At 44.6% G+C, this 144,179-nt stretch overlaps 1 protein-coding gene across 1 annotated transcript; it reads right to left on the minus strand.

The window, feature by feature from the left end:
- Window positions 1–29,247: 29,247 nt before the first annotated feature.
- On the minus strand, window positions 29,248–98,580 carry TACR3 (tachykinin receptor 3). The gene is made up of 5 exons (XM_084860242.1): window positions 98,086–98,580; window positions 70,078–70,266; window positions 66,465–66,615; window positions 39,296–39,492; window positions 29,248–32,050 (listed from the first exon to the last, which is right to left on the minus strand). The coding sequence occupies exons 1-5, from the start codon at window positions 98,517–98,519 to the stop codon at window positions 31,735–31,737; spliced, it is 1,287 nt and encodes a 428-aa protein (XP_084716368.1). The 5' UTR covers window positions 98,520–98,580; the 3' UTR covers window positions 29,248–31,734.
- Between the last annotated feature and the right edge of the window lie 45,599 nt (window positions 98,581–144,179).

A 144,179-nucleotide genomic window follows, 5' to 3' on the forward strand; every position in this document is an offset into this window, starting at 1 on the left:
ATAGCTGGGGGTGGGTAGCTGCATGGGAATAGAACCAAGCTGCTTTGCTTTGCAAGAGATGGCTCTGACATACACAGAACTAAGCTGCATGCCATTGCTTGCTCATGCCTACTTCAGAGTAAACATGTGCTCCTGAGAGCTCCAGTTGAATTGAAGGGGCATGGCCTGACGACTCCCAGCAGCTGTGTGGGTGGGAAGTTTCAGTCTGCTTCCTGTCTCCTAGCTGAGCAGAACAGAGGAAGCTGCTCCAGCTGGTCTAGGGGCTATAGAAGCAAGCAAGCTCCCAGAGAGCGAGAGATCAGAGTGAGCAAACAGGGCGAGCAAACAGGAGTTTTCCAGGGGAGTTGCAGTGGAAGAGCAGACAAAGGCAAAGCAGGACTCTGTTGTTAACCTCCAGTAAATAGAGGGCAAAGCACAGGCTATCCCAGTACAATCAGACAGCTAGAAACATAAAGGGAGTAGAGACTATGGAAGGAAAAGACTCTCCAGTGGTGACCTGCAAGGTCTGTGCCAAGTTTGTTTTCTTGCCTGAGATCAGCATGGCCTACATGTGCAACAAGTGCAAGGTGAATACACTGCTGGAAGAAAAAGTAAGAGGACTGGAGCAGTGAGTTTTGACCCTCCAGGGAATAAGAGAACATGAAAGGTTCTTAGAATGGTGGAACTACAGCAGCAAAGTGAAGAGCAGAAGCTAGAAGAGCAACAGCAAGCTGAGGCAGAAGTGGAAAATGCTGGGGCAGGGGCAAATGAAGTAGAGAATACTCCTTGGAAAAGGGTGACAGTTAGGAGCAAAAGAGCTAGAAGCCACTCTGCACCAGTGGAAGCATTGGAACTATGGAACCATTTTCAGGTACTTGAGGATGAGACTGGAGGACAGCCTGCAGTGGAAGAATTACAGGGGAACCTGCATGAGAGCGAGCAAGTGGCTGAAGGTCAGTCAAGAAGAGGTGATGAAACCAAGGCCTACAACAACAAGAAGAGAAACTCAAGTATGTCGCGAAGACCCATGGACTCGCCAGGTATGCTGTCTCCCAGGAGGATGGATTAGAGATGTGACTGAAGGGTTGCCTACACTCATAAAGCCCACTGACAGGTATCCCTTTCTTCTCATCCATGTGGGAACAAATGATACCACCAAGCAGAGCTACGAAGCAATCACATCAGAATTTGAAGCTTGGGAAAGGAAACTCAAGAACTTTGGGGCCCAAATAGTTTTCTCATCCATCCTTCCAGCAGTTAGAAGAGGGATAGAAAGGAAAAGAAAAATACGCGGGGTGAATGACTGTCTACGAAGGTGGTGCTGATGTGAGAGATTTGGATCCTGGGACCACGGGCTATACTTCCTGGAAGATGAACTATTGGCAAGGGATGGGTTGCACCTCACAAAGGCTGGGAAGAATGTGTTTGGCCACAGCATGAAGAACTTCATCAGGAGGGCTTTAAGCTAGGGATGTCAGAGAATTCTGCCACGGATCTCGGTGAGGCCAAATGCACCGAATTCCCCCGAAATCTGTGGCTGAACGGCCTGCCACCCTGCCCCCACGGATCCCCCCCAGGACGAGACTTACCTGGGGCGGATGTTCCGGGCTCTGGCGGCTCTGGCGGCTGCTGTCACCATTTGCAGTCTGAAGGGGTTTTTTTTTTTTTTACAGAGACGTGATAGGCTACGTAAAGATTTACGTAGCCTATCACAGCTGGGTTAAAAAAAAACCCATGCGTACGCAAATGGCGGCTATGGCCGCCGCCATTTGCGTTCCTTATTTTTGGCCATCTTAGTCTACGTAAATATTTACGTAGACTATTACGGCGAAAATAAAGGGGAATGCAAATAGTGTAGTGGGCGCTATTTGCGTTCTCCTTTATTTTCGCCGTAATAGTCTGCGTAAATATTTACGTAGACTAAGACGTCCAAAAATAAGGAACGCAAATGGCGGCGGCCATAGCCACCGCCTTTTGCGTACGCGGTTCCCCCCCCCCCCACCCAGAGCCCTCCATGGCCGGAAATCCGGCTGCGGACGGCTCTAGCCTGGGCCTGGCCAGCTGCTCCGTTGAGCTGCCACAGAGCACAGCTGGCCGTTCGAGGATTCCGGGGGGAGGAACGGAACGCCTCCCCCCCACCATAAACATAATCCACAGAAAGGTAAGTGACTTTCGTACTTCCCTACTTTAAGCTGAATCCTACGGGGGGGGGGGGAGAAAAAGTTGGGGGTAACAATGGATGATTGTTAAAGGCTCATGCACCACAATGCAGAGAACAGCTCTAATAGCGCCCAATAATAGTCTTCACAAACATGTAGGAAGAAAGTCAGGCCATGAAGCACATGGTCTTCGATGTCTATATACTAATGCCCAGAGTATAGGAAACAAACAGAATGAACTTGAACTCTTAATACAGGAGGGAAATTACGACTTGATAGGTGTAACTGAAACTTGGTGGGAAGACTCCCATGACTGGAATACAGCAATTGAAGGATATAACTTGTTCAAAAAGAACAGAAGGTACAGAAAGGGAGGTGGAGTTGCACTATAAGTTAAAAATACATATCTCTGTGCAGAAATACAGGAGGAGGAGCTTGGTAGCACCATTGAGTGCATCTGGATTAAAATAAATGTAACAAAGAATAAACTTTTGAAAAGCAAATAGCCAATGTTTCAAGGAATCATGATGTAGTAGTAAAGGGGGACTTCAATTTCCCCAATATTTGTTGGGAGACAAATTCTGCAAAACATGGCCCCTCCAGGAAATTCCTGACTTGTGTGGTGGATAACTTCCTCCTACAGAAAGTAGAGGAAGGAACTAGAGGATTGGCTATCCATGACTTGATCCTAACCAACAGAGATGACTTAATGGATAAAGTAGCAGTTACAGGGACTCTGGGCAAAAGTGACCATGTTATACTTGAGTTCTTGGTTCTAAGGGAAGCAAAAGCCAAATGTAGCCAAACGTGTACCCCGGATATTAGGAAAGCCGATTTTAATAAACTCAGAATAATAAGTAAGGTCCCATGGCAAATGACTCTAATGAGAAAAAGAGTCCAAGATGGGTGGGAGCTTTTAAAAAAGGGAGTTCTCAAGGCACAATTACAAACAATTCCAACAAGAAGAAACAGTGGAAGACAGCAGAAGAAGCCAATGTGGCTTCACAAAAAGCTTAGAGATGACCTGAAAACAAAAAAGGACACAAACAGGAAGTGGAAGGAAGGCCAAGATACAAAGGAAGAGTACAGGCAGGTAGCACAGAATTGCGGGGATGGCGTCAGGAAGGCTAAAGCTGAGAATGAGCTGAGGTTAGCGAGGGATGCTAAAAGCAACAAAAAGGATTCTTCAGATACATGCATAGTAGAAGACAGAGGAAAGAAATGGTGGTTCAACTATTAAATAAGGATGGCAAAATGATAACAGATGACAAAGAAAAGGCAGAGGTGCTCAATTCCTACCTAGGCTCAGTCCCCTGGCAAAGGTGAAGTACAGGCTGAAGGGGCAGGATTGCAGCTTGAGATCAATAGGCTGGTCAAGGTATACCTAATTACTTTGAATGAGTTCATATCTCCAGGACCAGATGAACTGCACCCTAGAGTAATAAAGGAACTGGCAGAAGAACTCAGAACCACTGTCTATTCTCTTTGAGAAATCATGGAGGACGGGTAAAGTGTCAGATGACTGGAGGAGGCCTAATGTTGTCCCTATCTTCAAAAAGGGCAAAAAGGAGGAACCTGGGAACTACAGACCAGTCAGTCTGACATCAATCCCTGGGAAAATTCTGGAGCAGATGATCAAGCAATCCATTTGTAAACACCTTGAAAACAATGCAGTGATTACTTGAAGCCAGCATGGATTGGTCAAGAACAAATCCTGCCAGACTAATCTGATCTCAATTTTTGATCAGGTAACCTCCCTTGTGGACCATGGGAATGCTGTGGACATAATATACCTCGACTTCAGCAAAGCTTTCAACAATGTGCCTCATGATATCCTGATGAGCAAACTGGCTAAAAGTGGGCTAGATGAAACAATGAACAGGTGAATCCACAGTTGGCTACAGAATCGGACCCAAAGAGCGCTTATCAATGGGATCTTCTCAAACTGGGGAGAGGTAATGAGCGGGGTACCGCAGGGCTCAGTCCTGGGCCCAGTGCTCTTCAACATTTTTATTAATGACTTGGAGGAGGAGGTGCAGGGAATGCTTATCAGGTTTGCAGATGACACAAAGTTGGGCGGGATAGCTAATACTTTGGAAGACAGAAACAAAATTCAAAGTGATCTTGATAGGCTAGAGTGCTGGGCAGAAAACAACAGAATGACATTAAATAGGGATAAATGCCAAGTTCTGCACCTAGCAAAAAGAAACCAAATGCACAATTACAAGATGGGGGATACTTGGCTCAATAATACTATAAGCGAGAAGGTTCTTGGACTTGTTGTAGATCACAAGCTGAATATGAGCCAACAATGTGGTGTGGCTGCAAAAAAGGCAAATCCTATGTTGGGCTTTAATAATAGAAGTATAGTTTCCAAAGCAAGTGAAGTTCTAGTTCCCCCCCTACTGGTTAGGCCTCATTTGGAGTACTTTGCCCAGTTCTGGGCAGCACACTTGAAGAAGGATGCAGACAAACTGGAGAGGGTTCAAAGGAGGGCAACGAAGACAATCAGGGGACTGGAAACAAAGCCCTATGAGGAGAGACTGAAAGAACTGGGCATGTTTAGCCTTGACAAGAGAAGACTGAGGGGAGATAGGATAGCGCTCTTCAAGGACTTGAAAGGTTGTCACAGAGAGGAAGGCCAGGATCTCCTCTTGGTCATCCCAGAGTGCAGGACACGGAATAATGGGCTCAAGTTACAGGAAGCCAGATTCCGGCTGAACATCAGGAAAAACTTTCTGACTGTTAGAGCAATACGACAATGGAACCAATTACCTAGGGAGGTGGTGGGCTCTCCCACACTGGAGGTGTTTAAGACGAGGCTGGACAGCCATCTATCAGGGATGCTCTGACTTGGATTCCTGCATTGAGTAGGGGGTTGGACTCGATGGTCTTACAGGCCCCTTCCAACCCTACTGTTCTATGATTCTATGCACAGAACTGAGCTGCACCCTGCTGCTTTTTGGTAAATTTTCCTCTGGTAGAGGGTCATTGAGATTTGAGATCACAGCCACTTGCTGCTTTGGCATGCTCAATGTGTGTGTGTGTGTGTGTGTGTGTGTGCGCGCGCGCGCGCATGTTCATGTGTGTGTGTAAACTAGGGCTGTGCACTGCTTTGGCCCGAGGCCTGAACCCTGAATCGAAGCGGGCTGCTTTGGGCCATTTCAGGCCCCTCCCGAGGTGAAGCAGAGAGGGCACAAAGTGACTCGAAGAGGGTTGGGGGCTCTCCAAAGTGCACTGAGTGCTTCGGAGATCCGGCACTCCAGCCCAGCCATGCCAGTGTCTCCAGCAATTTATTTGACTTACAGGAGTTGCCGCCATCACCTCCACTGCTGCTGCTGTTGCTGCCACCATCGCCGCTATTGCCGCCACTGCTATCGCTGCTGACGGTATTGCTGCCACCACTGGCATCATAGCTGCCTGCTGCCGCCAGCTCCTGAGCCCTGGGTGCACGTTGGCTCTTTCTGGCATGCTTTTGGGCTCTTCCCTGCAACAAGAGCCAGCGCATGTCCGGGTCTCAGGAGCTGGCGGCAGGGGGTGGGGATGATGGTGGTGGAGGTGGCAATAGTGGCAGCAGTGATAGTGGCAGAGGCAGTGACAGCAGTGGGGGCAGCACTGGAGGAGGAGGAGGTAGTAACCCAGATAAGGAGCTGGGGGTTTGTGCAGGGGCGTCAGAGGGGGCTGAAGTGGGATTCGGATGGGTGAATCCTGCTTCGGGTTCGGGGCTGAGTCAGGTCAGCCCCCCCGAATCAGCCCGAGCTGAATCAGGCCCACCTCCGAAGCCACGAAGCGGCTTCCGAGTCAGATCGGGGGGGTCCCTGCACAGCCCTAGTGCAGACATGAACACAAGGGTGTTTCATGTGTGCTGCTTGCTCTGCTTCTTCAGAGGAGAAGTTGTGGCTGCCTCAAGTTAATTTATACTGTAGAGGGTTTCCTCATGTGGATTGTGTCTATCACAGGGAGAGTTTACATGCTGCTGCCGGAGGCGTATAACTGAGCAGCGTGGGAACTCTCCATGGGCAGTATCCACCAGGGCCGCTCCATCTTCACTGGTTCCATTGCGCTCATGGGACCCACCGCTCGCACAGTGGGGCTTTTGCATTTCTAAAAATAACGCTGGAAATGAGTGGGGTTATGGAGGGCTGACCTGCCTCGCTCTGGAAACAAGCGTTTCCACTCACTTCAGGTTATTCATAGAACTGCAAAAGCCCCGTTTTGCAAGAGGTGGGTCCTGTGAGTGCATGGGCACAATAGGAGACTACCCCATGTGAGGAGCAGCAGTGATGACATAAAGCTTATGATATAATATAAGCCATCCTGAACTCTTTTGTTGCTGCTTTAATGTTTCAGGGAAAGGGGAAGGGGAAGAAGCCATTTCCACGACACAAGCAAGCAGATGGCAAAGGAGAAACTGTTGAGAAGGGATGGAGCCCACTGAGGGTGTCTTGCCCAAGGGCCTTCAAAAATCTGGAGCTGACACTGAGTCAGGCCATCCAAGCCCAGTACTGTATTATCTGACCGGCAGTAGCTTCTCAGAGTCTCAGGCAGGAATCTTTCCCAGCCTTGCTAGCAGAATTTTTGTTTTTTTTTAAACTGGAGATGCCAGGGATTGAACCTGGGGTCTTCTGCATACCAAGCACGGTCCCTCCCAGTCTGATCCATGTTTAAGCCCTGTAACCTGTCTTAATTCCTTGGGACAGATATACAGTTGAGAAGTCAGAATGCACAATCCAGCAATGATTCAGATAGGAGGAGTGGCGAGGGAGACAGACCTCCTTGGTCGCTGCTGAGAGATGAAACTAAGCCCATCACACAGAACCCCTCCAACTGGGATGAATGAATCAGTCAGTTTTGATTTGTCTCAGTTTCTCATTTTTCCAGTTTTAAATTCTGGTTCATCCTGATCATCATCATAATCGTCATCTTCATCATAATTTTACTTTTGCTTGAAAATTTTATAAGCATTTTGGTGCACATTTCCTCTAATACATACATTCTGTATGCATTTTCCTTAATATACACATTTTTGCAAGCAAGTTTCCTAATATAATGAATTTTTGAATGTTATCTCCCTAATATACACATTTTTGTAGGCTTTTTTGATTGGAGAACTCTATTGCAAAATTCATAGAAGTGTGAATCTGTAAGGATAACCAAGTTTCCATTCGCAAAGTGGTTTGAAAGTGTGAAATAAGGTAAGTTTGCATTAAAATGCGAACTTAACAAATTTCTCCCCCATCCCTTTTCTCCAATCTTTTTGAAATGAAACTATTTCTTATATCCCCACAATAGTTCTAATACTATCACCGCATTTCATTTTTCCAACACCTGGAAATTGATCTCTAACCTAAATTAATTCATGAACAGTTTTTACTACCCAGTTCATCTCTTTTAATGTAAATATAGCAATGCAATGAAAGCTGCACAGCAGATGTCAAAGGCTGGTTATTATTTGAAGCTGTTTGCATTGCCTTCAGGTCTGTTGTATGTTAATGAATTTGACTTGCTGAGATTGTCAGTGGCTGTAAATTGGGATAAGCATGCAGTGAACGAACATTTTGATGGATACATTTTTTCCCAGCTCTTTTAAAATTGGGGGGAAGAGATACTCCAGCCTCCCAGATTTGGGTCATGAAGAGCTATTAGCTTTCCCCCAGGCTCAGATGTGACAAGTTCCATGTCAAATTTGCCTCTGCTCCACTACACCTTTCAGAGAAGTCATGTTCAATTAACCACCTTATTAAAAGCTTAGGCAAAGTAGCTTATTGGATGTATACCCACACTTCAATATTTGTCAGGATCAGGTCCTCAACAGGAACCAGTTCAGGAAAAAATCAAGAACACAATCCTATACATGCACTACTCTGGCTTAGCAGCCTTAGGGAGCGGCGTGAGTGCTGCTCTGCCAGCAGAATCACACTTATGCCAGCAGAAAATTCCACCAGCGAAGTTACACAAGCAGTGGTGTAGTGGAGCCTGGGCTCACAGGGATGCAACACTGGTACCTTTTGACTAACAGGGATGCTGACCTCATCTCCCCCCCCCCCCGGAATCCCCTGTTCCTTCCACTGACAATCTTCCCAGTAGCTTGGGGAAAATGTATTTTTTCACCGACAATATATTTTAATTATTATTACATTTATATCCCACCTTTTTTCCTCCAAGAAACATAAGGCAGCATACGTAATCCTTCTCCTCCCTATTTTATCTTCACAACAAGGCTGTGAGATAGGCTAGGCTGAGTGTCAGTGACTGGCCCAAAGTCACCCAGTGAGCTCCATGGCCAAGCGGGGACAAGAACCCAGATCTCCGAAGCCCCAGTCCAACACTCTATGCCACACAGGCTCTCTATCTTGTGCCCTGTTGTAATCCAAAGTATTTTGGGTGACTCGGTCTTGAATGGGCAATTAAGACCCATTTGCTTGAAGACCTGATTCTAGCAGATGAAAACTCCTAGAAACCGTTTGTTGATATGGATCAACACAGCTGTCTGCATTTTTGCTTCTCCTTGAGGGTGTGCTACGGGGGCTGTCAGGATGGGTGCCTGCATTTCAACATTTACCACTGTACAGAAGCAGAGCAGGCAAAAACAGGCCATGGATGTGGGTGTGTGGTGGTCATGGTAGAGTTGCACTTACACTACATCCTAAGTCCCTTCATTTCAACAGCAACGCGGTGGCACAACTTTACCCCATGTCAAGGGCTGGTGAAAGGATTTGGGAGACACTTTTGTTCTGTCAGTAATTGCAACATGGCAGGTTTGGAGGGGTGTTAATTTTTGGCAGGAGCACAGTGTGGGAGGGAATTGTTCAATCTCACATGACACTGCAGGCAATGCATTTAACATTATGTGTAGTTAGGCACTTAGTTTCACTTTTCTCACACAATGGCTTTCTTGCAATGCGTAAAACAGCCCTTCTGTAAGAGGAAAAACCCTTCCTTGAACAGGAGGCCCATTGCAGATCCAACCTATTGATTCTACGTACCATATCCCGTTTTATTTTATCACTGTCAATAGTACTGTTGATATATAACATTACTCCTTCTGCCTCACTGTTAACAGTACATTCCCTGTAGTGCAATATACTTATCAATCCATGTATTCCTCACATGTCTATTACTCTACAAGGTTACTGTTATCAAAAAAACCATCTACTTCTGTTTTTCACCTACTAAATGGACTGCTTACGTTTCACCTAACAATGGAGATAGATCTGGGTAACAGGCTAACAGCTGGATTTTATTTTTAAAAAACATTTGCTACCTCCTCCCACATTCCATTTTAAGACTGTGATGAAGCGTACTTCCAGACCAACCAAAAGACATTGTGCAGTTTTTCTGGCTTTTCCTCCTTAATGGGTTTTTTTGTGGAAAGAAAAAGGATGGAAGAAGCGGTGGGAAAACATGGGAGGGTTACAAGGGGAAAACAATGACATCTGGACCCCCTGTAAATTCCATGAACAAGGCATAATACGGTACAATTGCATAATAAAAGCCTGGTCTGGAAGCACCCAATGATTAAATGTAGACTCCATGGCTTCATAACAGCCAGCCTCCCCCCCGCCCCGCACTGTTTACTGTCTAGCCTGATGAAGAGTTCTGGAGGGCTTGAAAGCTTGCACATACTATCTCGTGAAATTTTGGTTGGCCTAATAAATGCATTGCCTTCATATAGAATGTTGATGGGGGTGGTGGGGGTGGTCTTAGAGCCAATATGGCTACCATTGTTTTTTGACTTCCTTCATTTTCTTATCCATAAAACCAGAGGTGGCTCTATATTTAGGGCAAATGGGGTGTGAACAGTTTGCTTCTTCCCCACCCACTTGTAGCAGAGAAATCCCACCACAACCAGGTACATTTGCTCCAATGCATGGCATGCAGCTGCTGATGGTCATGCATGATCCTCAAACAATCTCAGTAGAATATTGAGTATCTGTCCTGCCCTCTACCCCACCAGCCCCAATGGGTACCAGCCGCCACTGCATAAAACAAAGGGACTGGTTCTATAGATCAGAGAGAAGCTGGGTTTTTTTGGTGCTGGTGCTGGTGGTGATGCTATTTCAGGTTAATGTTGGCAATAGCCTCAGTGACAGCAAGCAATAAGAAGCTGTCTTCTCTAAGGTCAACGTATTTCTCCATCACACCCACTATTGTCAACTCTAGCTGGCAGTGGCTTCCATTGGGTTTTCTCAACTCCTGCTCCATGACATGCTTCTAACAGGAGACACCAGGGATTAGATCCAGATTTAAAATGGATTAACTGGATTGGTGGAAGCAGGCTTCCCTGTCCCTTCCTTCCCATGGCAGCCCCTCTAGCCCCCTGAAAATGCTACACAGAGAGTTAGGAGAACCTGCTGAATGGGGTGAGCTGGGTACAGGATGGGGCAGGGAATCCCCCCAAATCTGGCAGAAGGACCTTCCTCTTGAGGAAGGCAGATCCTGGTTCTAATCCTAGGGATTGAATTTGCTACCTTCTGCTTGTGAATTACATGCTCTACCACTGAGGTATGATTCTTCCTCAATGTGCTATGCATCTATAATAATAAAAGAGGATGTGTGTCTGCCCATCTGTCTTTCAGCACCGTAGCTCCAGCACCATAGCTCCAAGACACCAGAAACTTGGCATGCATACTGAGAGGACTGTAGGGGTGTGCACCTTGGGGATATTTTGTTTTTAAAACTCATTAGTTTTAATTAATTTAAATGTGTCCATGTGGTTGAAACCTGCAATAACGTTTTCAGTCACTAGAGGAAGACCTCCCTAACCAATGCATAGCTTTGCAGTCAATGCAGATTGAAGCCAGGGGAAATTAGTAGGCCAAGGGACAGCTGCACCCTTCCCTTCTGTTGGCCAGCCTCCCCTCAGGGGAATGGAGTGGATAGACCCTCCTGGGGACTACGGATGTGTGTGTGTGAACCATGGGAGGGGCAGTGCCTAGGGGTACCAGCAGGCGTGAATTCACTCAGATGGGGAAGGGCACAATGTGTCTGACTCTGACAGCTGTGTAAGTTTGGTTGAAGGCTTTGCTATTTCAACCCGTACAAAGCCAGGTCCTTCTTCTAGTTTTAAATAAACGGTTTATTTTATTTATTATTTATTTGAGAACGTTTATATGCTGCTTCCCATTTTGAAGCAGCATATAAATGTAAAGGGGCCTTGGTGGCTTAGTGGTTAAGACGCTGAACTGCAGACCGGAAGGTCGGCAGGACAGCAGTTCGAGACCCGAGTGCCACGTGACGGAGTGAGCTCCCGTCTTCAGTCCCAGCTCCTGCAAACCTAGCAGTTCGAAAGCAAGAAATTGCAAGTAGATAAATAGGTACTGCTTTGGCGGGAAAGGTAACAGCGTTCCGTGCACCTCGGTGTTCAGTCATGCCGGCCACATGACCACGGAAGTGTCTTTGGACAGCGCTGGCTCTTGGGCTTAGAAATGGAGATGAGCACCACACCCTAGATTCGGACACGACTGGTTGGGGACACCCTTACCTTCCCTCCCCCCATTTTGAAAATCCTAAAGTGGTTCATAACATATTACAAAACAATATATCATTAAAAGAATAACAGCATTTAGATAAGTTAATAGTTGGGAAAAGCTGGGGTAAACGATCTAGTTTTTAGTAATCGTCAGAAGCACATGATCAGTGGTGCTGGATCTATTGTAGAGGGGAGGTCATTCCAGGGGATGGGTGCCACCACAGAGAAGGCCTGTTGCCCTATTGCTGACAGATGGGACTCTAGGGTGTGGTACAGACAGCAAAGCCTCCCCTGAAGATCTAACAGGTCTATCTATATAGGGTTGTCAAAGGCCATAAAATTGGCATGCTATTTTGCAAGCTAAGAATGGCTTATGGATTGATCTAACCTTCTGTGAAACTACTTAAAAGGAAAAATTGTTATAGTCACAAATGGAGAGCTTCTTACTGACTAGGAAAGAGATAATTGGGAAGATTAATTTCCTGCATGAACATATGTAACAAAGACCTTGACTTTAACTAGTTTGAATGCTAAAATAAAAATAGACACAGTACATCTTGACACAATAGAAAGGGTTTTGATAGTACATTCTGGACAAGATGTTATGTTCTCATACAAATAGATGTTCACAAAACACAGATATATTCTTGTTCTTTGGAAACATGAGTTTGAAACCCCATAGGGGAGTGTTTGGGTTGTGTGTGTACATGATTCAGGGAAGAAGCATCTGGACAAAGGATTAAGCCCCTATGTTCTTCTCTGCTCTGCTTTGCTCATCCATTCCCAATGCCGTTTCTCTTTGAAAATAGCAGCATCAGGGCCTTGTTACCCACAGTTGCATGTAACATTTAGTTAGGGCCATAAAGATTTCCCCATCCCTCTGCTTTAGTTCTTCAAGTTGCAATTGCTTGAGGTTAGATGGATTTGATGGAGTTCATGTTTTCAAGATGCTTCCATGTAATGCTTTATGAGTTAGTAGCTTTATGGGATATCACTTGTGTCTTCTGGCTCAATATTAGACTTCACTAGAGACATACTGCCACAACACTGAGGCTGCCTTGTTATCAGTGACTACTTAGCATCCAGGCATCTGTGTGTCAAATGTCTAGCCTGTTCAACAGACCAGCTGGGCCTGAATGGAATGTGGTAGGGAAAGAACACTCAAGCTGCAAACCTATACCCACTTACTGGGAGTAAGCCCCATTGAACTCAGTGGGACTTATTTCTGAGTAGGCATGTATAGAATTGCAGTGTAAGGCTTCCAGATCTGGGCAATTGAAGTCCTGTTGTCCTAAGGTTCACAAAGGCCAACCTTCCTGGTCCAATGGTGTTGTTGGAATTGCGGATGGTGTAGTAGACACATCTGTGGCTGCTTCTGTTGGGACAGAATGTATTGCAAATAAATAAATACATCAAAATATCATTCATAATAAGACCATAGCACTGTTTTTAATATTCTGTTTTTGAAATAGCCTTGGCTAGCTGCTGCTTGTGTTTTGTAAGGTGTCTGAATAATGCTGTCTGCCCATTTATCTTGTTTTCATAGTTTACTGGTCAGGGGAAATGTCGAGTTATCAAACTATTCAATAAAGAGGGTTTGAGAGAGAATATTAAGGGTTTATTTCTCTAACTAGACTCTCTTCATTATTTTCCAGATCAGTTCCTAGGTGCAGAAGTCAGCTGAGGCCTTTTTTGATGAAATGCAGGTACAATATTTGTGCCACAGTTTCTGATGCCAAATGTCCCTTTAACAAGCAAACAGTCTGAGCATTATTCTAAAACATGATTGCAGAACACAAGGTGGGCACAATCCACCATGACATTCTGTTTAAGCCCCAGGAAACTGAGTGAAAGTTGCACTAGAGAAGGATAGTGCTCTTGCTCAGACCCCATTCATTTAAATGGATCATGGCCTTTGTGTCTTATTTTAGAACAAGCTTCCCAGCCTGGTGTCCTCCAGGTGTTTTGGACTTCACCTTCCATCAGCCCCATCAAGCACGGCCAATGGTCAGGAATGCTGGAGTAGAGGTCCAAAACATTTGGAGGGCACTGTCAAGGGCTCCTTGGAGGGCTCTCTCAGTCTAATCCAGTAGTCAAGTCCAGACACAGACAAAGGGATTCTTTTCAAAGCTTTATTCTTCTTTTACAACTTAATAACTCTACAGGTAGCAACTAGATCTGAGCAGCAGCATCCCTATGCCCTAAGTTGGAACAGTTGGTCCCCGTTTGAAAGGCAGTTACTGGCAGACCCCTGAATATAAGGACTAGGGAGAATCCCTCCCCTTTTCCCTTGGATCCTCTGGGCGCAACCGTTCTTTGAGCGCAAACCATTTGGCGCCGCTCTCTGCATCTGCGCCGCGCATCCCTCCCAGTCTGCTATCTGTGCTGAGTCACTCCCTGGACTGCTTTCTAAACTAGGAATGTGGGTGGGAGGAATCTCCGTCAGCTGTTGGTCCTGGGAAAAAAGGAGCGCGCTCCTCTCCCGAAGGAGCGACTGCTCTTCCTCAGCATCAGAACTACTCTGGGATTCTATGGGCTCAGTGTCCACCCTGACAGGCACCAGGTTGGGGAAGGCTGTTTTAGAACATGCAGCTTCAGAAAACTCCATCAAAGAGATAGGATAACTTGAGTGATGCCGTGTTTCTGAATTCTGGATACTGCAGTCCTCCTGAAGTTATCACTATTGTATGGAGCTTCTGAGCTATATATTCATATTGAGCTATGGGCATGTATGCAACTATCCAACTTTAGCAAAATGTGAACATTGTTTGTATGCCTCTAGAATCAGCCAAATGCTCAGAAATGCCCCTGACAATAGGTTTGCAGTAGGTTCCCTTTCTGCATAATACAATATGGTACAATATGGCTGATGCCCAGTTGTTGTTGTTCAGTTGTTCAGTCATGTCTGACTCTTTGTGACCCCATAGCATGCCAGGCCTTCCTGTCCTGCGCTCCCTCCTGGAGCATGCTCAAGTTCATATTCATTGCATCAGTGATGCTGTCTAGCCATCTCATCCTCTGTTGTCCCCTTCTCCTTTTGCCTTCAGTCTTTTCCAGCATCAGGGTCTTTTCCAGAGAGTTTTCTCTTCGCATTGGCCAAAATATTTGAGCTTCAGCTTCAATATCTGTCCTTCCAAGGTTGATTTCCTTTAGGATTGACTGATTTGACCTTGCAGTCCAGGGGACGCGTAAGAGTCTTCTCCAGCACCACAGTTCGAAAGCATCAATTCTTTGGTGCTCAGCCTTCCTCATAGTCCAGCTCTCACAGCCATACGTTACTACTGGGAAAACCATAGCTTTGATTAGACAGACCTTTGTCGGCAAGGTGATGTCTCTGCTTCTTACTATGCTGTCTAGGTTTGCCATAGCTTTCCTCCCAAGGAGCAAGCCTCTTTTAATTTCATGGCTACAGTCACCATCTGCGGTGATATTGGAGCCCAAGAAAATAAAATCTGTCACTGCTTCCATTTCTTCCCCTTCCATATGCCAGGAAGTGATGGGGCCAGATGCCATAATCTTCATTTTTTTAATGTTGCGTTTCAAACCAGCTTTTGCACTCTCCTCTTTCACCCTCAACAAGAGGCTCTTTAGATCCTCTTCGCTTTCTGCCATTAGGGTGGTATCATCTGCGTATCTGAGGTTGTTGATAATTCTCCCGGCAATCTTAATTCCGACCTGTGATTCATCCAACCCGGCGTTCCTCATGATGTACTCTGCATATAAGTTAAATAAGCAGGGCGACAATATGCAGCCTTGTCATACTCCTTTCCCAATTTTGAACCAATCCGTTGTTCCATGTCTGGTTCTTACTGTTGCTTCTTGACCCTCGTACAGGTTTCTCAGGAGACAGGTAAGGTGGTCTGGTACCCCCATCTCTTTCAGAATTTGCCACAGTTTGTTGTGATCTACACAATCAAAGGCTTTAGTGTAGTCAATGAAGCAGAAATAGATGTTTTTCTGGAATTCTCTTGCTTTCTCCATGATCCAGCGAAAGTTGGCGATTTGATCTCTAGTTCCTCTGCCTCTTCGAAACCCAGCTTGTACTTCTGGTCGTTCTCGGTTCGCATACTGCTGAAGCCTAGCTTGTAGGACTTTGAGCATAACCTTGCTGGCATGTGAAATGAGCACAATTGTACGGTAGTTTGAACACTTGTTGGCGTTGCCCTTCTTTGGAATTGGAATGTAAACTGACCTTTTCCAGTCTTGTGGCCACTGTTGAGTGTTCCAAATTTGTTGGCATATTGAGTGCAGCACTTTAACAGCATCATCTTTTAGGATTTTAAATAGCTCAGCTGGAAGACTGTCACCTCTGCTAGCTTTGTTGTTAGTAATGCTTCCTAAGGCCCACTTGACTTCACTCTCTAGGATGTCCGGCTCAAGTTCAGTGACCGCACTATCATGGTTATCAGGTACATTCAGATCTTTCCTGTATAGTTCTTCTGTGTATTCTTTCCACCTCTTCTTAATCTCATCTGCTTCTGTGAGGTCCCTGCCTTCTTTGTCCTTTATCATGCCCGTCTTTGCACAAAATGTTCCCTTGAGATCTCCAATTTTCTTGAAGAGATCTCTAGTCTTTCCCATTCTGTTGTTTCCCTCAATTTCTTTGCATTGTTCATTTAAGAAGGCCTTCTTGTCTCTCCTTGCTATCCTCTGGAACTCTGTATTCAGTTGGATATATCTTCCCCTTTCTCCTTTGCTTTTTGCTTCCCTTCTTTCCTCAGCTACTAGTAAAGCCTCATCAGACAGCCACTTGGCTTTCTTGCATTTCTTTTTCTTTGGGATGGATTTCGTTGCTGCCTCCTGAACAATGTTACGGACCTCCATCCATAGTTCCTCAGGCACTCTGTCTATCAGGTTTAATCCCTTAAATCTATTCCTCACCTCCACTGTATATTCATAAGGGATATGATTTAGGTCATACCTGAATGGTTTAGTGGTTTTCCCTACGTTCTTCAATTTAAGCCGGAATCTTGCAAGAATCAGCTCATGATCTGAGCCACAGTCAGCTCCAGGTCTTGTTTTTTCTGACTGTATAGAGCTTCTCCATCTTTGACTGCAAAGGACATAATCCATCTGATTTCGATATTGACCATCTGGTGATGTCCATGTGTAGAGTCGCCTCTTGTGCTGTTGGAAAAGAGTGTTTGCTATGATCAGCGTGTTCTCTTGGCAGCACTCTATTAGCCTTTGTCCTGCTTCATTTTGTACACCAAGGCCATGCTTGCCTGTTATCCCTGTGATTTCTTGACTTCCTACTTTAGCATTCCAATCCCCTATGAGGAAGAGGACATCTTTTTTTTTGGTGTTAGTTCTAGAAGGTGTTGTAGGTCTTCATAGAATCGATCAACCTCAGCTTCTTCGGCATCAGTGGTTGGGGCATAGACTTGAATTACTGTGATATTGAATGGTTTGCCTTGGATTCATACTGAGAGTATTCTATCGTTTTTAAGATTATACCCCAGTACTGCTTTTCCCACCCCTTTGTTGACTATGAGTGCTACTCCATTTCTTCTAAGGGATTCTTGCCCACAGTAGTAGATATGATAGTCACCTGAATTAAATTCATTCATGCTTGTCCATTTTAGTTCGCTGATTCCCAAGATGTCGATGTTCAATCTTGCCATCTCATGTTTGACCACCTCCAACTTACCTTGATTCATTGATCTTACATTCCAGGTTCCTAAACGATATTGTTTTTTACAGCATCAGATTTTCTTTTCACCACCAGACACATCCACAGCTGAATGTCCTTTCGCTTTGGTCCAGCCACTTCACTCTTTCTGGCGCTACTTGGAAATACCTTCTGCTCTTCCCCAGTAGTATATTGGACACCTTCTGACCTGAGGGGCTCATCTTCCGGTGTCATATCTTTTAGCCTTGTGATACGTTCCATGGGGTTTTCTTGGCAAGAAAACTGGAGTGGGTTGCCATTTCCTTCTCCAGAGGACCACATTTTGTCAGAACTCTCTGCCATGACCTGTCCATCTTGGGTGGCCCTGCACAGCATAGCTTATGGCTTCACTGAGTTATGCAAGCCCCTTTGCCACAACAAGGCAGTGATCCATGAAGGGGGATGCCCAGTTAAACAAATGTAATTTGTGAAAACACAGCGGGGCTAGGCTGCTTACTGGGACTGGCTACAGAGAACACATCTGGCCAGTACATAAACAGCTACAGTTAGTAGGGCACTTAGGCAATATTCGACTCTGGACTTAACGGTCTTAAGGAAGAGTTTCTCTCATAATGCTAGAACCTGGGGTCATCCCATGAAGCTGATTGGTGAGTGGGAGATTCAGGACAGATAAAAGGAAGTACTTCTTCACACAGTGCAAAGTTAAACTATGGAATTCACTACCACAAGACATAGTCATGGCCTCCAATTTGGATGGCTTGAAAAGGGGTTTAGACAAATTCCTGGAGGAGAAAGCTATCAATGGCCACTAGTCCTGGTGGCTCTATGCTACCTCCAGTATCAGAGGCAATATGCCTATGTACACCAGTTGCTGCAGAACCTGGGTGGGAGAGTGCTGTTGCAATTGTGTCCCGCTTGTGGGTTTCCCGTGGGCAGCTGGTTGGCCACTGTGAGGACTAGATGGAATGCTGGACCCTTGGTCTGATCCAGCATGGCTCTTCTTACATTCTTAAGACCTTTGTCTGGGCTTAATAGTCTTATAGCTGTCCCCCTCTTTGGATGGTAATGTGTATTAATGTGGTAAGCCAGTCCTGCTGTTCCTTGGAGGCCCTCCTGGCCATTCTGCTAAGTAGGGCCCTAGTATTCTGCCCCAATGTCCTGTCCTGATGGCACTGCTGGCTACACTGGCTGCTTGTCTGCTCAATTCAACATGCTGGCTGCTACTTATAAAGCCCTAAACAGCTTGGGCCTTGGACACTTGAAGGATCTCGGTCTTCTACATGAGCCTGTCCGACTCTTCCATTCATCATCAGATGCCTTCCTCTGCACTTAACCACCATCTGGGGTAAGGTCCTGTCCATGGAATGCTTTTCCCAGGGAAGCTCATCTGACACAAACCCTTTTGTCACTCCTTTTGCCTCTAGTTAATGACTTCAAAAAAAAAAAAAATGCCCAAGACTTCCGCATGTTTTATAATTGATTTTAGTTTTATGGTCTAGCTTTTATGGCAGCCTTCCCCAATCTGCGATTCCTCCAGATGTATTGGCCTGCAACTCTCATAGTATGTATGTATGTATGTATGTATGTATGACATTCCTATACCACCCAATAGCCAAAGCTCTCTAATTCCCAGCTAGCATGGTCATCTGGAGGGCATCACTGGAAAAGGTTCAGAGGAGGGCAACGAAGATGATCAGGGGACTGGTAACAAAGCCCTATGAGGAGAGAATGAAAGAACTGGGCGTGCTTAGCCTTGAGAAGAGAATACTGAGGGGAGATATGATAGTGCTGTTCAAGTACTTGAAAGGTTGTACTTGAACAACCTTCCAAAGAGGAAGGCCAGCATCTCTTCTCAATCATCCCAGAGTGCAGGACACGGAATAATGGGCTCAAGTTACAGGAAGCCAGATTCCGGCTGAACATCAGGAAAAACTTCCTGACTGTTGGAGCAATATGACAATGGAACCAGTTACCTAGGGAGGTAGTGTCTGATAGAATCTGGTAGAATGCCACACTGGAGGCATTCAAGATGAAGCTGGACAACCATGTCGGGATGCTTTGACTGGGATTCCTGCATTGAGCAGGGGGTTGGACTCAATGGCCTTATAGGCACCTTCCAATCCTACTATTCTATAATTCTATGATTCTATGCTGGGGAAGGCTGTTTTATGGCATCAGGAGAAGAAGATGCATGATCTTAGTGCATGGGAAGGGGTGGTTTAAACCTCCCCATTCCTGTGTGCAGAGATGGTGGGGAAGAGAGCGAGAGATAAAGAATGTGCATGTGGTGTGTGTGCATGCATGCATGCACACAGGGGAGACACCTGTCATAGAAATAACCACCATTCTGTTTTGGAGCACAATATCTTCAGATACTTTATTTTGGCCAAAATCAAACAAACTCAACAGCTGTTGAGGAGGAAACTAACACAACACCGAAGGTCCGGGTTGCAGTACAAGACTCCTCCCACACAAGTCACAAACAGCACATTATATAGTCTTTCAAACTAACATATGAAGTAACTGAATAATTAGGAAAAATAAGGAGGGGCCGGCAAGTTATAGGATGGATTGAAGAAACAGTCATGGAAGAAAATGTTTATCAGTCCCAGACAGCTTTTTCCCAACTGGTCTGTCTCCCGACTACTAAAAACCACAATTTCTACTTCCTTCTTTCTAAAAATATATTTAACATACAGCATATTTCTTCCACCCTGGCCCCTTTTATTGCAAACTGCTTTTCCAGAAACAAGGTCTAGCAGCCCTTAAAGCCTGAACTAAAGCCCTGAAGCTTGAACCACTATCGCTTTATCTCTTGCCTTTTATTTTTTCTTCTACACCTCCCCACCACCCATCACCCCATGTGACCCTTGGGGTCTGATCTAAAGAGATAAATGATTTTGAGATATACGCATTTCTCAAGGCCTTTTGGACATTATGCATAATGCCCAGAGAATGTACAAAATCCTGTTGAAATATGCATATTCCCCAAGGCCTGTTGGGGATTATGCATAATGGCTGGAGAATGCACACAATTCCCTGTTAGTGAACAGATTATATGCACATTCTCCATGAGGTGTGGTGAGTATGTACAGTGGCCAGTTGTTATGCACATTAGCTGTTCAACTCACATTAACCCTAACAAATACATGCTTCATCTAGAGAAAGGATTTCTATGACGATCTGATGTAATAACCTCCAAACACAATATGTTATTCAACAACAACACCCCAATCTGTTTTGTTGAATGCATTCTTCACATTCACAGTGTTAGGATTAGTTGTATGGTTAGTAGAACCTGTAAACAATTCAGTGAACCGTTAGTGTGAAACTGATAAATGCCACTGCCTGAACAACAGTGTGAAAGAAACAGAAAGAGGATTACATTTGCACTCGAGTCACATCGGAAATGTGCATACTTTCCTTTTGCATGGTAACATTTGAAAATTTAGGAAACACAATCTTGTCATAGAACACAATTAAGGATAAAATGGAGGACATTTCAAAGCAAAGCAGCTCTTGTAGATCTGATCAGTCTCAAAAACTTGCAAAGAGAAAAGCTCTGCATTTCTGAGGAAAACTGCAGGATTTTTCTTGTTGGTGAATGTCACCATTTTAGTTATACATGGAACAACTTAGCAAGTGTCATTTTGGACTGAATGACAATATTAAGCCATTTATATAACCCAGGTTTTCTTGAGCCTCTCATTCTTCTAACCTTGGGGTGGATAATAAATGAAATGTTTTTGTTTCCTTTACAGAAGAGCAGCAGCACTTATGGATGGACAAATCTATCAGTTTGACTTTCTCCTACATTTGAATTTTTTAAATTTCAAGTTCTTTTTCTTCCCTTCATGAAGAAATTTGCAAATTTTGGTAGGTACTTATAAAAAATGAACCATAGAATCATAGAATAGTAGGGTTGGAAGGGGCCTACAAGGCCATCGAGTCCAACCCCCTGCTCAGTGCAGGAATCCAAATGACATTCTCACCCATCTGCACCGGCTGTTGCTCCATTGAACTCAGTAGGACTTACTTTTGAGTAAACGTTCATCAGATTGGGCTGCATGTCCCCCAAATTGCGATTATATTGATCTGGAGTGCGATCCATTCCGGAAGACGATTGTGATCCCAAGGAGGTCGCAGTGGTGTATGACAATAGTTCCCCCATGTTTGAATCTTCATGCCTGAATCTCCCCTCTGTGAGGCCTCTGGGCCTGAACATCTCTCATAAGATAATTTAGGGAGGATGTTCTAGGCAGGGTAGACAGGTGGACAAATAAATTAATCAGAGATACCAGTTGTACGATGTGGTAGCAAATCATTCATGAATAATGCATGTAATTTTGAAAATATGTATTTGCTAGACAGGTTGCCAATTCACAGGTGTAGATGATGATTGGTTAGTCATGTAGGCATGAGACAGACAGTATAAAAAGCTCCAAAGAGCTCATAACGATGGACCTCTCCATGGGTAAGGATCATGCCATGTGCCACAACTAACCAGCTCTGGAGCACACCTTTTACTGTAGTGGTGTCCCTAGTAACTGAAGGGATGTAAGTACTCTGTATTTGCCTATTCCTTTCCATGTTCTAATATCTTACTTCTCCCTCTCAATAAAATCTGGGAAAGGAACCAAGCTGGTATGTTTATTGCCTTGTTCAAATCCTAAAGAACCTCTGCCCCTGGCAGAACAGGATCTCACACCATCACTAGCGTAAGTCAGTTTGAAAACGTCAGTGAAATTACCCTGAAAAGTAAGTGCAAACAAATCCAGTTCCCCAAGGAAAAAATGTGCAGAACTAAGTAATTCATGATTTTGTGTTCAAGGCTGGGTGGGTGAGAGTTCTGTTCAGTTTGGTTTTGGATAAGGACCTACAAAAATTTGGAAATTCATAAATGGGATGGAAATAATTTGAGATTTCTTTAAAAAATCAAATGTAGGAGAAAGCAAAAGTGACAGATTTGTCCATCCAGGCAGAGCGCTTTGAGCACTTAGCTCTTAAAAGTCTGGTTTGCATCCTGTGTGTTCAGCCATGTTTGTGGTGCTGAATTATTATTGCCATTGCCACCTCTTTATTCTGACAGGCTCCTCCTGGCCCTCTTCATGGTGGTGGACCTTTACCCAGTGGAGGCTGGTGGCTCCGATATCAGTGGGGCAGATTCACCAGGCTCCACTGGCTGTAACTATTGAATATGGCCAGTGCAGATTGGTGAGAATTTAGTTTGGTTCTCTTTTGGATCAGAACTTATCAAAATCCCCCCCCATAAATGGGTCTGAAAGAATTTGAGGTTTTAAAAGCTTGAATTTAAGAAAAAGCAAAACTGATAGATTTTTCCATCTCTAGCAAGGACAGTCTGAAATGGGGTGTGTTTCGAATTATGGATGATGGAGAAATTTGCAACAGATTCAAAAGCAATCAGATTTCTGTGGCTTTGACCTGCAGAGGACTGGCTTTGTTTGAGTTGCTTGGATTCTGCATACTTGTGGATTTGGGGGGGGCAGGGGTTTTGCACAAATGATCAATTGTGCTAACGCTAGTTTTCAAACGAATGAAATTCTCCTACAAAAAATCCAATTCTGTCAATGAGCAGACAATGGTACAAAAGACATTCCACAAAAACACAGATGGAATGGATTTAACGCAATCCATACATCCCTGGTTTCAATAGGTGAGCAGTTGCTACGGCAAAAGCCAGTCATTTCCTTCATATACTCTTCAGATTTACAAGGCTCTGGGTGTCTTTGCCAAGACACTTTTCACAAAATCCTGTTTGTCCACTGATGTAGCTCATTGGACATTCTCTGAAGAGATTAGCTGCTCCACCTAGTACACCTGAGACCCTTCTTAGGGCCTAAGAAGTTATATTTGGAAGGGCTTAACTTTCAAGCCAGCGTGACTGCAGCCAGCCAGCTGAGCACAGTCTTCAGGCAATTTCAACATCTTTAGTCTCTTTTTCCTGTGAAAAAATAACACCATCCAGATATATTAGACACGAGGACTGCTGTGTCCTTATGTTGTGAAAGGTGCCAAAGGGTACTATATTGAGTTCATACGGGAAGTCTAGAAAGTGACAAATCTTGCCAAGGAAACAAATGTTATCTGCCAAGGGAAAACACAAATAATCAAGATGAAGCTTAAGTTTACAATACAAGTGCAGAAAGTAGATGGTTCTGCGACAAAATTTACCACGAGTCTTGTTTCTTCACTGAAAACACTATTCAGACATGTGTTACATTATCCCAGGGACAGGCAAAGAGGTGCCTACAGGCACCGATGTGCACCCAGACCCCTTTCTTGGTGTCCCCCAAGGTGCCCTATCCCTCTCACTTAAAAAAATAACAACACATCTTCTTACTGGCAGCTGGGATCACATCTAAGCAAGGTGAGGGCCTCCACCTGCTGCCATCTTCATTTCCCAGGAATGTCTCTGGGCTACATGATGGGTTCAGAGGCATTCTTAAGAAATGAAGATGGTGGGTGGCTGCAGACCAGTGGTTTCCTCCGCAGCACACCCAGCCACCAAGAAAAAGAAGGGAAAAAGAAGAGAAAAAGGTGCTGAAAATGGTGGGTTCAAAGGACTTGTTTAGTGATTTGTGGCTCAGATACCACCTCTGCCTTGTACACCATTGTTTGGGCAGTTCACATATTCTTTGTGACTTGCTATGCCTCCCATGGCAGCCATTTTGTGGTGGTTTTTCAAATTGCCAGATGTGTCCATGGGCCCCAAAAGTTTGCCTAACCCTGCCTTATCCAGACTGAATGCTCAGATAATGTGATCTTCTTACCAAGGAATAAGTGGCTAGTGTGCAAAATACTGGTCCTCTGGAATGGTCCTTATTTTCCTTCATGGGCTATTTTAGCTATACTATGCACCATGGCTCTCTTTGAAATAGGCAATAACAGTTGCCAAGAATCAGAGGGGAGAAGAAAGAAAGGGAGATGTCTGTTGCCTACAGTTGCCCTCAGACTGGAGAGCAGAAGGGAAACACACACCAGCTTTTGCCACCAGGAAGGCCTGGCGTGCTATGGTCCATGGGGTCACGAAGAGTCGGACACGACTGAACGACTGAACAACAACAAGAGGGCTAGGGCCACTGGGAGGGTACACTCCTTGCTTCCCATGGATAACATCAAAACAAGGGGAGACCTGGCTGTTTTTGCATCATGTTCTGGCTTAATTTTTTTGCACTCAAGTATACCTTAGATACACTTCTCCATGGGATGCTGAACCCCCCTTTTGTCCATAGGTGGCCCAAATTTGTTTACAAAATGATTGGCACGGGGCTACCAAGTTCAGCATTAGAAGGAATTATATAGGTCATACAGAAGTGATAGTGACTGGGAATCCCCACAGCCTGAAGAAGGCCAGATTGCCCAGGATCCACAGTGTCTCTCTGTCCCTTGTAAATAAGGTTCACAGTTTGAGAGATTTTGTAGACCTTCTTCTGCAGTTAGAGGAGTAACCAAAAAGTTTCATTTTAATCTGTTTTATTGTTAGTTGCCCTGAGCACCATTTTTTTTTTGGTGGAATACCAGGTAATCAATCAATCAATCAATCAAAGATCAGACATGCTTTCTATCAGTTCCATCTTCTTCGTAAACTGCACACCGTTCTGTAAAGTGAGGATTTCACAACTGCTGTAGCAGTTCTTATAACCTCAAAGATAGACTACTGCAACTCACTGTATGTGGGGCTGCTTTTGAAAATGCTTCAGAAACTTCAGGTGCTGCAGAATATGGTAGTCCCAACTCCTGAGCACATATAAGCAAAGCTCCTCACACCCTGCCAGTTGGTTTCTGCGCCCATTTCAGGGTGCTGATTCTTACCTACATGTCCTTATGTGGCCACCAGCAAACAGCGTAGAAAGCATCTTTCCCGTATCACCCCTCCTGCTCTTTAATGTCATCAATTCCATCTGCTAGATCATCAGTGGGCAGAACATAGACTGAGATCTGCTAGTAGATCAGAGTTTTCTGCTAGTAGTCAGAGTTTTGTGACTCACAGTCAATAACGATAACAATTAACAATAGCAACAAAAAAAGCTTTTTTGGGGGTGGGGTGTGTGTCCTAAATTAGGCTGCTGAAACTAGGGAAGCTAGGAGGAGCTAGGAATGGATTTTTGGGTGAATGGACTGTGAGATCAGTTCTGGTACAGAAAACCAATTCCTTGGCTGAGCATGGACTCAAAGGCACCCTGTTCCTTAATTCTAAACGTATGTCTTTTCCCACCACCCGCACCAGTATTTTGCACCCAGCTTTGGTTGGATTTGGGGGTTCTAGTAAAAAAACAGCAAAAAACAAAAGCAAAGTAGATCTCAGAAGTATAAACTCTGCCTACCTCTGTGGTAGAAAGGTGACATCAGTGGCAGAATGAACAGCAAACAACGTCACGGTATTGGCCCCTATTTTGTGGAATGTACTTCCTAAAGCAGTCCATCACAGCCAGGGCTTCTATTCCTTTAGAAAAAGGGTGCTGAATCTCTTTCAGGCCAAGCACTAAATTCCACCTTGGAGAAGCACTTGAGAGCCACATTCCAGATGTGGGCGGGCCTGGTCAAAAAGGGCGGAGCCCCAAATCCCCAACATATTTGATCCTAAAGCTCTTACTCCCAGCAACTAAGCCTTAAGAGTGACATTTCAACCTTTTATAATGGGGGAGGGGGAAACTGCACAGAGGAGAGGGGAACCACCAAATGATTGGTGGTTGGGGTATGGGGATGGGGACAGGAGAAAGGGGTGAGGCCATCGGGGGAATCCCAAAAGGTCAGATTGGCCCTCTGCCCCAGATATACACCTTGTGTCATATCGATACCATCCCATCGTGGTGACTCTATATCCCTCTTGCACATTTATGCCTCGTAGCGCACACACCGACATCTGATGGAGTATTTTGGATAATACGGAATAAAAAAATGGGAAATAACTGTAGAAAAGGAGTATATGGAATGTGTAATGTGCCCCAACAGTTATCAGTGTACTTCAATACTGATAAAAAGCCCTAGTGTATGACTAACCCTGGTCTGTGCTTCTGTATCCCTGCTTGAGAACACAGCGTGTCACTTTCCTGTTTAGAAAGGGGTTTGAAGGACCTTGGATGAAGCTGCAGTTTGCTTTGAGTTTGCACAGCATTGACTGTTCTTGGGCTTTAATGTCCTAACATATCGCAGAGCTTATTTCAACTGCTTTGTCATTTTAAATGGTTTCCCTATTGCTGTATCTGAAAGTTGCATGTGCTGCTTTGAGCCATTAAGGAAAGCAGGGAGATCAAATTAATATGAATGCTAATAACAGCTTCCTGTGAGTCTAGCTCTGCCTTTCCTGTGGACTTTCCTGCAGTGGCCACGTCATCAGAGGCATCAATCCTGCCTGCAGATGCGCCAAATGTAATTCCTGCTCAGTGTTGTATTCTCAGTGGAGCATTCAGCCCAAGACCTTTTGCTGCCTAATGTGAGAAACAACATGGCACCCACCCATTCCACGCACAGAGGCTGACCAGACTGGTAGCTGAATCTTACTTCAACACTGGTGATGGGACATCCTCTGCTGAACTTGAGGGCAGCAGGCTAGCTTAGTGGGAGCTGGACAGGGCGTGTGACACACCTCACCACCCCTGCGCATCTGCTGACTACGGCAGCCACCTCATTCTGCCTCATGGTAGGGCTGGCCCCACTGTGGATCAACTCCTGTCCTGTCTGACTAGCTTTTGCTGCATGAACTCATATATGGCTCACTGGAGATGTTGTTTCATTGTTATTGGGGAATACTTTCCAGAAAGCTCCGAGTCGAAGTTTGTGTCTCCCTTTTGTTGTGCTGCAAACCTGACTTTTTAATCAAGCCCTCCCTGATGTGGTTTGACAGTAGCAAGGGACCTCACTTCCAAGCGTCCAGCATGATGATTTTATTGTGACATCTTATCTAGCCGGTGATTACAGAAATTGCTCCTAATGAGTGCATGTATGTTCTGACAATTGTCAGCGGGGTGAGGGCAAATAACCTTCACATTCCATCTTTGATATGTTGGACAAAACAATAAAGAGTAATCTCTGAAGGAAGACAGAGGACTGATTCTGGTTTCCCATGTATCTTTTCCAACCCTTTTATAAATAGATTAATTAACCTTGTCCCTCAGGCACATTGTATTCAAACTGCTTTACTGTGTATGTTTTTCAGCTCTAAAAGAGTGGGGGGGGATACCATTTTTCAGGGGAACAAAAGGGTGTGAGCTTTAGTTGCATAATACCTTAGTGCTGGCTTATGACATTTACATGCTCCCCCTGCTGTAAAATAAATGCATGAATTCAAAATCCAAATAATCAGTCTTTCTCTATTTCAACGATTCCCAGAATGTGCTGCCTTAAGGAGTAGTTGGCTCTCTCCACCCAACCCTAGCAGTATCCCCTTGGAGCCTGATACAGTCTCCTGGGACACAGTTGTGCACTACATGGCAGTGGAAGCTGGTGATGTTTTCAATGCCTTGTGATGATCACCTTCCATTTTAAAAGAAAGAGAGCAGATTTCTAGTCCTTAAATTTACATTTTTAAAAGAAGTCCATTTGTTTCTTTTACAAAACAGAGGGTGGCTCAGTGATGGTTATGATGATCTGGATATGCAATTTTTCATAGCACATACCTGTTCCCCCATATCTTGTCTCCTACTCCATATATCCACAGGCTCTCAAAATTCCATGATTCCATCTCTCATTCGCCTTCTTTGCCCTAGTGCTAGACCATAATGTTTAAATACTGCAACCCCCTCATTAAAAAGTGTCTGATAGTAAAATATACACACGTTTTAATAAAATTCGCGCTATTTTAGTGCAGAATTTTAAACCCAACAATATAATCTGTGATTGTTCCAAGTAGATGAAACAAACACAAAAGTAGCAAGACAATAAAAGACAAAATCGAGAGGGGAACATAGAGACAGTCCCTCTACCAAGGTCTTAACCAAACATGTTCCTCTAGGATGGAGCATGATTTTTTTTTAAAATTAAAAAGTTTTTTAACTGGCATGCTGCCAGCTGAAGTCCTGCCCTCTAGCACCATCTTTCTGGGAGTTCAAAAGAGAGGTTTTGTGTTTTGGAGTTCAGACCCAACTTAGTACTTGTACTTAGTAGCCTTGTACTTAGTAAGGCCTGGTACTTAGTAGCTCGGGCAAATTACTTTTCTTTTCATCTCGCCAGTTTGCCTTCTGGAAAATTAGTGTTTTGTGACTGGCCATGCCCACCATGGCAGCCATTTTATGAATGGGCAAGCTCCCCCCATGGCAGCCATTTTGTGAGAGCACCCATGACACTGTATCAACATTCCAAATGTGTCACCGACCCAAAAGGATTAGGGCCACTGTCCTATGTGGATAAGGATGAAGATGAATCCAGACAAAGTTAGGATGCAATCCTATGCATGTTTTCTGTTTAAACATACATAGGATTGCGCCTTTAAGAATCTTGAAGACCCACTGATTTCAGTGGGAGTTAAACATGCCAAAGGGACTTACAGTGCAATTCTAGACATGTCTACTCAGAAGTAGGTCCACAGAGTTCAATGGGACTTACTCCCTGGTAAGTGTGCATAACATTGCAGCCTTAAATGTGCCTACCTTTTGCTAAATTGTCCCTCCATGGTCCTCTCCAGCTTGACTATGCATCTTCATAACTGTTAGGGACAGAGCAGTAGAACACATTGTACAACAGCTTCCCCAACCTGGTCCCCTCCAGATGTGTTCGCCATTGGCCATGCTGGCTGGGGATGCTGGGAGTTGTAGTCCAAAACCTCTGGAGGGCACCTGATTGATGAGGCTGCCATGCAAAAACATGACAACATTGTAAAGAAGTAACAAATAACGAGTGTGATCAATGACCTCCATGGTTACCAGAACATCTGGGATTATGGGTCTTTCAAGCAAGGCAGAAACATTGTACCATGAAATGTTAGAATACAGCACATGTAAAAGCAGACGATTGTATCATATTTCAGTAGCAAAAAAAGAGAAGTTTTTGGACACAGACCTCTCTCTCCTTTTTTTTTTTTTTAACATTTGCACATTTGTAAAGATACCTACTTCACAAAAAATTACAATAACCCAAACCTGTACAAACAAAACTGGTTTAAATTAAGTGGGAACAACGCCCTTGCAATGTTCGCATGTGCTCGTGTTCTTTGCCTGTCTTCGGTTTCTTTTAACGCGGTGTTGTCCCTCGGCCACTGAGTGCGACTGCTGAGTTGTACTGTGTTGGCTGGAAGAAATTGCCTTAATATAGCAACTCAAAAGTTTGTCTTTGCAGAGCCTGTTAACTGAGTGGCCAGGACTGACACTCTTGGCACAAACATTTGTGTTTTGTTGATCCGCTTAAAAGCTTGGGAGGACCGATAATATAAAAACACTTAAAAACCAATGGAGAGAAGTGATGTGCTATTGGAGTGGAAAGCAGCCCGAATAATGCTGAATTACACCATAATGATCCAAACATTAGATCAAAGCAACTACTTAGGTTTTTCTGCCACCTAGATCAAGGTGGAGTACCACGGTCAACCTCTATTAGCCCTTGGGACAAATTTGGCCTACAGAACTCTGCCATCTGGAACGTGAATGTCTTCAGTCCTCCTTCATCACTGATGTTCTTTGCTCCCTCCCCTAGTCAATGCTCCCATTTGAAAGATAATTGCAGCAGAATGTGCTGTTTGAAACCTGTCTAGGGTTGGTAAAAAGCAAGAGTGTGCACCGGAGGATCACAGGACAGCACAAGTACTTGGCGGAATTCAGTTTGTGCCATTCTTCTGTACAACCATTAAGAGTGCAGGAGTCGGGTTGCCACAATGCAACTCAGAAATGACTTGTATGTCTTTAAAAGTAAGGATGAAGGGGGAGAGACCATTACGGTCCTTCCTTCTACCCCCCACCATCTGATGTACCAAGCAGGACTCCAGACCTGCTGTGCAACATGTGGGGAAGGAACTCAAATCACAGGACCAGGGAAGGAGTGGGCAAGGAAAGCCACTGCTGCTGTGTCTCATGCTTGTTTGGTAGTTTTAACACAGCCTCCCCCAAGCTGGTGCCCTCCAGATGTGCTGGATGATGGGACTGCAGCTCCCATCATCCATAACAGCATGATCATGCCACCCAGGGATGATGGATGTTGTAGTCCAATACATCTGGAGGGCACCAGGTTGGGGAAGGCTGTTTTAAAGCGATGCAGCAAATCTCAGGGTTGGAACCTAGCAACCCTATACACAGCAGCCCCCGTGCAGACTGGTTGGCTGATCCTCACCTAGACAGTGAAGACTTGATCCAGCTGTGCTTTATTATAGTGAAGATTAGCAAAATCTGATACTCAAAGGATTTGAACCATTTTTAAAAACATTCTCACTGGTAAAATTAAAGTTTTTTTTTTAAAAAAATAAAGCTAATGCTGGTAATATTGTTGTGCCATTCTAGTTGATAACGTTTCCAATTCAGCATGTCAGGAAAGGGCCGTTGATCATCCCAATTCCAAGTAAAAGGTTCACCATATATAATGTGGTTTCATTGGGTTGGATCCAGAGCAAGTAAATTACATTTAGGTCCATTGAAATCAATGAGACTTAACAAGTACTAGATGGCAGCCATGTTAGGCTCCTTAAAGCACAGTCCTGTGACTTTCACCCTCGATGCTCATAAGCCTCTGAACCTGGAGGCTTACAAGCTTCCAGTGCAGAGCGGGAGAAATGGAGGAGGTGATCTCTGCTGCTTCTCCCACACTGCATTTTCGCTAGATGGGCTTTTTTGCCTGTCTAGCTGGGGCATTCCGGAGGGGGTGGGTAGCAGGATGGAGAAGCCTCAGGATTGCTCAAATCCCAGCCTCTCCCCTCCCCATGGAATGCCTCATTTACCCTCACTCTGAGGTCGAGTTCCTGACCTCGACCTCAGGCAGCTGGTGTGGTTCTTTCCGCGCCAGCTGTGAAGGAGAGGGGGAGGCAGGTGGAGCACAGATTCCCAGATCCGAGGTTGGAGTGCTATCTCCAACCTCAGATCCAGGGACCTGAAGTAGTCTAGGCCCATAGGATTGCTCCCTTAAAGACTAAGAATTTTTCTGGCATATGTACTGTATATAAATCTGAAACTCTCCATAATACTCCATGCATCTGATGAAGTGGGCTACAGTCCATGAATAAATCAGACAGAAGTTAGCTTTTCACGTTGCTTTCACTGGGCTCTAACTTGTTTTGCATCCCACCCATTTTGTATAAGTTCACGTAAACATTCCAATTTACAGCATGACACGATGTCATTATACTGATGTAAACAGGGCTTGGTCCTCGTCTTTCAAAAGCACAAAGAAGGCTTAGGATGACATAAATAGATATATACACATGCAATCAGTGCTCAGGATTTGATGCCTGGTTGCCTTCTGGAAGCTTGGATGTTTGGTTCTAAGGCAGAATAGCATTGTCTTAATAATTAGCAATACTGCTTTCTCCCACATCCATCATACATTCATGTAAGGCTTTAGGAATATTCATCCACTGACGTATATGGAGAGTTGATGTAACTTGACACAGTTGACGTGGCTTTGGAACTCCTGCGTGAGCAGCCATTAAAGCTGGCTTCCTGTGAAGGAGCCCTTTTCTTGCGGCTGGCCTTGGTGCTTTCTCCATCACTGTGGTCAAATACTACAGACATGCTGGATTCCATTCTGGACACTGTGTATAAACTACTTTGCCTGGTTGGATTGAACCTGGTCGTCTTGAGCTCCAGTTCATCGTAACTAGAAACTTCAATGAAAGGACACCACCGGAAAGCTCTCTTAAAACCAGCTCGGAACCTGAAATAAAGACATCCAGGGACAGTGGATTTATTTTACTTGAAATCTGACCCGTTTTGTAAGAATATTTTAGTGCAGGACAGTTCATCAAACGGTATGCATCTGGACAGAGCATTTAAGAAGGATGTAGACTAGCCTTCCCCAACCTGGTGTCCTCCAGATGTGTTGGAGTACAACTGCCATCATTCATAAGGATGATGGGAGATGTAGTCCAACACATCTGGAGAGCACCAGGTTGGGGAAGACTGGTGTAGATAAACTGGAATGTGTCCAGAGGAGATCAGCCAGGATGGTGAGGGGATCTGGAAACCAAGCCCCATGAGGAACAGTTGTATGGCTAACCTGGAGAAGATTAAGGGGAGACACAATAGTAGCACTCAAATATCTGAAAGGCTGTCATGGAGCAGAGTTGTCCTTTGTTGCTTTTGAGGGCAGGACTAGAACCAATGGGTCGAAATTGCAAGGAAGCAGATTTTGGCTTAACATTAGGAGACATGTCCTAAGTGATTGCTGTACAGCAGTGGAACAGATTGCCTGGGCAAGTGGCGAAATTTCCTTTACTGGAGGCTGGATTTAAGCAGAGGCTGGATGGCTATCTGATGGGGATGCTGTAGTGGCATCCTGCATGGTAAAGCCCACATTGAGCAGGGCTTTTGACTAGATGACCTCCAAAGTCTCTTCCAGCTCTAAAATTCTATGATACTCTGTTACTAACAAATTGGCCTTCTTAGCTCCACATTTTTATCCCTTTTGTTTGAGTGACTTCTGAAGATCCTGCTTAAGTTCTACATGGCGTAAACTGGCATGGAGCCTTAATAAATCCTACTTCTCAAAATCTTGTGGCCTTTGGATGCATGCAAAGCCTCCTGTTGTTTGTGTGCGTGCGTGTGTTTATGTGACCTTTTAATCTAGCTACAAAGGCTCAGGCTAGGTATCTGCCTCTGTAAAATCATGCTAGATAAATATTCAGATTATAAAACAACCAGCAATAGAGATGGAAGAACCAGCAGCGTTCAAGCTCAATGGAATTCTCTGTATTTCACTTTGAAGCTCAGTTCCGCTCACTCCTGTTTTTGTTTGTGATCTGTTTTTCAGTTTGTTCAAATGGGAAAAGTGTGCATTTCAAATGGAAAAAGTTCATATTGCTGTGTGTATTTTTCAAAGGTGTGCACTCCCCCCCCCAACTAAAGCATAAAAATGAGCATTTTTTAAAATGCGCATTTCAAAGTGTGTATTTTTTTTTAAGTGTAGTTTTTGAACGCGATAGCAAGTTCGGGACCGTACAAACGTTTTTCCAAAAGATGCGCTCCCAGTCGTATTTGCATTCAGGTTGCAAATGGGGCAAGTTCGGATGATCTGAGAACTGAAACAAAATTCTTGTACATCCCTAGCCAGCCATCACAAGGGTCTGTGTTTACTCAGTAGGAAAGGAAAGATACTCTGCACACGGACAGATACAATATTTTCTTTACTAGTCATACATATGTTCCGAGGCTAAATCCTGGCACTGAAAAGCAAGGAGAGAGATGTGGTTTGGCTGGAATATTCTGATGGACATGTTTTAAAAGTGGCTGTGTCAAAATCAGAGGAAAATTAAAAGGCAGCTCACTGGCTAATCTAGAGATTTCAAAATTATTTCACATGCCAGGGAACAACTAATGAGGCTGCAGGAAGCAGAAGGGCCAGGAATAATTTCTTATAATATAATTCCAATCATTTTGTACTTTTGAGTCCAAAATTCACAAGTCTTGCATCAGTTCTGAAGGCAAATTCCAGTAGAAGGGGAAATTGTCTAAGTCTGTTACAGTAAACACAAAGAAGAATCTTGTGCAGCACCATAAAGACAAACAGATTTATTGCAGCATATGCTTGTGCTACAATAAATCTGGTAGTCTTTAAAGTGTCATCTGACTCAGTAACGAAGGGTTGCTGTGTCTATAATTCAAAATAATTTCAAATGGTACACTTGACAGTATTGCTGAAGGGAAAGGCTGGCCCGGTAGCTTTAATGACTCCTAGCATTTGTTAGAGGAGCATTTTAACTTCACAACTACCCTAAAATGTAGGTCAGGCTGAGGGATAGTGACTTGCCTGATGCCTTTCAACATACTTTACAATGGAGGAAGAATTTGCTGCTTCCCAAACTGAAGCCCATTGCTCCAGCCACTGTATTGTGAGGAAACCTTCACCTGTTGAATTCCAAATTGTCAAAGGCCAAAAAACAAGAAAAAAAAAGAAAGCAACCCCAATGACATTCTATGTCTGATTTCAAGGAAATCGGCATACAATTCTGTACAGCCATCAGGAAACTGGGGCCCATTCATGGTTCTTCAACCCCAAGTGTCATTGTGTAGGCAGAAAGGGTGGTGATGACAGCATGAAATGTGATAAAATATATTTTTTAATCTGTTTTGTCAGATAGACTTGGGGCCAGTATATACATTCAGTAGAGTGAAATAATATATTTTCCTAGACTGTATCATATCACGCTGAAAGTGGGGCGCTGTTTTTTTAAAAAACACCTTTCCATGGATTAAACTCCCTGCCTGTAGAAAATGAGTATGTCATGGCCGTACTCAGAAAATCTTCCGAATTTTTCTCACTAACATGTCATCTCTCTCTCTCTCTCTCTCTCTCTCTCTCTGTGTGTGTTTTGGGAGGGGAAGCATTCCAAAATATAATCCCCTGCTCTTACCTCCACCTTGAAGTAGTACAGTCTAGGAAAAGCTTTTTTAGTTAGTTCTGCTGAAGATATAAAACGGCCCTCAATCAGTAGAGCAGTTAGGTAATTTTAGACTCTTACAGGGTCCCCCTCTTTAGATGGCAATGTGTATTACTTCACTTACTTCAAAATGTGGTAAGCGAGCCCTGCTGCATTTGAGGGCCCTCCTGTTCATTCTGCTGAGTGGAGCCATGGACAGCTGTCCCAAACTCCTGCCCTGATGGCACCACTAGGAATGCTGGATAATTTTGATTGGTCCACATCTTTAAGAAAGCAATCCTATAGTCCCTGGGCAAACATCCCAGGGACTATTCAGATCCCCCCTTCCAAGGTTGGAGACAGTACTTCGACCTTGGAAGGGGGAGTCAGAGATCTGAACCACCTCCCCTGCCCCCTCGCAGTCAGCATGGAAAGAACCGCACTGGCTGTCCTCTGAGGTTGGCAAAGTGATCTTGGGGGAGGAGGAAAGGGGGCATTCTGGTGGATGGGAAGGGGAGGAGACCGTAGAGGACTGGATACAAGTTATCCTGAGCTTTCTCCAGCCTTCTTCCCTCCCCCTCTGAAGTGCCCTAGCTAGATGGGCAAAAAAGCTTGTCTAGCAAAGTAAAAAAGCTTGTCTAGCAAACCTCTGTCTCTCCTCCTGCCCTGCATTGGATGATCAGAGGCTTCCGAGTTCAGGGGCATCTGATCACCAAAGGGTGAAATTGACAGGATTGCACCCAAATTGAACCAACCTTGCACTTCCCAGACTAATACACAGATCAGAACACAGTTATCTTTCGGACTGTGCACTTCTCTGAATTTTGTGATGAGTACAAAAATACATATTTTAGGGGGGAAATGCATATAAAAATACCTATTTCAGCATAAAATGCATACAAATGTGTCGTTCAGGGGGAAATGCATGCCATTTAAATCTAATTGTGTATGTGCCATTTTTAAAAATTCACAGAAAACAGGATGGAATGGACATATGAAGCTGACATGGACTGGAAACAGGTGGATCTGTTCATCCCTGGGTACCAGTGGCCTCACTTAGCTCCATGCTGACAGTACAGCTGGTTAAATGCTTCTCTTTCGAACAGAGGTTGTCCCATTCATGCCTAAGATTATCTTGAGTGCACATAGCACTGATATAAGAAAAAATGCTGTGAATAAAAGTACAGGGAATTGAAGCTCACTGTGAAAATTAATTACTAAATAGCTTCATCATGAATGTTTCAGATACCGGTATTAAAAATGCATTGGCCCATATTCTGTTCTGATGAGGAGGTATGGGGAACAAGACATCAGTGTTTCTATACCAGATGCAAATCCTGGTGTATATTAAATGAGATTGCAACAGACAGGTGTTTTATCAAGATGCTGAAAGAAGGTGGAATATGTGTTCTGCAATCATCTTAAAGTATTTGCATGCATACCATAGCAATCAGAATGTGCTATTCAGGACTCTTCTCAAACAGATTTCAAAACAAATTCTGCAACAGTTACTCAATATTGAATTATGTGCTGATTCCATTTGTGAATTAATGCTTTTTCTCTTGGTAGATTTGCAACTTGATCCAATGCATACTTACTTGAAAGGACATTCTACTGTGTTCAGGGTGTTTGGTTTTTGCTGTCTTCCACATAGGATAGGAAGGATTGCATAGGATTGCAGCTTCAGTTTGGGAACGTTCAAAGAAATGTCAGATGACGCTAGAGGCAATGCCATGGCATACGTCGGGGATAGGCAGAAGGTAAACTGGGATGTACTAGTAGATCTCTGGTAATTTCCAGTAGATAGGCAAGGGTTCTGAGTCCCAGTTGTTTAACACTAGAAATAAATGAAAAAGGGCCCTCCACCCCGAAACAGGCTGCAAAATGAGAGGGATATTTGTATGAAAGGGACAGTGAGCTCAGTGCTGGTACTGAAAATAAATTCCTGGGCTGAGCATGTGCTCAGGGGTAATCTGTCCCTTAATTCTAAGTGTATGCCTGGTCCCCAAGCCAATATTTTCCCTTGGGACTGGTTAGTAGATCTTGAGGTTCTAGCAAAAAAACAAAACTGATCCTGACGTCTGCCCATTCCTGGCATAGACACAAAATTGGTTTGGCACATACATTGATGTTAATGTATTTGGGTCCTTACCCTGCAGTCTAATACGCACAAGTGAATACACGAGCCTGCCCATATTAAGTATCATCAAATACCTACCATTTCTGCCAATGATAAAAGAAGCTCCAAATATTAATGCATTTCAGGTGTACCAACAAACCAACTAGCCACTGGCTTCCAAAAAAAAGTGGGCTTGGTAGGTGGGTAGGTAGAATTAAGGTAGTACAGTGCAGTGGCTGAGGGAGGCTCGGAAGGTGGCAACAAGGGAGGGGGCCTTCTCGGTGGTGGCCCCCCAATTATAGAATGATCTCCCCAGTGAGGCCTCCCTGGTGCTAACATTATCTTTTCAGTGCCAGGTTAAGATTTTTCTCTCCACTCAGGCATTCAGCAGCATATAATGAGTTTTAATCAGTTCCTGGATTTGTCTTATGGTTGATAGTTTAAAAGTGTTTTTAGATATATGTTGTCTCTGTGTGTGCTGTCTGTTTATATGTTTTTATGTTAAGCCCCCTCCCCCCCCCGAGGGAGGCTTGGAAAGTGGCAACAAGGGAGAGGGCCTTCTCAGTGGTGGCCCCCCAATTATGGAACAATCTCCTGATGAGGCCCACCTGGAGCCAACATTGCTATCTTTTCGGTGCCAGGTTAAGACCTTCCTCTTCTCTCAGGCATTTGGCAGCATATGATGAGGTTTTAATCAGGTTCTAGATTTTTCTTATTGATTAAAAATGGTTCAGGTATGTGTGTGTCTGTTTTATATGTTTGTACGTAAATAGGTTTTTATATTATGTATAATACATTTTTAATGGTTTTTAATATTTGTAAACCGTCAGAGAGCTTCGGCTATTGGGTGGTATAGAAATGTAATCAGTGGGATTAAATGGGGTGGGGTTGGGGGTGGGTGGGGAGCAAAGCTGGGTTTGGCTTTGCTCTCTGCTTGCCTTTCCCAGTGTGTGTGAATGGTAGGTGTGTATGTATGTGTTAGAGAGAATGTGTGTGTGTGTATGTGTATCTTATGCCTTCAGTGTCCCTGCCCAGTTTGCTGGGATGTGGCCCTTGATGTCCGTGCCCAGGGCCAAATTACCCTCATGCTGAAAAGGCTCCCCCATCCCAGCTTTATGCAGGTCTAGCCTGCTCCCTGGCAGGTTAATTTTCTGGAGGATTTTTTTGTTGTGGTGGTTGAGCATTCATAACACATGATATTCAGCTTGTGGCCTGAGGTTATATAGCCCAGGAAAGGCTGCACCATATGACACTGCTGAATTGGTAGATCAGCTCAGAAGCCTTCTTCAGTCATTCCTCAATCCATGCATATACTAAAAAGAATGGAAGGGTGGGATCACATCCTGCTACCCCTGCCTTGACATCACCCTGACCTGTTGACCCACCCCCACCCCCACATGCTGAACAGGGAGTCCTGTTCAATGTGCAGACACCAATGGCAAAGCCCCTGGGATGCCATCCCATATCTTGCATGTATTTCATGTATCTGTGTAGGAACTAATAGCCTCCTGGTTCCACACACCACACTCTGCACATTGCAATGGACTAAGCCTTGTGTGAAAGTGACAAGGCAACAGAAACAAATTATTACAGATGGATGATCCGGGCAGAAGTGTATGTTTCGGTGAGTTCGCTCTGAGATACCCAAGGCTTTATATAATGGATATCCAAGGCTTTATAGAATGGGGGAAAATACAGTAGGGAAAAAAAAAAGTTCAGTAAAGGGCAACTAAAATGATCAAGGGGCTGGAGCAACTCCCCTATGAAGGAAGGTTACAACAGCTGAGATTGTTTAGCTTGGGAAAAAGTCAGTAAGCGGAGACATGATAGAGGTGTACAAATTTATGCATGGTGTGGAGAATGTGGATAGGGAGACATTATTCTCCCTCTCTCAAACTATTAGAATCCGGGGTCATCCTATGAAGCTGATTGGTGGGAGATTCAGGACAGATAAAAGGAAGTCCTTCTTCACACAGTGCATAGTTAAACTATAGAATTTGCTACCACAGAATGTATTGATGGCCACCAGTTTGGATAGTTTTAAAAGAGAGTTGGACAAATTCCTGGAGGAAAAGGCTATCAATGGCTACTAGTCCTGACGGTTATGTGCTACCTCCAGTGCCAGAGGCAGTGAGCCTATGTACACCAGTTGCTGGGGAACATGGGTGGGAGGGTGCTGCTGCACTCATGTCCTGCTTGTGGGTTTCCCATGAGCAGCTGTTTGGCCACTGTGTGAACAGAATGCTGGACTAGGTGGACCCTTGGTCTGATCCAGCAGGGCTCTTCTCTTCTTATATCTTTCCTCTTTTCTTGATTTTCCTCTTCTTGATTTGACAAATTGATGAGTAAAAAGAAAATGCCCAGGATCCCCCACAATCTGACAGGTGATTCTTAAATGCTTAATAAATTTAGAAGTTATCCTTACCTTTTATTGAGACAGCAGTAGATAATGGGATTGTACATGGTAGAACTCATGGCAAGCCAAAAGGTGGCCAGGTAGATTTGCTGTATATATTTCCACCGGTTCAAATTCTCATAGATACCAGTCACTATAAAGTAAATGTGGTATGGTAGCCAGCAGACTGCAAATGTCAGCACAACGACGATCATCATTTTGACCACCTGGAGAAAAAGAAGTGCCATTTTTTACAACCATGAGTGCATTTTTATTTCTTGCAATGCCATACTGTTAATGTTGCCAACTTAGAGCTGCCAGAATTCTAGAGAAATCAGCATTCTGAACATATGGATGATAATGGGAAGAGGCAAAACAGAATGCCAAAAAGGGACAAACGTTTGCCAGTTTTTGTTTTGTTTTGCTCAGATATAAAGAGCATTTTGATATGTAACTGGGCCAAGGGATGGAGAATGAATGAGTCACCAATATTTTTTCCTCCAAGGCTTAGTATGAGCAACTGCTTGTTTGCAGTATACTTTCTCTATGCTTGGGGCACATCGTAACCTGAATTGGTAAGGCTGACTTATGGGGTACTCATGAATAGATGGGCCTACTTTGTATCAGGGCCAAACTAGATACAGTAAATAACCTTTTGAACTTCCCCAGTCTTACCACTCTGTGAGTTATATCTAGGGCTAGGGTGTGTGTCTCATGAAAAAAAGTGACACCCCTCCACTCCAGTGATAATTTGTCAGGGGGAGCCCTGTAAATTAGGATGAAAATGTTCTCTCATTCATTTTTTAAATTAATTTTTAAATCGTAAAATTTCAACAAAACCAAACCATGAAGAGGAAAATAAAAAAAAATTGTAGTTACATAGATTTGAATATATCAATTCCAATACATGCATATGAAATGCCTGCACGCGCGCGCGCACACACACACACACACACACATTATGAGCCTACCCCACACTCCAACCAGGGCTGGTGTCAAGGGGGCAGGCATGGTTGGCTACCTGCCAAGGGCCCACACCCTGGAAGGGCCCCCCAATAAGAGCCCTCAGGAGTCATTCCTCCACTTCAGCCCTGCAACCTGCTCGATCGCTTGCCTCTCGCTCCGGCCCAGACAATGGTGGTGGTGAAGAGCAGTAGATGCCATGGCCTGCTTGCACACTGCCTGTCGAGCAAGCAAGTGGTAGCAATGATGAGAAAGGTGAGAGGAGCAAGAGCAGCTGGGGAAAATGGTGGTGAGAAGGCAGGCTCACTGGGTGAGGGCACATTGAGGGTGTCTTGCTGAAGGGCCCTCAAAACCCTGGACCTGGCACTGATCCTAACCTACACAAAATTAACATGTGAATCTCATGGCAGGTGATCTACTTGCCCTGGTGATATAGGAAAGAGCAACCATCTGAGCTTGGTTTTCCTGATGGTTTGTGAAGGTAGATCTCTGCCACGAGCACAGAATGAAGAGCACCGCAATTGAAGAAGGATGCAGACAAGCTGGAGAGGGTTCAGAGGAGGGCAACAAAGATGATCAGGGGACTGGAAAACAAGCCCTATGAAGAGAGACTGGAAGAACTGGGCATGTTTAGCCTTGAGAAGAGAAGACTGAGGGGAGATATGATAGCGCTCTTCAAGTACTTGAAAGGTTGTCATGGAGAGGAAGGCCGCATCTCTTCTCGATCATCCCAGAGTGCAAGACACGGAATAATGGGCTCAAGTTACAGGAAGCCAGATTCCAGCTGAACATCAGGAGAAACTTCCTGACTGTTAGAGCAATATGACAATGGAACCAATTACCTGGGGAGGTGGTGGGCACTCCCACATTGGAGGCGTTCAGGACGAGGCTGGACAGCCATCTGTCGGGGATGCTTTGACTTGGATTCCTGCATTGAGGAGGGGGTTGGCCACGATGGTCTTGTAGGTCCCTTCCAACCCTACTATTCTATTATTCTATGAAAGCTATCCCCCTCATTTAAATTATTTCATTTCTAACCTTAATATATGATCAGTCCATGCAATGGAGGGAGGTAAACAGAGAGCTTCCCCAAGGATCTGTACTGGGAATGGGGATTTTAAATTTGTTCATAAACCATCTGGAGTTAGGGGTGTACAGTGAGGTGGCCAACACAAAATTATGTGGGGTGGTTAAAACAAAAAGGAATTACAAAGATCTCCAAAAGGATCTGTCTAAACTGGGGGAATGGACAATAAAATGGCAATTGCGGTTCAATGTCAGCAAGTGTAAAGTGCAAGACTCCCTAACTTGGTCAAGACTCCCTAACTTCATGTATATGCTAATGGAATTTCAGCTGGTGGTGACTGACCAAGAAAGAGATCATGGGGTTATGGTGGATAGCTTGATGAAAATGTTGACCCATTGTGTGTCTGCTGTAAAAAAAGGCAAATTCCATGGTGGGGATCATTAGGAAAGAATCAGAAATAAAATGGTCAATATATTAATGCCTTTCTACAAATCACAGAATCATAGAATAGTAGAGTTGGAAGGGGCCTATAAGACCATTGAGTCCAACCTCTTGCTCAATGCAGGAATCCCAGGCAAAGCATCCCTGACACGGTTGTCCACCTTCATCTTGAATGCCTCCAGTGTGGGAGAGCCCACCACCTCCCTAAGTAATTGGTTCCATTGTCGTATTGCTCTAACAGTCAGGAAGTTTTTCCTGATGTTCAGCTGGAATTTGTTATTCCATGTCCTGCACTCTGGGATGATCGAGAAGAGATTCTGGCCTTCCTCTCTGTGACAACCTTTCAAGTACTTGAACAGCGCTAGCATATCTCCCCTCAGTCTTCTCTTCTCAAGGCTAAACATGCCCAGTTCTTTCAGTCTCTCCTCATAGGGCTTTGTTTCCAGTCCCCTGATTATCTTCATTGCCCTGCTCTGAACCTTTTCCAGTTTGTCTGCATCCTTCTTAAAGTGTGGGGCCCAGAATCTATGGTGCAACAACACTTGGAATACTGTGTTACAGTTTTGGTCACCGCACCTAAAAAAGGATATTGTAGTGTTAAGATGTAGAAATGGGCAACGAAAATGATGGATGGACTGGAGCAACTCCCCTATGAGGAAAGGTCACAACAGCTAGTGCTTTTAGTTTAGGAAAAAGGCAAGTAATGGGGGGACATGATCCAGATGTATACAATTATTCATGGTGAGGAAAAAGTGAATACAGATAAGTTTTCCTCCCTCTCTCCTAATACTAGAACTCAGGGTCATCCCATGAAGTTGACTGGCAGGAGATTCAGGGCAGATAAAAGAAAGATAATTTCATACAGTGCATTGTTCAGTTATGGAATTCACTACCACAAGATGTAGTGATGGTCACCAACTTGGATGGCTTTAAAGGGGGATTAGTCACATTCATGGAGGATAAGGCTATCAAAGGTTACTTGTAATAATGGCTACATATTACCTCCAATATCAGAGGTAGTATGCCACAGTATATCCTTTGCTAGGGAACTTTAGCAGGAGGGTGCTATTGTACTCATGTCCTGTTGTGAGTTTTCCACAGGCATCTGGTTGACCACTGTGCTAACAAAATGCTGGACTACATAAGCCTTTGGTCTGATCCTTCTTATGTGCGTATTGTTTTAATTTAAAATGGATTTTTAAATTTTTAAACATCCTGTCTAGCCACTTTGGGGATGACTTGGTTGAAAAGCCAGATATAAAGTCAGTGAGTGAATGAATGGATGAATAAAATAGCCAGCTTGATTCATGAAGCAACAAACTGCCCCCTCTTGAGAATGCTTAAATTGATTGGGACCTCTTAACTTCATTCCTTTCCTCTGCTTCAAATGCAATTATCATAAAGAGAATATGGAATTCAGTGTCCAAAGGCTCTCGAGGGAACAGAGTATGGCTATGAGAGGAAAGCTCTGGGTTATTATGTAATGAATAGGAAGACAAAATTATGGTTTTCTTTGATGCAAGACCTAGAGTTGTTGTTGTTTTAAAAAAAGATGGGCACCAGAAGAAACACTAACATAAGATGCTGTGGGCTGACTGCAAGTGCAATCTCGTTCTTCCCCAGTGGTTAGAGATGTTTCTAGGAGTGGAGGATGCCGGGATGTGGCCATGGGCATCGTTTGGAGCAGGCCTGAGTAACCCGGGGCCCTCAGTCTAATTTTAAATCTTCTACAAGCTATCAGTTTAGACCTCTGGCAACAGCAATCTGACCCTTCCCCCATCAACAGGCTGTGTGGGGAGAAGGAGGGAGGAAGAACATGAAAGAAAAAAATAGGGTGGCAGAAAGAGCGAGCGAGAGAGCTCTTTGATTCTGTCTCTGCCCACCACTCAATTTGGTCCAGACCACTGGTGGCATGCACCCCCTGACAGATTACCTCTGAGGGAATGTGGCCCTCAGCAGAAAAAAAAACTTTTCCTATGTTTTGGAGGAACTTATTTTTGCCTTTGGCCCATGGGACTGTAAAAGGGTTTAAAATGTCACAAATCTTTGTGCTCTCCTCTCTCTCTCTGGATGATGCCTGGTAGTAAAGGAGCCACAAAGTCATGACTCTCAACATTAAAAATGGGTTTGCTCATGTCTTGGTTTTCCTGTGGGCCTTATCCATTTGCACCTTATGTAGTATGATGGAAGGCTTTTAATAACTGCTATTTGAGCCTCTCCAAAAAATGTTTTCTCAGAGCTGCAACCTGCCTGCTCTGTGTCACTGCACACTTAGTGTTCTGCTTCTGTCATGCTTGCTAAGTGTAACAGAACTAACAAAAGATACCCCTCTACCAAATACTGGAGTTGGTATCGAGAAACCCAAGAATAAAGACTGCATCTGTTCAGATTATTGTTACGATGTTTAAGTTCTCTGTGAACATCAAAGGCAGGACACCAGCAACTGAAGGGCACTGGGGCAAATCCAATCCCTTGAGTGAGGTCATCAGTGGAGGCGGGTGACTCCAATGTCAACGGGGTGTGTGTGCATCCACTCTGGGTTTTGTGGATGGGGTTCAGCACCTTGAACAGTTCCTTCAGGGTTCTGGCTGGTTCTGATTGAAATACTGCCCCGTTACATCTGAGCCACCAGACTCCACTGGATGTCACTGCCCCATTTCCAGCCACGGGGGGAAAGAGGGATGTTGATGTATGTGATCTATGACAGGGTTGTCAACCCCCCAGCTTGCATACCTGTTCTGGCCCACCAGGGGTTCTGGTCTGGTTTTCTCCCATGCCCCCCCCCTCCAGGCCCTGCCTACTCTGCAGGAGAGGACTATCCAACGTGATTCTGAAACCCCATAGGGACAGCACGCCGTGCACTAAGGAGACACCCAACTTGGCTGGTGCACAGACACTTCTCCCTGCGCCAGTTGAGACCCTGGAGACCAGTGGTGTAATGGAGTCAGGGCTCCCTGGGATGCAGCAGCGGCACTTTTTTATTGGCAGGGATTACAGATGGGCAACCCCTCCCCTCCCCAAGTCCATTCTGGGGGGAGGGTTGCAATAGGAAAATCTGGTCCACTTGGCCGAACTGGATTTCCCCAGAGCCCTGCGCACACCCACCAGATTTCACAGGATGTCTTTCCAGTTTTAAAAGGGCAAGAGCCATGAATGGTGGCTGCCATTCACGGACCTTGGGAAAATTACGGCCGTAAATTGCATATTTAAGCCATTTGTGGCCATAAAGCATTTACATCTCAATAAATTACAGTTGTAAAAGCACTTTTATGGTTCCAGTTTACATAGATGTAAGTGCTTTATGGCTGCAAATGGCGTAAAATATGCAATTTACAGCCATGATTTCCCCAAGGTCTGTGAATGGCAGCCGCCATTTGCAGACTGCGTCTTTTTAAAACCTGGAAGCCATCCTGTGCAGAGTTTGGTGGGTGCAGAGGTAAGGGGAGCCAGTCCACGGCAGACCCCGCTGGTTGGATTTGTGGGAATTCAGCCTTATTTGGATTTCTCTAGCAGGGATGCTAATGTCATCTGCCACCCCTCTTATGATCCCCTGTTCCGTCTGAGCTTAGCTGCAATCCTCACAGTAGCTGGGGGGGCAGGGGGGGGAGGAAATGAATTTTCCCAACAACAATATTTTGTTCCCTCTTGCAAGGCAAAGTATTTTGGGGTAGCCTGGCCTTGAATGGGCAACTAAGACCCATTAGCTTTACAAAAGACCTGCTCCTGGTAAACGGTTCTAGAACTGGTTTATTGATATAGATCAATGCAGCTGCCTGAATATTTGGACTCTCCTTGGGGGCATGGTGATGGGGACTGCCACTTCGACATTTACCACTCCACCATCACTGAAGACACTGGGATCAGATGATGTTACATTTCTATACTGCCCCACAGCCGAAGCTCTCTGGGTGGTTTACAAAAGTTAAAACATTAAATATAATATGAAAAGTTTAAAAGCCATTTACATAAAAGCACACAGACAATATACACAAACAACATATAACTAAAAACAACTTTGAACTGTCAGACATAGCTAAAGACACATCCAGGACCGATTAAATCTCATGTGCTGCCAAATGCTTGGGAAAAGAGATACGCCTTAACCTGGCACCGAAAAGATAATAATGTTGGTGCTAGGCGGACTTCATCAGGGAGCTTCTTCCACAGATGGGGGCCCAACACTGAGAAGGCCATCTCCCTCGTTGCTGCCTTCCAAGCTTCCCTTGGAGGAGGCACGCGGAGGAGGGCCTTAGATGCTGAATGTAGCATATGGGTAAATTCATTTCAGGTGAAGTGTTCTGTCAGGTATTGAGGTCCCAAGCTGTGTAGGGCTATATAGGTTAAAACCAGCACCTTGAATTGAGCTTGGAAGCATACAGGCAGCCAGTGCAAATGGGCCAGAGTTGGTCTTATATGATTGGACCTTCTGATCCCCGTTATCGATCTGGCCACTGCATTTTGCACGAGCTGCAGCTTCTGAACCATCTTCAAATGGTATTGAAAACTGCCGAGAGATCAAGTAGAATCAACAGGGTCATGTTTTCCCTGTCTTTCTCCTCACTTAGGTAATTATACAGGGCGACCAAGGCTGTTTCTGTGCCAAAACCTGGCTGGAACCCCAACTGAAATGGATCCAGATAATCAGTCTCATCCAAGAGTGCTTGGAGCTGGTTGGCAACTACTTGCTCAAGGACCTTGCCCAGGAATGGAACATTTGCTACTGGCCTATAATTAATAAGGTTTTCTGGGTCTAGGGAAGATTTCTTCAGGAGTGGTCTCACCACCCCCTCTTTTACATGTCCTGGGACCACTCCCTCTTGCAAGGAGGCATTAATCACCTCCCTAGACCCAGCCGGCTGTTCTCTCCCTGCTAGTTTTTATTAGCCAAGAGGGGCAAGAATCCAATATGGAAGTGGTTGCACGAACCTGTCCAAGCACCTTGTCCACGTCCTCGAGCTGTACCATTAATATGTTCTGATAGGCAAACATGAAGTGGTCATGAAAACATCCACACTCAAATATATCTGGGCTATAATTGTTCATCCTAACCCTTCCCAGCCATTAGGGCCTCCTCCATTGTTTTGATTTTAAATCCAGTCTTGCAATGGCTATGGTTTGTTTTAATTCATTCTCATGCAAGGATTTTCAAAGTAGCACATGTTAAATTATGGCTTCACAGCTAGATATTTGGAGGATTGGGAGCCTGAGCCTTGATAGGAGTATGAGAGGTTCTGATCCACCTGCTGGTGCCCTACCTGAAGATGATAGTGTTCCAGAAATGAGGATGGGTGGGATGCCAGGGTCAAGGAGTGAGTCCAAGCCACAGAGCCTGTTATATAAAACGGAGTGGGAGAGCAAGAGCTGGCGGTCCAACTTGTGGAGATTGATGAGGACCAAAGCAAGCATGGTTTCCTGGGGATTAGTGGAGGTTTCAGTGATAAGAGAGAGATTTATTGAGCTGGGGAGGTGGTGTAGTAGAAGAGTTGACTTCCATGATGAGTTAGCTCTCTCTAGGCCAAGGTTGAGGCTGGAAGATGTTTAGCTCTCTCAAGGCTTGCAGAGGTGCTAAATTGGCTCTGAGGGTGTCTTGTCGCAGAAATAATGCTACTGCTTTTATTCAGTGCTTCTTTAGCTCCATAAATAACCACTGGATCTCATATTCCAAAATGCTTCTGCCATTACCACATTAACAGTGTGCATTTCTCTATTTAACACATTTTCTACCAACAAGAACATTGTATTTCCCCTGAAAGCATAGGCAGCATATTCTCAGAGAAAATATTTAGCTTTTGTTCATGGATAACCTGCTTTCCCATCATTGATATCTGCTTCCGATCAAAGCCGCAAAACCATAAAAGAGATGATGGAAACATAATGGTACCCACTGATTGAGCGAAAACAAGTTATTCCTTTAGGGCAGAACTGGACATTACAGATAATGGGTGACTGCTCACAAAAGCAGTGCCCCCATGTCACATTTTCCTCCGCTCTGCCCGGGTCACATCCTTTACATTACTAAACATTGTGGCATCCCATTATTACTTTCCCCACCCCTGCTCCACTTCACTGGCCACCCCTTATGGGGGTGAGTGGATCAGGGGTGTTGTTGGTGACGACCCCCCCCCAAAAAAAAACAGGTCAAGATGACAGATGGAAGGGAAAATACCAGGGCTGTGTGATGCTATTACATATAAATTCATCCGAAATACTTTCATAATTGCAAACCAATGGACAAAATGTTGAAATGCCACCCAGAGCCAGTGTGGTGTAGTGGTTAGAGTGTTGGACTGGGACTCGGGAGATCTGGGTTCTAGTCCCCATTCAGCAATGAAGCTCACTGGGTGACTTTGGGCCACTCACTGACTCTCAGCCAGGTCAGGATGGGTCAGGAGAGGAGGAGGAGGGCCATGTAAGCTGCCTTGCAAGTGGAGAAAAGGCAGGATGTACATATAATAATGAATAGATAAATAAAAATTCTTAAAAGAAGCCTTTCATATAATTTCCTTTCTTACTGTCTTTCTTTCTACTACATTTATGTAGCTGACCGGGTGGAATGGAAACTGAAGGAGAGAGTTCTGGGTGGGAAGTCAAGGTACAGGGTCCTGTAGCCTAAGAGGCCCCCAGATGACTGACCAAAGAACAGCAGATGTAGGGGGCAGCAACGAACAGTCCTGGCATCACAAACCGGGCCGGCATGGGCACACCAGTCCACAAGGGGTGACGTTGGTTGTTGCAGTATCCTTATTTTTAGAAATATTTTATAGTCACTAGGTGGCCAGGTGGGCATGCACATGGCTACAGATGCTCATTTCATTGTTTTAATCTTATATTATACCTTTCTATTAAAAATCACCCTTATTCCCAAGTAAATGTGATTAGGGCAACAGATGCAAGCTCCATTTATGTAGTCATTGTGATGCTACAATTTAAGTGCGTTTAGTCTGTAAAACTGCACATGCACAGAGTATTATTATTTTTTAATCAGGTTTCACAAGCTGTCTTTTGTTTTTACTCTAAAATACCAGGAATGTAGAAGCAGTTGTAAAGCATGGAATTCAGATGTGTGTGTGTGTGTGTGTGTGAGAAATGTTACATGTCTACTTCACAACTGAAGTAATACACATGGCCATCTAAAGGGACCCCCTGTAAGACCATTCAGTCCAGGATCTAACGTTGCCCAGCTGCTCCAGTGGAGGGGAGAAGCCACATGGCGGTTGGTCCGACTTCCAGCTAAGCCAATTAAGAGTGGTCCTTGATATCTCACCTCACTCTAAGATGCAGCAAGTTATGCAGACACTACAGTACCACACACATTAACAGGCAAAATGACAGCAAGAACAATACAGCCTAAGTCCTGGTAGAGTCTGAAATAGTACTAAAATTGTGAAAATTGCCTTGAAAACAAATGTACAAGACCTAACAGATGCATATTTACCAGTGGCTGATAACTGTATGATGATGTTTGATAAAGTCTCAATTGTCTCAACATCAAGAAATGCTGTCACCAGTCCTAGTGAGTTGGAGACAGTGAATATTTAATGGCATTTAATGGTGTATGATGGGACACTTATGTCAGCAGTCTTGATCAGGTCTGTTATTGAAATTGTGTCCTGAAATTGTTTTTAGCTATTTAATGGTTTTAAATTTTGTACCTTAATTTTTTTTAGACCATGTTTTATTATAATGTTGTATTATAATGTTTATAATGTTGTAGTTTTGCATTTATTTGTGAATTGTTGCGAACCGCCCAGAGGATATTGGCTATTGGGCAGTATAGAAATAAATAAAAAAAATAATTCAATATGGTAATAGTGAACGTTAAGCAGTTGTAATGGTAGATTTGCATATGCTAATGTATATGTATAGAAGCACATTTAGAATTAATTATAATTTAACTAGAAATACAGTACATCTCATCATAGTGTGGAAGACCGAGACCAGGTGCCCTGTGTGCCTGCCTGTTCAGTCTGGTGCTAACTGTTGATGTGTGCCGATATTATGGTTCTTTATCTTTAAACAAGAATTCGACAAGACAGTCCTTCAAAGCGAGGATGTCTTCGAACAGAGGATGATCCTCTGGAACTCTTCAAATAGAGGAGTGTCCTCTGTAAAAGTTGATACATGGCCACTCTATGTATATATGTTCATATAAATTAGCATATGCACATTTTATGCATATCTGTCTCCCCTTTTGTTCTCTTTTTTGGTGATACATTCTCTCTCTCTCTCTTTTGGTGATGCATAAGTGGCCATCTTTGGTCCAAATGTTGTCCTTGTTTCAGCTCATCTCCAGAATTCAGGGATGAACATGCACTCCAGGTCTCATTCTATGCCCAGTCTTGATTACATCATGTCTTTTAAAAATCTTGTCTGTGACTCAAGTTTCAGAAGTGCTGAGTTGTCTGTCTACAGTATGTCATCTTTAGTGGACTGAAAAGCAATGCCTAGCGCTACTGGAAATTATCATTATTTTGTCATAAATCATATCATAATTTTCATGACAAATTGCATTTCTGCACTCCATTACCCCTGTTACCAATGGGATGGGTTGTTCCTTGCATTGAGCTGGCAGACATATGGCCTCATCAATCAGAATGATCAAGCTTTAGGTGATAAGACAAAATTGTTTCACTGCAGCTCTTGGAACACTTTCCCCAGAGTGACTTTCCCGAACGAATGAGCAGATACGTTTTTGATCTGACATCAGATTAAAAATGCAAAGTATGTCAATGCACCATTCTGTGTGTAAATGTACTTCTGCACCATTTCCCCTGCCCTGCCTCTAGGATGTTTGTATTGATGTTATTTATTTGAAACTATCCCTGTCCAGTCCTAGCAGGTCCAAACTGGCAACAGCTCACCCAACAGGCAGAATCCAAATGTAATCTGGAGCCAGAGAGTAGTCATGAAGCAAGGAACAAGAGCAAGGTCAGTGTGGTGTAGTGCTTAGAGCGTTTGCTGAGGTGTGGGGAAGTTCAAATCCCGCCCCAGCCATGAAGTTCACTAGGCGAGTGTGAAAGAGAGACACTCAAAAGGATTGGAGTGCCAAATTCTGCACTCAGTAGATATTAAGGGCCCTTCAATTGTTCTTCATTGCAAAATGTTCACATTGTTATTTATTTTAGACATTTTTAAACCACCTTCAAACAAAATTCCAAAGACAGTGTACATTTTTATACACACACACACACACACACACACAGCGCAACATTTAACATTACAAATATTTATAACACATAAAGACTCAAAAGTAGCATTAAAAGAGCAGATTTCAAAATAGCTTAGACAGAGTGACCAGCAGAATCCAAAGGCTAAAAGCATGGGAAAATAAAATGGTCTCTGTCTGGAGATGAAAAGACAAAAGAACAGGCAACAGGTAAATCTGTCTAGAGAGAGGATCCCACAACCATTACACGGCATGGCACAGCACGGTTCTTTGCTACATTCTCCTAGACCAGGGGTGTTGAACCTCTTTCAACTCAAGGGCCAAACTACATTTCAGAGAGGTTCTCGGGGAGCTGCATTCCAGTGGTGGGTGGGACCAAAGGCAAAAGGGACAGCCAAAATTACCAGAATATTTGAGCTGGAGGAGCAATCTTATGGCCCCTAGACAGTGTCTGAGGGGCCATAGGATAGTTCAGATACACTCCTCTGAGGTCGGAGACAGATCTCCGATCTTGGAGGGGCGAACTGCGCCGGCTGGCTTCCAAGGTAGGGAATTCGACCTCAGAGAGGGGAAAAGGGGGGCTTTCAGTGTGTGGAGAGAGGAGGAGACCGAAGGGGCCAGGATATGAGTTAGCCTGAGCCTCTGCCAGCCTCCTTCTTCCCCATCTGAAACAAAAAGAAGCCCATCTAGCAAAAATGCAAGGCGGGAGGGTGGAGAGGTGAAGATTGGCTCCGCTGTTCCTCCCACCCTGCATAGGATGATCGTAAGCCCCGAGTTCAGGGGCTTATGATCACTGAGGGTACAATCGATAGGGTTGTGCTTTAAAGGTCTTACTGCCAGTAGCCAAGTCTTAGGAGAGGCATTTCAACCTTTTTGAATAGGTAAAAAGCTTCACAAAAACTTGGAAAGCACCAAATGATTGATGGTCAGGGGAAAGGGGATGGGGCCATGGGAAAGGGGCATGGCATTCTGGGGACCCCCAGAAGGCCAGGCTGGGAATCCCAGAGGGCTGGATTTGGCCTCTAGGCCTGAGGCTCTGCACTCCTGCTCTATTCTGTGAATAAAGCAACAGGATTCTCTGTTCTTTAGTCTGATCACTAGCGAAAGTAACAACAAACAAATGCTGAGCGAGCTATTATATCATCAAAGAGATATTTATCTGAAAAGAATGTTGAAACCAAATTGCAAAGCTTTAATCTTTTCAGATCGCCCCAAAGATAAACTGTTCCTTTGACCTTTGAAGTAGCTATTGACTTTTTATAGCCTCAGTAAACTTAGTGCAGAAATGGGAATTGATGTACCAAATAAAATACAGAATGCTTGTGAAGCCTAAAAAGTAAGAACCACATATCTTCTCTGATTTGAAAATAATGTCCATGAAGGAGTACTGGTGAACAGGCTTCCACTGCTACATTTACAGTCTGCCGTGACATGATTGTTGCGATGGATTCCCTTTCTCTAACTTTGGCCATTTTTTGAATGTTGACATGAGATTGGTGAATTACAAAGTGCAGGCGGCAGTAACGCAACAGAAACTCTCCCCACGACCTGAGTTCGATCCCAGCGGAAGCTGGGTCTCGGGTAGCCGGCTCAGGTCGACTCAGCCCTCCATCCTTCCGAGCCCGGTAAAATGAGTACCCAGCTTGCTGGGGGAAAGGTAGTTAGGACTGGGGAAGGCGATGGCAAACCACCCCGCTATAGTCTGCCACGAAAACGTCAAAGAAAAACGGCGTCCCCTTAGGGGTCAGTAATGACTCGGTGCTTGCACAAGAGGAACCTTTCCTTTTTTCCCAGTATACAAAAAGTGCAGGGAATGATCAGGCTGAGGTGTGAATGCAAAGATTCTTTAGAATCTTTACTGGCAATAAGAGCTTTAAGTTAAAATATGCCAGGATTGTTGGTACTTCAGTTCCACCCAGGGCCGGCCCTACCATTAGGCTGGGTGAAGCAATCACCCCAGGCAGCAGATGCTGGGAGGTGGCAGCAAGGTGTAGGAGGAGAGAGCCGTGGGCCACATGGCCTGCCCTGCACCCCCTAAGTTCGCCTGCTGCTCTCTGGTGGAGGATGCTGTCCCATTGCCAGTGTTGAAGAAAGATTCAGTGATCAGTCCAGTCAGCTTGTGTATATGGAATGTGAGAGGGCGCCATCTTGTCCTTCTCCTCAGGCAGCAAAATGTCTTGGGCTGGACCTGGCTCCACCCCATTTGCCTCTGGCCCACTCCCTTCTGCCCCTCCCACCACTGGAATGAGGCCCCCAAAGCTTCTCCAAAATAGAATTCAGTCCTTGGCTGAAAGACGTTCTGCATTCCTTACCTCAGAGTAAGCCCCATTGAACTCAGTGGGGCTCACTTCTGAGCAGACATGCATAGGATTGCACCATAAATGTTTTAACCTCTCACACAGAAAGACTAATACGAAAGAAAGGAAGCCAGTTCTAGTTCTGGAGCAGGTTCTTGGAGAAGTTGGACTGGAAACACTGAAGTCTTAAAACATAGATTCTTGAAAATTAAAAGAGATTTAACTAGAAATTAAGGGAGGAACCACACGTTATGAGGCAAACGTGGGACAATGCCAGCTCCAGGTTTCAGAGGAACCTTCATAGGATGCCCTCAGTGGGTCACCCTCTTTGAGTGGGCTCACCTCCTCACCACTGATCACTCCAGCTGTTTCTGTGCTCTCCTTCCTTTGGGCACAATACGCACCGCGACCCAGAGGGAGAGGGGAAGGAAAATCTGGGAGTCTGGGAGTCCTCCTGGACTCTGAGCTAACTGGGGAAGCCCAGGTGGCTACAGTGTCCAGGAGTGCATTTTACCAGCTTAGGCTGGTACGCCAACTGCGGCCCTATCTGGAGAGGATGGACCTTGCCTCAGTTATCCATGCACTAATCATGTCCAGGCTGGACTACTGTAATGCACTATATGTGGGGCTGCCCTTGAAGACGGTTCAGAAACTCCAGTTTGTGCAGAATGCGGCCACCCAAATATTGGTGGGGGCAAACCAATTCATTCATATAATGCCTACACTGCGCCAGCTGCACTGGTTCCCGGCATGTTTCCAAGCCTGCTTTAATGTGCTGGTTTTGACCTTTAAAGCCTTAAGTTACTAGAAGGACCGCCTTCACCCATATCAGCCTGCCTGTACTTTCAGATCAGAAAGAGGCCTTTCTCATTTTCCCACTTGTGAAAGCAGTTAGGTGGGTGACCATATGTAAGAGGGCCTTTTCTGCAATGGCCCCACACCTTGGGAACAAGTTGCCATTGGAGGTCCGCCATGCTCCATGTTTGTAGGCTTTTAAGAAAGCCTTGAAAACATTATTTTACCATGGCCTTCTCTTGATACGACTGCTGTTGTTGCTGTTATTGTTGCTGTTGCTGGTTTTATTGTTGACTTTTATTGTTGGTTTTATTGCTATTTTATTGTGTTTATGTTTTTATTGCTTTTAATATTTTAACTGCTTTTATGAATTGTACTACTGTAAGCCGCCTTGGGAGGGCTTCAGCTGTGAAAGGTGGCCAAGAAATATTTTAAATAAATAAATTAGACGCCAACATACTACGAAATGAATGAAACCTAACAGAGAAATCCTAATCCGCACCAACCATATGAAATACAGTACCACAGAAGCATAGAGAGGGTTGGGACTAGGGTGCCTATGTGTCCTTCTTCACAGAGGACAGTCTTATATTGGAAGGGCTGTCAGCCCAAGTCCGGTTTAAAGATAAAGAACCATAAAAAGGGAGAGAGCAGGAGCCCTGAAATTGCCCTCAACGGCTAGGATGTGGGCAGCCGACTGAGCGAGGCACACAAGTATTCTGGTCACGGTCTTACGCACCATGGTGAGATGTACTCTAGTTCTACTCAAATTAAAGTAATTATGTCTTCTTTTCTCTCTCTCTCTCTTTAGAAAGGTGTAAGTGGCTACCCTACCTTGGACTTACCAAAGATGATTTCATGGGGGCCACTGGCTATATGAAGCAACTGTTAAAATTGATACGCAATACTCTCATTTTTTTCTTCTTCTAATAGGAGTTTAGCATACCATTTAATGGAACCAAAAAAATCCACCAGTTTCATTGACAATGCCACTACAGTCCAACACTGAAAAGATTGCACTCATCTGACACAAGATTCTCATTTATTTGGAATATGGAATAAATATGAAGGCAAAATCCATCCAGTCTCTTCTGCTTTGTCCTCTTTTATTTGGCAGATGTAATTTAGTTTGGATAAACCAACAGGAAATGTTGTATGGGATCACATCTCCATTTCTATTCTTAAAATCCATTCATTAGCAAGTTATACATCAATGGCACTTTATCCCACGCATGGTGGAAATTTAATAAATTGCTATTTTGTTAGAAGTGGTAAATGTACAAGGAAATATGATTCATTGCCTTTGTTAGTGGAGCAAGTGGCGTGCAGTTGCAGGAATGGAGGAGTTAACAAGCTTAATTCAAATTGGAGATGGCAATGAGAATACAAATGAGATTTCTGAAAAATGCTCTCTCTCTTTTCAGATCCTTGGAATGAGAAACACAGAGGGGGAATAGTTAGACATCCTTGCCCTGTGCTAGATAGGAAGTTAAGTGAGAAAACCCAGGTTCTGTTATAGTTCTCCTCTACTGCCAGCATGAAAATCATGCTGCACCCAGAACATTGGGGTGTGCACAGTCCAAGGGCTACAAAACACTGCTAAGCATTTGATAAATGTCGACAGCACCACTGATCATTTACTGAGGGGGTAACTTTTGTAAACCTTAGACTGAATCCAGAAATGTCTAATGGGTTTCAGTCATTATGTACTTTCCTTTAAAAATTTCTTCTTGCTTAAAATACAGAAATGACCGTGTGGTACTGGGAAGTTCCTTGCTCTCATAACTGTAGGACAGTGCCTAATTATGCTGCTAACTTGCTAATTAGTTCATGTTAAAAAAAAACTATGTGGGGCTGCCTTCAAAAACTGTTCAGAAACTTCAGCTGGTCCAGAATGCTGTGGCCAGACTGTTGACTCGGGCTGGTTACAGGGAGCACATGACTCCCTTGTTACAACAGCTTCACTGGCTGCCTGTCTGTTTCTGGGCAGAATTCAAAGTGCTGGTTATGACCTATAAAGGCCTATATGGCTTGGGACCAGGCTACCTGAAAGACTGCCTTCTCCCATATGATCCTGCCTGGGTCTTAAGATCCTAAGGAGAGGAGAGGATCCTTCTTTCGAGCCTGCCATCTTCAGAAGTCCATTTGGTGGCAACATGAAAGAGGGCCTTCTCGGTGGCAGCTCCCAGGCTGTGGAACTCCCTTTCAAGGGAGGCTGGGTTCGCTCCCTCTCTGCTGTCCTTCTGCCAGCAGGCAAAGACGGTTTTATTCAAACAGGCCTTTGGCATGTAAGCAGGTCTGCTGAGTTGGATGTTGTTTTTATTCTGTTATTCTTATGTTTTTCATTGTGTTTTAATGCATTAGTTTTATTATTTTGATCAAGTTTTATTTATGATGCCATTTCTTTATGGTGCCATTTTTCTTGGTAGAAGGGTGGGGTACAAATCAAATCAATAAATAGATAGCCAGATGGGAAGAATCCTTAGCCCATAGGAAGATGGCAAGCCACAATGTGTTCACTGTCTGTCATCCAGGTTCCCAGAAGACTGGTTATGAAGAATGGTTATAGTAGTGGCAGCAATACTAGGCAGCGCCTTCTCCCCTACGGCCCAGTCTGCCACCTAAGGTCCTCTGAGGGCTCTCTGCTGTGGCTGCCTACTGTGAGATTGGCAGCCACACGCAAGAGCACCTTTGCCACCCCTCAGTTGTGGAATGACCTGCCGGTTGAAATGCGCCTGCTGACCTCGTTGAAGGTTTTTAATTTTATTGTTGGATTTTAAAAAACTGTTCTTAGTTCAAAGTTGTTTTAGTTATATGTTGTTTGTCCATATGTTTTTATGTAAATGGTTTTTAAACTTTGTCTATTGTATTTTAATGTTTTAACTTTTGTAAACCGCCCAGAGAGCTTTGGCTATGGGGGGCGGGGGGGCGGGGGCGGGGCAGGATACAAATGTAATAAAAAATAATATCTTAGGAACATAGAAAACTGCCTTATACCTTGTCAGACCATTGGTCCATCTAGCCCAGTACTGTTGACACTGACTGGCGGCGGTTCTCCAGGCAGTTTTGAGCAGGATTCTTTCCTAGCCCTATTTGAAGATGCTGGATATTGGACCTGGGACCTTCTACATGCAAAGTATGTGCTCTACCACTGAGCTACAACCCCTCCCATCTTATAAGAAAAGTCTTGCTGGATCAGACCAAAGGTCCATCTAGTTCAGCATCCTGTTTCCCAGAGTGGCCAAACAGATGCCTCAGGGAAACCCACAAGCAGAGTATGCACACAACAGCCCTTTCCCTGTTTGCCTCTCAGCAACTGAAGTAACAGTACTGCTCTATTCTTCTTTGGTTGGACCTCACCTGGCCTACCATGTTCAGTTCTGGGCACTTCAGTTTAAGAAGGATATCGGCAAACTGGAATGTGTCCAGAGGAGGCAGCAAGGATGATTAAGTCTGGAGACTAAGTCTGGCCTGGAGAAGAGATGATTAAGGGGAGACCTGAAAGCCACCTTCAGATATTTGAAAGGCCGTTGTATAGATGATGGAACAAATTTGTTTTTTCTTGATCTGGAGGACAGGACCTGAACCAATGAGTTAAAGTGATAAGAAAAAGGATTCAGATTAAGTATTAGGAAGAACTTCCTGATGGTACAAGTTGTACAAGAGTGGGACCGACTGCCTTAAAAGGTGGTGGACTTTCCTTCATTAGAGGTTTTTAAGGAGATGCTGGATGGCCACCTGTCAGGGGTGCTAAAGCAGTGGATGTCCTGTATCAGCAGAGGGTTGGACTAGATGATCTTTGAGGTCCTTTCCAAGTCTATAATTCCATGACATTGAGAAGCATACTGCCTATGAGCACTAGAGGTTCCATTTTGCTATCATAGCTAATGGCCATTGATAGACCTATCCTCCATGAATCTATTTGACCCCATTCAAAGCCATCTAAGCTGGTGGCCATCACAACATCCACAAGATGCTGGCTAGTCATAAGCAAAGATTTTCAGTTAGGATGTCCTACAGTAGTTTATTTTCTTCTGCAACATTCTACACATCCCATGGTGATTTGATGCATCATAGCATTGCTTGGAGTTAGGTGATCTGTCTAAATGCTGCTGCTGCCGCCGTTGTTGTTGTTGTTGTCATCATCATCATCATTGGGGTTATATGAGGTTCCTTGTTGTTTGTCTCTGAGGCACTGATCAGTTCCACACCTGCTTCAACCACGCTACAGCATCTGTGTTGCTAGGCCAGGAGTGGGCAGAAAGTAGATGTCCAAATGCTTTGGACTTCAACTCCCAGCATTCCTGACCACTGGCCATGCTGGCAAGGGCTTCTGGGAGTTGAAATCCAAAATATTTGGAGATCTACTTTCTGACCATCCCTGGCCTAGGTGGCTCACAGAGCTACATAGTTGCTACTAGCGAATGGAAATATCAGAGGAATGGATCTGGGAACATAACTTGTCCACAATCTATGGCAGCTTTTCCCAAACTGCTACCCTCCAAATGGGTTAGACTAAAACGCCCAGCATTCCTGGCAAATAGTCATACACCTAGGGCTGATGGGAGTTGAAGTCCAAAACACCTGGATGACTGATCTATGAGGATATGGTAACTGGATTTAAATTATATCAACAAAGAAAAATGTTTCCCCTGCATTCTATACAATCCCAAAGATCTTTTTTGCCATGCTCCACCTAAAATAGTACTGGGGGTGGCTTCACAACAGCAGGCCTGTTCCACTCTTAGCTGCCATTCACTTGGCAAAGTTTCTCATGCCTTAAAAAGGGCCTTACATGAATTGTTCACAGGCTTCTGTTGATTAATAAGGATTAGCCACCGTTCCAGATAATTTGTGCTTTCAGGCTTTACCTCAGCACATCGTGTCTTACTTATAGTGCCACTGTGTATTTCTTCATAACCAAATGCAGAACCACATGGCCCCCTGTGCATTTGGCTAATTGCATGCTAAATAGCATGCAAAATACCATTCATTCACATAAAAGGATAGTTGTGGCTTATTACAGGAAAAAGGAACAATAAACTAATCTGAAGACCAGGCCATAAAAGGAACCAACTGAGTGACCGCTTACAAATGGTCCCTCCCCACAAACGCCAGCTAAGTTCACTATGTGAAAAGTAAAGAGGGAGAGAGGTAGGTGGAACTTATAAACAGCATTGTTGGAGAACATTCTGGGTGTTGCGTACTGCCTCTTTAAGAAGTAAGTCCAGAAGGCCTCAGTGTTAGCAGGCCATGTGAAAGGAATAGGAAGAAATGCTTTCACTTTTAGAAGTCACTAGGACTAGCTGGCCTGCTTAATCTTCTGAGAGGCCAGGATAATCCTATATAACTGTACTAGTTACCAAGGGCAATGGTTGTTTATGTAAGTTATAATAAATAACTGTTGAATTTGAAGACATCTAGTGTGTTTTGCTTCCCATACACATAACTGGGGAAGCTTACTTTTCTTTTGCTGATATCATTTAACCCCATGCCAATGGTGTAGCGGTAAATTTTGAAGTATAGGCGCTCATCACGATAGTCCCCATAGCCACGCCCTGAAGGGAAGTCCAAAAAGGCAGGGAGCCGTGTTCTTGTTTTTATTGTTTGAAAGGGTCATACACTGCCATGATGGCCTTTTAGCAGATAAAGTAGCATATCAATGCTAAAAAAGCAATGTAACTGAAATAGTGATACTGGCCCTTTTGGGATCGAAGATCTGGAGTATTTTTATTTATTTATTTATTGCATTTATATCCCGCCTTTTTTCCTCTTGCAAGGAATCCAAGGCGGCTTACGTTATCCTCCTCCTGTCCATTTTATCCTCACAACAACAACTCTGTGAGGTAGGTTGGGCCGAGAGTCTGTGACAGGCCCAAAGTCACCCAGTGAGCTTCCATGGCTGAGCGGGGACTAGAACCCAGATCTCCTGGCTCCCAGTCCAGCACTCTCACCACTATACCACATTGGTAATATCAGTGTCTTTTAGCGTGGTTTCTAGGTATTCTAGTATTCTTGATATTTTGTGAATTAGATGTGTTATGTGCTTTGTTTTGTATTTTTGTGTTAATCTGTATGGTTCTTCTTGTGACAGATGCATAGAATCATAGAGTTGGAGAGGGGTCTTGTCCATCTAGTCCAAGCTGTTGCTTGATGCAGGAAATCCATTGCTACAGCATCCCCACTGGATGGTTGTCTGGTCTCTGCTTGAGAACTTCCAGTGACGGAGAGCTCACTTTCTTTCTTGGCAATTGGTTCAATTGTTGAATTGCTTTTTAAGCAGGTAAGAGAGCAATCTTATGTCTTCTAGACCAGGGGTCCCCAACCCCCGGGCCACGGACAGGTACCGGTCCATGGCCTGTTAGCAACCAGGCCGCAGTAGGGGTGTGCAAAACCCCCTTACCTTGGGTCCACGGGGGTGGGGAGGCGATCCGTCCCCCCCCCCCCGGAATCCTCGCTGGCCCTGGCCGGCTCCGCGACAAGTCTGCGGAGCTGCCAGCTGGCTCCAGCTGCTGGTGGACTTCTGGCTGCTTGGACGCAAATGGCGTCCGCTTAGCGGACGCCATTTGCATCCCTGTTCTTCAAGTAATAGGCTACGTAAATCTTTATGTAGCCGATTACTGCAAAGAATAGGGACGCAAATGGCGTCCACTATGCAGACGCCATTTGCGTCCCAGCGGCCGGAAGTCCACCAGTGAAGCCATCCCCCCCGGTCCATGGAAAAATTGTCTTCCATGAGACCGGTCCCTGGTGCCAAAAAGGTTGGGGACCGCTGTTCTTGACAACATCTGGTGGGTCACAGGATAGTTCGGATTCCTGGGTCTGAAGTTGGAGTCAGTGCTCTGACCTCAGGCCCAAAAATCCGAACTCCCTGCCCCTCCTCCTCACAGCCGGCATGGAAAGAATTGCGACCTTGGAGGGAAGGTACAGGGGGTGTTCCCATGGGTGGGGTGGGTATGGGGGAGGCTGGGTTATGAGGAATCCCCCAAGCTTCGATGTCTCAGTTCGATGGAAAAGCCTGTCTGGCTGAAATGCAGAGTGGGAGAAGCGCTGAGGCGAAGACCGCCTCTGCTGCTCCTCCCACTCTGCATTGGCTGGCTGTAAGCCACCGAATTTGGAGGCTTATGGCCATCCCCAAAAGGGTGCACCCTAAGACAAACAAGAAATCTGAGTACACAGTGAAGAGTCAGGTGTGGGAAAAGAGGATTCCATAGCTAACAGGTCTTGAAAACCTTACCAGCTAGAGATTGGGGGGCGGGGATTAGTTCTGTTTGCATTTTAATGTGAAACTTACCTAATGTCACACTTTTGAAACAGTGCACGAAACAGAGTTATCCTTAGATAAATTCTCTAAATTGTGCAGTGCTCAAATGAAAAAATGCATACAAAAATGTGTAGATTAGGGGAAAGAGCACACAAAAATATGTGTATTGGTACAAAATACATTAAATGCATTATATTAGGAAATGTACTTGCAAAAATTAGATTATATTAGGCAAAATTGGTCCAAAATGTACACATTTGTACAGGTTTTCATGCAAACCTTAAAAAAACCCCAATGTTTGGAACAAACCGAACTTAATACTGAAAGAATGAGAAACTGAGAGAAATTGAAGATGGTAGATTCATCTATCACTAGTACCATTACAGATGTGTGAATCAGCAAAATGCGAGCTTGCTGAAGTTCTCTGAATTCCATCTCAGAGCTTGTTCCAATTTGAGTCTGTATCAGATTGTGAACTTCGTTTTTTTGCTTTTCACATGAAAATCTCTGCATGTTTTTATGAATATTTTTCCAAACGTATGCATCAGTTGTGTGCATCTTTGAAATGTATGTATTCTTCTCCCATGGATTAAAGTGTATTTATGCACATTTTTCAAAACTACACATTTTTTCATGTGCATTTTTCAGATGTACGCATGCTGTCTAATGCAATTTTTTTTGGTCCACAAATCACATTCCAAGCTCAGAAATGTACAGACTTTGACCACAGATTGAATCCAAGTCCGTCTTCAATCTGGGAGGTGTGAACTGGGTAAATCCTCATCAAAAATGAACTGAAACAAATTTCTCATACATTCCTAACTAGCAGCTATATTCTTCTAACAAAAATATAAATTTGTTTTAAAATCTTTGACACAGAATTCCTTCATTGTCTGATTCTTAGCAGAGGGACAGATTTGGGCTGCTTATTTAGCAACTGACAGTGATGCCAGTTTTCCATTTCGTGGCTCTCAAACTATGCTAGCATCTGTATCGCATTCATTTCACTATCAAATGTGGCTATCCTGCCTTTCCAAATGTGAGAAGAAGAGCGTTCTTTGTTCCGAGTTTGCTTTCAGATAAATTTTCTTCTGCAGTTGCTCTCCGCAAACAGCATGTGTCACAGCGAGTGATTTCTCTCTTTATCATTACAATCATACCACTGGCAAATCCTTAGCAGGAGTAGGTCTTTTTCTAACAGAAAAGGAGCTGGTGGAAATAACCCAGAAAATTGCCTTGTAAAGAATTTGTCTGGCTTTTGTTTCATTGTAATATTTATCTTATAAGCTGAAGACAGCAAGAAACATTTTAACGGTGGTACGGTACATGACGTTCCCATTTCCACTAGTTCAAGCTAATGCTAATGACCCAAACATGGCACTCCTGAATGATATATTCACCATATATTAATTCTAGTGATTACATATTAAGCATGATGTCAGATCTATCTGACAAATGTCAGTTCTCCTAATGTTACCATCACTGACAGTCTCCCTGATTAGCAAACGTTATGTTGCATGTGGATGCTGCAACTGAATTTTCGCATTCAAATGCATTTCAAATTTGTATATTTGACTTTAACCTTGTGAGTCAAGCTTAGGTTTTTGGAGATGGGTTCCAACTTTTAATATTTTTTGTTATCATTGCAGTTCCGCTAGCTTTGAGGGCCAGTTACCCAAGTTGATTCCTGTCAGTCAAATGTCACATTTGTCTGCTCTTAGGCACCAGAAGGCTGCAGTTAGGGTGGTGACTTGCTCATCACCAAAACAGAGGAAATGCTTCACCCCAAAATGACAACATTGTGGATGCTAATTTATATGTATACATGCAATTGTTTTTAAAGAATTGGTATAATTTAAATAGAAACATGGTACAGTGGGAAGACTGTGGTCAGGTGACCTCATTCTGCCATCCAGCTGCTAATTGTTGAGGTATGAATCCAAGGCCCCAACTCACCCTTTTAGGGTTCTTTATCTTTAAAGTTAAGCTATTTAAATGCCATTGGAATCAATAGCATTTAGGGTGCAATCCTATGAACTGCACCCTCACTGCTTGGAAGCCCCCGAACTCAGAGGCTTCCGAGATTCCTATGACCTGCTTGGCTGAAGCTGACAGGGCGGGAGGAGCGGTGGAGGTGATCTTTGTCTATCCGTCCTCCATTCTTTGATTTTTTTTGCTAGTGGGAGCACTTTGGAGGTGGAGGGAAGGAGGAGGCTCAGGATAAATTGTATCCTGACCTCTCTGGTCTCTCCCCCTCCAAACACCCCCTTTTCCTCCTCTTCGAGGAAGCCAGTGCAGTTCTCTCTGCGCCAGCTGCCAGGGATCCGGGTCAGGGGGTCAGATCTCCAACTCCTCCTTCTGAGGTCAGAGCACTGTCCCTGACTTGGGGGGGGGGGCGGAATCTGAACTATCCTATGGTCCCTGGGATGCTTGCCGAGGGACCCTAAGATTGCTCTCTAGGCAGCTTAAACATGAGGGGAATTTCTGCTCATATAGCTCCAGAATAATGAAACTGGAGAGAGACAAACTTTTTGCATGAGGTGCTAGATGGTCCAGTAATCTCACTAACTAGGGTAGAATTAATTTTGCAGGAAAAGTTACAGTCAGTCAAATTCTGTCCACTCCTCCCATCACATGGTCCTTTATCAAAGCTGCAGAGACAGCTGCAACATAGGGAATACAGCCTGGAGCACTCGACCGGCCCTCTCTCCTTGCTTGCCTTGCTGTGAGGGCACGTTCACAGACTGTGGGGTGTTTGGAGAAGGGGAAGCCCTCTACCTTTATTCCTCCTACTGCTGTTGCTGCTGGTGCCTTGAGGAAGAGGTGAAGCCACAGTTTCCATGAACTGCTCTGCATTGTGGTGATGATAGTGGCTTATGCCACAGACTGTGGGGCTGTGGGAAGTTGTGGGTGAGTGGTAGAGCACCTGCTTTACATGCAGAAGGTCCCAAGTTTGATCCCCGGCATCTCCAGGTGGGGCAGGAAAAACGCCTGCCTGAAACCCTGGAGAGCTGCTGCCAGGCAGTGCAGAAAATACTGGGCTAGATGGACCAACAGTCTGACTCAGGATGAGGCCGCTTCCTATGTTCCTACCAGTGGATGCTGGTGGCTCCGATTTCTGTGGGGCTGTAAATCCATTCCGGGTTTCAGTCAGAACCAATCAGAACTCCAAAGGAGCTATCCAGGGTGTCGAACCAATTCTGGGGGTGGGGTTCAGCACCTTGGATAGCTTCTATACAGGTTTGGTTGGTTCTGACTGAAACCCAGAATGGATTTTTAGCCCCACTGAAACTAGAGCCACCAGCCTACACTGTTTCCCACCCATTAGTAGCCAGTCAGGTGTTACATAAAATTAACATTTTTTTTTTATTTTTTAGGCAAACCTGCCTAAACTCCTCTTGTCTCCTCTCTCTTGGCTCTTTTTGTTTCGCTGCTGAACTGACTCACTTCCTGGTTGTGCTGAGACACTGCCCAGTTAGCTTTTCCAGCAATCTGTGAATTGCCTGTGTCACTGAATATTCCTCCAGTTTGCATTCCAACTGTCTTATATAGTTCCACCTACACGGCCATAAGGACAGGGAGGTAGTGGGAAGATCCCTTCCTTCTCCACTCTCCCTGCCACAATCTGTTGGGCTTCAGGAACCCTGATGGGGCACAATTCCTCTCTGTGAGCTCTGCAGAGAAGCTGGGAACTCAGATATATCCAATATAGACCCCCCCTCAGCTTTTATTTATGTATGCTTATATTCTGCCCTCTCTCAGAAACTTGCAGCTGCAAAGAGTATTTTAATTAAAAGAGGATGAGAAGGAGACAGGCACTATACATTTAAATTGCATCACTCCAGAACAGGCACACGGTACGCTCCAGCCAGCCATTGAATACATGTACAAACAGAAAGGTTTTAATACTGCTTCTGAAATTGGAGGCGTTTCGGTGTTGGAGAGAAATGAGGGGGAGACCTGTCACTCAAGCATTTCGTCCCATGCATTATGCAAAAGGCAGTACATGCTCAGTCTGGGAGAAATAGGACTTCATTAAAGTCATGGACAGAAGTGAGACTGATAAATGGGGCCATCATTTTAACCAAGGCCTTTGAGAGCGCTTTCATCAGAGCATTTTTGAGTCTGAAGCTCATAGAGGACTGGAGACCAAGATCTCATATCATAGTGGTTTTATTCTAGCTGAGCTGCAAGTTCAATTCTAAGTGTAAATGGGGAATGGGTTGCTTGGGCTGGAAATAGAGCATTCTGGGAATTAATGCATGCTGCAGCCCTGTGTGTCTTCCATTTTGTATTACTAAAGCCCTGTTTGTCTTGCATTTTGTATTACTGTTCCATTTTGTATTACCGAAAGCAGGAGCCCTGTGCATCTTCCATGTTGTATTACTAGCTATTGTATTACTAGCGAGGAAGACGTGACATCAGTACACTGAATTTCCCATCCCTGCAGCATAACAGCCGTGCATTCTCCATGACATCAAGTTTTGGCCTCATGCTCACCAGGATCAAAGTGGGAAGATGTATTTAATGCAAAGGTGGACAACTTCCAGGGGTTGGGGGGCTGCATATCCTACTTTGGCATACATCACCCCCACTGGCACTGCCAAAATTGTGTGGTAGGGGCAAAAAAAGCAGTGATCTTGCAAGCAAAGATGATGAGCTCTCACTACATGCCTTGTTTGCTGTTCAAATTGCGCTAGTTTTTGCTGCCGCAGCAGATTCACTTATGGCAGCCCCTCTCCTGCCAAATGGCCAAGGAGGGCCACAGGAGGCCCACGGGTTGTATGTTGCCCGCCCCTTATTTAATTTTAATGGCATGAAACGTGGCAGTCTAGGGGTTTGATTGGGCAGCCATCATAGATAGTTGCACTAGAATTTAGTTACCGTTCATAACATTTGCATCACCCAGTATTCCCACATGCTTGGGGATCACTTTAGCCTTTATACCTAAGTGCTCACCAGCATCACTAACTTCTGGAAACCACACCAAACTTTGTAAGGTCAAAATGCTAAAGAACATGATAGCTAGATAACAAATGAAAATGAGAAGTAGGCAGTGTCAATCGTCTATTCAAATCAAATTTTAACCATCTTGTTTAGATGCAGAAAAATGTGGCTGGGGAAGGAATGGGCATGATCCAGCTATGCCGAAGAAGCCAGTATTGTTTAAATGAAAAGTTGGCAACCATAACTATGAAGCTACACAAATTACTAAGTTAATTAAGCAAGATTCAGTTGAACAGTACCTTCCTCTTTGCTTTCAGCTGCTCATGATATTTGTCAGATGTATCACCTGGGATCTCTCCACCCCATAGGGTAATTCCAACAATTGTATAAGTGATCCCCATGACAAGCAATGGAAAGCAATAGACCAGTGCGATCACAATGATGTGATACCTGTAAGAGAAGAACATTGAACTAACACATTCTTTGAGAAGAACCACTCAGAACAGAAGTTCTGTTTGTACTGTTAAAAGCAATTGCTTTCCTTCATGTGAAGGATGGGGACACAAGGCGAAATGTTGTATGACCATTCAGCATTAGCAAAATTGGAGCATTTTTCCCCATTCCCTGACCCATTCCTTTCTAACATCCCTGCACCTAGTGGGGAGGGGTGGGGGACAAGAAATGATATGCATAAAGAGAAAGGAGTTCTCTCCTAGAATTAGCATCTTCAGAGTGAATGACATCTCTCTCTGTCTCTCTCTCTCTCAATATAAAGGCATAAATTACAGAATTAGTAACATATGGGAGGGGTCAGCAACTTTTTTGCCACATGCAATGATGGGCCATGGGGTGGAGGGCACGTGCTGGGCATGGCCATGGCCATAGGCAGTGATGCACATGGCCAGGGCCCCTCTCATCTCCCCCCACTCCCCCTCCCTGTCCTTCCCTCCTCCCCTCTCTCACACACAATCACTCCTTCCCAGCACCCCGAAAGACACCCAGATACTCATCTCTCCCCTATCTCAGAGTGTAGGTATGGAGTAGGTTAAAACTTCTTCCCATGTGCTGTGATCCCATTACGCATCCTCCTCCCTCTTGTCCAGCTGATTGGTACTTTTCCCAGCACCAATTGGCTGGGCAGGGAGGGGAAGGCGCATGATTTAAATGTCATGCAGGGATGACTCTCCCTGTGTGCCTTCCTTCTAATCCCAGTTGAGTTCCAGACAACCTGCCAAACAGCTGTTTGGTGGGCTGGCTGGAACTTGATTTAGCCAGGGAGGTTAATGCATGGGGGCAATCCTTCATATGTGCCTTACTCACATCCAGTCGTGCTCCCCAGCTTGCTGTTTGGCAGGCTGATCAGAGTGTGATTGGGATGGGGAAGAAGCTGCACAAGAACAGTCATTCCTGTGTGCCTCCTCCCCATCTCAACCATGCTCCCTCCAATCTCCCAAACAACTGAGCAGTGGGCTTGCAGGGCCGGGATTCAGAGACTTGGGCACTGGTGGCAGGCCACACTCAAGGCCTCCATGGGATGCAGTCACCCCCCCCCCCGCCCCATCCAATATCCCTCATGGCTAAATCATGCTCCAACCACCCTGCCAGGCAGCTGTTTGGCAGGCTAGCCAGAGTGCAATCAGCATTAGTAGGAAGGCACCTGGCACCATCCCTACATGCAGTCCACAGGTTGCCACCTGTGGCATACGGGATGCCTTTTTGGAGTGCCTTGCATACAACAATATTGCCCCAAATGGTAACTGCTGTGACCTTGTACCCTGCACAGCTGTCACAAAAAACCCTATCCTGTCTTCCCATCGCCTTTCCCCCCTTGTTTTCCTACTTATTTGCTTGGAAACAGTTTCAGTAATTCCACAAGAGGCTCGAGACTAAAACTTGCTCTTAATTTTGATATTAGAAACCTCTTCCCAGTAGCTTTGCACTAGGATGAAATAACTGTTTCAAACTGTAAGGCTTTGTTTTTATTTCAGTCCTAATTCTTTGCCTTGGTTTCCAATAGCATTTATTGTTATTATAACAGATAATGAAAAATGGTAATAAATTACCCAGGAACTCCCCCCACGTGCACCCCCTTCCTATTGCTCCAAGCCACTGATTTATTGCATTGCATGCATCTGCATTTACTGTGCCCTACTGTGCACATATTCATGTTCATAGTGCTCTTTTGCACTTATTTTATTTATTTATTTATTATTTCTTTTCTATCATTTCCATAGACCATTGGTCTTCAGCTGGTAGGGTGGGACCGATACATGGATCCCAACCTGACTTAAAGTGGTGCTTCCTGCATTTTTTCTTTTAATATTGTTTTTTGGTTTTTTTTTTCATATTTTCTGCAGAATGCCAGGGAAAAACCCATAGCAGGTCTAAAATGGCTGTTGCTGTGTACTTGCCCAGTAGCAGTTGCTGTTAAAGTCCTAGCTAGGCTGCATGGGACACTGAACAGCAGAGAAGAAGGAGATGAAGGTTCCCCATTGCATAGACGGAGGCCAACTGGATTGGCATGTTGAAGCTTTCTTTAACACTTTACTTTCCAAGGCAGCATCCTCCACTGGCTCGGGGGGTACAGGAAAAGTCACATGGGACATACAGCTCTGTCCTTCAGCACCTCTCCACTGCTTCCTGCCCCACAACTTCTTCTGGTAGGGCTGGCCCTGGCTGGGTTCCTGCCCTGGCATTGTCTGTTTGGTAACCTCCAGATTGGACTGTAACACATACTGTGTGGGTTTTCTCTGAAGATGGTTCAGACACTTCAGCTCAGGGCTGGTGTCAAAGGTAGGCATGGTTGGGCACTTGCTGAGGGCCCACACTACAGCAGGGGCCCACTGACCAAAGCCCCCTGGAGTTGCTTCTCTTCACCAATGCAACCTTCTTGTTCACCTGCCTCTCATTCTGGCCCAAATAACTGTGGTGGAGAGAAGGAGGAAGAGCAGATGCTCCTGCCTCCTTGCTCGTCTCTGCCTGTCAAGCAAGCAAGTGATGAGAAAGAGGATAAGAAGCAAGAGCAGCTGGTGACAATGCTGGTGAGAAGGCAGACTCACCGAACGAGGGGGCACATTGAGGGTGTCTTACCCAAGGGTCCCCCAAAACCTGGAGCCTTCACTGCATCAGCTAGTATGGAGTGTGGTTTCTTTGCTGTTAAGGAGTTTGGACTGATATTCTCCTATGTCACTTATTTTGAGGCCTCTGCACTAGCTGCCAATCCATTTCTAAGCACCAAGTTTTGCTCCTTACCTTTAAAGCTCTAAATGGCTTAAGTCCTGATTACCTAAGGCTGGCTACATCAATCTGCCATCCTCCAGATGTGTCGGACTACAACTCCCATCATCACGTACGTCAGGGTTTGTATTCTAACACATCTGGAGGTTCTAGGCTGGAGAAGACTGATCTAAGGGAATATCTTGCCCGACAGCTGAGATAATTTGAGGAGTGCCTGTGGTTGTTGGAAAAACTGTCCTTGTTGACTTTGCTACGAAACTGCATCATTGGCTGTGGATACAGTGAAGAAAGGAGACTTATTTTGCTCCCCATTTTGCCTCCCTTACCCCCATCCTTCAGTTTTCATCACAGCACATTTAGCTCACCACCAGTCCACGCTATGGCTTGCACAACCTTTGGTTCGATCCAGCACAACAGGTGCCTCATTCCTAAAGGATCATGGGAAACTGCCTTATACTGGGTCAGACCACTCCATCTAGCCCAGTATTGTCAACACTGACTGGCAGCAGGTTTCAGGCAGGAGGTTTTCCAGCCCTACCTGGAGATGCCAGGGATCGAACCTGGGACCTTCTGCATGCCAAGCAGGTGCTGTACCACTGAGTCACAGCCCTGTGTTCTTTGTGTGTGTGGGGAAAAAACATGCAAGAGCGCATTGCTGTTTCATCTCTGACTTACGTGAAACGCTGCTTCATACCACCTGGCCAGAAAACATAGCACAGAGTTCTTCCAGGCATCACTTTAGTCTTGGAAAAGAGGCACTGGGGAAAGGCAAGGAGGAAGGCCAGAATCCAGATGCTTGCAATCACCACTTTTGTAGCAGTGGCAGACAGTCTGGGCTTCAGAGGGTCAATGATGGCCATATATCTGTTGAAAGACACAACCCACCAAACACCAAAGAAAATGTTAGAAAATCATAACCAGGAGAGGAAATTGTAACTGGGAGGCAACCATTTTCTTTTGCAACAAGGTAACACAGGAAATGAAAATAACTCTCTGGCGACATCTTGGAAACACCTTAATTGAGGGCAGTCATTTGCAAGAGAATGGCTCCTGTGCTGCAAGACAGAAATTAAATAATTGAAGGCTCAGGTGAACCCAGAGTAATCACCCACAGAGGAACTGCTTACCATGTTCCTGGTGGGATTCTCTGGTCTTTCCTCTTCCCAATCCATACCCCTGGCTGGGGGGTGACGAGTCTTTTGCTTTGTCTCTACATTGGGTTTGATTGGATCCTCTTGATACACTGGAGGACCAATGGAGGAGTGGGGCATGCAAGGCCCTTTCCCCTGTAACATGCATGTTAAGTAATGCTCCATGCATTGGAATGTGTAAGTATATGCCAGAATCATGCAGCTCTTTGTCCTCCACAAAAGAGGAGATAAATTGCTCAAATCACACCTGTGAGTGTGCAGTTCTACATACAGAACGCTCGTGTCACCATATGTGCTTTGTGGACTGGGTTGGATGCAGGGGTACTCAACCTGCTAGAGCTGTGTTCTTGAAGACTTTGTATTTCATGTTTCAGTTCATTTCTGACAGCCCCATTCATTTTGTGTTCCATTTATTATTGTCTCAGGGTTGTATCCGATGTTAGTCTAACTTAAGTCCCATTCATTTCAGTGGGCCTACTCTAAATAGGACTAACATTGGATACAACCACCATTCATTTCATAGTCTTTTATTTTCATTCAGGCTTTTTTGTCTTTTTTTAATTGATGTTGATTACAATGAACACCCAGCCTGTCTTTTGAGACCTGCAACTTTGGCGTTTTCCATCCAAACTGGATAATTATTACAGGACTTGGGGCAGCTTCTCTGCAGTGCCAGCAACTCAGGAAGATACAGTGTTTAGAAGCTGCTGATGCATCAAGAAGCAGCAGGTGGCACTGGAACCAGCTTCTGCCTCAGGAAGTGAAATGGCTTAGACCCCAAGCCGTAGATCAGCCCTGGCTTTTCTCCATATCAGTTTTGGAAATTCAGTGTTTTCCCCTTGCCCTCAGCTTTGCTTCAGCTCTAATATGCAACACCTCATTCAAAAATGAAGTGTTTGAGCTGAATCCTGAACAGGCTGACATGACAAGCAGGGTTTTGGAATGGTTTTGAGGAGGCTTGCCTATATTTGTGTGCTATTTGGTTAATACCCACAGCATTCTTCCTTCCCAGTTGCAAGGCTACAGATGGTAAATTCTCCATTTGGTATTTCAAGATCAATAACTTTTTAAAATTACCTCTGAACATGAAGAAGCCTCCGTAACAGGCAGATTTTTTTTTTTATGTCAGTTCATTTTGCTCTATATTTATGTATTATTTTTATGATGTTCATAAAGCTTTAAGGTTCTTTTTCTGCCTTAGCTGCTGTCTGTGTTTCTGTCAGCAGCAAAATTTGGGCTCACTGAATCCAAACTAGGAAACAGCTCAATTATTCCAATATTGATTGTTCCATACTGATCAACTAGTGCTACCTTGTAAATAGATATGGGATGGATATCTGTTTACAAGGTGCTTCATAGCAGGAAATTGGTTAGGTGTTTGTAATCATAATAGTCTATCCATGTTACAGTGCTGTATGGTGCAAAATTGCATAATGGGCAGCTGTTACCATGACAGAACTGCAACAGAGCTGAATGTCAGTTTAAAGTCCACTTTAGAATCCACGGGGGCCTTTTTTTAAATAACAAAGATCAGATATCATAATAACATAAGAAGAGTTGTGCTGGATCAGACCAAAGGCCTGTCTACTCCAGCATTTTGTTTGCACAGTGGTGAACCAGATGCCCCTGGGAATGCCACAAGCAGGACATGATCACAGCCCCGCTTGTGTTCCCCAGCAAATGGTATTCAGAGGCATACTACCTCTGATACAGGATATAGATCCATCATGCTGAATAGCACTGAAAGCCTTATCCTCCATAAAATTGACTAATCCACTTTCAAGGCCATCCAACTAGCTGTCCATGAGAAACCCATGAGCAGGAGATGAGTGCAACAGCACCCTCCCAACTATGTTTCCCAGAAACTGATGTACAAAGGCATTCTGACTCTGATACTGGAGGTAGCATATAGCCATCAGGACTAGTAGCCACTTATAGCCTTCTCCTCCAGGACTTTGTCCAACCTTCTTTTAAAGCCACCCAAACTGGTGGCCATCACTGTGTCTTGAGGTAGCAAATTCCATAGTTTAACTATGTGCTGTGTGAAGAAGTACTTCCTTTTCTCTGTCTTGAATCTCCCACCATTCAACCTCATTGGATGACCCTGAGTTCTAGTATTATGAAAGAGGGAGGAAAATGTCTCCCTATCCACTTTCTCCACACCATGCATAATTTTATATGCCTGTCTCATGTCTCCCCACACCCTCCTTATTTCTAAACTAAAAAGCCCCTAACATTGTAGCCTTTCCTGATAGACGAGTTGCTCAAACTCCTTGCTCATTTTGGTTGCCCTTTTGCACACCTTTTCCAGCTCTACAATATATTTTTTGAGGAGCAGTGACCAGACACAATATTCCAAGTGTGGTTGCACCACTGATTTTCTAAAGAAAGGCATTATCTGCAAATCTGAGACTTTTCTTAGAATTAAGTTTTGGGAAACATATCAAGAACCAATGTTGGTACAACATTGGCCAGGGCTTGGCCAGTCATGATAAATTTTGTCAGGGCCAAGCTCCTGTGAAACACCAGCAACCAAACACGTGTTAACGAAACAGCAAACTCCTTTACTGCAGCAGGACATAAACACAGGCACCCCACAAGAGTCCATGGATCAGAGTTTTTAGTGAGCCCAAGTTCAAATAAACCCGATAATCCAAACAGGAGCCAGAAACAGAGTCTTAAAGTCCAGTGGTACAGTCCAAGACAGGGTTCAAAGGCATGGGATTCAAGGCATGCATTAGTTCAGGGTTAGAGAGTAGTTCAAGGAAAGAAGTGTCTGGTACCCACGGTGATGTACCCACAAATCTCTGTTGCCTCTGTGCCAAGTTTTATGCTGGGGAGGGCCAACTAGAATTCCTCACTTGTCAATCTAGCCCTATGGGAATTGTAAGCCTGGAGTTGAGAACTCTGTCTAACTAGGTGCTTTTTCTCTTGCCTTTTCAGCCACCAACATTGCCTAGGAGACAGCCTTGGCTTGGGCATGACTTTTCCTTAGCTAAGTCTGCCTCCTGGCTGCTTATCAAAGAACGTTCCTTAGGTGACTCTGGCGCTTTTTCCAAGGCTAGCTCTGGCTGTAGTTGAGAAAGGATCGCTGCCTCCCTCTGACTGCGTTGTACTGTGAAACCAGGCAAAGGCAAATTCTCAGGACCCTGAGACATTCCGTACCTTGACTAGGCCCTAAATCAGATTCTTCTGTCTCTAAATCAGACTCTGCCTCTGAGACCACCACGTCAGGGGAACCCAGGACAAATTTGTCCAACTGATTCTGCTTTTGACAAAGTCCCTCGCCAAAGACTCCTGAGAAAACTTAGTCATGGAATAAGAGGACAGGCCCTCTTATGGATCAGAAACTGGTTAAAGAGCAGAAAGCAGAGAGGAGGAATAACTGGTAAATTCTCCCTATGGAGGGAAGTAAATAGTGGGGTCCCACAGGCATCTGTATTAGGACCAGTGCTTTTCAACCAGTTCATAAATGATCTGGAATTAGGAGTGAGCAGTGAAGTGGCCAAGTTTGCGGATGACACCAAATTATTTAGGGTGGTTAAAACAAAAAGGGACTGTGAAGAGCTCCAAAGGGATCTCTCCAAACTAGGAGAATGCGCATCTAAATGGCAAATGCGGTTCAATGTAAGCAAGTGTAAAGTGATGTAAGTTGGGGCAAAATATCCCACCTTCAAGTACAGCCTGATGGGATCTGAGCTAGCAGTGACCGACCAGGAAAGAGATCTCGGGTTGACATCAATGAAGATGTCAACCCAGTGTGAAGCTACAGTAAAAAAAGGCAAACTCTATGTTAGGCATAATTAGAAAAGGAATTGAGAATAAAACTGCCAAGATCATGCTGTCCCTATACAAATCTATGGTGTGACCACACTTGGAATACTGTGTCCAGTTCTGGTCACCACACCTAAAAAAAGATACTGTAGAGCTGGAAAAGGTGCAGAAAAAGGCAACTAAAATGATCAAGGGGCTAGAGTATCTCCCCTATGAGAGAAGGTTAAAACAGCTGGGATTGTTTAGCTTGGAAAAAAGGAGGGTAAGGGGAGACATGACACAGGTCTACAAAATTATGCATGGTGTGGAGAATTTTTCCCCTCTCTCAGTATACTAGAACCCGGGGTCATCCTATGAAGCTAATTGGTGGGAGATTCAGGACAGAGAAAAGGAAGGACTTCTTCACACAGCGCATACTTAAACTATGGAATTTGCTACCACAGGAAGTAGTGATGGCCACCAGTTTGGATGGCTTTAAAAGGGGGTTGGACAAATTCCTGGAGGAAAAGGCTATCAGTGGCTACTGGTCTTCATGGCTATGTGTTTCTTCCAGTGCCAGAGGCAGTGAGCCTATGTACACCAGTTGCTGGGGAACATGGGTGGGAGGGTGCTGTTGCACTCATGCCATGATTGTGGGTTCCTGGTTGACAGCTGGTTGGCCACTGTGTGAACAGAATGCTGGACTAGATGTACCCTTGGTCTGATCCAGCAGGGAGCAGAAGAATGTGTTTGGCCACAGCATGAAGAACTTCATCGGGGGGCTTTAAACTGAATCCTACAGGGGAGGAAGATGTAAAGTTGGGGGTAACAGTGGATGAAGGCTCATGCACCACAACGGAGAGAACAGCTCTAATAGCGCCCAATAATAGTCTTCAGAAACATGTAGGAAGAAAGCCAGACTATGAAGCACATGGTCTTCAATGTCTATACACTAATGCCCAATGTCCATACACTAATGCTCAGTCCTGGGCCCAGTGCTCTTCAACATTTTTATTAATAACTTGGAGGAGGAGGTGCAGGGAATGCTGATCAAATCTGCAGATGACACAAAATTGGGCGGGATAGCTAATACCTTGGAAGACAGAAACAAAATTCAAAGTGATCTTGATAGACTGGAGTGCTGGGCAGAAAACAACAGAATGAAATTTAATAGGGATAATTGCCAAGTTCTGCACCTAGGAAAAAGAAACCAAATGCACAGTTACAAGATGGGTGATACTTGGCTCAACAACACTACAAGCAAGAAGGATCTTGGAATTGTTGTCGATCAGAAGCTGAATATGAGCCAACAATGTGATGTGGCTGCAAAAAAGGCAAATGCTATTTTGGGCTGCATTAATAGAAGCATAGCTTCCAAATCCCAGGAACTACTAGTTCCCCTCTACTCAGCACTGGTTAGGCCCCATTTGGAGTACTGTGTCCAGTTCTGAGCAGCACACTTTAAGAAGGATGCAGACAAGCTGGAGAGGGTTCAGAGGAGGGCAACAAAGATGATCAGGGGACTGGAAACAAAGCAAAGAGAGACTGAAAGACCTGGGCATGTTTAGCCTTCAGAAAAGAAGACTGAGGGGAGACGTGATAGCGCTCTTCAAGTACTTGAAAGGCTGTCACAGAGAGGAAGGCCGGGATCTCTTCTCGATCATCCCGGAGTGCAGGACATGGAATAATGGGCTCAAGTTACAGGAAGCCAGGTTCCAGCTGAACATCAGGAAAAACTTCCTGACTGATAGAGCAATACGACAATGGAACCAATTACCTAGCGAGGTAGTGGGCTCTCCCACACTGGGGGCATTCAAGATGAAGCTGGACAGCCATCTGTCAGGGATGCTTTGACTTAGATTCCTGCATTGAGCAGGGGGTTGGACTCGACGGTCTTATAGGCCCCTTGCAACCCCACTATTCTATGATTCTGTAACCCTTGAAGATAATCTTAGGGTCCAGGCAGGTACATATGGGAGGAGGTGATCCTTCAGATAACCTGGCCCCAAGCTGTTTAGGGCTTTGAATGTTACTGTGGGCACCTTGAATTGGGCCTGGAAATGGACTGGCAGCCAGTGCAGATGGAAAAGTACTGGCATAATATGATCACATTGGCCAGTCCCCTTAACAATCTCCAACCTACTTTGGACCAGCTGAAGTTTCCAGACCGTTTTCGAAGGCAGCCCTATATGTAATGCATTGCAGTAATCCAGACGAGAGGTTATCAGAGCATGGATAACTGTAGCTAGACTATCTCTGTCCAGATAAGGATGTAGTTGTGTATCTGCCTAAGCTGATAAAAGGTGCTCCATACCACTCAGTCCACCGGTGCTTCTAGTGACAATGCTAGATCCAAGAATGCCCCCAAACTATAAACCTGATCCTTTAGGGGGAGTGCAACCCCCTCCAGAACAAGTTGAACATCAACTAGCTGGGCAGACGAATGACCCACTAACAGTACCTCCGTCTTGTCTGGATTGAGTCTCACTTTATTGGCCCTAATCCAGTCCACAAAAGTCACTAAGATAATGTAGGTTAAGTACTCTAAGCCATTATGGAAGAAAGCTAACATAAATGCTGAATACCACTGCTATTATAAGCCTCACAGATTTCAGTCCAAGTTACTTCTGTGGAAGTATACTTTGGATTAACATTTTAAGACGGCATTCTGGAGCCTGCCAAGAGGTAGGCACTTTATGGCAGAGATCCACATGGAAGCTGTCAACATGCACCATATCTTCCCTGCTTTTCTGGGAACTTTTCGAAATCCTAGTCTAATGCTGAAGTGACACAAAGTAGGAGCGTCTTGGATGTTTTTCCACAGATGCACCCTGAGCTGGAACCAGACTTTACAGAAGCTGGATGGATAGAGAAAGCAGTTGCCTAACACCTGCCCTTTTTTTCTCTATAGTGAGGGGACAGGTCCCAGCAGAGCGGACTTGGAGTGGGGGAAGGGTACTCTGACTTTACCAGGCCCGAGAGATCCATGGGGCCCTGGTGCAGTCTACAACCCCATTACCATGATCAAAGAAACCCTGAGGCAACGTTGTAGATTATATTTATGGACATTTCATTTCCCTGTATCTACGTATGCATTGCCAGATCTTGTGAGAGCTGCTGCAGCCAGTCACAAGAAGTGTGAGACTACAGCAAGCAACATTCTGAGGAGTGAGTTGCTGGCAGAGGCCCTTCTCTAGAAGAGAGGCTATACCCTTGTGCAGTTAAGTTTGACAGAGAGATGTGTGCTTCCCTATGTGTTATGCCTTCTCAAGAACTACAAGTCCCAGAGTTCCTTGTGCATTGTTAGGCTTCCTAACAGGGAAGAACTGGTGGGAGGGACAGAACATCAGAATATTCACAAACATTGATCTCAGGGACAGTGGAAGCCAGTGCTGCTGGTAGGATATACAGATCAAAAATATATGTGACTAAGGGCGCAATCCTATGCAATTTAAGGCAGAAAAAAGCCCTACAACTCCCAGCAGTCCCCAGCCAGCATGGATGGCTGAGGGATGCTGGGTGCTGTAGGACATTTTTCTGTCTAAACATGCATAGGGTTGTGCTTTTAATGTCTAGTTCACACCTATACTGCACACTGCTATGACTGGTTATAAATACAAACATTCTGCTGCAGAGCAAGAACAGTTGAGCCACTCTTGCTCTTCCAAAATGAGGAAATTACAGTAGTTCAGAGCTGGAAATGGTCAGCCATAAATGCAATGAAGACACACAAGATGTAAAGGCATCCTATGACTAAATCTTTAACAATCGAAAAGAAATAAGTTTGATTCTAAAGGAACAAAAGGTATCAATGTAATCATTAAGATTGACAGATTGACTTAACCTGATGAGACTAGACTAACCAGCTAGATTATCAACATGCCAATTCTTTAGCAATTTATTTCAAATCAACTTGGCCAAGATCGTGTTATAGTTACTAATGCTCAACTTGTTTATGGTACCCTGGTGTGGCCACCTTATGGTTAATTCAAGAGGGACTGTACAATTTAAAGATTCAGTATCTTGAATACACCTGATTTTGAATTTGGAGTCCCTGGACTGGCCCAAATCAGATTTGCGGATTCGCAAATGCCTCCAGATGCCTCTGTTGGCAATTTTTACCTCTCCCCCTCAAAATATAGAGATGAAAGCTCCCTGTCCCTCGGCCCCACCTGATGATCATCATTGTAGTAGGCATTGAAGTCTTTGGCATCTTATCTTTTTTTCCTCATGAATTTTTATTTTATTTCGAAATAAAGTTAACAAAATAAAGGCAATGAAAAGAAGAAGATGCATAAATCAAGACCACTAAGGAAGAAAGGCATTCACTAATTGTAATTATTAGTCTATAACCGATACTGTTACAGACTATGGAACATGTACAGTAAAACAGCCTAAGTAAGAGCTCAATACCTATTGAAAGAGTAAAAATGCAATTTATACAACATCTAAAAGGAGCATGTACGAGGGTGTGTTATTTTGTGTGTATGTGTGTATTAGCCAGAAAAAAATATAGGCAACTGTACTTGGTGGTACTTTGATCAAAAGTTTGAAGGCCTTCAACACTGGAAATAAATGGAAAACATGGTGCCATAATATCTTTCTTAAAGTTAGGATTCCTTGCTTGCTGCACTTCCTGAGTAGGTTTATATATATGTAGTCATAGTCTTCCAAATTTTACCAACCCATTGCTCTTTAGCTGGTTGCTTGGGAGACTTCCAATTATACACTGTAAATAGCTTTGCAGCAGTATACAATTGCTTAAGAAGGTCTTTCTGCAGGAATCCAAGATCATTATTTGCAAAAAGATGAAGAAGCATAGCGTTCGGAGTTACCTGTGGTCTAACATGGCATCTTTACTGCCTTATACCTGGCATCTCATAAGTGTAGTTGAAGTAGCAGTTTGAGCTGTTCCAGTAAATCTGTATCTCTTTTGCATGGAAGCATGTGATATTTTGGAAGTCATGTTTATTGTATGTGATATTGTACCCATACTTTATGGGTGGCTTGTTTGTTTTTGTTTGGGATTATTTCTGTTTTCATTTTTGCATCCACTTGACCAATGTTATGCCTGAAGAAGAACAGGAAAACCTTCTGGATATGACTTCTTATTTCCAGAGGGCAGAAATCTTATCAGTCTTGAGTGACAGGCATGTAAATCCATTCACAGTGGTTAGTACCATGCTGTAAACTAAACCGTTGAGCACATGACATGAAATCTGGATCTCTCAAATACAAACCTCTCATTTCATAATAGGGCTTGACCTTTTCTGGTGTTGTACATAGTTTTAGATAAGAAAAATTTGAAACTCTTGTAAATTTGAATCCATTATACCTGAGTAACTCAGCTTGGAACTGTAATTTTCCACGTGGTGTACTGTTAGAATAGAAACAGGTGTCTCTTTTTTAAAAAAGGAGAAAACAAAATGAGCTATGAAGGATTTTGGAAGAACTGGGAGATTATTGTTCATTTAGGGCACAATCCTATGGCCGCTAGTAAGCAGCTAGATGGCCATAGGATGGGTCAGTTCCCGGGAACCAACCTTGGAGCCCGTACTCTGAGGTTGGTTCCCTGAGAACCAACCCCCATCCTCTCCCGCGCTGCCTCATAGGCAGCACGAATCAGCCCCGCACTCCTCAGAAGAGGAGCACGGAGCGGTGAAAACTGGGCGTTACCAGGGGCGGGGAAGTCGGAAATCCGGTATGACACATCCTACTTGTCGTCCGGCTGCTGCTTCCCACGCTCCAAGGTCCCGTGGCTAGACAGCCAAAATTGGCTGTCTAGCTGCAAAAGCCAGGCAGGAGAAGCAAGGAGAAGATCCGTTCCTCACCACTCCCCCCACCCTGCACCTGACAGGCGGTTGCCCCTGGGCTCGGAGGCAACTGTTGATCAAGGTAGGATTGCTCCCTCCATGAGATAAGAAAGAACATGCAATAGGGTGGCCATATGTCCTGTATTTGAAAGGCTGGCTAGTCTCAGTCCAATTTAAAGATAAAGAACATAAGAAGATCCCTGCAGGATCAGGCCAAGGGTCCATCCAGTCTAGCATTCTGTTCACACAGTAGCCAACCAGCTGCCCATGGGAAACCCACAAGCAGGACACAAGTGCAACAGCACCTTCTGCCCATGTTCCCCAGCAACTGGTGTACATAAGCATACTGCCTCTGATACTGGAGGCAGCACATAGCCAGCAGGATTAACCACTGACAGCCTTTTCCTCCATGAATTTGTCCAATCCTCTTTTAAAGCCATCCACGGTGGTAGCCATCACTACATCTTGTGGAAGTGAATTCCATAGTTTAACTATGAAACTTTCAGTTTTTTTATGAGCTTCTGCCAGGCTTTGAAAACCTGGCTGTTCAGGCGGGCATTTGGGGTGGGTTAGGGTTTTTTTTTAGAACAATGTTGATTGTCCGGTTGATTATGTAAATTTGTTGTATTTTGTGTTGTTATTTCTATTGTACACCGCCTAGAGTGGCTGGGTAGCTGGCCAGATGGGTGGCTAATAAATCCAATCTAATCTAATCTAATCTAATTAATTAATTAATTAATAAACAAATAAACAAACAAACTACGTGCTGTGTGAAGAAGTTCTCCCAGTTTATGGGACAACCCCGGGTTCTAGTATTACAAGAGAGGGGGGAAATGTCTCCCTATCCACTTTCTCCACACCATGCAAAATTTGGTACAGGAGGGAGAGCACGAGGGGCCTTGAAGTTACCCATCTGCAGGTAGCACCTGGACAGCAGCAGACTGAGCAGGTGCAAATGTCATCTGGTCACAGTCTTCTCCACTATGGCGAGATGTACTCCATTTCTCTTTAAATTATCGCAATATTTTAAATGTATATCAGTATATTTTTTAAATTTGTATCTGAATGCATATGCAGCCTAAGTGGGTTAGGCTCAGAACACTTAAGACTGTCTCTTTTCACTTGAGCCTGCAGGTCTACTCAGATCAACTGGGGAGGTGCTCTTGTGTGACCCATCACTGTCTGAAATACAGTTGGTGGGAACATGAGAGAGGGCTTTCTCTGTGGCCACGCCTAGGTTTTGGATTATAAAGCACACGCAAAACTTCTGAAAGGGGCTTAAGCCAGGGAAGTCATCACCACTGTTCACCTGAAGGCAATCCTTACTCAACACAGGAGACTATGCAAGTAACAATTTGCACTTCAGATGTGAATATTCAAGTGTCAATCTTCAGGTGGCAGCAGTAGCAAGGAGTGCATTTGCACAATTATGTTTGTGTGCCAGCTGTAACTGTTCCCGAATTGGTCCGACCTAACAAAAGTTACCCATGCCTTGGTTACATCACATTTAGACTATTGCAATGTGCGCTATGTGGGGCTACTCATGAAGAGTGTCCAGAAGCTTCAATTGCTGCAAAATCTGGCAGCAAGGCTGCTAACCGGTGCACAGTACCTGGACGATATTATACCTGTCCTGAAAGACCTGCACTGGTTGCCAGTCACTTTCCGGGCTCAATTCAAGGTGTTGATCTTAACCTTTAAAGCCCTAAATGGCTTAGAGCCTGACCATCTAAGGGACCACCTGTCTTGCTATGAACCTGCCCAGGTATTAAGATTTGTAGGAAAAGCTCTTTTGAGGACACCATTATCCAAGGAGGCCTGTTTGTTCAGCATGTGGGAAAGGGCTTTCTCCTGTGTTGCCCTCAAATTATGGAATGCACTCCCTCAAGAACTACAATTGGCTCTCACTCTCTTGGCCTTGAGAAAGGTTGTAAAGATGCATATTTTCAATCTTGCCTTTTAAAATGTGTAGTTTTGATGTTTTAATGGATTTACTCTTCTTGTTTTTATTGTTTTATGTTTTTATTATTTTAAATGGTATGCTGCCTTCAAGGCTTTTGAGCAGGTAAGGCGGTATATAAATTTTTAATAATAAATAAATGATAAATACACTTCTGCAATGCAACGTACCCCTATTTTCTTATTAATTAAGGAATATTTCCCAAAGATTAATTTAATATATGAAAGTGACACTGTGTGAAGCAACCTTGAACTGCAAAATAATTTAAAAAATCAGCCCAGATTACTTAGATTTCATGAGTATTTGAGATAAACTGTTGAACAAGCATTCTGTACACATTTGGGACATGTGTTTTAATTGAAGATATTGTTTTTGCTAGAGCATCACCTACCAAACACGCACAGTGCCTGGTTGCCTCTAGCAGGCAGTGACCAAAACTAGCACATTCAGATGCCTATTTCTATTAGTTAGCAGAAAGCAAACGTTACTCAGTCTCATTAGTATAAAGAGCAGCAAAGGAAAAGTTTGCGATATGCTATGTGAACACTGGAGACAAATAAAACTAATTGTCCATAAAATGGTACCTTGTGAAAGACAGAAAAAAAAAAAAAACTGCGAGTGGGCATATGTGAGAAAGAGAGTCTCTTTTAGCACCCATCTCTTTGGAAATAGCATTTTAAGAGATTACTAGTAGGCAATGTCTTTCTGAAGGAACCCAGGAGAAATAATCAGTTTGGGTTTCCCACCGTTTTAGCAATATTAACATCACAAAATCTGATAAATTATATTGTTTCAATCTTAGCATACCCATATACATAAAACTGTGCACATATCCTGGGGTGGGTGGGAAGATACATCACAAACTGCCAGATCTGGATGCCATGTGAGAAATAATTAACATAAATTAGATGCGGGAAGCAGGAAAATATACTCCACAAAAACACCCCTACTCCCCAGTGGAGGCTGATGGCTCCTATGGCAGTGGGGCAGAGAATCTGCTTCAGGTTTCAGTATGGAAGCACCCTGGAGAGCTCGTTTAGAGTTCTGACTGGTTCTGACTGAAACCTGGAGTGGATTCACCACCCCACTGACACTGGAGCCACCAGCCTGCACTGCAACCCCCCCGTCCCCCCTGTAGCATCTCTTTTTCTGGTGTACAGCTTACACTTAGGAGCGGTGGTATAGTGGAGCTAGGGCTCACAGGTTGAAACTCTGAGACATTTTGATTAGCAAGTATGATGATGTCATCTTCCACCCCCCTCGGACTTCCCTCTATCCTCTGAGCTTAGCTGCAATTCTCACAGTAGCTCTGTGTGTGTGTGTGTGTGTGTGTGTGTGTGTGAGGGATTTTTCTGTAGATATAGATCAACAAGCCACCTGCATTATTGGACTCTCCTTGTGGGGCTGGATATACGGACTGCCAGAGCGCCTGACCTTCAAACTTTACCATTTCAGCACTCCTTAGGATTTATTGATTTATTACATTTGCTTATTGATTTATTACATTTATACTGCCCAGTAGCTAAAGCTTTCTGGGAGATTCACAAAACAAGACTTAAACCCAGGGGTATGCAGCCTTTGAGGGCCTGTGAACACATTTGGCAATTTGAGACACTATCATGGGCATCACCACAAAATGGCTGCCCTGGGATGTGTGGCTTGTCACAAGGGCAAGGAACCTTCCCAAATGACTGAGTACAAGGCCGAGTGGGGTCTGAGCCAAAATATGCTAAACAACTTCACTGAACCCAGTTTTCAGCACCTTTGTTCTTTTCCTCTTCTTGTTCTTGATGGCTGGGCATACTGTACAGGAAAGCATCAGTCTGCAGCTATCTTCATTTCCTAAGAATCTCTGAGCTCCACCATGTAGCCCAGAGGCATTCATGGGAAATGAAGATGGCAGCAGCTAGAGGTCTTTGCTTTGCTTAGAAGCAATTCCAGTGGCTGGTAAGAAAACGTGTTAACCCTCTTTTTTAAAGTGTGAGGGGTACTGCATCTTGGTAGGCTCCAGGAAAAGTGTCTAGGGAAACACTGGTGTCTACGGGCACTGCATTGTCTACCCCTGCTTAAAACCATAAAATACACAAGCATAATAAAAAGATAATACAAAAACATTAAAAGGTTTAAACCGCAATAAAACTAGAGGTCACCATCTGTTCTGGTGACTGTTGGAGCCCCTGGCTGCTGGGGGAAAAAAAAGTTTGGTATGCAGTGTTCATTAGTGCCAGTCGATCAAGATTTGGCTTTGCAACACCACTAAAAACTGCCTGAAATTTAAGTATAAGAGAGTAAGAGCAGCCTTGCTGGATCGTACCCTGGGTCTATCTACTGAGAATCCTGTTTCTCACACTGGTCCATCAGATGCCTCTGGGAAGTCCACAAGCAAGACATGAAGGCAATGACCTGCTTCCGCTGTTGCTCCCAGTGGCTGGCAATTCCAGGGCACACAGCCTCCAAACATGGAGGATGAATATGCATCATGACTGGGAGCTATCGATGGACTTCTCTCCCATTATTTTTGTAATCCTGCTTTAAAGCCAGCTGAGCAAATGGCCATCACCACATCTTGCGGCAGAGTTCCATAAATCCATTACAGAAGTGTCTGCCACAAGACGATGGTGGTGACAAGCCTTGATGAGTTAGTGGTGGTATGCCAAACCTGATACTTGTGCATTCTAGAGGCTTCTCACTTTAAGAGCGTAGGAAGCTGCCTTAATGCTGAGTTAGACCATTGGCCCATCTAGCCCGGTACTGTTAACGCTGACTGGCAGGAGTTCTTCAGAGTTTCAGGCAGGAGTTTCTCCTGCTCTACCTGGAGATGCTGGGGATTGAATCTGGGAACTTCTGCATGCAAAGAGGTGCTCTACCACTGAGCTACGCTCCCTCCCTCTAATTGCTGATACAAGCAGAAGGTAGCACAGGCTGCTTTATCTTTCCTGTTGCAGCCATAAGGTGCTGTAAGGGTCAGCCCTGGCAAAAGAACTCTCACCACCTGAAGTGGGAGAGAACATGCACTGCTGCATTGCACACCTTCCTGTCATCACCACATCATGCCCCCCTTCCTCGTCTCTTTGCCATTTGCCATTTTGGCAGCATGGAGAGCTGCACAGCTGGAAGAAGTGGCTTTGGGGCTCTCACAAGAGCTTGCCTGCGGCTGCTTCTTCCAGCTGCATGGCTCTCCACTGAACCCGACGTGCTGGTGACAAAAGTAAAGGGGCACAAAATGAGGGAAACAGAGAGTGGGCGGCAGCTCCAGAGAGACCCATCAGCCACCCTCTTGCTGTGGCAAATTCCACAGTGGGTGACTGGCTGGCAGGGCTCTCCAGGACACCTGCTGGTGGGGAAGCACCAGTGGACCCTCCTGGCAGGGAGTGGTGGTGGTGCAGTTTGCTGCTTCTCCCACTCTGCCACCTGATGCAGTTGCCTCACTTTATTTCATGGGAGGGATGGCCTTAGGAACATAAGAAGAGCCATGCTGGGTCAGACCAAGGGTCCATCTACTCCAGCTTTCCATTCATACAGTGGCTGATGAGCTGTCAATGAGAAACCCACAAGCACGAAATGTGTGCAACAGCACCCTCCTGCCCATGTTCCCCAGCTACTGGTGTGCATAGACAAGCTGCCTCTGATACTGGAGGTAGCATAGAGGCATCAGGACTAGTAACTATTGATAGCCTTCTCCTCCAGGAATTTGTCTAACCCCCTTCAAAGCCATCCAAATTGGTGGCCAACCCTACATCTTGTGGTAGCAAATTCAACAGTGTAATTATGCGCTGTGTGAAGAAGTACCGTCTTTTATCTGTCCTGAATCTCCCACCAATCAGCTTCATGGAATGACCCCGGGTTCTAATATACTGAGAGAGGGAGAAAAATGTCTCTCTATCCACATTCTCCAGACCATGCATAATTTTATACACCTCTATACTCACTTGTTTCCAAGCTAAACAATCCCAGCTACTGTAAACTTCCCCCATAGGGGAGATGCTCCAGCCCCTTGATCATTTTACTCGCCCTTTTCTGCACTTTTTCCAGCTCTGCAATATCATTTTTTTAGATGCGGTGACCAGAATGAACATGGTATTCTTAGTGTGGTCGCACCATAGATTTATATAAGGGTAGTATGATATTGGCAGTTTTATTCTCAAATCCTTTCCTAATTATGCCTAATACAGAGTTTGCCTTTTTTACAGTAGCCACACCCTGGGTTGACATTCTCATCGAACTGTCCACCACAGCCCCAAGATCTCTTTCTTGGTTGGTCACTGCTAGCTCAAATCCCATCAGGTTATACCTGAAATTTGGATTTTAGCTCCAATGGGCATCATGTTACACTTGCTTCAGTGGTGGCTGGTGACTCCAGTTCCAGAGGGGCGGTAATTCCATTCTGGGTAAAGGTGCTATCCAAGGTGCTGAAGCCATTTTGGGAATTAGGCAAAGCACCTTGGTTAGCACCTTTAGAGTTCTGGCTATTTCTAACTAAAACCCCAAATGGAATCACTACCCCTCTGAAACTGGAGCTACCAGCCTCCACTGACTTCAGCTACAGGGTCAATTAGCCCTTAAGCCACTGCAGTCCAAGAAGAATTTGGACTGTGCTGTTAGCGATGCCGTTCTTATTGTATTCTTATTTGCTCATCAGTTGGTGGTGGGGTATGTGTGTGTGTAGCTGCTTGTGGTACTTCCAGCAGTAGTCACTGGACTTTGCATAAAGTGAAATTCAAAGTGAATTTAGAAGTTTCTTCCTCTGGGAAAACAGCGGAGAGATCATGAAGGAATTGCAAAGATGCTGTCTGACTAGTGAAATGTATTGTTGCAGAGGGCGGGGATTCACACATGCCAACTCAGGACCAGTGGGGAAATCCGAGGGTTATTTTCCAGGGTGCCTGAGAAACTGAAATATGATCGTCTTCATTTATTTGAAACACAGCAGTGCAAGAAAGCAGCTTCGCTTTTGCCTGAATTATGGCAGCATCACAGTGCTTAATATCTAATATGTACTGGAGAGGGAAAAGCACTGCAGTCTTCAAGAACTTTATTTTATTGTTGTTATTACTGCATGAACAAGCAAAGAGCTACAGTGTTCTACAAGCAAGGGGGTGATCCAGTCCTGTCCCCCTTGCTTCCCTCCCCCTTGCACATGTGGGATTCTCCCTACAGTCAACTTCTCCTTGCCTATTAACCCCTTCCTGTGTGCAGCAGGCCATGTGAATGCATTACTGTACGCAGGGCATGGACTGGATTGTGCCCTTAGCATGCAAGTGAAGGCAGTCATGTACACAACAAATGTGGACAACAAAGGGTAAGATCAATTTCTCAAAAAGGAAAGGCCAACAGGGAAGGGAATGCTGACTAAAAGGCAAAGATAGGCACAGATCACCTGAATATTTTTTTCAGTTCTTAAGATCTTACTATTTAATGCATTAATATTTATTCTTGCAAAAGTTGCCTGTGAATTAGTATTCCTGTTTAAATATCAGCAGGAGAAAATGTTGGTGCTTTCCCCTCAGGTCCCAGTGTGGTGCAGCTCAGGTCAGCCGATAATTTGTAATGAACGATATTTTAAACTGACCAAGGACTGGAAGGCAAGCAACATTAATTCTACTCACTGATTTGCTCCCGAAAAGCCAACAACCAAGCAATGAGGTCTTTAATGGCCCTCCACAACTATTTCAACAGCAATAGATCACTATGGCAGACTTTTCTCTTTCTGCCCTGAATTTTCAATTTATTTTAGAAAACATATATCCTATTGTATATGGCTCACATCACTTAAAAACAACACTTTAAAACCCCAAAACAATAACACAGAGAACAGCAACACTACCCCCCCAACTAACATACCAACACCAGCCATTAAAAGCTATCTGAGCAATTTAAAAGCTTGTCTGAATAAAGAAGTCTTAGCTAGGTAACAGAAAACAGTAAGACGCATAGCTTTGCAGTCCATATAGTGTGAAACCAGGGGAGATTAGTAGGGTGTGTGACACAGATATGCCTGCCCCCTCCAACCTGCTGTGGGGCAGCCCTCTCAAGGGAATGGAGTGAACAAACCTCTCCCTTAAGGGGCTATCGGGATGTACCTGGCATGGGCCATGCCTAGGGGTGCCAGCAGGTGTAACTTCACTCAGATGGCCAGGCCCAATGTGCTGCAAGCTGTGCAAATTTGCTTGCTGCCTTTGCTGCAGTGGAGGGAGGGAGCCTCTATTTCAGTGGGGCGGTGAATCTGCTCTGGGTTTCAGTCAGAACTCTAAAGGAGCTATCCAAAGTGCTGAACCCAGCACCATGGAGAGCTCCTTTAGAGTTCTGACTGGTTCTGACTGAAACCCAGAACGGATTCACCACCCCACTGAAATAGGACCTACCAGCCTCCACTGCTTTGCTGTATCAATGCAAGGGCTTTTCCCACCAGTGGAGTCTGGTAGCTGCAATTCCGGTGGGGCTGTGAATCCCTTCTGGGTTTCAGTCAGAACGAGCCAGAACTCTATGGAAGTTGTCCCAGGTGCTGAACCCTATCCCCAAAATTGGCTCAGCACCTCAGACAGTTCCTCTCGAGTTCTGCTTGTTTTGACTGGAACCCAGAAGGGATTCACAGCCCCACCGGAATTGGAGCTACTAGACTCCACTGGTTCCCACCCACGTCAAGCTGGGTCTGTTTGTGAGTTCAATACAACAGTTCAAAAGTGGTACAACCAACTCCATCAAGATGCCTTTGTTTGTAGCTGACGTGTATAAGGGCAGAACACTTGCAGAACCTCTGCGCTATTAAAATGGGGTTGAGGTTGGGGTTAAAGAGCCCTTTGCCTGCCGCCTGCAGCAGGAAAAAGTGTCCAATAAGGACTGAGCTTGTACAGGCTGACCATTAAGCTTCCCTGTGAAATGCAGCCCCCCCCCCCCATGGGAACAGCGAAGATCAAAGGGGTTCCTTTCACTTGAAGAGGAATTATTTCACTCCACTCTGATTGACAGCAATTTACAATCTCCAGCTCCAAGGTGAACAGTTTGTAATGTGTAATATATAATCCTGATTGCCATTCCCAAGTGATTAGAGAGAGAGAGAGAGAAAGTAACTATACATTAGAAATAGACAAAGGGGCAGGGAGTACATTACAAAATGGTACTGTTAGCACAGGAACTTACACCCTATTAATATAAATACTCTTAAGAGTCATCACTGGAAGCAGTGGAGGCTGGTGGCTCCAATTTTGGTGGGACTGTGAATCCATGCAGGGTTTCAGTCCGAACCAGCCAGAACTCCAAAGGAGCTATCCAAAGTTCTGAACCCCAGCCCAAAATTAAGTTCAGTACCTTGGATAGCTCTGTTAAGAATTCTGACTGAAACCCAGAAGGGATCCACAGCCCCACTGAAATTGGAGCCACCAGCCTCCACTGACTGGAAGTTGTCTGTACTCCTCTTCTGCCAGTTTTGATTTCCTGCTGTGGGCCTGGCAACTGATATTGCTGTTTTTTAATTAACAGATGCCTATAAGTCAGGCTGCAATCTTATACCTGTTGAATAGTACTGGCAAGATACTGGAGAGCCAGAATGGTGTAGTGGCTAGAGTGCTGGACTGGGAGCTGGGGGTTCCGGGTTCTAGTCCCCACTCGGCCATGGAGGCTCACTGGGTGACTTTGGGCCAGTCACAGACTCTCAGCCCAACCCACCTCACAGGGTTGTTGTTGTGTGGATAAAATGGAAAGGAGGAGGAGGATAATGTAAGCCGCCTTGGGTTCCTTGCAAGAGGAAAAAAGGTGGGGTATAAATGCAATAAATAAATAATAAATAAAGAGCAGGAGCAACTCCAGGAAGCTCTTGTCAGCAGGCCCAGCGGGCCCTACTGTAATAGTAGAGGATTAAATACAGTGCAGTTACTACAAGATCCTAACAGAGCAGAAGCAAAAGGATTATGTAGAGCCAGTGTGGTGAAGTGGCGAGAGTGTTGGACTGGGAGCCGGGAGATCCGGGTTCTAGTCCCCACTCGGCCATGGAAGCTCACTGGGTGACTTTGGGCCAGTCACAGACTCTCAGCCCAACCCACCTCACAGGGTTGTTGTTGTGAGGGTAAAATGGAGGGGAGGAAGAGGAGGATAATGTAAGCCGCCTTGGGTTCCTTGCAAGAAGAAAAAAGGCGGGATATAAATGCAATAAATAAATAAAATAAAATAAGGTTTCCTTTTCACACGTTGAATGCATCTCTCTCTCTCATCTCTGGGTGCTTTGTCATATTTTGGCCGTAGAGTGAAACAAAAGTGCCCAATGGATTTCGGATTGCTGCAATTCAAAGCTTATGTATATAGCAGGGAACCCCATTGAAACCACGTACAGTAAATCCCCCATCTACCCCTATACTGTGTAAGGAGGAAAGGCCATATCACAGTGGCAGAGCACACGCTTGGCATGCAGAAATTCCCTGGTTCACTTCCAGCCATCCGCTTGTAGGGCTAGGAAAGACTCCTGCCTGAAACCTTGTTCCTGGCTATCCTGTTCTTTTTTGCTTAATGGCAGAAACATCACAGTGCCTGCTCAAATGGAGAACAGATTTATTTGCAGAAGTATTTTGATGCCTTCCTTATATCAATTGTTAAAACATGATACTAATGCCACTTGAGTCCTTCATACTGTTTTCTTTCATTTGCTTTTCAAACATGAAGCAGCAATTATTGCTGAAGAATTTGAATGCAGCATGCAGAGGAGCAGAATCCTACTCCGTCGGTAGAATTCAGGGCAGTGAACTACTTGGAAAATAACAGCAGTAACAAAATGTGTTGCTTAGCGTTTTTCCACAAAAATCAGAGCGTGCTATCTACTTTCACTTACTTAAGCCTCTCAGACCCAAACTACACATAACTTTGAAGACGTAGCTAGCAACTACACCTTTCTTTCCTTTTTACTCTAAAGTAAATCCAGTATGCATTTTTGTATAGTCTTTCCCTAATAGACACATTTTTGTCTGCAATTTTGCCTAATTTTATGCTGTGGATCAATAGGGGGGAAGAAGTACCACCAGTATGACATCTGTGGCTATTATCAGTGGGAAAAATGCGGAGTCAGACAGACTGTTGGTCTGCCCCATTACAAATTCAGGGCCATCTTGCATCCCTATTTTAGCACCAACAACCAACACTCTGCAGTAAAACAGGCTACAGGTTTGTAGGCTTCATGAACCACGTGACATTGCATCTGTACTGAGAGAAAATCAGTCCTGGATGCACACTGTGCCTCTCGGCATGATTGCAGAGTGCGTAACTTGATGGAGTACACTACATAATCCCTTACTCCGCTGATTTTGTAAGCTACTTGTATAGGTGTCCAGAGGAGTAATTCAGCAGAACCATCCAGGTGTTTGAAAGACACACCATTCATTTCAGTGCCAATCAAGGGTTTATAGAGGTCTGCACGTTCATTCACACTCAAATGCCGGTAAGGTGGCAGAAGATAGCCCTAAAACAGAAAGTGCACTGATGAGTTCTAATGCTGTAGCAAGTGCCTTCCTCCTGGAGGAGGAACCGTAGCTCAGTGGTAGAGCATGTGTTTTGCATGCAGAAGGTCGCAGGTTCAGACCCTGACATCTCCAATTAAATGGAGCTCTTGGAGCAGGTGCGGGGAAACAAAGACATCTGCTTGAGACCTTGGGGAGATGTTTCCACAAATACATCAACACATTTCGCGTCACATCCTCTTTGTCCTAGGGTGGCCATGTATCCTGCTTTACGGAGGACAGTCCACTGCTTGGAGGGCTGTCAGAGGATGGTCCTCTATTTCAGTGCCAGCTCCAGGTTTCTGAAGGCTCTTGGGCCCTGAGAAGGTTCGAGGCCTACAGAGTCAAGGAAAGGAAAAAGGTCAAGCCTAGAGGCCTGTTGTTTTCTGTTGGGAGGGGGTAATCCCGAGAAGAGCAGTTTCATTTCTCTGGTTAAGTTTGTGTTTCAATTCCCCAGTTAAGTTTCATTTTGTCCGGTTTGAAGCAGTACTTTCGGTTTGGGGACAGGAGGGTATAAAAAGACAGTCAGAAGCACCAGAGAAGTAAGAGCAGAGTCTGAAGACCAGAGCAGGAAGAAGCAGCCTAAAGGAGTCTAAGGACAGCTAGGGCAAAGGAACTTGCATTTTGCAACTTTTATTTTCTTTTAAGGCCTTTTTTTAATGCTCACCTTTATTGTGTAAATACCTTTAGTTGTTACTCGCTTGTTTTAATTTACTAGTAAACTGTTGTGGTTAAACCCTGTGTCTAGAGTGTCAATCACCCCATGTCTACAGCCTAAACCCCAAGTAACTAGGAAGGAGGTAAAAGAAGGAAGGTGAGACTCTTAAGGAGGCAAGATATCCTTAAGGAGTTGCTCAGGGGGTCCAGGTCATGAGGGGACCCCTGACAGGCCCCCTCCCTCGATAAGTCTACCTTCTCACCACCCTTGTCACCAGCTGCTTGCTTGTTTGACAGGCAGGGAGCCCATGAGCAAGCTGGCAGTGGCATTTACTGCTCCTCCTTCTCAACACCACAGTTGTCTTCTGGGCCAGAATGAGAGGCTGGTAAACAAACAGGTTGCATTGCCCTCGGGATGAGCAGCTCCAGGAGGCTCATCACTGGGCCCCTGCTGGGTTGGGGGCCCTCAGCAGTTGCACAACCATGCCTACCCTTGATGCCAGACCTGCTCTATTTGAAGGATTCCTCTGTTGAAAGGCCTGTCCAGTCCAAGTCCAGTTTAAGATCAGGGGTCATAAAGAAGAGAGAGCAGGCGCCTTGAAGGTGCCCATCAACCTTCAGCATCCAGACAACAGACTAAGCAGGCACACAGGCTATCGGTTGCTACTCCCTGTCAAATGTACACCCTGTGGCAGGGCTGGGATACCTATGGCCCTCCAGGCACTGATGAACTTCTACTCCCATCATCCCTCACCACTGGCAAGACTGTTTGAGGATAGGAAGTGGAGTCCCACAACATCTGGAGGGCACCAGGTCCCCCAGCCCTGCTGTATGGCAAACTCTGGTTTCCTGCCATGTGCTGTATAGAATGGTGCTTTGGAAATGAGAGCAGTCTTTGGAGCATGGTTGCTGATTACTGTTAGGAATTTCTTCACATTAGACCACTGGTAACTTCTAAAGCTATGCGTCTTCATCTTTTTAAACATCATGGTCCTGGATTCCTGCATAAAGGCCTTCTTAAGCAATTGCATACAGCTGCAAAGCCATGTACAGCCCATTACTGGAAGTCTCCAAAGCAACCAACTAAAGAGCAGCAGATTGATAAAATCTGGGAGATTATGACTATGTATAAACTTACTCGGCAAGTGCAACAAGCAAGGAATCCTAACTTTAAGAAAGATATTATGGCCCCATGCTTTCCATTTAGTTCCTGTGTTGAAGCTCTTCAAACTTTTCATCAAATTCTAACCACATACAGTCACCTATGTTTTTCTGACTAATACACACATACACACTAAATAACATACACTCGCACATGCTCTTTTTATATGCTGCATAAATTGTATTTTTATTCTTTCATTAGATATTGAGCTCCTTTAAGCCGTTTTTCTGTAGATGTTCCATAATCATATTGATTATAGACTAAGAATTATAATTAATGAATTGCTTTGTTTCTTTGGTGATCTTGAGTTATTATGTATCTTCTTTTTGTTGCTTTTATTTTGTTAACTTTATTTCAAAATCAAATAAAATGTCATGGGGGAAAAATAAAGGAAATGAGAGCTGTCCTGCTGGAGTGTCTCCAACACTTTGGCTCCTGCATGATCCCATTTGTGTTCAACAACTTGGGGCAATTCCTGCAGGGAGCCAGGCAACTATCTGTAGAGCTGTTATTATTATTACACACCGTTTCAGTGGTCTTACTTATCCCACACAGAGGAGGATTTTGAAGTTTTTGTTTTGGCTGGGGATAATGGCTCCTTGAGGAGGGAAAGTTTTCATTCTGGAAAACGGCAGTCTGATGTCTGTGTTCAAGCAACAGGGTCAGAAATGACTCATTGAGAAATAAAAGAATCGCACCCAAGTGAATCATGGAGATCTGCCTTTTAAGGACCGTTTGCAAGATAAAGAAATAAATAATACTGAAAACATGGAAAGGATTGGCAAATAAAATCTGGGCAAATTCGGGAACAAATGAGAAAAATGGAACCCCCAAAAGCTCTATATTCCAGTGCCCATGGGAGCAGTCAAAAATTCCAACTCATTACCCTTAGCTCTGCCTTCACAATCATGAATGTAGGATAGAACCAGCATTCCTCACAAATGTGCAGTGAAAGAGTGTCGGAAAGCCATGTACTCCATATGAGGGGGAACATTTGAAGCATGCTGAATAGCAATGCCATTTGGAGAGGATGGGGGCAATCCCCCCCCCCATATTTCAGACATCATTTCAGATGATTCCTTAGAAACATTTATGTCTGTGGCCACTACGCTGATTCTACTTACTGAATTGCAATTGTTGGTGGCTATGGAGGGAGCAATCCTATAGCCCCTAGACAGCCTGTGTGTGTGTGTGGGGAGATAGGATTTCTTAGATCTGAGGTTGGAGACAGTGCTCCAACCTCAGACCCAGGAGTCCAAGCTCCCCTCCCCCTCGCAGCTGGCATGGAGAAAACCACGTTGGCTGCCTCTCGCAAAACCAACCTTGGAGAAGAGGGAAAGGGGGCAATTTTCTAGGAGAGTACAAAGAATTCTCCAGCCTCCCCAGCCTGTTTTCCTCCCGCTCCACAGAGCTCCAGTTAAACAGGCGAAAAAGCCAGTCTAGCAAAAATGCAGAGTAGGAGGAGCACAGAGGTGAAGATCGCCTCTGCGCTCCTCCCTGCTCTGCGTAGGATGCCCATCAGCCTCCAAGTTCAGAGGCTGATGGACATCTCAACAGCATTGTGCTCTAAATGTTGTAGCTATAGATGCCAAAGGCTGAACGCTATTTATTTCTAAACAAATTGTTTATTTCATTTCTATTCCACCTTTCTTTGACAAGAGAATTCAAGGGAGTGTACATAGAGTTCCCAGCTAGTCTCCCATCCAGCACTAACCAAATCCAAACCTACTTGGCTTTAGAGAGATGGCTACATCATGTGCTTTTAGACCATGCCCTGGTACCCTAAAACATGCTCCTTCCACCTGTATTGCTAATACTGCTATAGTAATTATGTAGGCATAAAAAGGTAATCAATTTATTCATTACAATTACTTATATCCCACTTTTAAGGTACAAATCCTTCCAAGGCAACTTACAGTTAACACCAACTATCATTTGTAAACAATCATCATTATTACATGTATTACATTATTATGAACAACCATAATTATTACTATACATGGTATGTCAACTTTCTTCCATCATGGAACTCAAGGTAGCATACATACCTGGGATTCCCATGTGGTTCCCCATCCAGGCAGTGACCAGACTCTGACCTGTTTAGCTTCAGCAAAGTGGCTGTCTCGTGTGCTTTCAGACTATGCCCTGAGACCAGAAATCCAAGCCACTTCATGAACATTTATTTAGTTTAGTACACTGCCTTTCTTCCATCATGGAACTCAAGGCTATCTATGTATCTCCCATCCAAGCAATGAGAAGACTCAGCCCAGTGCTTTTATTTTTTTTTTACAGGATAACCTAAAGTATATCCAACACTGGGACTTTAAACCAGCGTATATTGTGTGTTGTATACAGAATTTTGTCTATATGTTGGTCACATCACTTAACCTGTAAGCCCCTTGAGATGTATTGTCTCTAGCATCTACCTCTGGCTGCCACCCTTTCCAAATGAGACACACACATCCCAATAACATTAAACAAATTATCTTCATGTACATGTATGTCAAGCTTATAAAACACTCCCCTGGTGACCCACTGGGAAGAATGATTCATTTTCTGCTAACTAGGAAGGGAAGTATCTATAAACTGTATTTCCCACTCCTTCTGTCCATCAGTCTGACATATGTGGCTAATATAGATCTTATGTCCCTGGGATAATAACTTTTGTGGCCTTATTTGCAAGGCAGTTATGTGTACATTTAAAAAGAGTCCATTATTTACAGGGGTACATTGCTTAGAAATGAGGTAGAGCTTGAAACACAATTGCATTCAAGCATCACATATCTAGCCTCTGCTCCCAGCTGAGTTTGGCTATTCAGCCGCGAAGATCTCAGAGCAAATCACATTTAGGAAATCTGACTTTAAGGAATGCAGAACTAGATGGATTCCCCCCCACCCAAATCCAGAACTTCAGTTCTTTTGTTCTCTGATTATTCCAGCATTGCGCTAATACTAAAAAAAGCCATGGAGACATCCAGCAATATAGAACTGGAGTTGCAGCTATAGTAAAAGTCACTTCAAATATGTGGTGAATTTGGAGGGCCCTATTTAGGAAAAAAATCTGTAGCAATATCCAGGGGAGTTACAAATGATTTTTACAAGTCTTTGAAAGCACTGAAACCAATGGAAAACTTGTTGATTGATATAATTGGTTATTGATCTCAACCTAAGGATGACAGCTCTTTGTTAACACAGCTCATCTTTGCCCACCACTTCAGTGTCTCTAAAAAAACACAACCTCCCCTTGCCTCCAGGATGATCTATCAATAAGAAGCACATTTTAAGAAGAGAGGATGAAGTATTTCTTTATGTGATGGATAATTAAGCTATGGAACTTAGTGTCTCATGTTGCTGTGATGACTACTTGCATCAAACTTTTAAAAAGAAAGGAATAGATAAAAAGGTGAAAGATATATTAAATGTATGGCTATCAAGTATCTCACCCTGTCTTTGAATTGATCAGGGCAGTGTATGTGCTTCCCCTCCTCTTATCCATGCAACACCCGTGTGAGGTAGGTTAGGCTGAGAGGCAGTGGCTGGCTCAGTGAGCTTCAGAGCAAAGCAGGGATTCGAACCGAGATCTCTCCAGTCCTAGTTTGACACTCTACCCACAATGCCTGTGTACAGAGATGACATTCCAGGGCTAACACAGGTATCTGGAATAATAAGAGCCTGCCTCTGAGCATGTACAGAACACATCTCTCCATTATGGAACATCATATTATAGAAAAACGTTAACACCCATTCCAGGAGCATCCTTAGAGCAATTAGAAGAGGCTGCCTCTGAGCATGTACAGAATGCAGTCCCTTATTAAGAACAGTGGACTTTCAATACTCAGATTTTGGAAAGTCTTCCCCATCTTTGAAGGCACCCCAGACCTTCTTGACTTCTCTCATTTTAAAATAAGTTAAGCAATGCATCTGCAATCAAAACAGCATGCTAAGCTCATGGCATTCATTATGTCCGCTAAAACAAACAAAACATACAGAGCAGAGGGAAATTTGAACAGCTTTATCTGTTCACGCAGATCTAGGTGCATGATCAGGTCAAGCGCTCGGGCAGCGAGAGAGGGCTGGTTAGTGAACATGCTGGGAGGCTAACGAAAAGGTCAAGGTATGAAGGAAACCACTGGAGCAAAAAGAAGGGGAAAAGGAAAACACACTTTATTGCACACTCATAGCTGAGCTGGACAGCTGTATGAGGACGGGGGAAAAAAGGTTAAAGGGGCGAGTGTGGATAAATTAACATGGAATAGGCGTGGTAATGGGCTAAAAACTGCAGTGATTAAATAGAGCCTCCATCGACCAAGGCAGTATATCTCTGCATGCCAGGCACTGGGGAAAACAACAGGGGTAGGTTCTCTCCTCCACGGCTCGCTTAGGCGCGCCTAGAAACACGTGGCCAACCGCAGTTAAGAAACTGAACATACAGACGTTGGGACCGATCCGCTAACGCAGCCCTTCTGTTCTTAACTATAAAAGGCGACCGAAGGCACGGCGATACAGACATTTCAGTCCGTTCGCCGAAGCAAAAAGAAAAGAAAAGAGGGGGGGACGGAGAGCAGACACGTGGAGCCGCAAGAACCGGCGGAGATGATCGCGAAGGCTGGCTGGCTGGCTGGCTGGCTGGCTGAGCCGGCCCCAGAGCGAGCGACGGGACGGCCGACGGGGCGCACACCCAACCCAGGCCCTCCCGCGAGCGGCCCCTCACCTGTCCACAGCAATGACGGTCATGGAGTAGATGCTGGCGAAGACGGCGGTGATGGGGAAGAAGTTCTGGAAGCGGCAGTAGGCCTCGCCGAAGTACCAGTCGCCGTGGAGCGCGTAGATGAAATTGACCAGCGTGTTGAAGGCGGCCACGGAGGCGTCGGAGAAGGCCAGGTTGACCAGGAAGTAGTTGGTCACCGTCCTCATGCGCTTGTGGGCCAGGATGATCCAGATCACCACCACGTTGCCGAAGACGGCCACGGCCACCACCACGCCGTACGCCAGGGACCAGAGCGCGAGGCACCACGACGGCTGCACGAACTGGTTGGAAAAGTTGGCGGCGGGCGGCGAGGAGTTCCCGGCGGGCGGGGGCGAGCCCTCGCTCCAGTTGCCGCCGGGCTCGGCGCCGCTCCAGTTGGCCGCGGGGATCGAAGTCATCTCGGACCCCCTCGAGGAGCGTCTCCTCGGCGCGCGACGCACAAGCCGGCTCTCTCGGCCCCGCCCCGCCACCCCGGAGCCAGGCGAGGAGGGGAGCGCGCCTGGAGCGACCCTCGCGGACCTGGCAGGCGGCCCCCTCCGCTCCCCCGCGCGCGCAAGACCCGCGACTTCTGCCGGCGCGTCTCGGCGCTGTTCGGGAATGCGGAGGCGGAAAGGGGCGAACTGCAGCCGAGGCCACTTTTATAGGCTTCTGTGGACCCAGCGTCAAGGCTGGTCGACTCCATAGGCTGGCGAGATTGCTCTCCCCCCTCCCCGCCCCGCTTTCCTCCTTTGGGCGCCCCTCCCCTTGGTTAGCGGTGGCCTGCGGCGTGCGCTTCAAGTGGTCGCGCAGGATGAAGCGATCGCTGGGGTGATCTGTGGACCGAGCAGCGGTGGAAACGTTCCGTCGAGACCCTCCGCTCTGGATGTATAGGCATCTTGTGGGGGTGGGTGCGTGTGTGGGGTGTGGGGGGTAGACTTGGGGCTTCCAGGATGGACTTTGTTGACCGACTAGAACCCCGAGATCTACTGACCAGTGGAGGCCGGTGGCTCCGATTTCGGTGGGGCTGTGAATCCACTCTGGGTTTCGGTCAGAACCAGCCAGAACTCGAAAGGAGCTATCCAAGGTGCTGAATCCTATCTCCAAAGTAGTTTCAGCAGCTTGGATAGTTCCTTTAGAGTTCTGGCTGGTTCTGACTGAAACCCAGGGTGGATTCACAGCTCCACCAAAATCGAAGCCACCAGCCTCCACTGGTACTGACTGGGGAAGGTGCCAGAGATAGACTCTTAGAATTCAAGAATGTTGAGCCTGGAATGCTGTTTTGAGATCCAGAACAAAACTGAGCTCACAGCCCTTACAAACATCCTCTCCCGGTTACCCTAAGCTGTCTATATTCCAGCAAGATGCATACATACATATAGGACAGAGTGGGGTGGTTGTTGTCCATTTTGTTGTTGCTATTATTAAACAACTGGGGGTCAGGACTCTTGCTGATCTACTGCAAATCACTCACAGATCTGCCGGTAGATCCCAATTTCCCTTCTGCCCACCCCGCTCTCTATATATTAGCAGATGCTGTTACCACTATCCCACTCATTCACTGAATGCTCTTGTAGGATCCCCATCCTTTCTCACACTGCATCTGGGCATGGGATGATTTCGGGGAATGCTGTGCAGTCTTTTGGCTGTGTGCCTCCCCCCCCCACATATACATTTAAACACAGTCAAGCAAGCAAGGTAGCTGTAATTCCCGATCCTAGACATGCCTACACAGAAGTAAGCTGCACCGAGTTCAGGTAAGTGGATGGATAAGATTACAGTCGAAAGAGCCTACTTCATCCAATGCCTGTGATGACAACTCAGGCCACTGAAGGATTGGCAGAGCTGGATTTTTCAGAGCTCGAAGGAAATGTGTGGCAATTTCACAGAGTACAATGGGACTTACTCCCAAATCAGTGTACATAGGATTGCAGCCGTGCGGTGCAGCCCCTTCCAATGCATATTTATTCAAATTTTGTTCAGTGGGACTTAGAGGTAAGTGTGCATCCGACCACGGTCCTAGCCTTCTTGTTTTCTTCTTCTTTTTTGCTGCAATCATGCTAATGTAATTACTGAGCTGGACTTAAAGTCCCCCCCGCCCCGCTCTCCGGCCCAGTATTCAAGCCCCCCTGTCTAATTCTTTATCCCACTGAAAGACATCCCGCTAAAATCAATGGGGAAACTCCCTTGGATTTTTATGGGGCTAATGTACACCTGCTATGATGTGATTAGGGAAGTCAAGGTAGAAGTGACCTTCTTCTTTGGAGATAAATTAAAATAAGGCTTCTATTTTCCACTGGTATCGCTCAACCTATAGCTGTTGAATGAGGGAAGGAAGCATAATTTCTTCAGTGTGGTTTTTGAACAAGGAGGGCTGCAGGCATCTGGCACCCGAACCCTGCCATCTCTCCCATGTTAGAAGAAAAATGCACTATTGACAGGACTGCACAAGCCACATTTGTCATCATTGCCTCCATCACTCATCCTGATTTTGGGTGACTGTCCATCCGTTTTCAGATCTTAGCCAGGTTCATATTTTGCATCATGAACCATGATTCATATTTTGCATCGTGTTCAGACGCATCATGAACAGGTGCAGGCATTAAGGTTGCCAACTCACCAGTGACCTGCCCTGCCTTGCTGACTTTGTCACCAGCTTGCTGTGCAGGTATCAGCAGCTGAAGCTTTTCCAGCTACGTTACATGGGTGCCATCCCAGCACTGAAAGGAAGCATGATGGCCAGGACTGAGTGCCACTAGCCACAAGTGGAAAAGGTTCAAAGCAACCCCTTTTGCAGAGGATATTGCATCACGGTTCCTCTCCATCGGTCATCATTGCCACTATCCAGTTATCTAGGCTAGGAGAAGCTTCACTCCCTAGCAATGAAAACATCTGGTGATCATCAGGCCAGGGTTCGTAGAATGTTGGAAGGGATTTGGGGGGCCATCCAACTCAGTGCAGGATCTACACCTCAGGATACAATGACAGCAGGAGTTCATGACCTTTTTTGTCCCTGAAGGCCACATCCAGTGTTGGCTGGGGCCCCACAGGCAACACATGCATGCACACACACAAATTCTTCACCCCCCTGCCCCCCACACTCACATCTCCCTTCCCTGCCCACTGAGATCTGGGGACTGGTGCAGGGACGGGTGGAGGTAAAGGCCTCTCCCATCCCCCAGTGATCGCCACTGAAATTGCTGTTCTCTGCCACTAGCAGCAGGAGGAAAACAGTTATCTCAGAAGTCAGGGAATAGTGTTCCCCTCCCTTGCAGCCCAGCTGCAGAGAAAGGCATGTGGGGTCCTGCTGGCTTCAGGGGCTGCACAGGGAGTGACCAAGGGCTGCATGTGGCCCCAGGGCTGTAGGCTGTGCACCCCTGAATGACAGCATCCTGAAAGATCTCTGTAGGCAACCTCTGCTTAAATACCTTCGGTGAAGGAGAGTCTTCCACCTTCTGAGGCGGTCTGTTCCACTGTCTAACAGCTCTTGCTATTAGGACGCTGGTTGATATTTTGCTGCCTGAGGTGAATGGCAAGATGGTGCGTCTTCCCACCATTTTGTGTACAAAAAAGCCAGATAGACCAGTAGTTGATTTTTTTTCAATGCTAACAATGAGACAGCACCCACCACCACACCTGAAGGCAGCAGGGCAGGCCATGTGACCCACAGCTCTCTCCTCCTACACCTTGCTGCCACCTCCCACCATCTGGTGCTTGAGGCAACTGCCTCACTCTGCCTAATGGTAGGGCTGGCCCTGCTCCTGATGTTTAGCCAGCATCTGCTTCTTTGCATTCCACCCATTGGTTCTAGTCCTGCCTTCTGGAGCAACAAAAAACAACTCTCCTCCCTCTTCTGCATGACAGCCTCTCCAATATTTGAAGACCGCTATCGTATCTCCCCTTCATCTTCTCTTCTGTTGGGTATTTCAACTGTTCCCAGTAGTGTAGTGGTAAATTTTGAAAGTGCAGGTGGTCATCACAAGAGTCCCCGAAGCCACGCCCCCAAGGGGAATCCAAAAATCCAGGCAGCTGTGTTGATCCATAACAGCAAACCAGTTCTACCAGGAGCAGGTCTTCTGTAAAGCAAATGGGTCTCCATTGCCCATTCAAGGCCAGGCCACCCCAAAATACTTTGCATTACAACAGGAAACAATATGATGTTGCAGGGAAAATCCATTTCTCCCCAGCTTCTGTGACAATTAGGGATGTACGAAAGTCACCTTTTCGCGGATTCTGTTCATGGGGGGGGAGGTGTTCCGTCCCTCCCTCCGGAATCCTCGACGGGGGGGAGGTGATCCGGTCCTCCCCCCCGGAATCCTTGACGTTGGACTGTGCTCCACGGTGGCTCCATGGAGCAGCCGGCCAGGCCCAGGCCAGGGCTGTCCACAGCCGGATTTCCAGCCGCGGAGGGCTCTGGGTAAAAAAAAAACAAAACGCGTACGCAAATGGCGGCGGCTACGTCCGCCACCATTTGCGTTCCTTATTTTTTGCCGTCTTAGTCAACGTCAATATTTACGTAGACTAAGACAAAGAAAAGAAAGGGGAACGCAAATAGCGTAGTGGGCGCTATTTGTCTTCCCCTTTCTTTTCTTCGTCTTAGTCTATGTAAATATTGACGTAGACTAAGACGGCGAAAAATAAGGAATGCAAATGGCGGCGTACGTGTTTTTTTTTTAAAACCCAGACGTGATAGGCTACGTAAAGACTACGTAAAGACTATCATGTCTATGGGGAAAAAAAGAAAAAGAACAGACTGCAAATGGTGGTGGCGGAAGCCAGTCGGAAGACCAGCCGCCACCGCCGAAGCCGCCGCTGGAGCCGCCGCCGCCCAGAACATCCGCCCCAGGTAAGTCTCGTCCCGGGGGGGATCCACGGGGGGGGGGTGGCAGGCCATTCCACGATGGATTTTGGGGTGCCGAATGCACTGGCATTCGGCCTCACCGAGATCCGTTGCAGAATTCTCTGACATCGTTAGTGACAATTGCATAGGGATGTACGAAAGTCACTTACCTTTTCGCAGCTTGGCTTCGCGTTGGGGGGGAGGCGCTTCGCTTCTCCCCCCGAAGCTCAGGCGAGGGGGGGGAGGTGTCCCGCCTTGCCCGGCCGAAATTCAGGCCGGGGGGGGGAGGCGCCCCACCTCGCTCGGTCCAAATTCAGGCCAGGGAGAAGCGCCCTGTCTCCCCGGCCGCGAAACGAAAAGTGGGAAAAAAAGACCCCGTGATAGGCTACGTGACGATTTACGTAGCCTATCACGGCTAGATTTCCAAAGTCAGCCGTGATAGGCTACGTAAATCGTCACGTAGCCTATCATGGGTGACTTTGGAAAAAAAAAAAGCGCGTACGCAAATGGCGGCACCCATGGGGCGCCGCCATTTGCGTTCCTTATTTTGGCACGTCTAGTCTACGTAAAGATTTACATAGACTACGGCGAAAATAAGGGCAACGCAAATAGCGTTCCCTTATTTTCGCTGTAGTCTACGTAAATCTTTACGTAGACTAGACGTGCCAAACTAAGGAACGCAAATGGTGGTGCCCCATGGGTGCCGCCATTTGCGTACGCGCTTTTTTTTTTTTCACAGTCAGCCATGATAGGCTATGTGACGATTTACGTAGCCTATCACGGCTGACTTTGGAAATCTAGCCGTGATAGGCTACGTAAATCGTTACGTAGCCTATCACGGGTTTTTTTTTTTACTTTAGTTTTTTTTTTTTGCAATGGCGGCGGCGGCAGCTGGTCGGGAGACCGGCTGCTGCCCCCGCCCGTGCCGAACCGCCGCCGAACCGCCGCCAGGACCCGCCGCCGAGAGGGACATTCGCCGAAGGTAAGTCCTGTCCTGGGGGGGGGGGCGGCGGAGAATTTCCCAACCAACTTCGGGGGGGCCAAATGCGTCGGCGCTCAGCCTCCCGAAGATTCGGGGAGAAATTCTCCGCCATCCCTACGAATTGCAGCTAAGCTGAGAGGGAACAGGGAAGCTGAAGGAGAGGAGGCAGATTATGTCAGCATCCCTGCGAACAAGGAAGTCCCGGCTCTGTGTCCCAATGAGCTGTGGCTCTATTACTCCACTGGTTGGTTTCCAAACCCCTCGCCATCCTGGTTGCCCTTCTTTGGGTGAGCGTTAGTACGGCAATGTCCTTCTTGAAATGTGCTGCTACGTAGCCCACTTCCAAGGAAGAGCAATTTTCTCCCATCTCCAGCACAGGACCTTTAAAGAGCACCGGTTGGAGCTGTAACATCTAATCTCCCCCACCCCTTTATCAGTTGCCTGTGCCTTATTTTTTTAAATAAACTTGTTATGCGTTGATTGTACCTTAATTTCCTCTTATTATTATCAGCTGTCTTGGAAGCCTCTTGTCAAGCAGAAAGGCATCATACAAATGTCTGAATTGTCACCTGCTAATGACTGCATAGCACATTGCTGCTAAAGGTGAAAAGGTTGACTGCCCTAGTTGGCATGCAGGAGGTTTGAACAAATATAGGAGACCACACTTTGGAATCTGTAATATAAGTAGTAATCAGAGGCTTTGGGGTGGAAGGTGATAACCCATTAGAAAATGAACAGCAATTACAAGGCCTTTTGAACTAATCAGTAATTATTGTAGCCTTGAGGATAGAGCTAAGTTTTAGAAAGAAAGCCTGACATCTGAAATGAAGTGGTGTGTGCATGTGATTGGTTTACAACCATATTACTCTGCTAATTAAATTATGGGATGGCCCGGTCTCCTTACTGAATGTTCCCTCATCCACCTCCATTCCCCAAGATTGTGCACAAACCAACTTACAGCATCTCAAATGGACAACAAAAGCAATACATATCACAACTGAATTTAATGAACATTAAGTAATTACAATATAAATATCAATAGTGATGTCAATTGCTCAATGCATGACAGCATCGATAACTATCAAGAGAACTAAAGCAACCATCTAAAACAATAATGCAAATACTAAATAATCAAATCCAGCCATTTTAAGACCAACCAGGAAAGAGAAAAAAGCCCCCAAATACACAAGAATATAAGAAGGGCCATGCTGGAGCAGAGCAAGGGTCCATCTAGTCCAGCATTCTGTTCACACACTGACCTGCTGTCGACAGTAAACCCACAAGCAGGACATGAGTGCAACAGCACCCTCCTGCCCATGTTACCCAGCAACTGGTTACATAGATTTACTGCCTCTGATATTAGACGTAGCATAGAGCCATCAGGACTAGTAGCCATTGATAGCCTTCTCCAGGAATTTGTCTAACCCCCTTTTAAAGCCATCTAAATTATTGACCATCACTACATCTTGTGGTAGCGAATCCCATAGTTTGACTATATGCTGTGTGAAGAAGCCCTTTAATCTGTCTGCAATCTCCCACCATTCAGCTTCATGGGTTGACCTCAGGTTCTGTATAATGAGAGAGGGAGAAAAATGTCTCCCTGTCCACATTCTCCACACCGTGCATGATTTTGTAGACCTCTATCATGTCTCCCTTTACCTGCCTTTTTTCCAAGCTAAACAATCCTAGCTGTTGTAACTGTCCCTCCTAGGGGAGATGCTCCAGCCCTTTGATCATTTTAGTTGTTCTTTTCTGCACTTTTTCCAGTTCTACAATATCTTTTTCTTGGTGTGGTGACTAGAACTGTACACAGTATTCCTAGTGTGGTCGCACCATAGATTTATATAAGAGCAGTATGATGTTGGCAGTTTTATTCTCAATTCCTTTCCTAGCTATGCCTAATACAGAGTTTGCCTTTTTTACAGCAGCTGCGCTGGGTTGACATTTTCATACAAGGTCAAATAGATCTTCCTTCCATTTCAAAGCAAGTGTGTGTGTGTGTGTGTGTGTGTGTGACCTCTCACTCATGTCAATCTTCCTCACACCTCTGACCTGGGTCTCCTGTCTCAATCCCTTCCCCAGGTCTCCCCTGTAGAGGTACAGATTGCCAGTTGCCCTTGAGCATCCAGCACATTGTTCTGTCCCACTCTGCTGAACAGATGCTTCCACGAGTTTTTTTCAGGTTCCAGGGCAGGGGGGTGGGGCAATCTGGGCAAGTGAAAATTCTCAGCCCCTTTGATATTACTTGGTTTAGTGAGGCCCACTAAACAGCCCTCATAACCTGACTCATGTAGTCTCTTCACATACATACATCCAAACGAAATTGCTCCAGTACCCATAAAAGCAGTCAAGGAAGATTAAGGATAATCATATTGGGTGGGGGAAAGGAAGAGGCAGTGGATTGGAGAGCCATTTTGCTGGAACCTATTGGTCACCCATTGGGTTTGATGCAGGTTTCCCCGTGGTTGCAGGCCATCTGTTCCTTCCCCGAACCGACTTTGCATTTTGCAGTGGGTGTGTTTTAGGTATGCGTAGTGCCTGCATCACTCTGTGATGCCACTTTACTCCCCCATCCCTTTGCAGCTGTGCTGTTACAGAGGCACAGGGGGCGTTTTCATCTATTTAATCACACTTTCGCAGAGTTTTGCAGCTTCGTATGTTCACAATAGTTGTGGACTTAGTACCCAGGGGCCGGGGGGGGTGTCTTGGGGGAGGACCAGTGTCGCTCCGGCCACCATTTCAGAGCGATGGCAAGGCACATAGTGTTCACACTTGTGAGTGTGAACAATCGTGAGAGACTTGGGCCAGGGAACTGACAAACTGATGGTGAAGAAATGAAGGAGCACAAAACACCCACTTTTTACCTAAAAAGGGATGGAAAGACACAGCAGAGCCTCTCAGATACAAAACAGCCACTGAAGTGTCACACCCCCACACTCACAGGACTGCACAGCTGTGCATTTCAGTGAAATGGCCAAAAAAAAAGGGCACGGCGAGTCTGTAAGGGAAACGTGCAGTACATCGCGAGTGTATCGCAGGGCATACTGACTCGAGGCTGCATTGCTGCGCAGTTGCAACGGGGTGCGGGGTCAAAGCGGTGCCATACAGATAGGGCCTTGATCACATTGATGGATAAGCTCTGCAGGGAAGGAGAATAACTGTTGATTCTCCTGGATCTCTTAGTAACCGTTGATTCCATCAAACGTGTTGTTCTTCTGGACTGGCTCTGTGATTTCTGTGTGAGGGGCATGGTGATAGGGTGATTCGGAATGTGGCTGAGAAAGTTTTAACTAGAACACTTCACGGGCCAGCACTAAACTAACGTCATTGGCTTACCAGTTCATTTCCAAGCTCAGTTCAAGGTGCTGGCCTTTAATACCATAAATTTCCTACTTTGGCTCAGTCTTCTCCCAAAAGAGGGTCTTTGACCCCCCTGGCAAAGGCGAAGTACAGGCTGAAGGGGCAGGATTGCAGCTTGAGATTGATAGGCATATGGTCAAGGAACACCTAATTACTTTGAATGAGTTCAAATCTCCAGGGCCAGATGAACTGCACCCTAGAGAAATAAAGGAACCTGCAGAAGAACTCTCAGAACCACTGTCTATTCTCTTTGAGCAATCATGGAGGACAGGGGAAGTGCCAGATGACTGGAGGAGGGCTAACGTTGTCCCTATCTTCTAAAAGGGTAAAAAGGAGGAACCTGGGAACTACAGACCAGTCAGTCTGACATCAATCCCTGGGAAAATTCTGGAGCAGATGATAAAGCAATCCATCTGGAAGCACCTTGAAAACAATGCAGTGATTACTTGAAGCCAACATGGATTTGTCAAGAACAAATCCTGCCAGACAAATCTGATCTCATTTTTTGATCAGGTAAGCTCCCGTGTGGACTGTGGGAATGCTGTAGACATGATATACCTCAACTTCAGCAAAGCTTTTGACAAAGTGCCCCATGATATCCTGATGAGCAAACTTGCTCGAAGTGGGCTAGATGAAACAACGATCAGGTGGATCCACAGGTGGCAACAGAATCGGACTCAAAGAGTGCTTATCAATGGGACCTTCTCAAACTGGGGAGCGGTAATGAGTGGGATACCGGCTGCAGGGCTCAGTCCTGGGCCCAGTGCTCTTCAACATTTTTATTAATGACGTGGAGGAGGAGGTGCAGGGAATGCTGATCAAATTTGCAGATGACACAAAATTGGGTGGGATAGCTAATACTTTGGAAGACAGAAACAAAATTCAAAGTGATCTTGATAGACTGGAGTGCTGGGCAGAAAACAACAGAATGGCATTAAATAGGGATAAATGCCAAGTTCTGCACCTAGGAAAAAGAAACCAAATGCACAGTTACAAGATGGGGGATACGTCAACAACACTACAAGCGAGAAGGATCTTGGAATTGTTGTCGATCACAAGCTGAATATGAGCCAGCAATGTGATATGGCTGCAAAAAAGGCAAATGCTATTTTGGGCTGCATTAATAGAAGCATAGCTTCCAAATCCCAGGAACTACTAGTTCCCCTCTACTCAGCACTGGTTAGGCCTCATCTGGACTACTGTGTCCAGTTCTGGGCACCACACTTGAAGAAGGATGCAGACAAACTGGAGAGGGTTCAGAGCAGGGCAACAAAGATGATCAGGGGACTGGAAACAAAGCCCTATGAAGAGAGACTGAAAGCACTGGGCATGTTTAGCCTTGAGAAGAGAAGACTGAGGGGAGATATGATAGCGCTTTTCAAGTACTTGAAAGGTTGTCAGAGAGAGGAAGGCCATGATCTCTTCTCGATCATCCCAGAGTGCAGGACACGGACTCATGGGCTCAAGTGACAGGAAGCCAGATTCTGGCTGAACAACAGGAAAAACTTCCTGACTGTTAGAGCAATATGACAATGGAACCAATTACCTGGGGAGGTGGTGGGCTCTCCCACATTGGAGGCGTTCAGGACGAGGCTGGACAGCCATCTGTCAGGGATGCTCTGACTTGGATTCCTGCATTGAGCAGGGGGTTGGACTCGATGGCCTTGTTGGCCCCTTCCAACCCTACTATTCTATGATTCGATTCTATGAAATGGCTTGGGTGGGTCCCAGGTACCTGAAGGACCATCTATCTCAGTATCAAGCTGCCAATGCTCTTGAGATCCCGTAGGTGTCAGAGGTGAGTGGGTGGTGTCCAGTGAGAGGGCTTTTCAGCTGTGTTGACCCACTTATGGCTGTTCTGCAACTTGCTCCCTGAAGAGACCTGCTTGACACTTCCTCTTTTACTGGTCTGAGGTGAATTGAACCCTTCGGGTGCTCTGCTTTGTAATGGTAATGGAGCACTCAGAGTGGCAAAGTTAGGTTGCAAACAAGGTAAATTTGACACCTTGGGAGCCCTGTAGCCACTACGGATGCCATTTTGGGGGGTGAAAGAACACTTCTTAAAACGTTGGGAGTCAGTGGGGGCCACATACAGGCCACTTGTTGCCACCCCTGCTTTAGGCATCAGACAAAGCCCTTCTAGTTCCTCGGGCCTTTTGAGACTCTAGAGTTCTTTCCGCTGTTTTAATTAGTAGTATGTTCCATTTATTTTTGTGCTATTGTATTTCATGTTTGTATTGACATTTTTAAGTAAGCTGCTCTGGGAGCTTTTGTGATGAAGGCTGAGATATTTGCCTCTAAACAAATAAGTACATGCCTACATAACAATACTACATGTGTGAAGTTAGCAGCGGTCTGTTCGTTGCTGACCATCATTCATCCTGGCAGGCATGAATTTAGCTAGAAACAGCATGTGGAGAAATGGATTATTTATCCTTTTAAATTGCTGCTCATTTACTTAGCATAGTGCCCTTTTCTTTCATCACAAAGAATGGGAAGATAACAATTCCCCATTCATTTTTGAAATACATTCATAACTAACAATCCCAGGTCTGACTGGCCATTGTGGACTAGCTCTGCCTTTGAGGATCTCCCAAGCCTTTGTCCCAGCACACCAGTTTGGTGTGGTTCAGTTTTGTATTGCAGGCCATTTTAATTCCCTTGCCCGGCATCCTTTAGCTGAATGGCTGGTGGTTAGGGAGCTTGAAGATCTGTCTCTCTTGGCAGGTGTTTTGACAGATGAAAAAATGCTTGCACTCTAGGGCTGCTTTCTGCTGTCTCCAGATTCACAGTTTGCTCATCTGTTTCGTTCACCAACGTCCCTGCTATACCCTGACTGGTATTTGCGCTAAGCTATTTTCCTGAGCCTGCCGGCCCTACGTGGCTTCTGAATCGAGATAATTACCATTGTATATATTTGTGGAACTGCTCTCAGAAAAAACAGCTCCAAGTTGCACCACGTGGATGCCTTTCTGGCTGTTCTTGTATATTTTATCCCTGGGTAGCTGAGAGGAATGTTGGACAGCCTTATGAGAAGGAAAAGAAGCTATTATATATTTATTTCCAATGATTTTTTAAGGCCTCCTACAAGTATAGAACTTATAAGTGTAGAACTTATATGTATGAGATAAATACATAAATATGCCAAAACCAGAAAATTAATCAATCAATATTCAGTAAAATACTATAAAAACAGATAACACCAATACTAATAAAACCAGCCCACAAAAAAAGGCCAGTGAAATCAAGTGTGTCTTCTGAGCCTTCCTGAAGACCTGCAAAGAACGGGCCTAACAAACTCCAGATGGAAGCTGATTCCAGAGGTGCGGGGCCAGCAATGAAAAGGTCCTCTCCCTTGTACTCACCAGCCTAATTGCCCTTGGCAGCAGGCAGGTAAGAAGAGCCTCTGCTGATGACCTCAGAGTGCAGGCAGGCTAGTATAGGAGAAAGGTGCCAATGTGCGGGAAAAAGAACTGCTTTCTTAGGGGACATCAAATACAGGGCTAACATCTTGCCTGAGACTGGAATAGTTTGGATAGCTCACCTGAGAGTAAGCAGGACAATGGCCATCTCAACTTGATTCTTTTTGGATCTTGGATGTTGCCTTAGATCAGGAATGGGGCATCTTTTTTTTAGCTGAGGACTGCATTCCCTTACAGATAATCTGTTGCAGTTGGCTGGGACAGAGCCAAAAGTGGACAAGGCCACACCTCTCTCTCTCTCTGTCACCCCTTCTCTCTCTCTCTGTCACCCCTTCTCTCTCTCTCTGTCACCTTCTCTCACTTTCTGACACTGCCTTTTCACCCAATAGGCTGTGGGGGCGAGGGACAGATTGCTCTTGCCAGAGGTCTGTACTGAACACTTGCAGAGGGCTTTTGAAATTAAGCTGAGGGCTGCCAGATGCAAACACCTGCCCTAGAGGCAGTATTTATTTATTTATTTATTTATTTATTTTATATAGAGATTTCTATTCCACCCTGGGTATGTGGTATGCAGGACAGCTTACAACAATTTAAGATCACAAGGTCATAAAATACAATAGTAAAAATAAATTTGGGCACAGCCCTATGCATGTTTAGACAGAAAAAAGTCCTACAACACCTAGCATTCCCCAGGCTGGCTGTGGAATTCTAGGAGAACTGTTTTTCTGTCTAAACATGCATAGGATTGCATCCTTAAACAGGCAGAGACCTCAGAGAACCTTGACATAAAACAGCAGATACTTAGCATATATCAGGTGAAAGCCTGCTGGGATAAAAATCTCTTTACTAACCAGCAAAAGACAACCAGAAAGGGGGCCGCCTGCACTTTATAAAGTAAGATGTTTTACAATATTGGAGCAGCCACTGAGAAGGCCCTATCTCTTGTTGTCATTAACCATGTCTCCACCCTAGGTGGGACACAGACCTCTTTGTAAGATATGTTTATGTTGTTGCCACCTAGTGGTAAAAAGGCAAAAGTGTTTCTTATAGAATTGTTGAAACTGAGCATGCTCCAGGCCTGTACTTTTGGATGTGGTTCCTTGATGGATGCCAAACTGAGAACTGAAAAAGAAATAAACCAGTGATTGTTTCACCTTACTGGTGTAGGCTACTTATGTTACACTCCTGATCTGAGGGAGTGGGCAGGATGATATTGGAGAACGTAATCCCTCAGGTGTTCTGGACAGAAGCTATTTTAGGACTTTAATGGTAGTCACCAAGACTTTGAATTATATTTATTTATTTGTGGCATTTATATAGTGCTGAATCTAATACCATACCAGTGTAGATCGCCTGTAGGTGGCATCACATATTTCTTTTTGTTTTGCCCCGCTCTAAACATTGTGGTGGGAAGATGATATCCACTTTTTTTCTTTGTCATGTTTTAGTGAAGCTGTGGTATGAACAGTTTCCCCCCCAAGACATCTGCTTTCTCCCCTCTGCCCCATAATTCAGCATTAACTGAAGTACCAAAGAAAAGCATCTGGATGTCTCAGAAGACTGAACAAAAATGGCTCAACATCTTGAGTCTCTTGCATAGTGTCATACATTATTTTGATATTGATGGTTTTGAATATCACTGTTCACTGTGAGCCCATTTGGAGGGAGGGAGGAATCCGGCGGATTCTAAATGTAAATGCAAATGAAAATAAAACCTATTGGGGTTCAAGAACTGAGCTTGCTAGATTAAAACAAATCACTTTTTAATACAATATGCATATTAGCTTGCATGCCAGCGGAAGAACTGCATTGCAAAAAAGCGAATTAGCTTGCAAAGGATTGTAGGTGTGTGGTAATATGTGCAGTTCTTGGTAGAAACTAATACCATTGCAGAGGATTCTCTAATGAAAATGACCTTCATTAGAGAATGTAAAGGTTAAAGGCAAGATAAGGATATCAGAAACTGACCATTTTTGATTCTCTCTACCTCATTTTTCCAGTCTTAAGTTCGTTCCATTAAGTTTCCACATCAGTCTGCATTCAAAAAAGAATATATGAAAATCTGTATGCATTTTTGTGTACATTCCCACTAATATATGCATTCTGTATGCAATTTTGTATATGTGCATTTTTGCAAGCACTTTTATATAATATAATGCATTTTATACATTATTTCACAAATCAAAGAAATTTTATCTGCATTTTTTGATTGGAAAACTGCATCAGAACATTTGGTGAAGTGCGAATACTGGAGGATAAGTGCGTTTTGGTTTGTGTATTGTTTCGGGAAATGTGGATTAGGTAGCTTCTCATTAAAATGTGAATCATGTGAATTTCGCTCCCATCCCTAACTGAAAGTCACAGTGGGGGGTGGGGGCGAGTTTTGGTATACTAAAATTAGCATTAGTATACTGAGAAAATTTCCTTGGTGTAGAAAATATTTTAAAAAGGGAAGGGGGATTTGCAATTTTTTAAAAATAGGAATGTTTTGCAGGAAACAACAAGCATATAACAGCAGCCTAGTTTGGGCAGCTTCAGAATAGTTGTACTGCATACTAAAGCATAGATCCAGTAATAACTGTTATTAAAAGATTGTTGGTTAGAGCTGAAACCTTGTTTCAGCTCTGCAAGGTTTATTACAGGAAATGAGAAAAATAGGAGGGTTCTGAATTTTTTTTAAAAAAATGGATTAGAACAATATTCTGTACCAACCCTTGGCACCATCTAGATAGGGATGCTGGCTGGGGATGATAGGAACTGTAGTCCAACACACCTATAGGGCCCCAGTTGGGGAAGGCTGTTCTGGGTTATATTCATCTCCCTTGGCTTTATCACTCCTCAGCCCTCATGTAGCAGAGTGAGAAATGTTGCACTTCGTGCCTTGGGCAAAGAAGAAAATGCAGGACGTTCGATCAGCTAACCCAGTGCTACTGTGCATGGTCGTAGTGCTGTGTTTGGGGAACCATTAGCATCAAGGCATCTGCCTTGTACCTGCCAGAAGTCATTCTTCAATTATTGAATGTAACAAATAGAAGACAGCTGGATCTCTCAGTGGAACCTTCAAAAACAGATCAGCATCCTACATCTCTTTCAATAGCCACCAAGTCAGGGGCAATCTGGTCCTTGATTGCATTGCAAGGGACTGTTAATTAGGCCCCGATGTGCCAAACTTATTGATTGGCTTTCCAAGAGGGAAGTTAAAATACGGCTGCATATTAGCCCCCTTTTCTTTTTAATTTATATATTAATGATATTTCGTTAGATCTTCTGGGTGCAATACATTTTTCCTCCAGGTTGTTGAAGAAGAAGCTTCTTTGCTGCCATCTACAGATTACCTTGTTTGTTACCTCTTAGGTAGATGGGTTTAAGATAACTTCTGTACCAGTTGTAGAGAAAGTTTAGAAATTAACACCACATCACTCATGCTCTCTTGTTGGTAATGCCCCTATTGAAGAGGTTATGCAATTTAGGGCACAATCCTATCGGGATGGCTTACGGCCATCCAGTGCAGAGCGGGAGGAACAGCAGGGGCAAACTTCCCTCCATGCTCCCCCTGCTCTGCATTTTAGCTAGATGGGCATTTTTACCCGTAAAGCTGAGGTGTCGGGGAGGGGGAGGGTAGGAGGCTGGGGAGGTCTGGGGATAGCTTGTGTCCCTGCTTCCCTAGTCCCCTCCCTGCCCACAGGGGGCTCCCTTTCTGTCCTCTCTGAGGTTGCCTTTGTGGTTCTCTCCATGCCAGTGGGGAGGGGGTGGGTAGCTCAGACTCCTGGGTCTGAGGTCAGAGCAGTGTCTCCAACTTCAGATCCATGAATCTGACGTATCCTATTTCCCCCCCCCCATTGTCTAGGGGCCATAGGATTGCTGTCCCTGGGTGCAATCCTATAAATGTTTAGACAGAAAAAAGTCCTACAACTCCCTTCATGCTCCAGCCAATTATCTCTAACATATCCTTATTTGTACCCTATTTTTCCCAATGTATGGTTTCTCATACATATATTTTTATCAGAGAGCTGCATCACAAAATTTGGAGAAGAGTGAAAACTAAAGACTAATTGCAATCCAGTTTGCATGTTAATTTGGGAAGTGCTAATTAGGTGAATTCATATTAAAATGTGAACGAAACAAATTCCTCCATCATCCCTAGTTTTGAGGAGGGATTTGAAGGAAGTAAGAGAGACAGCAGTTCCAAGCATATGGGGCAGCAAGGGAGAAAGGGTGGAGGTTTGTTTTTTTTAGAGGGGAGGAGGCCTTTGAATGGCAGAGGGTGGAGGAGCTGGAGGAACAATTATGGGCAGAGATTTCTTTATTATTTTGTTCTTTAGTATTACATTTATCCCCTTCATGGATCAGTGCCTAGTTGTGGCGAAGGGGCTTGCATAACTCAGTGAAGCCATAAGCTATGCCTTGCAGGGCCACCCAGGATGGACAGGTCATGGCGGAGAGTTCTGACAAAATGTGGTCCACTGGAGAAGGAAATGGCAACCCACTCCAGCATTCTTGCCAAGAAAACCCCATGGAACGTATCACAAGGCTAAAAGAGATGACGCCGGAAGATGACCCCCTCAGGTTGGAAGGTGTCCAATATACTACTGGGGAAGAGCAGAGGGAATTTCCAAGTAGCGCCAGAAAGAGTGAAGCGGCTGGGCCAAAGCCGAAAGGACACTCAGATGTGGATGTGTCTGGTGGTGAAAAGAAAGTCCGATGCTGTAAAGGACAATATTGTTTAGGAACCTGGAATGTAAGATCAGTGAATCAAGGTAAGCTAGAGGTGGTCAAACATGAGATGGTAAGATTGAACATTGACATCTGGGAACCAGTGAAGTAAAATGGACAAGTATGGGTGAATTTAATTCAGGTGACCATTATATCTACTACTGTGGGCAAGAACCCCTTAGAAGAAATGGAGTAGCACTCATAGTCAAGAAAAGGGTGGGAAAAGCAGTACTGGGGTACAATCTCAAAAACTATAGAATGATCTCAGTACGAATCCAGAAAAAAGATGTCCTTTTCATCATAGGGGATTGGAATGCTAAAGTAGGAAGTCAAGAAATCACCAGGATAACAGGCAAGCATGGCCTTGGTGTACAAAATGAAGCAGGACAAAGGCTAACAGAGTTTTGCCAAGAGAACACGCTGATCATAGCAAACACGCTTTTCCAACAGCACAAGAGGCGACTCTACACATGGACATCACCAGATGGTCAATATAGAAATTGGATTGATTATGTCCTTTGCAGCCAAAGATGGAGAAGCTCTATACAGTCAGTAAAAACAAGACCTGGAGCTGACTGTGGCTCAGATCATGAGCTGCTTCTTGCAAGATTTTGGCTGAAATTGAAGAACGTAGGGAAAACCACTAAACCATTCAGGTATGACCTAAATCATATCCCTGATGAATATACAGTGGAGGTGAGGAATAGATTTAAGGGATTAGACCTGATAGACAGAGTGCCTGAGGAACTATGGACGGAGGTCCGTAACATTGTTCAGGAGGCAGCAACGAAATCCATCCCAAAGAAAAAGAAATGCAAGAAAGCCAAGTGGCTGTCTGATGAGGCTTTACAAGTCGCTGAGGAAAGAAGGGAAGCGAAAAGCAAAGGAGAAAGGGGAAGATATATCCAACTGAATACAGAGTTCCAGAGAATAGCAAGGAGAGACAAGAAGGCCTTCTTAAATGAACAATGCAAAGAAATCAAGGAAAACAATAGAATGGGAAAGACTAGAGATCTTTTTAAGAAAATTGGAGATCTCAAGGGAACATTTTGTGCAAAGATGGGCATGATAAAGGACAAAGAAGGCAGGGACCTAACAGAAGCAGATGAGATTAAGAAGAGGTGGAAAGAATACACAGAAGAACTATACAGGAAAGATCTGAATGTCCCTGATAGCCATTTTAGTGCAGTCACTGAACTTGAGCCGGACATTCTAGAGAGTGAAGTCAAGTGGGCCTTAGGAAGCATTACTAACAACAAAGCTAGCAGAGATGACGGTCTTCCAGCTGAGCTATTTAAAATCTTAAAAGATGATGCTGTTAAAGTGCTGCACTCAATATGCCAACAAATTTGGAATACTCAACAATGGCCACAAGACTGGAAAAGGTCAGTTTACATTCCAATTCCGAAGAAGGGCAATGCCAAAGAGTGTTCAAACTACCGTACAATTGCGCTCATTTCACAAGCCAGCAAGGTTATGCTCAAAATCCTACAAGCTAGGCTTCAGCAGCATGTGAACTAAGAACTACCAGAAGTACAAGCTGGGTTTCGAAGAGGCAGAGGTACTTCCTATGAGTCACTTAACTTGCAAGCTGTAGCGGAAGGGAGACTTTCCATGAGTGGGTTTTTCTGTTTGTTTTTGCCCATAGATAGATATTTCCAGGTTGGTCTGAACGCTGCTACCAGGGAATCCAAATTCTGCATCAAGAAAAGCTGAATTCTGAAATGTGTATAAATTATAAGAATTGTGAAAGATCTGCATATTGCTTTGTTATTTTGCATAATTTATTCCACAACTGCAAGTTATGAGAAAGGGCAAGGCACTATGCAGAGCAGTGAAGCCAGTTCCTTATCCCTAGAGATATTATTTAGTCACTCTTCTGACTTTTGAGTTTTCAACAGCCCATTCCATGTGCATCTTCACAGGAATAAGGACTGGAAACTTTAAAAAATGTGAACTGAGTTTCTCGGGAAACTGAATTATGCACCCATTATTACAGGTGTTTTTTTTTTAAGTGCTGCTGTGTAAATGTGGCATATACGCTGCCCAGGATATATTCATCGTATGTTCTTTCCAATCTGGGAGGTGGGTTTTTTTTGCATAAAATCAAGACTTCACTTCCAAAGAGAAGTCTAATTTCACAGATGTCACCATCAACTTGCTGATTTCATGGTGATTGCTCAAGCTGAACTAGAGAGGAGAGCTGTCTCATTTGTTCAAATTTGGCAAATGAAATAAAAAATACCAAGAGACCTCAGTGCCCAGTGATGCTGAAAAGGCAATCATTTTAAGAGCTTGAGGTCTTTGTTGGTCATAAACAATGAAAAATGAGCTTTGTTTTAGTGTTAGCCATTTGAGAGATGGTGACACTATTACAATTCTTGGGACGTTCTTGTACAGCAAGATGTTTTCAGTTAGCAGAGAGTGACAAGTCATCAACTTCAGTGCAAAGTCCTGTTTCGCCATCAGAGCAAGTGGTCATTCAGCAGTTGTCAGTTATTTCAAAGCTCCTTAATCCTGTGAAGTCTGGCTGCTGAAATCCCTGTCAGGTCAAACACGTAGATTTAGCAAAGAAGTTCTGAGCAGCTTCTGCAGACCAGCATCTAGATGCACATTCTTGTCAGCATCACGATGCTCATCTGGAACTGGCTTTTGATGCCTATGGGGATGTGAATCCCAATCTCTGGGGCCTTTGGCTGTGGGTGCAATTAGAGCTATACTGTATTACAGCCGTAAGGATTTGCAATCTGAACTGTTCCCAGATGTTTGGTCATTGTAGGCATACCAGTATCCTGTGCTTAACTTCTTGCATTGGCTCCACCGGCAAAAAAAACAAAAACAAAAAAACAATTTGGAACCCCAAAGTCCAAGTTGGAGCATATTCTGTTCCTGCAACTCTTCCTTTCCGCTCAGTTATGAGTTTCTGCTAAGCAACATTGGACTGTGGATGTACAAACAAATACCATGTTTAAAACTGAAAAAAACAGTCCTTTATTGCAGTGTGATTAGGTATGATGATGCTAGAATCATAGAATCATAGAATAGTAGGGTGGTAAGGGGCCTACAAGACCGTCGAGTCCAACCCCCTGCTCAATGCAGGAATCCAGGTCAGATCATCCCTGACAGGTGGCTGTCCAGCCTCGCCTTGAATGCCTCCAGTGTGAGAGCGTCCACCACCACCCTCGGGAATTGGTTCCATTGTCGTATTGCTCTAACAGTCAGGAAGTTTTTCCTGATGTTCAGCTGGTATTTGGCTTCCTGTAACTTGAGTCCATTATTCCGTGTCCTGCACTCTGGGATGATCAAGAAGAGATCCTGGCCTTCCTCTCTGCGACAACCTTTCAAGTACTTGAAGAGCGCTATTATATCTCCCCTCAGTCTTCTCGGGGCTAAACATGCCCAGTTCTTTCAGTCTCTCTTCATAGGGCTTTGTTTCCAGCCCCCTGATCATCTTTGTTGCCCTCCTTTGAACCCTCTCCAGTTTGTTTGCATCCTTCTTCAAGTGTGGTGCCCAGAACTGGACACAGTAGTCCAGATGAGGCCTAACCAGGCTGAGTAGAGGGGAACTAGTACTTCCCGGGATTTGGAAGCTATACTTCTATTAATGCAGCCCAAAATAGCATTTGCCTTTTTTGCAGCCACATCACATTGTTGGCTCATATTCACCTTGTGATCTACAACTATTCCAAGATCCTTCTAGCTTGTAGTGTTGTTGAGCCACGTATCCCCCATCTTGTAACTGTGCATTTGGTTTCTTTTTCCTAAGTGCAGAACTTGGCATTTCTCCCTATCAAATGTCATTCTGTTGTTTTCTGCCCAGCACTCCAGTCTATCAAGATCACTTTGAATTGTGTTTCTGTCTTCTAAGGTATTAGCTATCCCACCCAGTTTTGTGTCATCTGCAGATTTGATCAGCATTCCCTGCACCTCCTCCTCCAAGTCATTAATAAAAATGTTGAAGAGCACTGGGCCCAGGACTGAGCCCTGTGGTTCCCCACTCATTACCTCTCCCCGGTTTGAGAAGATCCCACTGAGAAGCACTCTTTGAGGCTGATCCTGTAGCCAACTGTGGATCCACATGACACTTGTTTCATCTAGTCCACTTTTAGCTAGTTTACTAATCAGGATATCATGGGGCACTTTGTCAAAAGCTATTCAAATATTTTAAGCATGACTTCAAAAAAATTAATCCTGCAGCTGTATGAAATACTAAGCACATGTCTTTTAATTTTCCATATGTAGTAAAATTGTGCATGCCCATTTAGTACTGCCTACCCCCTTATGGGCAGTGGTATAATCCCAGCATTAAGAATTTCTCACCCATTTATGTTGCTGTGCCTTAAACTGTGTTCTGGGTTGTATGTAGGGATGTCAGAGAATTCCGCGACGGATCTCGGTGAGGCCAAATGCCAGTGCATTCGGCCCCCCGAAATCCGTCGCGAAACGAAGTCCCCGCCCCCCCAATCCACGAAAGGCGCGTTGGACAAAGTCCCCACTGCCCCCAACCCACAAAAGGCGCATGAAACGGAGCAATTACCTGCTCCCGTCCGTGCTTTTTTGCGAATGGCGGCCATCCTGTGGCCGCCATTCACTTCCTCCTCTTCATAGCCATGATAGGCTATGTAAATACTTACGTAGCCTATCACGGCTAACGCAGGGACGCCACTTGTGTCCCTGCGGAGGCCGTGATAGGCTACGTAAGTATTTATGTAGCCTATCATGGCGGGGGGGGGGGGAACCCAGCATACGCAAATGGCGGCTGTTACCGCCATTTGCGTATGCTGGTTTCCCCCCCCCCCCCGCCGTGATAGGCTACGTAAGTATTTACATAGCCTATCACGGCAGGGGGAAAAAAACCCAGCGTACGCAAATGGCAGCGGCTACCGCCATTTGTGTCAAGGGCTCCTTGGAGGGCTCTCTCAGTCTAATCCAGTAGCCAAGTCCAGACACTGACAAAGGGATTCTTTTCAAAGCTTTATTCTTCTCTTACAACTAAATAACTCTACAGGTAGCAACTAGATCTGAGCAGCAGCATCCCTATGCCCTAAGTTGGAACAGTTGATTCCCGTTTGAAAGGCAGTTACTGACAGACCCCTGAATATAAGGACTAGGGAGAATCCCTCCCCTTTTCCCTTGGATCCTCTGGGCGCAACCGTTCTTTGAGCGCGAACCCTTTGGCGCCGCTCTCTGCGTCTGCGCTGCGCCACCCAGTCTGCTATCTGTGCTGAGTCACTCCCTGGACTGCTTTCTAAACTAGGAATGTGGGTGGGAGGAATCTCCGTCAGCTGTTGGTCCTGGGAAAAAGGAGCGCGCTCCTCTCCTGAAGGAGCGACTGCTCTTCCTCAGCAGCAGAACTACTCTGGGAATCTATGGGCTCAGTGTCCACCCTGACAATTTGTGTACGCTGGGGTTTTTCCCCCTGCCGTGATAGGCTACGTAAATATTTTCATAGCCTATCACGGCTCAATACAGGGATGCAAATGGCGGCGGCTATGACAGCCGCCATTTGTGTCCCTGCAGGGCTGCCCAGCGGCCGGATGTCCGGCTGCGGGCGGCTGGAGCCGGCTGGGCAGGATTCTGGGGGGAGGGATGGAGCGCCTCCCCCCATCGAGGATTCCGGGGGGAGGGACGGAGCGCCTCTCCCCCACCGCAGATTGCCCAGCGCGGAGCCAGGTAGGTGTTTCATACATCCCTAGTTGTATGTCAGATGATTACATTTCCCTTTTGAATCTAAACACAATCCGCCTTTTAAAAACAAGCAAACTAATAAATAAACAAATATAGACCAATCAAGCTGAGATTGTAAACTGGGATTTTCGTTTAGTTTCGATGCTCTCTTAATTTTCAATAATAAATGGGAAGAAATATAATCTCTGGCAATCAGTGCAGAAAAATAGGTAATTCATATAAAGAGTATTTCCCATAGTATCATATCACTGTAGGGGAGCTTGCCAGCATCACATGGATTAAGTCCTGGTAGGTACATTTTTGTAGAATCAAGGTAACCAGGAAAACTAGTGAATTTATGTTGCATATATGTGGCTGGGAGGGATTCAGTGTACTACAACAGGAACACAAATGTCTCATGGAAAAGGGAGGGGTAGAGGAGAAGGAACAAAGTACAAAACTGCAGGCAGGCATACAGGATACAGACTACGTGCAATGTGCAATACAGTCATAAGAGTAATTTCTCTCTTAAAAGATGATAGATTAGACTAGATTCTTCAAATCTCCTTTGCAAAGTTGTATCTTTAATTTCTGGGGACCTCTGAGAAGTGGCTCAATCAGATGCGGATTAAGAGATCAGGAATTTGTAATTGGCATTTTGAAGGAATGAAAGCTGCATTTGTTTTACCAGCACGCTGTAAATCATGATGCAGAGAGGGTGGGAAATGCTTCTTCCTTAACATTAAATTTGCCAGTTAAACACTCAGTTCTCTTGTGGAGTGGGTTTTTTTGTGGGGGAAATGCATCCGTTAACTCCAGCTGCATCGGGGATTTAAAGTTAGGGATAGACAGACTCACTCAAGTCCACTCCGCATGCTTCTCACCAGACCCCTGCTGGCCACCTGCCCCTGTGTGTGGCGGGCCGTCGGGTGGTCTATGGGTGCCCGGCACACGGCTGCCCAAACTCTCAGTGAGCTGCCATTTTGTGTAAAAATGGCAGCTCGGTCTTTTATGTAAAGGGCCTTTTATGCAAATGGTGGCTGTAAAGCAGCCATTTATGCAAGATTACAGGCATAAATGGCCGCTTTACAGCCACCATTTGCATAAAAGGTCCTTTACAAAAAAGAATGAGCCACCATTTTTTACGCAAAATGGCGGCTCGGAGGACCATCCAGGACAGCTGCGCTTGCTCAACTTAGTGTGCGCCGAGTTGGGCAAGTATGGTGGTCCACAGACTGGAGTCCAGGAGGCCAAGTGTGTGTGGGGGGGAGTCCAGTGGACTCTACCCCCACTTGGACTCCCACGACATACCTATTTAAGGGTATGTGAATCTTCTCTGGTGTTACATCTGGCAACACTGTAATGGACAGACAGTAGGGCAAGGCTTGTCCTTACCAATACACATTCAGTGTCTGGAGTGAAAGCAAAAGATCAACAAACAGCGACTACATGCTGCCCTTAGAAATGGAGGCAGGTTGGGCTATTCAGATAAAGACTCAAAGAGGGTTTGAACACGGCAAGCATGAATATTGTTGATACTGTAATAATAGTAATCCTATTTTATAGGTGAGATATGGAGGCTGAAGGACAGGGGCTTGTTCCAACCAAAATGATGGGTCTGTGGCTGAAGTGGGGCATCTCAGGTCAGTAAGCCACACTTCACTATGCCTACTCGTGATGGTAACATGCTTCAGAAATCAGGCTTACCAAGTGAAGTAGTATGCTACATGGGTACAGTCCCAAAAGGGCTATGGGGACTTGTGTTTCAAATATGCCCCATGCTTAATTGGCCAGAAAACCTGACATGTTTTCCCTCTATATTACATTAAGAATGGATTCACTGGAGTGATGCCACTGAAAGGTAAAAGGTTCACACTGAAAAGTAAGACTGGTATTACTGAAAAGTGAGCACACTCACACACACACACACACACACACACACAAACTCTAAATAAAAAACCCCTATCAGCTGGGAACAGATTCTGAAGTGAGCAAACTGTGAAAATGAAGACTTTGGGTTTGATCCACACACAAACCCCCTATGGATTACAAATTCCATGCGCCCACACTGGCACAACCAGCCATACCTGAACACTGGAGAGTGCTGCACCAAACCTACTAATGGGACTTCCATATTCCTGACTGGGTGGCACTGCGATTGGTCAGACCCAAACCCTAATCATAGAAAAGGATGCCTTGGGACCTTCAGGCCTTTAGCTGGGCTGGTGGATGCAGCACAAATGGTGTGCTCGGGGCGTTCAAAGCTCCCTTGCTTCCCAGACATGGCCTCAGATTGGGCCTGTGGTGGACACCTGAGGCTGGTGTAGCAATTTTCATTCTGATTACCCAAGTAACTTGGATGTGGTGGGGGTGAGGAGAGAGGGAAAAAAAGTTGGGGGAAAACTGGATTTTGGAAGTGGTGGGTTGCCTGCTAAGGAACTCCCCCCACTGCCCTGCTCTAGGATTGTTCTGCTAATTACTGTTTGAAGAAGCCAATTAATAATACATCTCTATCATAAATAACATACAAAGGCATAGCAAAGCGTTTCTCTCATTAGCTTTCCACATTATTTATTCAGAGTAAAACAGGATACCAGGAACATGAAGGTGGGAAGAAAAGAGCTGCATGTCCTGGAATTATTATCTGATGATCTTTTCCTATTTTGCTGCTGGGTTTCGGACAATTTTCACTTACATTTTTCTCCTACCCTTGACTACATTTGACACTGAGGAAACGTTGGCCAGATCAGCCTTTTCTTTGCAGTTGAACTGCTTATCATCACCTTTTTTTTCTTCAGATCCCAGAATGCTGAACAGATAGGGTGGGGAGAAAAGGAGGCTGAACTAGGGATTGATGGATCAGTCTATAACTGCTCCATGTCAGCTTCACATGCATTCAGCCATTCGGGGCTTCATCACATGGAGCTTTTATCCTGCGACTGAGATTACTCCTTCACGGAAGTTAGCAGGCTTCCATGCTAACTTGACACTGTGACCCTCCTGCACTAAATGCCCTTTGTTCTGTTTTTAAATAGATCGCAGATAATGAGCTATCAAATTACCCCATTGTGTTCCGCTTCAGTTTCCTCCATGAAAAGAGTTAAAGTGGCAAGAAGAGGAGCGAGATCAATGATAGATAATGGAAGACTCAGATACGGGGAGAAGGAGGGGGGAAGGAAGCGTGTGTAAAGGGAGTCAGTGGTGATCCTGCATTTAAAACAGAACCGGAAAGACCCATTTTAAATGCAGGATTTTAGGCTGGTGTAGAAATGCCCTCAGCCCAGTTTCCACATCAGTCTGCAGATTTTTTAAAAAGCACAAAAATTCACATTTATTTTCATATGCAATTTCTCCTAACATGCATTTTGATTACAACCTTCGCTAATATATGAATTTTTGTATGCAACGTTCCCTAATAGATGTACTTTTGTATACTATTTTTGAACCGACAATTGCATCATAAAATTCAGAGTAGTGTGCAATCCAAAGAATAACTGTGCTTCAACATGCATCTTAGCCTGGGAGGTGCAAACTGGCTTGGGGTGCTTTAAAATGTTTTAGAAAGAAATTTCTCCCTCCTCCCTAGTCTGGACTGGCAATCTTTAAATAATTCATCTTGATCCAGAGACAAATTGAGGACAAGTGAGGGAAGACAGGCAATCCATTCTCTCAATCAAATGACTTAGATTAATCTGATTTTTCGGGGTAACTTTCCTTATGTCACTGGATCATTGCTTCAAATCAGCAGAGAAGCAAGTTAAAACATAAATCCCAAGTAATATACAGATGTGGACAGCCAGTGCCACCTGTGTCTTTTGTTCTTCTGCAAATATGAGACATGGTTTTGCGATGTTGCCCGAGGCAGGTGATGGGGAGGGGCATTTTTTTGTTTTTAATGTATAATGCCCTTTGGGACAGTTCTGATGTGGTGTTTTTCCTCCATGGAGAAATAGAGGAATCCATAAGGGAAATTAGGGGTATTCCCTTGGATTTTTGCAGGAAAGATCTATAGGGCTTAAACTGTCTGGCTGCTCACTCCTGCTTGTAGGTCTTTTTCACAAAGGCCATGAGGGTTTAGCATCCTGACATTTTTCATATGTATTTCTCCATGGATGTTGCCGCCGGGCACCCAAGACAAAGGGCTAGCAAGTTCCTAGGCAGGCAGGTGAGCTGATGTGAGCCAAGCAGGTAGCGGTCAAGTATTTTGGTGAAGGAGCAGGATAGCTAAGTGACACCTTGTCCAAATTTAGAGAGTGTAACCGATACAAGAGTGTAATACCAGATGGTGGATTAGGATTGGCTCTCTGGCATCACCTGATTTTCAGGCCAAGGAGGATTCTGGGTTAAAACGATTGCCTTGGCTTGAACTGCCTGTAGGTCCCCCTTACTTACCAGCAAACTTGGTGGAACAAGGACCAAGCAAAGCAGTGCCTGACCCAAAGGGCTCCTAGCATAGTCTTCTGGTTCCTTACATATATTCAAGGACCAAGCTGGCCGCCCCTTTATTGGTGAAAATGGGGATAAAATGGAAACATGGGCTTACCAGGGGAAGTGACAGCAAAGAGAGTTTCTCCTGATGGCTCCCATCTAGCAACCACCATTTACCATCTAGAAATGATGCTATGTGATGACATAACATTGTTCCAAGTTCAGGGAGAAAAAATGGCTGGAAAGAGCTTTCCTTGCCATGGCTGCAAAAACTGATAATGGTGGTGAGGACCGTTAAAGAAAGATCCATAACTTCATCTTTCAGCTTTATACTGAGTCAGATGACTCAGATCATTGGTCGATTAAGCTTGGTATTGTCAACACTGACTGATAGCAGCTCTCCATAATTTCAGGGGGTTCTTTCCCAGCCCTACCTGGAGATACAAAGAATTGAACCTGGGACCCTTTGCCTGCAAATGATGTGTTCTTCCACTAGGTGTGTTGGAGAAATCCTCAACGGAATAAAATGAGTTTGGATTTCTATGAATTCGACCCACAGATTCCACAGTGGACCAGATTTTCCTGAGTCACATGGATTCTGTGGACTTTCAGTACTTAAAAAAAAAAACTTTCTGGAATTTTACACAAATTTAGTCATAGAAAAATGTGTAAATGGGCTAATCAGCCCGCACGAAAACGCACATTTCCTCAATAGGCTGAAGTATGAACATGCACATCTGGGGGGAGATTTGTGCATTTGGGGGGGATTTGTGCATTTTGGGAGGGTATGCACATTTACACATGTGTGAATTTGCACAAATGCAAAAATTTGAACAATTTGGGAAACTGGGAAAAATCCCATTTCATCAATGAGAGGATGATGGAACAAAAGGCACAATTTGCAAAACACAGATGAAATAGATTTAACAAAATCCCTACATCCCTACAACCTCTCCAATTTCTGAGCTACAGCTTCTCCAATTTCAAGTCAAAATTCTTATCTGAGAACAACCACACACATAATACATAATACAACCCTATGTGGGGAATGAAGAATGTTAGGATCAGCCCATCAATTCTAGAATAACATTGATAACATAAGAGATGCTTTGATTTTTCTTTTTGTGGTGGGGAATGGTAAGCAGTAAACCAATACAAGTTTTGTCAACAAGTAGTAATTTAGTCAACACATACAATTTGTCTTTGTTTCTGTTTTATGCCTAAGAGTGCTTCCTTGATTCATGAGAGAGATATGTTGACCCTTAATACTGTTCCTTCTTCTTTAGTTACTTTAATAACAGGTACTAGTTAGCAGCTAAATTGCTTCTCGTTTCCACTGCGTGTATTTTCATTTATGGCAAAGAGAAAGCCATATGACATATTGCTTAATCCCCAATCAACATTTTCTACTTCCTCCCTTGCTCCGTAAATGTAATTTTGTGATCACGAATTGCAGTACAGACTGTCCTTAAAAAAGAAAGAAAGAAAAGAATTAAAACATTGCCCAACACATCTTCACATAAAGGTCTGGCATAGTGAAACTTTAATGTGGTCAAGCAGATTCTGTCTGCCCTTTTGTTGTTTTTGTTATTAAAAACATTTTTCAAACCCACAGTTGCTTTCTGAGTAACCCAGCATTGTCGGTGTAGTTTAGTCTTCCAAGTGCAGGCTTCGGAGGAAAGACTTGCAGACATTTGACTAACAACTTTGTTGTTAGTCAACAACTTTCTTGTAATAACTTTGACTAACAACATACCCCAGTGCTGTGAAAGTTAGTCTTGACAAATTCACATTAAGATAGATGAGACTTAAGTACTTCACCATGTTCTAGCATGAGAGTAGATTTTCCAGTGTGGAATACGGGTTAGAGTTTTGGTCTAGGAGAACAAGGGAGACTTGGGTTCAAATCCCCACTCCGCCACTGGTTGACCTTGGTTGACCAGTCACTTTCTCCTAGCTTAACCCAACCTAGTGCCCTCCAGTTGTTTTTGACAACTCTCAGCATTCTTGGCTATTGGCCATGCTGTCTGGGGCTGATGGGAGTTGAAGTCAAAATGTTTGGATTGCACCACGTTGGGCTAACTTAACCTGCAAGAATTGAACAGGGAAGGAAGGAACAATGGACATTACCCCGAACTCCTCAAAGAAATAAAAAAAAAATAGACACTGATAAAATCAAATAAATCAGAATGGGTCTGAGTCACAACGGTTATTGAACTGTGTACATGGTTTCAATGGCAATTTTGAACCAGAACCTATTGAATTCAGTGGGACCATATGGGTTATCTTCCAAGTCATTTTGCCTGTGTATGTGAAAAACGTCCATTATCACATTCTGTGTGAGCTGTGTAAAATGGATATGCAGTGTGTGTGTGTAGCACTAATGTGACCCGTATACCTTGTCCATTAAAATTCCAGTCATGGCTCTTCATGTTTCTTTCATTATTCAGGCTTACAGCCTTAGAGTGCTCCTGGGCCCATACTAGTACCTTATGATGCCATGGAGTCTGCATGATGACAAGTGTTCATAATATTTTGTTTTTAGGAATGACTGTCTCATTATAATCTGAATGTCTAGAATAAACTATAGATTAATTCAGTGTAGTAGGAATGTGTAGAATTGACTATATTATGTCGTAATGTAAATGGCCAAATCAGGCAAAATTGACAGAATCGAGCAATGTGGCTGTTTGCTTAATATAAGGACAATGGCCAATTTAAGCACAGTACTATATAAAGAGGGATTCTAGCATGAGCAGAAAGAGTGTGTGTGTGTGTGTGTGTGTGTGTGTGTGTGATAGAGAACCTGGGAGGAGGAAAGTTTACTAGACATGCCCATGCAGCTTTTCAAATGAAGTAAATATGAAATTATAATATAACTACTTTGCTGCATGGGAACAGTAGCAATAATAACATTTTAGTAAAATATTAGCTTTGGTTAATGGGCGGTATAGAAATGCAGAAGCAGAATGGGCAGCTGGTTGCACAACAGAAAGATTTAGCGAAGCTCCACTAGAGCTATTTCAGTTTGCAGAATGGCATCATTGTATACTGCCCATTGGTCCCAATACAGATCTCTGTGGGACCCCAATATTTACATCCCCCCACCAGTTGTATCCACCATTTATTTATTTGTTTGTTTATTTATTCAATCAATCATATCTATATAACACTTTCCACAAAGTTTCAAAGTGGTGAACATAAAATGTCATGCCATCAAAACAATAAATATAACAATAAATCTACAAAATAATAAAAATATGAAGCATAAAAATCTGGTAAAACTGAATACTCGACTGCATGCTACAGGCCACAGCTGGTTGGGTCACACTTCAGGGAAAACCGGTGTGACTGGTAGACTAGCCACTGATAGTCTTATTCTTAATGGATTTGTCCAGCCTCCTTTTTAAGTCCATCCAAACTGGTGGCCATCACCACATCTTGTGACATCGAATTCCATAGATTAACTATGTGCTATATGAAGAAGTACCCCCTTTTGTTTGATCTGAACCTCTCTCCAAATCTCTCCACATAAAAAATGTGAAGTCGGAGTAGGGTTAGTTTTCTACATGCTTGACATGTTACTTTTCTATATGTAGGAATATATTTTTTCCATGGAGTATTCTACCATGTGTCCTGTGTTCAAGATACAGCTTGGCTACTCCATCTCTGCTTGTGATAACGTGGCCAGAGTTATTGGAGGGGAAAAATACATCCAAGCTGTAAATCTAGTCATAAAGGTTCTAAGTTTGATCTAAACAATCCCCCAATAGCTTCACTCTTATCCATAAGATGAGCATAAGATGAGCAATGAGCAGATTAGCAATCAAAATGAATTTATCAGATTTATTCCAAGCTAAGGATGGATGAATCTGTTGGTTTTGCTTTCCTATGGAGTTGAATTTTTTAAAATCTCATTCTTTTCATCTCAAATATGAAGAAATTTGCGTAATTTTGTAAATCCTTATCAAAAACCAAATAAAACAAGATTCTCACCCATCTGCACTGGCCAAATTCTCATCCACCCTATCCTAAGCACTCCCTCGTAAACTTCCCCTCTAGGACAGTTCATTGCTCCCTTAAAAATGTAGCAAAACCTCATCAGAATGCTGAATCAGCAAGGTTTGCTGGTTGCAAATATATGTTCCTATTTCTAATGCCAGACCTCTCTAGTCTCTGATTGCTTTCCTAATCTAAGAGAACACTTGTCAAGCCTACTCGAATCAAAGTGTTTTTCAGTATCACAATGGAAACGAAGGAAATACAAAACTGGAGACTGATAATTACCCAGTTGAGCAGCCAGTTATAGAGAAAGTATACATGGCAGGTTTGGACTAATGAGAGTGTGGATGTTTGGCAAACTCTAAATTGATCAGGAATAGTATAAATGGATTGTACTATACTTAGATGGGACTTTGTTTCATCAGTACTGGTACATTAGCAAAAAGTATATAAAAAGAAAACCAGTATTCAGCAAAAAGTTTTGTTTCAGGTCTATTGAATGCCACAACATCTTTTTAATAAGGGCTTGTCAAATTTGACTAATTGTTGGAGGTGTAATGCAGTCAATGCTTCTCCTATTCATATGTTTTGGAAATGCCCAATGGCTGCCTCATTTTGGGAGTTATTATATGGATAAATTTTGTATTGGAAAGCTCTTTTATATTTACTGATGTAAATGTTATTTTAAACTACTTACCTGCTTTTTGGAATGTAATACACGATCAGCATAAATGGATTTTTTGCACCCTTTTGGTTGCTAAAAGACTGATATTATGATTTTGGAAGGATAAAAGCCCACTGCCTATAACACAATGGACTGAAGACCTAACAACACTAGCAACATTTGAAAGAGTGGTATATAGGCATAACTTGCAGATGGACTTATATGTGGATATTTGGTCTGCTCTTACTGAAGTTTATGTGTAACCTATTCCTCCCCTTTTTTTTCTTTCTTTCAAATATTGTAATATTTGAAACTGAGGATTTTAGAATATGTTGTTGTATTTTTTGGGGGGAAATGTTCTTTTTGGGGGGTTTGTTATGTTTTTGTTTTGTTTTGTTAAAACTCACAATAAAACATTGGAAAAAAAATACTGTTACTGTATTCCCAAACATTACAGTGCTCAAGGATACATCTGGAAGAAGTTATTGGAAGCCTCTTTATCTCTAGCTTCTTTTTCAGATAAAAGAACTAGAGTGATGTGCAAATAGCCTCTTGAAATTCTCCACCCTATTTGCATTTCAGGGGACCTCTTCATCAAATTTCTCCAGGGGGGAGAAGAAATTCTCCAACAGTTTCTCAGGGGTGGGACTCACTATTATTAGTGGCAGTAGCACAGCTCCTTTTTTTCTGCTAAAGTGTTGCTGCTGCTGCCACCACTATCAGTGGCAGCAGCTATGGTGGTAGCCAGGCCACCATTCTGCATTTTCCACAATGCCCCAGACCTACCATCATTCTAGGGAATTGTGGGGGAAATGACACCCATGACAAAACAAACAAAGAAAACCAGTAGAGGATATTCAGTGAAGATTCTACAAAGTGGCCTTCTTTTCCTAGGAGTCTGAGAAAAAGATACATCTCAGATTCCCCCCCCCCCCAATATCTTCTGAGAAATTTTTGTTCAGCTCAAAATCCTAAGCAGTTGATTAACTGAGGGAAGCTATCAAAACCTGGCCATTAAACTCAATGTACCAAAAAGGAGGAAATTGCATTCTTCTCCATACCTTCACCCCTGAAAACTGAGGAAGAAGATTCCAGTATTAGAGGTGAGCATTTTGATCCCCCTAGACTTGTATTTCTGCACTTTAAACATCACTACCTAAATTTTTCCCCAGAATCTTCTGCAACTCATAAGAGTTTCTGTGGTAAATGTGTAAGAAGTTCCTCAGCAGATCTGTCAGTATGGAAAGTAGGGGTGTTATGAAAATTTGAACAGGGCGACTGCATGGGCTGGGCCAATCTTCATCCTTGTCTCTCCTCTGCCACCTCCCCATTCCCAAAGGGTCCAAATTGTACCTTGGGCTAGGACAGGCAGCAGATGGAGGGACCTCCTGGTCAACATGTGCAGAGGATCAGTGTCTCGCTAGGGATTCTGGAACATAGTCCCAGTCCCTAGCAAGAAAATACATCTCTCTAGAGACTAGTAGAACTCACTGATCCCTCCCCCACCTCAAACTAAGTTTCTGGCCCTTGGGGCAAGAGGATTCAACAGGTGCTTCAGCATTTGCTTAGGCAGGGGTTGTTGTTGTTGTTGCTGTTGTTGTTATTGAATTATGTCAAATGCTGGAAAAGCCCCAAGGCTCTTTGAGTACTTGATTGGAACACTTAAACAGACTAGACCCTTTTCAGGACAAATGGGGGGGGGGGGAACAGACAACCATCCCTAGTTTAAAGAGTTTCTTGAAGCTAGAAAGTCTGAAAACACAGAGAGACCAGTGACACAGAACTTACTGTATTTTTTTCTGGTATTAAATATTGATTGATTTTTATCTTTAACCCACTTCTCAGCCAAAAAGTCTCCCAGTGTGACTTACAATCAGTCAAACAAGACGGACCCTTCCTGCAGGCTGACAATATAAAAAGACACGACACACAAGGTAAAAGGAATGGGCAGGGAAGAGGGAAAAAACTGAGGTGGTCTTTTAGCAGGGCTAATAGATTGGCCCTGCTTCCCCTCTGATTGCCCTCTGTTTCAGTCCGCTGGAATGGCTGATGGTGACACCTGAAGGAAGAAAAGCATTCCTGAGGGAGGCCTTTCAGCAGGGCTGGTGAAATGGTCGCACTTCCTCTCTCATCTCTCTCTGTTTCACCCTGCTGGAGTGGCACAATTCTCCTGGCATTTACACTTCAACCAATTTAAATGGTTCAACCAATTTAAAAATAAAACTTTTACTGTGATGCATCATGCGTCAAGGAATTCTGTTTCTTTAGTCACCCTTATTATCTGTGATAATCTGTGATAAAATCAGATATTCCTTTTAACAAAAGTACAGATTTGTAAATGTCAGCTGACTTACTGATCAATTCTCAGGCATGAGTCTCCTCTTTATAATCCCCCTTGCCTCATACACCTGCCCCTGTGGATCTATAACAAGATGTATGAAAGCTAGCTCAGTCAGCACTGAGCCTTCATCAGCATCAACAATTACAGCCTCATTTTTTAAAATGTCATCATTATTAAGGTAATTAAGGACTGATTATCTCCCTGGTCCATCAGTCGGTATTTTTCATATAGGGTCTATTTTATTTCTTAAGTTTCCTGATCTCTGTGACAGGGCTTCCTGGAGAATGGCAGTTTGCCATTATTAGAAGTAATAAGTTATTCATCTAGGATTCCCTCCTGGGTTAGATTATTTTAAAAGTGATTATCTCCCATGCTGTACAGTCAAAGTGCATCTGATAGAACTTGTTAAAATGGAAAAAGTCTGTAACAATAATAGCTTAAGTTTTATTCCCCCACCCCCCTTGTTACACCTTCCCTTCATTTTGGGCCAATCTACATTGCGTCTGCTAGCGTATCGAATTCGGTAGACTGACAAGGTAAATGCCATCGCATTAAAACGTAATTATCCACACTCACCCTGTTTCCCTGTTGCAGTACTTCATCGAACGTGCAAGCACGGTTCACATTTGAGTGCTGTGCTGTTTTCCTGCTCTTAAAGATGGCAGCTCTCACTGGAGGAGCAGAAACTTCTTCCTGTTTCTGCTGATTCCCTGCCCGCCATCCCTCTCTTCCTCTATCCCTGTGTGTGTGTAGGGATTGCGCAAGCATCCTGTTGGGGCTCAAAGCCCTGAGAGAATTTACTCCCCCCACACACACCACTTCCCTCAGCAAGAAGAGGGGAAGAAGGCAGTGCCTTTCATCCACCCCCCCATCATTGCTACAACGGCAGTGGCATGGGAGAGGCTGGTCGTTTTCCTCATGTTTTCCTGGCCTTAAGGAAAATGACCAGCTTGTTCCTTCCTGCCGCCGCTATAGCAGGTGGGGGTGGAGGGAAGAAGGAGGCACCTATCCTCTTTCCCCCCCCACCTGCTGGAGGCCAGGGCGAGAGGTTGGGAGCTGTCTGCCGATGCTCTTTTCCCTGCACCAGCCCTTGACAGCTGGCGTGAGGAAGAGGGGCAGTGGTGGCAGCTCCCAGCACTTGTGTTTTGGGGGGCTACTAGCTTCTTCGAAGCTTCACATCTTTGAAGACCACCCTGTGTTTGTCCCCCACTCCTGAGATGACGTTAAAATTGTCACCAGACATTTTTATCGATGTTAGTCCATGGACACTATCTGCCTGTATGTGTTTTCTGTGCAGCGAGCATGGGTGGGACTGTTAAAACATTTATGCTTGCCTGGGCTTGCCCAGGCAAGTTTGTGGCACAATCGGGCTGGAGAAGCTACGATTCTTCAAAGATTCACATCTTTGAAGATTCGCTTCTTTGAAGATTTGAAGATCTGAAGCTTTGAAACTTTGAAGATAATGCCTTAAAAAAAAAAAAAGCTGAAGTGGGGGATAGAGGGGGGTAAAACTTAGTCTCATTTGAAGGGCTAGAACAGCCCCCTGTTCAACGCAGGAAGCCTGATTCCCAGGCAGTCTCCCATCCAAACACTGATCAGGACCGACCCTACTGAGCTTCCGAGATCAGACAAATGTGCACACATCCAGCCCTTTGCTTGTTGCTGAGGAAACGAGGAGTGCTGAGGAACCTTTGCAAACAGTAGCCAGAAGACAACATGGGGCTGTCAAGTTTGGACAAGAGGGAAATACAAACACCGCCGTATATGGACAGGCGTGGGAGGGGACTACAACCAGATAGGGTAACAAATGTGGAAAATCAGAGCACATTAAGGGGAAATACTGTGATATCAGGGTACTGAAAGCAGTAGTACAGAAGCGGGAAATTCTGGTTCCAATTCAAGGTGGGTACTGCGTAGTGTGAAAGATGGTGGTGAAACCTCATTGGAAGTGAAAAAAACCATAAGTGTAGATTGGCCCCTAGTCTTGCATACCTCTGATGACAGGTAAAGCACATAATGTCATGTCTGGCACCTGCTCATTAACATGTGAATATGCTCATATCTTTTCCCACTGTAGAAAAGGCCTTACTCTGGGCCTTCCCCCACCATATGTCAAACACTACTTCAGACCCCATCCTAAAAGCACATGCAGGGAAACATAAGATAAAGCAAGCGCTCTTTCTGAGTCCCATGCTTCCAAAGAGGCTGTGGAGTGTCCTCCCCTTGATGGTTAGATTGGCACCAACATTGTTTCATGTTCAGCACTAGGGGAAATTATTCTTTTCTGCCAGGCCTTTTGATTAACAGCTAGGCCTCTATATCAGAGCAGGATAGTTGAAGGAAGGTCTATACTGAATTTGACACTGACTGACATTTGTGCCTTTTATTCTATTTTAAAATGTGTTTTATTGTATTTTATAATGATAATAGATTGTATATGTTCTCTCTAGCTTGGCTCAAGGTTCCCAGGGGAGCCAATTTCAAGCAGTTCTTAATGAGATCATACTTGCATGTTCCCCTCAGGAAACCATCACACAAAATAATTTTGCAGCAATTGTATGTATGATCACATCAAGAATGGTTGCTTATTTGCAATGTTATTATCAATGCTCATGTGCACATCAGATATGTGTGTGTGTGTGGGGAGGAGATGCAGCTGAAAGCTGTGGCAAACTGTACATGCTCAAAGTCTAGAGTTAATTCAAGGAATTCTCTTAGTTAAACTAGAATTCAGGAGGTATAGAACCCAGGCAGAGTTGACTCATTGGATAATAAAAGAAAATAATGGGGAGCACATCCTTTGGGAATGAATATATAGGAAAGAAAAAGCCTGAAGCTGCAACACAGTGGGACTGACTTCCAAGTAAATATGCATAGGTTTGTGCTGTGAATCTGTTCCTTACGTGTTCATGAGCAATGAAATGTGCTTGCATTTCTCAAGGACAGAAGGAAGGAAGGAAGATGGGAAGGAAAGAACTGATTGTTTGGACAAGTCCTCAGTAATGATTTGCATGTGAGAAATAGCTGTCACAAATCAAAGTCCTAGACACAGATGTCATAGCCCAGCTGACACAATACTTCTCAATGGAGGTGACTGAATTCACACATTCGCCTGTAAGTCATGAAGTGGTGTCTTCAAGTGACAAGCCGTTGGGAGATCTGTGCATCTGTGTGAATCAGCTCTTTGTGTGCAGCAGGAAGGTCATTAATCTAGTCATCATTCATGGGAGGGTTCCTCCCTCCCCCCAGTCCACTATGATAAAGTAAAATCTTAAAAGGAGAGCAGTACTTCCAGGAGTTTAGGCAGGCTGGTGTTACAATGCTGAAGATTACATCTTCCTCCTTTATTCAGCTAACAGGCGTATCAATTAAAGGCATCACTAATCCGAGGATCATGGTGTGCAGCTTCTATTACAGTGCATCGACTCAGCATGCACCCTTTAATAATAACTCCATTGATTTTTCTTTTGTCTAGCCCTCATTGTAAACAATGAACACAAAGCCAATGTAGGGACTTCAGTATCCTGTAGGAGATTTTATATCTTTTACTATTTTTTCTCTTCACAGTCTTTATAATTCTAAATGCTTGGCTTCCCAATGATAGAAATTCAATCTCTCCTCCCTTTTTTAATAAGAAAAAAAGGGTCTCAATAAACATCATAACCTTCATCTGGCAAGTTTCGTATTCAAAATCTTTTCTGGAATAGAACTTGTGGAGCATACGTTTGTATTCATATTTCTTTGCTTCATATTGCTAAACATATGAAGCTACTTTATATAAGTAGCTTGCAGTTCCACGTAGTCCAGTAATGTCTACTCTGAATGATGGTGGTTCTCTAGAATCTCAGTCAGATTTCTTCTTCATCACCTGCTCCTTGAGATCTTTTAACTAGAAATGCTGAGGACTGGATCTGGGATCTTCTGGATGCAAAGTATGTGCCCTACCACCACCGACACTCACGGCCTGAATATTGGAGATAGAGGGAATGCTAAACTGGCAACTTCACACATCTTCAAACTCAACAGTCTTTTACTAATTAGTTTGTTTTTGTTAGCTACAATCTCTCTGATGGTCGAGACAGTTGTCATGTTTTACGGAGATTTAATTCTTTGCTCACAGGGGAAATGTTAATTAGTTTTCCATTTTCATTTTCTCTCATTCTCAAGGTTTGATGAAGACAAATAGCAGCTGCTTGTAAAATTGAGGAAGACCCAGCAAGAGGTAGCTGTGCAAACTGTTTTGGACAAATCACCAGTGACAAAGAAAACTTAAAGGCCATGTTATTGGAATGGAGGATGATGATCATTTTATGGAAGTGATCACAGTATCATCTTTCCTTGTTCCAGATTAATTCACTTTGAATAATAATAGCTAACTTGAATGGCCTGTGCCAATGGTTTTTGGAAGAAATCTGGGCTGCTAAGAAACAAGAAGGAGGTTTCTGCATGCTGGGAGAATGCCAAAGTATGCACAAATTTGTAATTTCTAAAAATTATCCCCCTTAAAGGGGCATACCCCCCTCCCCAAGTGTAACTGCATGCATGTGCATGAGAGAGAGGGGAGAAAGTGAATGTGTGTAAAGCTCAGCAAGGCAATTACTTGAGTCTCAGTCATGCAATAGCTCTGAAAGGAGTGAGTAAATGCTCTCTGGGGCCTCCCAGAGCTGTTGAGTGACTGGAAAAAGGGAGAAGGAGGGAGAGAAGGAAAAGGGCAGCTAGAGAGTAAGTGGATACAAGAAAACCCCCCAAGGAAAACACATACACATCTGCACAGACTTGGAGCGAGGCTGCTTCTTTTGGGCGGTTGGAGAAAAAGGCCTTTTAGGAGGAAAGTTTAATTTACTTTGAACTGAGAACTCCCTTGGCAGCTCCTCTCACAGAAATACCATGTTTCTATTTCCCCCCACAAGTATGTTTGCTTGGTAATAAAAGGGCACAGTTATAAAGATGCCTGCAGTATCTCACAAAGAATAGGGGTTTTTTTAGAAAAGAAAACCCCTTTCCTCTGCCCATGCTGTTTTATGAGTATTCAGTGGTTGATGATGCTTTTCCTCTGCTTTGACACAGATATTGTTTCTCTCTCTCTCTCCTCTCTTTAAACAAAGCACCTTCCTGACAAAGTTGGATTTCCATTAGGCTAAAGACATTGCAGAATGAGGGTTCACATACGGCAATGCCCCTGCTAGAGTGTCGTGATGCAGGATTTATTCTGCTTGGAGAGCAGCGGTGGTAGGGGGAAAAAAGATGTGGAAGGCACAAAGAGAGGACAAAATAGATCCTGGAAAGAAGGAGGACAATCTGACATGCACAAGCAGTTGTTTGCTCATTCAGCAACTGCAATTCCACTCATGTCTACCATGCCAGCATAGGGGTGGCGGGTGGGATCAAGATAGGGAACCTGGCATGAGAGATAGGGGGCTTAATGCTTTGCCCCATGCTGCAGTCTCGGTGCCGATCAGGCTTCTCAGGCCTACTACTGTTGGCCACCTGACAACAACATAATTATGTTTTTGGCACGAGTTTAGGACTTTCCCCTATTCCCAGGCATTTGATGGCATTTGATGGGCTATTTGATGCATCAGTCGAATTATTTATAGTCATCACTGGTGTTTTAGTTATTTTATGGGTTGGTTGCATTATAATGGCTGTTGTAAGCTGTTTTAAATTTTATTTATTTATATAGTTATTTCATTTCTATACTGTCCAAAAGCCGAAGCTCTCTGGGCGTCTCACAAAAATTACACATCGCAGTACATGATAATAAAAACTTAATATAAGACCTCTAATATATAACATTTAAAACAATTTAAACAGCTAAAATAGTTACAATAAGATACTGGACCTGATAAAAACAACTGACATAAATGCCCCATCATATGCCATCCAATGCCATTGAATGCCTGGGGGGAGAGGACAGTCTTACTCTGGCACCAAAAAGATGACAGTGTTGGTGCCAGGTGGGCCTCAGTGGGGAGAGCATTCCGTAATCGGGAAGCCACCATCAAAAAAGCCCTCTCCGTTGTTGCCACCTTCCAAGCCTTCTTCGGAGAAGGCACTCAGAGAAAGGCCTCAGATGTTGATTGGAAGGTTCTGGGTAGGTTCATGTTGGGAGAGGTGCTCCATTAGGTATTCCAGCCCTAAGCCATGTAAGGACCTTAAATTTGGGTCAGAAACTTACAGGCAGCCAATGTAAGCAAGCCAGAATTGGTGTTTTATGCCCAGATCATCTGGTCCCTGTTATTAATCTGGCTGCTGCATTTTGCACAAGCTGTGGCTCCTGAACAGTCTTCAAGGGCAGCCACACATACAGTGTATTGCAGTACTCTAGAGGTTACCAGAGCATAGATTGGAGCTGGATCATCCCTGTCTAGACAGGGACAGAGCTGGGCTATCAGCCAAAGTGGGTAGGAGGCACTCCTTGCCACTAAAGCCACCCGAGCCTCAAGTGACAGAGATGGTTCCAGGACAGCCCCCAAGCTATGAACCTGCTCCTTCAGGGGAGTGCAGCCCCATCCAGAACAGGTTGAGCACCCTCCGTCCAGTCAGAAGAACCACCCACTAACAGCATCTCAGTCTAGTCTGGACTGAACTTCAGTTTATTAGCCCTCATCCAGTTCCCTGTCATAGCTAGGCACTGATTTAGCCCATCCACAGCCTCACCTGATGAAGAGGAGAAATGGAGCTGCATGTCATCAGCATACTGGTGACAGCGTATTCCAAAACTCTGGATAACTGCACTCAGTGGTTTCATGTAGATACTAAATAGCATGGGGGACAAAACCAACCCCTGAGGAACCTCATGCTGGAGAATCCATGGAGCTGAGCAATATTCCCCAAGCTCTGCCTTCTGGAGCCAGCCAGCTAAGTAGGAGTAGAAACACTGCAATGCAGTAACCCCCATTCTCAGCTCAGAGAGTCGCCCCAGAAAGATACCATGGTAGATGGTATCAAAAGCTGCTGAGAGATCAAGAAGAATCAACAGGATCACACTCCTTCTGTGTCTCTCCCAACATGCTCATGAGACAGGGCAACCAAGGCTATTTCCATATTTATTTATTTATCTATTTTTATTTATTTATTTATTTATTTCATTTCTATACCGCCCAATAGCCGAAGCTCTCTGGGCAGTTCACAAAAATTAAAACCAAAGAGCACACAATAAAACAATACAAAATATATAAAACATTAAACCCACAGTAAACAATACAACCAGAATAAAACCAGGATAAAACCTAGCAGCAGTGCAGGGATTTAAAATACAGATTAAAAACAGCAAAGCTAAAAGTCTAATGAGCTAAAATGCTAAAAGGCCTGGGAAAATAAAAAGGTCTTCACCTGGCGCCGGAAAGAATATAATGTAGATGCCAGGCGAACCTCACAAGGGAGCTCATTCCAGAGCCGGGGTGCCATAGCAGAAAAAGCCCTCCTCCTAGTAGTCACCCGCCTCACTTCCTTTGGCAGGGGCTTATGGAGAAGGGTCTCTGAAGATGATCTTAAGGCCCAGGCAGGCACATATGGGAAGAGGCGAACCTTCAGATAACCTGGCCCCAATCTGTTAAGGCCTTTGAATGTTAATACCAGCACTCTGAATCGGGCCTGGAAATGGACTGGCAGCCAGTGCAGCTGAAAAAGTACTGGTGTAATATGAGCTTGTTGACCAGACCCTGTTAACAGTCTTGGTGCCCTATTTTGGACCAGCTGAAGTTTCCGGACCTTTTTCAAAGGCAGCCCCACATATAATGCATTGCAGTAATCCAGACGAGAAGTTATCAGAGCATGGATAACTGTAGCTAGGCTATCTCTGTCCAGATAAGGGGGTAGTTGGTACACCAGCCTAAGCTGATAAAAAGTGCTCCATGCCACTGAGTTCACCTGTGCCTCAAGTGACAGTTCTGGATCCAAGAGCACCCCCAAACCATAAACGTGATCCTTTAGGGGGAGTGCAATCCCGCCAGAACAGGTTGAATATCACCTAGCTGGGCAGATGAACCACCCACTAACAGTACCTCCGTCTTGTCTGGACTGAGTTTCAGTTTATTGGCCCTCATCCAGTCCATTACCATGCCCAGGCCCTGATTCAGAACAGCCACTGCTTCACCTCGGTTTGATGAGAAAGACAGCCAGAGCTGGGTGTCAACCCCATATTGATGGCACCTCAGTCCACACCTCTGGATAACCTCCCCCAGCAGTTTCATGTAGATGTTAAACAGCACAGGGGATAAAATAGAGCCCTGTGGAACCCCGTGGCGCAATTGCCATGGCACAGAGCAATAATCCCCCAGCACCACCTTCTGGAGTTGGCCATCCAAGTAGGAGCGGAACCACTGCAGTGCAGCACCTCCAACTCCCAACCCAGACAACCTATCCAGAAGGATGCCATTGTCGATGGTATTGAAAGCCACTGAGAGGTCCAGGAGAATCAACAGGGTCGCACTCCCCCTGTCCCTCTCCCAGCAGAGGTCATCCCACAGGGCAACCAAAGCAGTTTCTGTTCCAAAACCAGGCCTGAAGCCTGATTGAAATGGATCTAGATAATCTGTTTCATTCAAGAGTGCCTGGAGCTGTCCTGCAACCACCCATTCAAGCACCTTGCCCAAGAAGGGGATGTTGGCCACTGGCCTATAATTGTTAACATCCTTAACAAACATTTGATATTTCCATGTCAAAACCCAGCCTGAACCCTGAATGAATTGGATCCAGATAAATTAAAATAAAATTTTGTATGCTTTAATTCTATTATAGGTCACCTTGAGTCTTATTTTTAGAAAGGTGTCAAAGGAATACTACTACTACTACTACTACTACTACTATACTATTTGACCGGGGGGGGGGGAATCTCCCATGTGCTCCAGATGGGAGTGTTTCCCCCCATGCAAATAGCAGGTGTGAGCCATCAGGACCACAGTGGGGACAACGAGTTGAAGCCCCTACTACTCATGCCAGGTCCCAATCCAGATCCCTCTCCCAGTATTGGCTATTTCTCTGCTCCCTCTTAGCTGCAATTCTCACAGTAGCTTGGGGCAGGGGATGGATTTTTCCAACAACGATATGTTGTTGTGAGCTATGTCTGTTGTAATGCAAAGTATTTTGGGGTAGCTTCGTCTTGCATGGGAAATGAAGACAGCTATGGATTTTAAGACTAAAAGGGTCACATTCAACTTCATAGGAAGCTAAATATGGAGCTCTGTATTGCAAAAGCTGCTATTTTAAAGACCCTGCCTTTGAGGGTGGGGGGTTGCCAGAGCTGAATTTGGCAGCATGGTGGGGCCAGCAGGCAGTGGAGGGCCATGTGTTGGCCAACCTTGGTTTAACGAATAAAATATTGTATGTTTTTTTTTATTTTACATTTTTGCATACAACAAAAATTAAAAATAACCAAAACCCAAATTTCAAATACCAGGTGACAATATAATATGAATTAGCGAAAAATACAAACCTACTGTCATTCATACACACACACGTATACACACACACACATACACAACCATAATATTACAACTTGATATTTCTTACAACTTGAAAACTCATTTTCCCCTTCCTTATGGGTGAAACTCTGGTCAAACGTTTTACCACATTTTGACTAAAACCTGCCAGGGCTGCCAGAGAAGATTTCTTCTGGGCCAGTGAGCTGGCAGCTGGCTAACCTTGAGTTAGAGTCTCTATTTTCTTCAGCAGACGTTGTTGCATAAGATGTCTTCCTGTTGACAAAGGATCATACCAGCTGCATGATACTGACTCTGCAATTGCTTTCATTGGGACCGGCACAGGGGCTGGATTAAATGGGATGAGCATCTGACCCTCTTAGAAACAAATGTGCAGTCACATCCTTGCAGGTGCTGATAAGCTGAAGCAGAACATACAGACCAGTGTGTATGGCTCTTTGGGCCAGTGAATGAGATAGGGACAAATGCTTTTTCCAATTAATATGATGACAGAGCCCTTTATCAGTTTAATAATGGACCACATGTTTTCTTTCATGGTTGACAGTGATAAGGGGATGCTGAGATGCCAATTTGCCGCCTTCTCTGAGTTCCAGCAATGTCCCTATGAATTGCTCCTGATTCCTAGAGACAAGCTAGAGGTCCTCTGCATCAAGTAACAGCTTCTGAAAAGTTTTATCAAAGGCATCAGCTTTTATCAGATACACAGATTTCAAAAACAACAATAGCACAAGCAGGGGAAAGGGTGATGGTAATGCAAAATGGCTTGACAACTCAGAATCAGAAGAAAATTTCTGAACAGCAAACCTGAGAAAGCATCAGCAATCCAGAGGACAAGCAATGCAAGAATAGGGTGAGGGGAGATCAAGAGGAATTGTTGTTGTTCAGTCGTTCAGTCGTGTCCGACTCTTCGTGACCCCATGGACCATAGCACGCCAGGCCTTCCTGTCCTGCGCTCTCTCCCGGAGCGTGCTCAAGTTATCAAGAGGAATGCACAGAAGTAAAAAAGGTGAAACCCACAATTCACAACGCAGACAGAAGGTGCAGCCATACTAATCAGGTTCTGAAGGTGCTTTTTCACCCCTCCTCCCAAATCACTTTGGCCCATATGCTTCGGCCCAGCTCTTGTATAACATAAAATGAAAACTGAATTTTTGAGAACATAAGCTGCAGCTATGTCTTCACTTCCAAGTCATAGCATAAACAATTTTGTTTGTTTTGCACCATATGGTATACCATGTTCGTGGCATCTTTCTTAACATCATTATATTGTATGAAACACACATGGGTGGGGGGGGATGTGAATTATTACTTTCCAGGTATGAATTTTCGTTATAAAGATACCGTTGCCCACAATTTTTACACAGCTTGCATAAACTTCTCTGTAAATATACCTTTTCACATAAGGGTTTATTTTACGGAAGATGTTCATTATATGCAGATAAATGCTGATTGATTTCTCATGCTTTTAAAAGCTTGACATGCCAAAGACCACTGGCTATGTCCCTGAGTTATAGGGGGTACGGCAGGGGTGAGGAACGTTTTTCAGCCCAAAGGCTAAGTTCAATTTCACAGAAGCTCTTGGGGGCTGCATTCCAGTCAGGGGCAGGGTCAGAGGCAAAAAGAGCATGGCAAAAATACCTCAAAATACCACTATGCATCAGATTAAAGCTCTTACTGTCAGGAACTAAGCCTTAGGAGAGGCATTTCAACCTTCTAGAATGGGCAGGGCAGGGGAAGCTTCACAAAAGCTGGGAAATCACCAAACAACCAGGGGATGAGGAAAGAAGGTGGGGCCATGGGAAGGGTGTGTGGTCATCTTCATTGGATTTGGCCTCCGGACCTGAGGTTCCTCACTCTCAGGGTAGGGGAAGCTCATGGGACCCCTTTGCTGGATGCACAGGGTCAGAGTAGAAACATACAAGTTAGGGCATCTCTACACCAGTCTAAAATCTTGCATTTAAAATGGGGCTTTCTGCTTCCATTTTAAATGCAGGATCACAATGACTCCCTTTTTCAATGGCTTCCTTTCTGCTCCTCCCCTTTCCCCCTCCTTCTCCCCGTATCTGAGTCTTCCATATCTTTCATTGACCTCACTTCTCTTCTTGCCGCTTTTCCTCTTTTCATGGAGGGAACTCGAAAGGAACACAATGGGGTAATTTGATAGCTCATTATCTGCAATCTATTTAAAAATGGAACAAAGGGCATTTAGTGTAGGAGACA

Source organism: Heloderma suspectum, chromosome 5 (genome assembly GCF_057233095.1).
Source record: "Heloderma suspectum isolate Gila_16-S chromosome 5, 16-S_ref, whole genome shotgun sequence".
In the NCBI taxonomy this organism is placed as follows: domain Eukaryota; kingdom Metazoa; phylum Chordata; class Lepidosauria; order Squamata; family Helodermatidae; genus Heloderma; species Heloderma suspectum.

Bases quoted from the DNA above. Each gene is read 5' to 3' on its own strand.
- TACR3 (XM_084860242.1), bottom strand. From the start codon at position 98,519: ATGACTTCGATCCCCGCGGCCAACTGGAGCGGCGCCGAGCCCGGCGGC. The intron at 70,267-98,085 runs GTGAGGGGCCGC...GTCTTTCAACAG, and splicing joins ACCGTCATTGCTGTGGACAG to ATATATGGCCATCATTGACC. The intron at 66,616-70,077 runs GTAAGTCAGAGA...CTTCTCTTACAG, and splicing joins GGTATGAAGCAGCGTTTCAC to GTATCACATCATTGTGATCG.